This window comes from Fundulus heteroclitus, chromosome 8, assembly GCF_011125445.2.
Source record: "Fundulus heteroclitus isolate FHET01 chromosome 8, MU-UCD_Fhet_4.1, whole genome shotgun sequence".
Lineage (NCBI taxonomy): Eukaryota > Metazoa > Chordata > Actinopteri > Cyprinodontiformes > Fundulidae > Fundulus > Fundulus heteroclitus.
In genome coordinates this window covers 23,480,730-23,624,908 of record NC_046368.1, presented here as the reverse complement: position 1 = coordinate 23,624,908, position 144,179 = coordinate 23,480,730, and the positions used below count along the sequence as shown (strand labels likewise).

Sequence of the window (144,179 nt, the reverse complement as noted above, 5' to 3'; positions counted from 1 at the left end):
TATGTTTTCACCTGCTAATTGATTAAGTCAAGTGCCAGGAAGTCATCATAGGTTACTTTTCAGGATTCTATCTCCGACTCCTAAAAAATACTTTCACATTCTCAGGTGTTTACCTTTAACATAGTTTTTGAGGGCAAAATCATTAGCGGCAGCTGATTTTGAGCATTTCCTAGTTATACCTTAACGTGGTTTAAGAGGCATGGAAAAGGGAAACACATTATTACATCAGCTAGACCTGTCTGGAAAGCTATGTGGGGCTGGATGTATGTAAGAATGGGGCTGAAGTCAGAAATGCAGGCGGGCAATTCCACTCTACAGGTTGTCTCTTGCTCTGTGGGCTGGGCATTGACATGTTGGACGGCAGAGTTTTGCTCCTGGGACTAGAGATGTGCCTCTGGTTGAATAATCTCATCATCGATATCTCAACCTTGTCTCCAATACTGATGAGCCTTCTCATTCCGGTGAAGGAGATTTTCCAGCAGATCATCACGATGCCTCCACCAAAATATGTTTGGCATTAATAGGGAGGATTTATAATAGAATACATTTAATGTCAAGAAGCAGTCATACAACAATGAAAAAAACAAACAAACAAACAAACACAAATTCCTTACATTTTGTCCTAAGTTTATAGCACATGTGCTTATGTGGGTGTATTGGTAATTACTTGAACGAGACAAAGTAAAAATACATCTTGTGGGTTGCATCATGCTATCTGTTGATGCGATGTCATGAGTGCCAGCTCCACACCTCCATCTTCCTTGGTTTGCAAAAGAGCTGTGCTGGTGTATCAAGCAGCATCTGCAGCTCATAGAAAATCCAATCAGTAAAATTAATGGCAATTTTTTTTAATAGAGAGAAAAAAAGGAAAAGAAAACCTATGCTGGTAGAAAATCACCCAGGGCATGAACATCAGTGACTTGCAAAGCTTCAGATTAAGGTTGCAGGTTCTGTGTGCTTCTTTACCTCTATCATCTGGAAGTAAAGAGCAGCCTTCTGGACAGATTGTCAGCTAGACAGTGAAGCTGATGGAAACACATGGTGCGTCTGTTAATTGGTAAAAAAAAGAGAAATAAAATATCCACTTGGCTCATCTTTACCAGTCGTCAAGGTTTTGACACGAACAGACAGTCCCGGTTGCGGTCACCTTCCTGGTTTCTACCAGCCAATCGGATTCTTGTGCTTTTAAGTTTGGAAAGTAAAAACATAAACATGCCTTATGTCTATAAATGGCAAGTGCTTTGTCAATATGGATAGGCTCGCCTTTTAAAAATAATCTAAATTCTTATTTGAGGTAGGGATTGAGGCCGGGTTGCACAGGTTGCACTTAGCTTTCCAACTCACAAATTTCACCATAATTGCCTTATTTGTGATTTTTATACGTGGTGTTAAAGAGGTGGGCTCTTTCTAAAGTAAGAAAGAGAGCACTAATGCTTGGTTCAACAGATGTTCACTATGTTTTTTGCAGCCAGTTTATCACATATTGATACTATGCTATTGTGTCAATATCACCTATTGACACAATCTTTGGCGTATTTCATAGGGATTTAATGCAAGAGACCAACTTAATGTGGTGCATAATTGTGGAGTGGAGGAAAATGTGGGGGATGGTGTGTTCAGGGTGATGTCCAGTATTAGTTTTCCTTTGTGTGCATGCTTCAATTAAATGTGGACTCAATTTATGAGGTAAACTAAGTAGACTGTAGAGGGCCACAGGATACACTGGATTTTATTTAGGGGTAAAGTTAAGGGAGGAGAGCGCTGGCAAATAAGCAATGTGCAATTCAGGAAGTGAGAGTCTTTCTTGTCTGCTGTGCAGCTAAACTTTAAATCTAGCGTTTCCTTTTCATATTGTGTTTTACATTCCTTTTTGAATGTCTCCTGTAGGAATGCTCATTCTTCGCTTCTCCCTGAATGTCCTTAATGTGTGTTTGTGTGTTTTATGTGAATTCTGAGCCGGTGTCTAGCCAAAAGTTCATTATGTTTCTTTAATTGCAATCCACACAAAACCGCAAATCATACAGGCAGACTGCAACAAAGAAAATCTGACCATTTTTCAAAAAGAAAACACCATTCAGAATCACATAATGAATTAAATATAAACAATGTAAGTTATCTAATCTTTCTGCACGACTTTGTACCAGCTGACCCAAGGACCGGTACTGGTCCGCAGCCTGGGGAATGGGGACCTATAAGTTAGAGGATCAACAAACGGGCCAACTAACGTTTCTGGTAAAGCCATCAGTCTGTACAAATGTACGCAGACAATCTGAAGAATGCTACCCAACAGCAGGAATGGCTAAGACTAAAATTTAAACATGTGAAACAGACATAAAAATCTAAAGTGATTCAACGCAAGATGAATTGGCCTCATCGTGGTGCTAAAAGTCGGCCAAGGCAGATAGCTAACACCGAAGCTACACATCTGTTTTCCTAATGTCTTTATTGAAACAGGTTCCCCGCTCTTATTTATACCAGCCATGATAAAAAGCATTCCTGATCATTTGCCACATTTCTCTAACTCTGAAGCTGTCTTAAACCCAGCAGAGGCTGTTACTGTCACAGACGGCGCTACAACTGCACCCCCTCAACACATAATCTATGTCAAAGTGGCAAATTGTATTTTATGCAATCATTTTTAAAGTTGGGTGATGTCAGCTCACTTACAGGCAGACTGAGAGAGGCCATTTGGCAAAGCTAAAATGTCTGCCCAATATTACTTCATTTACAACGTGATAATATGAGGAAAATCCGTCTCACACGGTTTCTTTCAACGGAGCTGAGGTTATGTGCTGTGGAGTCAAACCTCTGCACACACTAGCCTGTGTGGGTATTCTCTGTCTTTGTGAGGGCACAGTAATGACACATAAGACCTGTTCCCCTCTCATTTAACTTTACTTTAAACATATACTTCTTCCCTCTATTACCTATCTCCTTTCAACCATATTTTATATAAAGATACAATACTTCAAAGGGAACTAGTCAAGTGCTTGATCATTAAAAGAAAACGCAAAAGACATGTTCATTTTCAGATAAAACAATACATGCCAAGCGTTCATCCTGATAGAGTTTACTTTGTCGTTTTTGAGCCTGAAAAGAACTTTACACCTGTAGACATGCACATGGTTGTTCCATGTGCCGGCAGCACTGTGGAACTATCATAAAGTAAGATGCCAACAATTGACACAACTACTGTAAGAGCCAGCAGACGGTCCGGCAATGCTTCGCAGTAAAGTGACAGCTTGGCATGGTTGAAGACCAACTGAATCTACAGGGCAAGGGTTACTTGTTTTTTTTTCACACCTCCACTGGACGCTGTTGACTCGCTAGGCTCCATTGCATCTCCTTGTTCACGCATTGCATGGATGCGTCATGTTTATTTCCGGCTACGTGTTCTTGTTATGGTAAATATACACAAAATTGCTTTGTTTACTGACAAAGTGTAAAACACAGGACAAAAAAAATATAAGCCGGTACGGTGCAATAGTTTAATTGGAGGACATTTATTAGCAACCACAGTTAGCCACTGGTATAGATATTTGTGTAGTTATAGAACATGACTGGGACCCTTTGAATAAGATAGCTTTAAATAAGGCTCCAGCAATGCCTTTCTGTGGATGTAATACAGTAGAATACATTATTTCATATCCTGCTCAGCCAAGCTCCTGCTGATTTTTTGGTGGAATCAAAAATTCTGCAGCATTGGGGATTAAATTTAGAAATGCTTTATATACCACGCATAGCCCCAACTGCAAAGGAATTTAAGCAAGTGCTTCACAAAAGTCACAACAATGACCCAATAGCATAAAGCGACATTATAAACATGTTCTGTCTACACCGATGAAGATTTGCACCAAGGGCTTGAAGTGGCTCTAACTGAAGGACAGTTGGACCTATTTTCTGGTCATTTCCACAAATAATTGTTTCGACCAGTTGAGGGTTTTTGTGGGCTGTGTATAAAAGATATGCATTCTTCATTCATGCTAAAGAATTTCATGTTTTCAAATGTTTTTTTCAATTTCTTTACACTGAGACCTATGTGTAATGTGGTTTTAGATACTCCACCAGACATGAAAAGATAGGAAACTGTGACAACAGGTTTAAATGCCATTGTCTAACCATGAAAGGTAAAATTTATGCTGCGGTATGCTTCCACATTCCATATGTACAAGAAGATGCTATAGCCAGAGATTAAGTCCAGATCTTGTTAGGATTTCAGGTGTTTGGATTTAGGGTTAGGTTAGGGTTAGGGATGATGTACCTATAGGCCTCGGGTCACTGGGCCCCTGGGCCCCTGGCTGAATCTACTCTTACGTAGCCGGCTGCCGGTGGAGCCCGCAGCCTCGTCACTGCAGCCTCCAGGGGCTTTGGCACTGTGGCTGCTGGGGGATTTCCTGGTGCTCTCCTCTGCTCTTCTCTGGGATAGGGTAAGCTGTCTGTTCCGACCGGAAAAGCTAATGTTTGCAGTCTCATGACTTCACTCCCTGTGCTGCACCAGCAATCAAGATCTGAGGGGTTACACCTGTGGCAGCTCCAATCACTGGGAGTCGCTGCACCTGGGAGTCACATTATATGTTCCTGGCTCTCCCAGCATGGAGCCGCCAGATTCTTGAAAGCCATCATGTGAGTAGACCATCCAACGTTCCTTGTTTGACCTCCTGATTACTGTCCTGTTTTCTCCTGCCCCCCCCCCCTCCCCGCCCCCCCAAAGAATTATCCATTTGGCTGTTGTGTTCTGGACATCCACCTCCGCCTCTCGCAAACAACCCTAGCCCGGACCTCACCTCGGACCTGCCTCCTGCCTCTGCCCCTGCTTGGAAACCTCTGCTCACTGTGTGCCCCCTCTCCCGCCTGGATTCTGGACTCATCCCTTGCCCCCTTCAGGACACCTCTGCCCTGTGGACTGTCTCCCTGTGCATGACCCCCAACCTGACAACACCATCTTTTTCTCTTCCTTTCTTTTTTAACCTTTCTGTTTCTATGTCTATTGAACTTGAAATAATCCCAATATAATATCCAGTATAGTTTTTTTTGCATATGTATCATGCTGAGCACTATAATAAAATAACTAATCCTCCACCTTGGAAAGGAGAACTGTTGGCCTCTCTTTGGCATTAAGAAAGCAATTCTTAGTGCTACACAGCCAGACAGGACACTTAAAAATCAAAAAAAATTGCAGCCTCGGACACTACAAAATACGCCCCCCAGTGCTACGGTTGCCAAGGAAGCAACATAATCACAGTTTTAACAAAAAATAAATAAATTAAATACATTTTTACAGAAGTAATCCACTACTGCTGTAAGGCAACTGAAACGACATAATAGCAAATCTATAACATACAATAATTGAAATGACAAAAAGCAAAACAAAAATGAGTTTGTGAATATAGATGATTTGTTCGGTAAATGACATATCTGCTGTCTGATTTTGAATCTGCCGTTGCACTCAGCACCAAGTACCCCATGCCAAGTTTTCATGCCTCACTAATCTCAGGTTTGACATGCTAATGAAACATTGGACAGGAAGATTCCTCAGATGGGTTTAGCCTGAGACTCCTAGAGGTAGTAGTGGAAAAAAGGAATTCAAGCTTTGTGCCATAACGGACTTGGTGACCTTGTCCTTTCTTGCACGCCTGTGAAAGGTGTATTGAAGAGCATTCAGGTTCGAGCCTAATTCCACTGAGCTGTGCCAAGTGTTGCCTCAGGGAATGATTTGTGCCAAAGAGCATAATTTTCTGTCTATTTAACAGTGTTCACAAGTCAGGGCCCCATGTTATTGTTGGTAAAAGTTAACAAAACGTGTGCTTATCTTTTGGGGTTGTTCAAGGTTTTCATTATTTTCTCAACTATCCAAACTGTACGCTTGGGGGGAGGGGTCAGGGGCTGGTGCACGATTCTTAAATGCTGAATTTTTTTAATACGCTTCGGTATTATACCACATTTTGCTTTTTTTGTGCACGGCAAACTTGTCATTGCGGGACAACACGGGGCGCGGAATGAGCAGCGGGCTACGTGGCTCAGTCTGTACTACTGAGTGCAAGAAAATATGGCAGGTGCAGAATACAGTAGAGAAAAACTAAGTCAGTTCATCACCCAGATGTGGTCTGCCAGTACGGTCTGGATATGGGACTACTAAATGATTTAGAGGCGCAGAACTGTGCCTCTAAAAGTGCAAAATTCAGTTCCCCTGATATATTGTGTTCGCTTGACTTCTTTAGGTTTAGGTGCGAGTCCTGTGAGGCTAGAGTTAGCGGACCGCAGACTGTGAAGGAGAATCCACAACGGCGCCTCAAATAACCCTAGTGTTGTGTTATCAGGGGAACAGAAATCCCCACAAATCACACAATCAACACCTATCAACCACTTGCTTATAAACCTTATAAGCCTTATTAAGCAAACATGTGTTCAGAGCCAAAACCATAACAGTGCACTACACCTCCTCAACCCTTGAGCAATTAGTACTTTCATCAGGTCTTGTATTGGAGTGAGTAGCTGAAGAAACATTTTAACAAGGAGAGGCAACAGATTTAAGTATTCACGCACTTTCAAAACCTAATTCCCAGCCCTGCCCTACATCAGACCAGGACTTCCCTAAATTCTGCATTGATTGTTCCAACTCAGCTTGATTGATTTAGATTTGGAAAAGGTCAGTTCAATGTGAATGCAATGACTCTGTTGTCTTCTCAGGCTAAAATATCTGTTGTTCCCATGTTTTTTCAAACTATATATGAGAGGTTTCTGCACCTTTACTATTGGTTTCAGCCCTGCTGACAGTCTGTAGAGTAAGAATCATGGACAAAACACCGTCAAGCTCTGAGGCCTGGTGTGTATTACTCTTCATCCTTCTGCAAACACGGAATGCCACAACTTGTGCCATCATCTTCTTCTTATCCTGCAGTCAATTGTCCTCCTCCCTCCTCTTTGCTAAATACAATGCCGAGGCTTCTCTTTTGCACGGTGGCAAACACACTTAGCATTCGAACTGCATTCGGAAAAGTTCTCAGCCTTCTTCGCTCTGAAATGCCATTTGGAGATGTGGTGGTAATATATCCTTGCTGGGAGCCTTGCCCCTGTACTGATACCTATAAGCAGTAGACAGATTTTGTTGGTAGGATGTCACATGCATTGTAGCCATGAGGTCAAAGCTAATACATGAGAGTCTTACCTTGGCATGCGGGCTATATGATCATTCCTCCTTCAAGATGTCTTCTGGTAACGTCACAGATAGGCCACCCGAGCTACCACTAGTCCCTTAGAACCAACTTCTATAATGAATCTACAAAATCCATCCATCCATCCATCCATCCATCCATCCATCCATCCATCCATCCATCCACCCATCCATCCATCCATCCATCACTCACTCACTCACTCACTAAAAGCTGAGAAGGAAGCCTGAGAAAATTTCAAGATGGCATCTTCAGCATGGCAATGGTTAAATTAGCTACATTCCTTTTTGATTGTTAGTGCCTAATAACTGCTAACTGCTGTTGTTTCTTGTCAACGATCCTTTCCAGTTTGATTTGGTACAGCAACTAGATTCTTTTTCTTAAATTTCTTTTTTTTCCCCACTCTGACATCATATTAAATCCCCTCAGCCACGTGCCAAACAACTACAAGACCGTTCGCAGACTAGTCAGCTGTTTTTCCTTTTATTCACTAAGGTTATTATTTTTTACCCCAGTTATGTTTTCCCTCAAATTCACACACAGATTACCAATGTAGGCTTTAACAAGTTCCTGGGTGTGCATTTTTCTCAGTGGGTTATGTAGCCTAATAACTGCCAGCAGCTACTTTCGGAGAAGACAACCTCCAAGCTTCCTGCCCTACTCCTTCCCTCTGGCCTCCCACCCTGCTTGTAATTTTCTCAAGCTCGTGGAAAGTGCTATCTCAACCTTTTCAATAAATCCCCCAGAAAACCGTTGAAATCTTTCCAGTGTGCCGTTTGTTAAACAGCAGAACTGGCAGCAAATGTTGAAAAATGTGCCCTTTTTGTGTGCGCGAAGGTGTGTGTGTGTGGGATTCACGCCATGTTCATTTGACTTGCCTTATTTTAAGTAGAACTGGCTGATTACAGACTCGAGGCCTTAGGGGAAGATGGTCGAAAACTTTGCTAAGGCCTCCAAGTTGTGTCAGTGCAGACTTTCAAGTACAGCACACACACACACACACACACACCATTTACAAACACACATTTCACATCTGCTGGGAATGTAGTGAGTCCCAACCCTGCAACGAGGACGGAAAACAGTGTGAGCAAGCGCAGAGAGAAGAAAGGGGGTTGGGGAAGGAGTGGGGGGGGGGGGGGAAGAGGAATATGAATGAAAGGGAGAAAATAAGCAGGAGCGCTGCGAGACGGGCATGGAGAATGGAAACCCGGAGACGACGGTCTAAACACGTTAGATCTGGAGTAAGCCTCATCAGAGCACTGCACACATGGCCTGCGAGTGTAGCACGCATCGCTGATGCACACTTCAAAGGGCAGAGCTCAGGCAGGCCAGGAACTGTCTAGACACTCTCTTCCCATCACCAAATCCAGTCCTTGAGTTCATCCTGACCACTCTACATGTCTTTTAAGTTCATCTTTATCGTCCAGGTTAATCTCTTTGTCTACTTTGAACTGCACCGTTTCCTTTGGCAGTCATAGCCATTATTAAATACACCTGTATGGCCTCTACATATAAACATGGTATTTAGTTTGCAAACACACATGTCCACTCCTATTCCGACTATTAACGGGGTGTTATCATATGAGAATTATTTTTTTGTCTATTTAGGTTTAAGTTTAAGGATTTTATTAAAGTGTTTGTATCCACTTATATAAATTAAAGTAAAAAAATAACTAACATCAAGAACTGTGGGTGCTGTGCAGCTACCTAGTGCAGGCACCCTAGGGATGACAAAAAGCAGGATTTTTACCATTTCAATGACATAAATAAATGTAAAATAGAACAAAGTTTAAGTTTGATGCCAGATTGTGTTCCCTTCAGATCTATGGAATCAAGTGGCGCTTGGGAGGAGAGCAACAACTCACATGTCTTAAGACCAAAGTAGTAGTAGGAGTTTCCTCTGATTTTGCTGACAAGCCTTCATCCCCAAGCACACCACATTCTGTGTTCGGTCAGCTCTGTCGGATGGCTGCCTCCTCAACAACTGATCATGCAGATCTACTTCCATGTGAATTAATCTCGTATCTTGATTATCCACTGAGAGTCATCTCGTCTTCAAAACTACAAAAAGATGTTCCCTTTGTTGTAGTGCATGGAGGACAAAATACACTTAGATTTGTGCTTAGCCGTCCTGAAAATTAAAGCGATAGCTGAGTAAGGAAGTATTCATGAGTACTGATCCATTAATAATATATGAATAAAAAATAGGAAGCATCGTCCTTGAGATTCAAGATGAAGCTTTTCAAATCCCGGCCAAAATCACAATAGCTATGGAAGTATTTGACATATATTTACAGATATTAGCTCTAGATTTTTGCTACGAGTTCACTCTGCCGCCAGTTAGATCCTACTTTCAATAAAACGTTTTCCCCATAAAACATTTTTTACTAAAGCAACAGCAATAAAATATTTAACAAGGTACAACCTCCTACTTCAAAAAAGGCTTGTAACATGCTTTTATGTTGAATTTGTAAGACGTGGGTTTTAGAAGTGTCCAGTGGAACTATAGAAGCAAAAAAAAAATGAAGATTATACATGTAGCTGGCTTATCTGTTTCTCAGAATTCTGCATTTAGACTCTGTAGACGTCAAGATATACTCCTTGTGCTCTGTGGATTTTCGAACGACCACTTTAAACACCTCCTGTGGATTTAAGTTGTACTGGTTTGGTGGCTAGAGTGAGCATGGTCACTGAGTGATGACACGGACACGTAAAAAGACACACACCTCTATTAGGTTGAATAGGAGAGACGTTTTTTGATGGCTTCTAATTTAAACTAATCGAAATTTCTAAATGAATCTTCCCTAAAGCCTATTTAGGGCTCACTTTATTCCATCCAGACACATACAAAGTAATAAAGCTCAATGAGATAATGTGAAGCGAAAAGGCCTAAATTAGCTGAACAAGCCCTGGAATGAAGGAAAATGGTTTGTGCTGGATGGAAAACGGACTAAAACGTTCCTCGTGTTGTTCCCAGTCAACGGAGCTGGATCTGATCTCCACTGGTAGGGCCCCCAAGCAGACAGTAGCGGAATCATCCACTGAAAACCACAAATTTGTCTCAGGACTGTTCCCTTTAGAAATTACATCTCGTTCTTTATGTCTTGTTTATGGAGCAAGTTACCTACTTGTGAGTCAGTCTGTTTAAGTCTGGGATGGTAATAGGGGAAAATCTTATAGGCAATTTTTTTGGTAACTGCTTTTGTGGCGTAGTCAAGGGGAGAGCGTTATAAGCCACATGAGAAAACAAGGATTTTACACACGCGCACAACCCCCTTGTACCACTCAGATCATCATGACCTGTGGCTGTCTGCATATTTACACCCTTGTTTCTGCTCATCTGTGTTTTTACAGAGGAAGACAACCCCCCCACCCCCCATCCCTAAATTTAGAACCCCCACGATTCTCTTACCTCATCCTGTTCTCTATCCCCTCCCTCTTCTTTCCACTGAAAAAGGACCCTCCTCTTGTTATTTTTCCAAGTCACCGGCAGACATCTGGATTTCAACTGCAGACCATTACATGGTAACAGCTTCAGCTTTTATGGGCTTAGCAAGAGAAGTGGCAAGTAACAGCCATAAAATGACAGACATCCAAAAAAGTCGCTTTGGTACAACACGCAGATCATGAATGAGCCAGTCGCACCGTTGCGTCTGTTTCGGTAAAACTTTTATTGCAATGCAAAAATATGGCAGTTTAAGGAGGTATCAGTGGGCTGTGACTCCCGTTTCCAGACATTGTGTTTATCAAAACCAACATGCACTTTGGCATGGCTCACAGAGTCAGGATTTTCCGCAAGAGTGCTGCCAAAACCACACGAGATGTTTGCAACGAATGCTAAATGGTATCAAACAGGACTGCTGAAGGAGACCCTTAAAAAGATTTAACATGTTAGGGTTGTATATATTTGTGAATGTGTGTGGGGCTGTGTACTTGAGCATGAGTGCTTTAATAACAAGCATTTTTCCCAAGAAATCTCTTCACTTCTTCTGGAAACTTGATAAACGGAAAAGGAGAGAATGACTAGTAGGTTTGAAGAAGGTTTTCACTGAGTTCAGGCCTGCCCACCGTCCTCCACCTGGATGCTCATGCTTCTTTCTAATATGCTTGTTCATGCATACTGTCAGTGTGAGATTTTCTCAGGCAACAGAAAGGAAGACTAAGGTGAGCAGGATTACTCCCTCAGACTTAAACACCACAGGCAAATAGTTTGAATGTCTGAGATGGGATGCCTTTGGAATTCAAAAACACAGGATTTTTGTATAAGGAGAAATTCTGTGTTTTGGAGAAATTGGCTGCTGACCAATCAAGAAAGCACCTACAGTCAAAAAATTTCTCACAGCATCTGCAGTTGGGGTTTTTGTCCTCATCGTTCAAAAGAAATTGCCACTTTCTTTTTTATTGAACAGGTCAAGCCCTCAGTGGATAGCAGCAATATTTTAGACCTAAAAAGGCCCTTGATACATTAAAGGTCATAGCTACAACCTTTTCATCAAAACCATACATTTTTCAAAAAAAACAAAACAAACAAACTCCACAGAATACTCAAAATGGTGCATGGTAAAAATATTAATCTTACAGAAAAATAAATATATAATATATTAATAATTGTTTGAGGGGGTCCAAAATATATATTTACCTCCGGTTAGGATGCCATCGTCGACAGGAAAGGATTATGCAACAATAGGAATTGAGGGTTGAAGTCACCTGAGAAGGAGCTAGGGCACTGCCAGATCGTAGTAGCTCTGTGATAGCGCTGAGAAATGGCCTTTCTCAGATCTGTAGCTTTAGTGACTCGTAGCACATCCGTCAAAAATTATAACATAACCTGTTTTGGTCAAACAGCTTTTACTGTGTGAGTCAATAAAATGAGGAAGTCTTTACCTGTGGACTTGACACTGATTCCAGACCGGCTAGCCCGTGATAGCTCTAGGATGGTCGTTTTGTTTTATTGTCATCTGTTCCAAATAAATTTTAAGATTTATGTATTATATATATATATATATATAATATAGATATTTTATATATCTATATTAGATATTATTAACTATTATACCACTATAGTATATAGCGCTACTCTATTATAGTTTATCCTTATACTTCTATATTCTCTCCCTCATCTATACCGATCTCTCCCTATAATGGATGTTTTTTTCTTGTTATGCTGTTGTTCTGTCTTTTAAAATGCTTATTGGTTTTAAAGGCCCTTCTGGAGAGGTGCATTACAAAATAACAAAGGCTATAAATGTTATAGGGTTCAGGATTTGTTTCTTAGAGATAAGATAATCTGGAGTCAGTTCTTTGATAGAAATAAGTATAGTGCATATATAGATGCGCTTGCTGGACCACATGTCTTGCCAAAACAATCTCTTCTTCCATATTGGTGGAGTCCCAAGATTTCCCAAACATGAGAAACATATGACCTCAACATGTGTTCTGCTTCAAAGAAGTTTTGTCTGAATGCTTGTCATTTCCCCTATAAGAATTATCTTTTTTTTTACTCAATTAGTTCAGCTTTAGCTATAACTTTAAATAGTGGTTAATGTGTTGAACATCAATCTTAAGCTTGTTCTTTAATTCAATGTAATGAATAAATGTATAAAAATGCAGAAATGTAAAAACAGCCTCATTCATTGTGTCTTAAGTTTTAGCTTGTTTACATTTTTGCTATTTAAAGAGGTCTCTCCCCAGAGAATGCCAAGTCAAGTCTCTTCTTTTGTCTCCATTTAGAGTCGAGTCTGAAGTCTCTGACAACTATAAAAAACTTTTTTTCTCATAACCTAAATAAATTGGACTTTTTTTTGCTCTTTGAAATATTTCAACCTGTCTTAATCAAGATACATAAGATTTGATAGCCCATTTGGATAAGGTCTTTGCTTTAATTTCCACACACTTTTGATCTTCCAATTCTTATTACTCTAGTCTGTCTTTAATTCTGAAGTTGGTATCAAGTTTAAATTTTTCATCTTTGCCAAGTCTGCTTTTTTAGATGGAGAGTTTGAATCAGCTTGAGTCTTAACATTCAATTTTAATGCCTTAGTCAGAAAAGTAACTGAGCTAAGGGCATCATGACCAGTCAAAGGAAAGAAATAACATGACCGCAGTCTGCTTGACTCAGATCGTCTCACAGTTTCCAGCATTTCCTGAACATCCAGCAGCCCCCCTCTCACGCACCCTTTCGAGACAGCACAAATTAAAGGCCTCTAACTGGGGACAATTTCTGGCAATCTGAAAGCTGACATTTCAACGGGCACAAATCTCCCAAAACTCTGAAATATGTCCGTGGTTGCTTGGAAATTCTTATAACGGATGACATTTTGTGGTTTGAATCAGGTCGTTTTAAACATTTATTTAATATTTTATTTACAACAGGACTACTGCTATGCAAAACTAATAGGAATACCATCTGGTAATACACAGTTGACATGTGTGCCTTTCATTAGCAGCGTTCAGGGATAAAAAAAAAAAAAACAGGATGATGAAGTTAGGGGGTTATGGAAAACATAGTCATAAATGCAAATGCATAACACCCACTTGTTTCTGCTTCAGCATTGTTTTTCCATATTTTGTTCTCCCCATTTATCACAATAGTCTGACATGCCACATGTTTATGTTGCCTTCTGTAACAGAAACTGAAATGTTCAGTTTCTGTGTTGAATTGTGAATGCAAAGCTCAAGAACATGACACGGTCATAACAAAATACCGTTAATCATGGCTGTGTCTTCCATTACACAACAAATTAATAAATAGTATGGTACATGCCTGTGTAAATTCTTAGTTATCCGGGTCGTTGCAACAGCAAATAGGCTTGAATCAGAGGCAACCATACTTTGGCACAGTATTTTTCTGAAAACATTTCATGTTTATGCGTTTCATGGTATTTCTGGACCATGTCCAGAGAAACTGAGCGACAGCCTGTTTGTTGTAGTGTGGTGTTTTTTAATAAATTAGTGCCAAATGTGCATTTTCTATAATAGGTCTTTTCTATGTTAGGCCAAAACCATATTATAACAGGTTTTCTAATAAATGGAGTCTAAAGTTGATACAGTTTGGTGCAGTTTGAAATTTTTGTCTCTATTCTTAAATTTTAGGCCTAATTTGATAGACCCGAAAAATAGTTTCCCTCAACTTCAGGTATGTTTAATTACAGTATGTCTTTTGAATATAGATATATTGAAATTAAGCTGCATTTTTAGATCAGAGGATCCAAAGAAGAAGAATGAAAACACTGATCAAATAAGTAAGAGTTCAGTGTTGGTTTTTTTTTCAATAAGACTTTTTACTGGATGGCAGCTGATTAAATACCACAAGGTTGAGGAGCAACAAATCACTACGGCGCAACATGCTTGTTATGAAAATTTAACATGAAAGTCATGTCTGAAGTGTGCCCAAAACTTCTGTTTTACACCAATCAGATGGATTTTCTTGACCATAAAGCAATGCATCTCTGAAGCTACTTTCTGCCCATCGGCATAATTTGATGCCACAGCCCAACGACATATTGCTGCTGACCATGTCCATCCTTTTATGGTCAATAAGAGCTCCTAAATGCACCATGCCACAAAGCTCAAATCATTGTAAAGTGGCTGCCAAAATATGACAATGACTACACAGTACTCAAGACACCAGATCAATGTTCAACGGAACAATGTTAGGAGTGCTTTTGAAATGAGATATACACATTATGGGTGCATGCCTGAAAAATCTGTTGCAACTGCCAGAGGTTAAATTGATATAGATTTACTTCTGGAGGGTCATCTTCTGCTGAAAGACTCTGTTTCAGTCAGCTTAGCAAAAACACAAAACTAAAGCAAAAGACTAAATGGAGTTCTTTAAATTTGTTTCCTTCAGACTTTCACACATCTTGAACTTCTTTTGCATCATTACATTCACATGTGTTGTCTGTGATTATCCAAAGACAAACACACGCATTTAGCCTTAGCCAGTGAACAAATAAACCAGACCACTTTGTCCCAAGTTCATGTCTGTAAATTGAAAGCTTCTCTCTTGGTATTTTTCTAAACAAAAATGTAAAGATGAAAGTAAGTATTAGTGCAACAATTAACCTCAGTCTGTTTGTAAAAGGTTTTGCCTTAGAAACTTTTGATGGGTGTTTTCAAAGGACCAGACAAAATAAACTCCCACAGTTAACCCCCTTATTTGACAGTTTATGTGAACCATGATGATATGAGTGTGCAACTCTCAGGGTGTTTCCATCGCATGTTGAAAGTGGGCTCCTACAAATATCGTCGTAAAGGCATGGTACATGCACACTTAAAAGCATTCAGCAGGGGTCCACAAGTGAGCAGTACGGGTGATTTGACCGTAAAGCCTCAGAATATGTGTGCAAACGTTGTCTCACACTCTTAATAAAGACAAACGCACACCCTCCAATGCCACCCCCATCAAAATGCACACATGACACGTTGTCATGAACTCGCCAGCCTCCAGTTGTCAAGCGGCCCTTGACCCGAGCAATACCTCACAGCTGAGTGTTAATGTGAACCCTGTGAAAACATCAGCACTGCCTAAAGTTTTTAATGAAACACCACAAAAGGTCAGAAGGGAATGAAGCGGCTGCATCAATTAAATTCCTGCGTGTTCAGTATTGTATTTATCATGTAAAAGGCACTGAAACACACTGGTTTCGATAAATCCTGCGGACATATGCCTGGTTTTTCTGTTTCTGTCTGATTTTCAAGCATGGCTGGGAACCCTAAGGTACTTACGTTTCTCCACCACCTCCACCTGTTCTGTCATGATGGAAATAATGCTTGACATATTGCAGTTTCCCTTGAAATCTAAAGTTGTGTCCTTTGTTTTGTTCAGATTTACCAATCAGATTATTTTTCCATCACCACTCTATAAGATGGTCCACCAGCTCTTTGTACTGGCCCACCTGTGTCTTCTGGGGCCATGTAAACAGTAAATAAGGCTGGATTGGGATGCACTGGAGAAAGGAAAGAACATGACCGACAGTGCTGCCTATTTTCTTCAAATGCCAGTGGGATATGTTTAAGGTGGTGTATAATGGTGTCTTCAAATCCAACCCCATAGGCATACTAAGGTGGGTCCTGAAAAGTTGTTTGCTTACTCAGGTGAACCTACGAATGTCTCTTCAGGACTTTCGTATCAGTGCTTCCGTGCTCTTTTTATGTGTGTATGCTCTCTCTCCTCTCAAATCCCCAGTCGGTTGTGGCAGAAGGCTGTTCACACCGTGCCTGGTTCTGCTGGAGGTTTCTTCCCGGGGGGATTTCCTCTCCACTGTCGCTACTTGCATGCTCAGTATGAGGGATTGCTGCTCCCTCATACAATGCAAGCAACCGTCCACTGTGGCTACACGCTCAACCAGGAGGAGTGAATGCTGCAAGTCAATGACTCAATCCAATCTGCTGGGGGTTCCTAGATAGAAAACATTTAATCAGTCTGTTTGTGTAATATGAGAGAACTGACTTTGTAAAAGGCTATGAGATGACATATGTTGTGATTTTCTTTGGTATATAAATAAACATATAAATTGACTTTAATTTAAAACCTTTTGTGTATTCACAGTTACTGTGTGAATGGAACTTTAAAAAGGTTTTGTGGCCTCCTATGAGTTGTCACTATGTTCCATGTAACTGACCCCGTTGACTCTGCCAGCAGCTGGGAAACACCTTGGATCTTCCTCGCTTGTCTGTTGACTGTACATTAAACTCTGACACACTACTTTGAGCTCACATGTGGCAAACAGACCCTGATGTTGGACCACGTTGGTCCTGCTGGTTCTCAATCCTACTCTGTTATTTTGTGTACTCTTAGCAGAGCTGATGTCATAAATTAAACATCACATGCATGTTGTAATAATTAGGAACCAGCAGGACAAGCTAATCAGAGACTCAGAGTGAGAAGGGCAGTTAAAGAGATGGAACACATGCCATTTTCTGCAAGGGTGCATGCACCACAGAAAAGAGAAATATGTCCATATTATGGGTCTAAATTAAAGTTTTGGCAATTTCAACAAGGGAAGGAAGAGGGTTTCTTGAAATCTGGATGAAATATTTCTGTGATTATATCTGGGTTTCTTTATTTTTTTTGTAGTTTTCATGAGTTCTGTGGGATCCTAGTTGCCCAGCTAAATGAGAAAGCAGCTGCTGTTCCCAATAAATGCTAAATTGGGTGGAAAGTGAATTTGGTAGAAGCTGCTTTCTAAATTTCTGTCTAAAATGCTTTTTTTTTTTTTTACCTGGTAACTTACTGGACTCTGTTAGCTTTCCTTCACCTTTCAAAGAGAACAGACACTGAATTTTTTCCTAAAACAAAATGAGTCAATTTCTTTTAGTTCCACTTAGACGATTACTGATATATGTATTCATTATGGCAATGCATTTGATATTAGTTATTGCCTTTAAATATCCAGAAAGCTATTTGTTTTCCAGAACAATTGTAGAGCAAACATTCTAAAAAACATTTAGAACACAAGAATTAAGAGAAAAAGTTCAAATTGATTGCGATTTTACTCTAATCCAAATATGATCTAAATTACAAATACTTGCATCACACATACAAATACTCACTCATAACATTTGGACTATAGTACCTTTGTGAGCTGCACCATCTCTACACACTTGTTGTACCCATCAAAAAGCCTCTAGCCTAATTCGGGCTGGTTATTTTACCACTGCTCTTGTCAGAACCTTCAGAATTTGTTAATATTGGCTGGTTACCTTCAAAAGGTCTGGCTTAAATGCCTAGTCCACACATTTTCAACAAAGTTGAGGCTAGGACTCGGGGAAAGCCATTCCAGAAGCTTAATGTTTGTCTGCTCTGCTGGCTGTCACCCTCAGAAGAAAAGAATTTGGATATGGTGTTCAGGGACAACCCACAAAACAAGGCTTGAGTAACTAGAAACTGCCAGAACATCAGTATTGCTGTCTACAGTGAAGCGGATTTTAAAACATTTCTCAAGAAGATGGTGCCAACTGCAAAAAAAAGGCCACAAAACAAAATATATACTCCTTCAAACCTTACTTAAATTTTAAGCTAGCCTCATGGTCGAGCTAAATCCTTTCTCAAAAAAAGTTTAATTAGGTTAATTTGTGATGATCTCGGCACTGGTGCTGATATAACTACCCACTCAGCACACCTGCTCAGCTCCACCCTGCCTGCAATCAACCTTCACTGTTTCCACCTGTTTCCACCTGTATATAAACCATGTTCAGATCAGTCACCAGTGCCAGATTGCCTCAAGCCAACCGATGAGAACCTTCCAGCCTTTCTGATTGCAAGCCTGTCTGTCTGCCTGTCTGTTGCCCGACCTGTCTCTGCCCTCTGTTTCCGAGCCTTCCTGACCCCATTCTGATTCTGTCTGCCCGCCTGAGATCTGATCAGTTCGGAATTTGGACCTTGAAACCTGTCGACCCTGGATTGCCCGTCGGAACCCCTGACCCTGCCTGCCTGTGAGTACTGGAACCTGTCTAACTCTTGTGCATCTCTGAGCCCATCAGTTAACGAACCTGGACTGGACTTGGACCCGTCTCTGGATTGTCCCTTTTCTGTACTCCTGCCAGACCCCTGCCCTGTGTTGCCGACCCTGGAAAGCCCCACTGGAACCGTCCGCCTTTCTGTCAGCGGTCCACTGGCCCGCGCCCTGGCTAACTCTGCCTGCGAGCAAACCTCAGCCTCGGTCTCGCTTCCCTGCCTCAAGTCGATACTCCGAGCCCTGGTTCTCCTCAGTCAGGTTAGGGACCCAGCTCCTCAGCTATCATTATACCTGCCTCCGCGGGGCACTAACCTGTGTCTCTGCTTCAAGTGGTACCAGCCCGAGTGCAAGCAGCCCGCCCTGAGTGTTAGCGCTTCCATCCATTTAACAAAACTTGTTAAAACATCACTGACCTGTCGTGGTTGAATCTTGGATCCGATTCTCGTGCATTACATAATTAGGTAATTAGATCAGGTTGAGATTTCTGGCTTCAAAGACAGACAAGAAGAGTGTTTGGAGGGGTTGTGGTAAACCTTTCAAACCAAAACACACTGCATCACCTGTCGTGCATAAGGCGTTACCATCATGCTGTGGGTCTGTTTCATTGCCATTACTGGGCACAGCACAGTTTTTCAACTTGATAAGACCCCCACAACCCAGGTACACAGGTTCTGGAATTAATAAATTACGTTAAAACGAAGCTTTAGGACTTATCCTAATCTTAACCCTAATTGCAGCTTTAAGAATTGTGCTCAAAAGTTCTGTTTGTGACAAGAAACCAACAAATTTAAATGAATTGTTACAATCCTGCGTTAAACACTGGTCAGATATTCAACAAGGAGCTTGTAGATTCTATTTCTTTTTTATTTACCCTTTATTCAAACAGGTTGTCTCACTGAGATCCAAGATCTCATTAAGAGACAAAACAGAAAGTGTACAGTTAAGATGCACTTTGTCAACGATGTCTATTGCCTTAGCGTAAGAAGTATGTTGCCCAGCCAAGCCCTGCTGGCATGTATTTATTGAACATGAATTTTGAAAGTCCACATTCAACACATATGTACAACATTATTGTTACATTTATGCAACAGCTCAGTAGCAACAATCATCCATAACATCCAAAGTGGCGCAACAACTATAGTGGCACATTAGTTATTCTTGTTCTTTGTTGGTTCACTCCTCGCTCCTTTGTTCTCTTATGGTAAGCAACCTTCAGCTGTCAGGGAGTACAACATTATTATAAGGCTTCTTCTGAAAACATATGGGTACAAAGTGCCTTCCATAATTAAAGTTGCCACTACAAACAGCCGACAGGGCGGAGCTGGGCTCACAGGCGTGGGGATGGAGACATGGTTAGTTAATATCTTTGACGACAAACACCAGCTTTGGCACCGACTTTATATTCTTGCCTCTTTTGCTGAAAGCTTTTATTTCAGGGAGGGCTTTTTTAACAAGACTATAAAACTCAAATCTGAATAATTTATACACTGAGAAAACTTTTGCTTTTAAAGTTTTTTCATTGGAATCTGATTTTATGGGTACATGTTAAATTGTAAATTTAGCGCGCTATCCCTTAAATTCACTTTTCAATTTTTTCAAGCCAGAAATAGTGCACAATTTAACAGTAAATGCTGGATGTTTGGGAGCTCCAAGTAATTTGTAGCATTGTCCAAGCAAGACAGAATTCTAGTTCTTTCTAATGTTCACTCTCTTTAGTATAAACATGTACAGGCTTGCTTTTTAAAGCATATCTTTGAAAGTTTAAGAAATAACTTTTACAGTAACCTTTGCTAAGGCATTTTAACTTCTTTTCAGTTTTGCTGCCATGTAAAAAAAACTCAAACACAACAGTGTTCAAATTCATTAGGAAACTTAATTTCCTTACAAATTGCTGTGTTAAATCCCTCACACACACACACACACACACACACACACACTCACACACACACACACACACACACACACACACACACACACACACACACACACACACACACACACACACACACACACACACACACACACACTTGCCTGGAGGATCACTGAAGCACTTCTTTTCAAATAGTTTCTCATTGAGTTGTTGTGGTTTTAATTAATCCTGTGTCTGTCAAGTGTCTACAAAAGCCCTTTACACAGGAAACTAACAAGTGACCTGGGTCTTTAAGAGCCTAATTTAAAAGGGGAAAAAAATCATATTGGACTTCAAAGTCGGGCTGCACAGTGCCACAGTTGGTGGCACTGTCTGATTCCCGATATTCCTGGTTGCAGTTTGCATGTTCTCCCTGTGCATGCCGGGGTTCTCTCTGGAAAAGTACTGCACAAGTTTAATTACTCAGTCCCCTCCATGGGAGATGCTGAAGGAGGACACCTTTGTTCCCAAAGAAAAACACAAAGGCAAAAAGACTGACGTTTGACCAAGAGGTGCTAAGGAATGACTTGTCACAAGTTCGGGTAAACTTTCTTCAGCCCAATGTCAAAGACTGATAGATGGCTACAAGAAGCATATCTGAAATTATTTCACCCAAATGTGGTAAGACTAGCTATTAAATGGTAGAGTGTCCTAGCTTTGTCCCCAGTTGGAAAATATATTTTTGTTGATGTATTTAGTTTGTTTTGTTGTTTGAGTGATGGCTGAGGACCAGCAATTGAGAGGCTGATTTCCAACCATCTTCAATGACTGGTGAGGTCTTCACTCACTCCTCTGCAGTTTGCCTGCCAGCCTGGCATTGGGGTTGATGATGCCATTATTTACCTGCTGCACCATCTGGAGAAACCTAGAAGAACTGGGAGGATCATGTTCTAAGATTTCTCCAGTGCATTCAATCCATCCAACCAGGACTCTTGAAGGACAAGCTGGAGCGGTCAGGAGTGGACCACCACCTGTCCCGGTAGATACTGGATTACCTCATTGGTTGACGACAGTATGTGAGGACACTGGGCTGTGTCTCTGACAGTCTGACCCCCAGCATGGGAGCACCGCAGGGAACTGTGCTGGCACCCTTTCTGTTCACCCTCTACACCGCAGACTTCTCCATCAGCTCCCCAGGTTGCCACCTACAGAAGTTCTCTGATGACTCCGCCATAGTCGGTCTCATCACAGATGAGGATCAGTACAGACAGTAGATCTAGAGCTTTGTAGACTGGTGCCAGCAGAACCACCTCAGGTTAAATGCAGGGGAAACAAAGGAGTTGGTGGTGGACCTTCACAGACACAGACCCACCTCACTGACATGGGTGGACTCTGGGTGTTCACCTGAACCATAAACTGGACTGGAGTCATAACACGAATGTTCTTTACAGTAAGTGTCAGAGCAGAGTCTTCTGGAGTGTAGGGAGCGCTCCTGAAGACCTTCTTTAACTCTGTGGTGGCATCAGCCATCTTCTATGGTCTGTTGGAGCAGTAGTCTATCTGTAGCTGAGAGGAAGCGGCTGGATAAACTCATTAGGGGGCCCAGCTTGGTCCTGGGATACCCTCTGGACCCAGTACAGGTGGCGGGAGACATGACTGAAGAGCTCTTTTAGTGATAGACTGCAGCATCCCAGATGCTCATTGGAGTGCTTCTGCAGGTCATTCCTCCCTGCTGCTGTTAGACTTTATCTCTGCTGCTCACAACAGACTCAATAAGTGTTTACAAATATGCTGATGGTTGCATGGGTTCTGATTGGATCATGAATCATTTACACTGTCACAAATGCTACGGTACACTTGAACATGTAGCTATTTTGAGATGCTGCTGTACTATCATGCATATTGCATCCTAAATTTTCTCAAGTTATGTAAATTGGCTGGAATGTCTTTTCCTTGTTTAACTTGAATATTTCATCTATTTTTACCAGATATTGTCATATTATCAATAATTGTGCAATATTTACTCTGGTATTTACTTTTTACCTTTTATTCTTTGTTTCTTTAGAACTAACTTTAGATTAGACTAGTTTGTGTGTAACTGTCAGTATCTTTGCCACTGTCACACCCGAATTTCCCCTTTGTGGAACAAGAAAGGAATTTCTTATCTCTTTTCTGATCTTGGTTAAATCCCTTTCTTTTATAGTCATAGATGAAACCATGATCCAAGAAGATTTCTAAATAAAGAACTGAGCATTTAATGGTGTGCTCTAAAGATGTCACAGAACTACACCTGTGGATTTTATCAAGTGGTAGCAAAGGTTTGTAGAAAATATCTAAAGTCTGTCGTCTAACATCTTAGATTATAGACATATCTCAAACAACACTGAATCTATTCAGCACAGGCAAGTGATGTTGTATGATGTTGATGATGACATTAACATGACATTAGAGGTGGGTGTGAATGTTGGGAGGTTCAACAACCAGTTAAAATAAAAAAAATTAAATGTAATAGTCACATCCCTAACACTTACAACTAAATGGATGACACTCGTTATGTGTGTAAGCAGCTGTTCTGCTTTTCTGGAATAGCACAAGTTGGATCAAGCTCACGATTGTTAAGACAGGAAGACTGCAGCCCTGCTGAGCTCAATGATCACGTAGAACAGAAGAGGCTGCCACATGGCAGATTAACTTAACTCCTTCTGCATTCTAACAAAATCATGCTGTTTGTGAAGAATCAGAACCAAAGTTTGGCTTTCCTCTCGGAGCCTGACTTTCTTTTCCCACTGGCACGTGTATCTAAGTCACACAAGGCCGAACATGCATGCATCAGCGTCTTTTTTGGGTTTAATTTAGCTCATGGCCTCTGATTTGCTCATTCTTGGCATCAGGATGATTTAGTTGGCCTCTTTTACAAGAGGAAATCTGTGCTTGCAATTTTTTCCAATGCAGCGTGTTCAACGAGATGAGCAGTAGCTGAAAGCATGTGCAGATAGGTGAGAGTGACTCACTGAACATCCTCTCTTTGATGAAAGATGTCTTTTATCCAATCTGTAAAGTTACGCGCCAGTTTGAGGTCTTCCTTTTTGCTTTGACTTGCAACAATTTTCCTCACCCTGGTCAGATTTGCCGTGATAAAATCTGGCAGCTGCAGGAGGTTACACATCGTGGAATGGAAAATATTGAGTCTTGCCACGGTGCGTCATGCCAAACAGGTTTAAACAATGCATAACAACAACAGTCTGCAGATGACAGACAGAAAAAAAAAATATTCTCAAGTTCTTTTCAAATAAACAGAAAGAAATATCAAATGCTCTCAAACAACATACGGTGCAAAAATGGGGCAATTTTGTAGATAAAACAGTATTACAAACCATAATCCTTTTTTATGTCTGTTTGGTTTCCTTCATTTAATTCCCCTCATCTAGCACGTTGAAAAAAAAAAAACTGTGATTAAAGTGAAGCCTTCTGCTTTGACTATGTTCTATAATTTGTCTCCATCACATCGCAGAGGAGCAATGTTTTGACATGAGATCTGTGAAAAATATTGGTTGCCACTGAAAGAAATGGAAACATCTAAAGTGGAACTTTGAGTATGTGTAATTCAGCTTGTACAAACTTTATAAGTGTTTTAACAAAGGAGGAGCAGGTTTATTTAAGCCTAGGTTAGTGTTTGCAGATGTGAGCTTTGTTTATTGTCTCGCTCATTATGCGACTGATGTGTATTTTTCAAAGTCACTATGAAATTAAAAAAAACCCTTGTTGACATGACAGCAAAAATGATAATTAGAACATTTCTTGAGACATTATTTTCTTTACATGCCAATCTAGTACAGAGAAATCAAGGATATGCATACAATGCCTTTACATTACTTATATCCCTTTAATTTGTTTCTCAATAATCAAATTACATTCACGAGCCTCATTGTTCTTTTTTGGGTATTTTATGTGATAAGCAGATAATTGTGAGGTGCAAGGGCAAGGATACATGGAAATCTATAGAAACTGTGCCACGCTTTTATTTTCAGCCTCTCTTCTATTAATAAATCATAAAACCGGACAGACATGTTTTTGCTGGTTTTTCTTTGTAAAACAGCTGAACCTCAATCAGCCTGGATGCAGAAGGTATGTGAACAGCTTTTTTTTAGTCCTCAGGTTCTCAGTAGGATTTAGGTCTGGGCATTGACTGGACCATTTGTACTTCATTCCATTCTAGTTGTGGCTGCAGGTTTGGGATCACTGGAAGGTGATTTTTCACCTCATTCTCAAGTCTTTTGCAGCTTCTACGAGGTTTTCTTGCAGGATTGTCCTGTGTTTAGCGCCATTCACCTTCCAATCAACTCTGATCAGCTTTCCTCTCCCTGCAGAAATAAAGCATCCCATCAGCATGATGCTGCCACCATCATATCATGGTATGGACGGTGTGTTCAGAGCGATGTGCCCTGTTTGTTTTCTACCACACATAGCTTTTTGCATGTGGATCAAAAGAAGTTCAGTTTTAGCTCTAACTAATTCAGAATGCCTTCTTCTGGACATGTGCTATGTCAGCCTCATTGCTTGTGGCAAATTGGAAATGGAACTTTTCATTGCTTCTTCTCAAGATGGGCTGTGTTTGCTGGCTTTTGATAAAGCCGGGTCGCACTGTGCGGCTATCAGCGTCATAGACAAAATCTTTGATGGAGAAGGCAAATCTGTAATTGTCAGCTTGAATCGAGAGTTTGGGTTAATTCAGTGTGACAGATACCCTTGATCCCATTTCAGTGCCTTTACTACCAAAGAGAAGCCATGTTGAATATCAAGCAGTGTAAGATATTTCCTGAAAAGTGTGAAGAATGACTACTGCTACAACCAGTGTCTGATTTCTGTTCTTTTTTAGCCCAGTCACGAGTGCTTTTGCTGCAGTCTGCTTTGCCTTATGCTCTTGTAACCCCAATATTAAGGCAAGGCAAGTTTCTTTACACATCCTTTTTCAGTAGCAAGACAATTCAAAGTGCTGAATGCAAGAAGGCTTGCGGTCTATTCATTGTTGGACTAAAATGTTTGTTCTGAATTCTGCTGCACAATCAAGTCCGGCAGTCTAGAGTCTTTCATTGTGCAGAAGCCTGTCTCTTCATATTTTCAGATATATTGAACAGAGCTACTTGCAATGTATTAACATTTGGGATATGGTTCTATAATGTAGTTTGCTTTGAACTTCTCCAAAACCGTATCCCTGGCAGGTGTCCTAAAGTTACCAGTTACTCTGTTTATTCCTTTTTTTGTCGAGATTGCCTATTCTATATGCTTCTTCGCTACTGAGGGAGGCATGGGTTAATCTTTTGTTACTGCATTGTTCTGATAACCTGAAAATTAGCTTGTTGTCTTGCAACAGTTTAGAAACTCAGTGATAGTAAAAATGTCTTATGTGGCAACATTGGTTTTACAGTTTTAATTCCTAAAATTGTCCGAACTGTTTGGGAATCCTGTGCCCTCACTCCCATCCAGTTGCACGATTGTTTGCTCATAAAACCTCTATAATGACTATGCAGCGTTTTCTTTTGGCACCCATTATTTCCATTACAAATGTCTTGGGGCTGCTGGCAGATTCTAAGCGCTTCAGAGGTTTTTATTTGACATCCTCAGAATCACAGTGGGTTACTTTAACATTGGATGACAGTTAGGTTTAGGTACTTTATTAGATCTTGTCATGACTTTAAATCCAATGCTGACACCTTGTCAGTGTATATGTGGAATTACAAAATCTACATCGTTGGTCAACAATTTCCTGTTTCAGAAACTGGATCCTCATTTTTGTCTCAAGGACTTCTTTTGATTGAAAAAAGTCAAAAAGAAATGAAGCATAAACATCATTATTCCAGCATCAAATTAGTTAGCATGGTCTTGATTAAAAGACAACAGAATTAGATCATGTGGCAGTCAACAATTCTTTGGACTTGAACACAAAATAGCACAAAGTCTATTTCATGAAAATGAGACATTCATAATAGACATGACTCTTACTCTGAAAATTGGGAACAATTTTATGTATGGGACCTTTTATGCATTTTTCATTAAACATTCAAAACCACTGCCAATGTGTCCAGGTATTGCCATCTAAGCCGGTCTACCCTGACAGCAGGACACAGGGTGCCAAAAGAAGCCTCCAAAAACCCTAAAATGCCATCACACGAACTACAGCAGACCCTTTATAATGTTGACATGAAACTACATGCCTGTACAATAAGAAAGGGACTGAACAACTTTAACTTTCAAAGGAGAAACATTTCAATCTGAAAAAGTCACACAGAAAAAAAAGGCAGTTAGAATATTTTTATTGATACAATATTTTAAGAGTTTGGCGCTCAGACCTCGGCAGGAAAAATTCACGCTGAATTATACTTGAATATGCATAAGCAGGCGTATGAGAACAGGGATATTTCCCCCCAGGGTCTGAAACTGGTGGTGGAGTGGAGATAAATAAAGTTTGTTCAGTCCATATGATGATCTGTTTGAGCTAGATGTCCAACTTGATAAACACAGGTTTGCATGAACTGTCCATGATGAGCAAGCATGAAGCGACTGTGGAGAGGAAAAACTACCTTTGGGAAGAAACCTCTGGCAGAACCAGGCTCAACATGGCGGTCTTCTGCCGGACCGTATTAAAGAGTGACAGGGAATTCCATAAGAGTCCAGGAGGAATTACACTCTGATAGGGACGAGGTTGAAGGAGGACCGTAGGAAAGCCAGGCGGAGCTTGCTACGATGGTGGAGAAGGGGATGGAGGTGAGTTGAATCCGGTCATCAGAGTCCAAACCAGACATGGCACAGCCACCGCTTGCTCGCTGAGGAGAAGGCCGAGATGAGGATGCAGAGTTCTTTTAAAGTGAACCCAGGATGCTGATTGACTTCGAGGAGGAGCAGTTCAAAGCTGATTGGCTTGCGTCGGAGGCGGATGAGTGTCTGATTGATGGAGGTAGGCAATAGAGTTTCTTCAGTTTGAATTTTCGCTTAAGCTCCATTTATTTGGTTAGAAAAATGGGAAGGCCAGACTGAAGATTGCCGGAGATAAAGTAGAGACCTGTGGCAAGTGTATAGACACTAGAACAGAGCTCTGGTAACTTCTGATCGTCAGGTTATGTTACTAGTTTCTAAACACTAATTCCTTTCAGAGTTTTTTTGTCCTTTTGGTGTTACTAGATCAAACTGTGTGGTACCTCTCTACCACGTTTGGGTCTAGTCTGTATGCTGTGCCGGTGCATCTATCCCTGTACCTGCGTATCTTGCCTCTCTACTGACAGCATATCTGAACTGCAAGTAGACCCAGAGTTTGAGCAAAAAAATAAGTTTTGCATCTCTGTGGGGTTGTTGATTGCCAGAATTGCCAAAATTTTAACTCTGTACTGTAGTGTCAGTCCACAGGGGTGTGTAAGAAACCCTGGCTTGGACTACCAGGAGAGGAAGGATAAAGCTTATAGTCCAATGGCGTGCATACCACTCCAGAGGTGTTCATTCAAGACTTTAGCTCTGGTTTTGCCCTGTTAATGTCTCTCCCAAAGGCTGCTAACCAGCCTAAACCTTTTGGACTCTTCTTGGAGGACATACAAGCTTTCCATTACGGTATCTCAGCACCCATCTTGACTCATTCCCATCCCAGAAGGAATGAGTCAAGATGGGTGCTGAATGAGCACTGAAGATGGGTGGAGTTACAGCACCAGCTGTAACTTCGCCCATGCTGCTACTTCTCAAGGAAGTTCTCACCTACTCTGCAAAAATACAGTGTTGGGAAGTGGGATTTCATGGCCATCAACTGGGCCTAGGGATGTCTGTGAGTTTATTTCTGCTTGAGACATCTGTGCCAAGGCCATCCACCCAACCATCTGCAGGGGATATTCAGTCCCTCTCTGTTCCTAGATATCCCTGGTCCCATGTTGAGCTCAATTTTGTTACCGACCTCCCAACTGAAGAATGACGTTATGGTACTAGTTACTAGTTCTTTGTTTTGTTCTAGCAAGGATGTTATATGAGTGCATCCATCTCAAAGCCAAACATCTCACCTCTCCACTGATACTAAAGCACAACAGGATCAGGGAACATGACAGTAACATATAGCACAATAAGAAATCAACTGGCTGAGAATTAATACATATAAAACTAGGACTGTAACTTGTAAAAAAAAAAAAGCATATCGATAAAATAGAAATCATGTTGATTGATATAGATAATCCATCCATCCATTTTCCGAACCGCTTTATCCCTCATGGGGTCACGGGGGGTGCTGGTGCCTAACTCCAGCGTTCAATGGGCGAGAGGCAGGGTATAGATAATTATGAACAAATTCAAAACATGTTTCAAATGCAGTCCTGGCCATTTTATGCCGTTTTTATATAAAGAACACACAAACACCGAATTCAAACTCCACCCTTTATTCAACTAAGTTTTTTAAAAAGAAAAATGATTGCATACTCTCTGAGAGGAGGGGGGTTGGGGGGGGGGGGTCCGTCACGATTTGGGTTTTGTTAGTTCAGTTTTGCACTTTTCTTTATTTTGGTTGGTTATCAGTCAGGGTTCTGCAAGCTTTTAGTTCAGTTCTGTTTACTTGCCAGCCCACTTATCTGTCTTCACCCAATCAGTTTGTGTCACTTTCCTGTCAGTAGTCACCAGCCAGTCACAGCTATTCATCTGTCAGTCAATTCCCTTCCTTTGATTAGTCCCACCTGTTTTCTGTAATTAGTTTCTACTCCGTAGAGGAAAGAAAACTTTGTCACCGGGCGGAGCTTGGTGACAAATTGTTCCTGGATCTGCGTTTGTGATTGGTTGGGAGGTTGTAATGACTGTAATATTAACCTATATTAACCTCCATGCATCCCCTGGTCAAGCCTGCTTTTGTCAGCAATTCCTGGTCAGTTCTGCTTCTTTCTGAAACCTTGCCTGCATCATCTGGTGTCCTGCTCCTACCTGCATGTCCGCCTCGTCTGCTACCATCACCTGTTTTGAATAAATATTTCAAAAGTAAACGTTACATTGTGTTGGGCTGAATTATCGGGTTCAGCATGTACACCAGCATTACAGTGGGGGGATTTGTAACAGGCTGTGCATTTAAGAAACCTCTCAACCATCTAAGAGCTGAATGTGAAGTGTGAAGGAAATCTTCTTCTGACCAATGTGAGAGACTGGTAGATGGCTACACGAAGCTCTCACTAAAGATATTTCACCCAAAGGTTAGTTATTAGATCAGTTGTTACAGGGAAGCCTTTATTTTTTTCCTGAGGGAGAATAAAAGTTTCTGTCAATATATTTGTTTTATGTGTTAAACATAGTTATTTTTTGTTGTTTACATGTAACTATATCAGTTTTTTTTTTACAGAGATACAGTAAATCAAAAACATTAGACATCAGTATGTGAACATTTCATTAATTAGCTGTCTATGATCTCTCTAGTGATTGTTTCAATGAAGAGTCAATATGTTTAGGATGAATTCCTTTAATGTCAAAATGAGCCCATTCTAATTATTTCTCTGTTTCAAAGTATTTCATTTTAACAAGTTTGGACTCACCTTCTCATTCAATGGCTTATAGCAGACATATACAAACTTGACCTTTTTAGCCCTTAAATGCATGTTGTGCATATGGAGTCTCTAGGAAAGCAAGAATTTAAATGTAGTCTCTCTGGGTGATTTGTATCTTTATATTCAGCTTGTATTACTTTCTCAAGCCGTTCTGTTTTGTATTATGTTTTTTTGAACAATTATTTCACAGTATTTGCTGTGGAAAGGCTAAATAAGGTCATGGATGTCCAGCTTACCAATTTCACAACAAATGCTCCATTTTTATTTACTGAAGCACTTTTTTTTTTTAGTCCAAGCTGAAGGATGCAGAAGCAAAAGCAGATAAGTGAAAATGTTTGGTTGTTTATCATACCATCATCCAGCATACTACCAAAATGGCCAAACGAGGTAGAGTGGAATGTGGAGTGGAGGGGAACCGGACGTGAAGTGCCTCCTTTAGATTTAAAGAGACCACAACAAAATGAGTTACTCTCAGACACACCTCAGAATGGGGGGGGGGGGGGGGGGGGGGGGGGTATTGGGTATAATTAACAAGGAATTTAGACCAAAGTATTGCAGTTATGGGGAAAAAGGTACGAACAGAAGCAGGGTGTACCAGAGCGTATTTCACCCCCTTAGTAGAATAGCTGGTTACCATGAATGTAAGGTGTTCATCAGGACACACCCTGGGTGTAGAGACTGGCTCTGTGTCGGCTTGTTTCAGCCATCAGCGCTCTGTAGCGTTGACCTGAAGGTAAAAGTCTGAATAACTTCTGGACCTGTACAGGACATGAACATATGGAATGTCACTGCTGATGGTCCGCTCTGCAGCTCTAATTGTTCGTTGCAGTTTGGACCTGTCAGGTTTTGTGGATGAGCTGAACCTCACATTGTTAGGTTTGTGGAGGTTGTAGCGGGACCAAAACGCAAAAAAAAAAAAAAGTCTGGTAGTCGCATACTGGAGTGAATGGTGATTTATTAACAAAAATAACAAACTTGCAGGTGAAGACAAGGCCCAGAACTGAACAAGACGCTGACAAGACTTAGTGGTAGCATAACGGTTGATCCAGCAAAAGGGAAGAGGAGACTGCCAAGTTAAATAGGGGAGAGACCAGAAGGAGTGGCAGGTGGGAGTAATAAGCACAGGTGACAGAAATGAGAGTGATAGAGCTGAAGGAGAGTGGGAGCAATTAGGTGGCAGGAGACAGGGCAGAAACACAGGACCCAACAAGAAAACAGAAACCATAACGAATAAATAGAATATGACAAAATAAACTCACTAGCTAAACTAAAGACAGGCAGGCAGGGTAATTAGGATCTAACAGAACCAAGAAGAAACTACTTCATAATGAGCAGAAGACTAACTAATGACAGGAATAAGGAGGAGGGAACCAAAACTCCGGATAACAAACAATACCAAAGAGGTGAAAAACTGAACAAACTGCACATTCTCCGGGAACCTAAAAATAGACAAAAACCTGGGGATCGTGACACACAGGGTTGGATGAGCAGAAGACAGAGTGAATGATGGCACCGTAGAGGATGATCTGTAGCTCTTGAGGTAGATTTTACTTCTTGAGTTGCCATGGGAAGTACTGTCTTTGCCGGGCCTTCTTACGGATGGTGTCACTGTGTGAGGACCATCTCAGGTCCCGAGAGAAGGTGGTTCCAAGGAACTGGAAGTGCTCCACAGTAGACACAGTGTTCTTGAAGATGGTCTGTGGTAGCTTTAGAATGGTGCTATTGATAGGACCTGTGGATGTCAATTTTTACTTATTAATAATCAAATAATGTGCTGTCTTATTCGGTGTGGGTTAAATAATTGAAATTTCTGAGATTGTAACATTTGTTCAGGGTTATTTTAAACAATAAAGAATATTTTAAAGAATAATAAGTCAGTTTACCCAGAATAATGTTTTCATTTTAACCAGTTGTTTGCCATAAAACAAAAAACGTTTCTGTACCTTTTAATTGCATCAACTCAAAGCAAATCACTCAGAATAAAAAAAAAATGTTTTGATTCATCAAAACTAAAAATAAAATACCGAAAAATATGTGTTAATACTATAAACTGTTTATGAGTACAGTTAATTGATAGAATCAAGTGGATACAATCTTTAATTCAGTTATGTAATTTATTTTTAACATGTATTATTGAGTTTTATAATGTGAAAAATGTTTTAAAATATAAAACATTTGTAGCAACTGGCATGATACACTTAACTTGATTGTACTGGATAATTTAATCTTAATGTGTAGTTTAATTTCAGTCTATGTGGTTGGATTGAATAAACAATAAATCTCTGTTTCTCAATACTTTTGTCTGTTTGTAAAGCGCCTTTAAATGATATCTGTTGTGAATTATTGCCGTATAAGTAGTCTTAACTGAATTAAAGTGAGTTGAAGAGGTTCTATATGATCTCAATAAGTTAGGAATAGAAGAAAAAACTTAAAACAACCTTTAAATCAGCAACTATAAATCAGATAATTAATAACGCCGTTAACTTTTTTCTTTTGCAAATTTCAAACTACATGTTTCAAGGAGTTTCTTTTCAGTCTAGAAGAATCCAGTTCAGATGTAACATTTTACATTCTGAACTAGAGACGACCAACTACAATCAACATTGGTTGAGAATACAGCAAAATAGAGTTTCGGGTTCTCAAATCAGACACCGGAGTCAATGTTATCAGCCAGTTGTTTTGTATAGCTCCATTTTTATTTTGGTATTCTTTTTAACAGCCTGACACCTTATTGGCTAGTCATCACCCTTAGAAATAGAAAAAAGATAATTGTTTTACCCCCAAGTGCTTCTGTTGACCCTTAACAGAATGGCGCCCTGGGCGGAGAGCCTTAAAGCCTACTTCCATGCCCACTTGTTTCTATCAAAGTACTAAGTCCATTAAATTCATGATAATGGCAAAAAATGACGACTGCATTCATTATATTAGGCTTTACATTTGTCCCAAAGCGCAGTTTGGATTTCCCGTCTCAATCCTGCCCCGCAGGGAACGAAAAAGAAAAGGAAAGATAATCCACAGTGTGTAAGAGTTAGAGGCGTGAAAGTTTTCCCCTTCAGCTCTTCCTCCCTCCCACGGCCAATAACAGGGGCCGGCTTTAATAAGGGGACTTCTCTGATTTGTCCGACTCTGCTGTCCGGGACGTGAGTGACAGCCCGGGTGGAGTGGGGGCAGACTTTTTTCTCCCCCCCCACACACACACAACTTTGGCCTCCCCCCTTACTGACTTGACGGGACTCTCTGCGTGACGCGACTGCAACAAGGGGGCCACACTTGAGCTCGGAAGGCGCAGCGGTGCGGGACAGTTCAGAGGAGCTGAGAGGAGAGGAGCAGTGCGGGGAGAGAGACGGAGCTCACCCGTCAACCAGCTGGAGGAACCCACACTTACAAATCCCCCCTTATGGCTGCTTGATACATACCGATACACCCCCCCTCCCCCTTCTTCTCTCTTTCTCTGGGACTTCTTTGGACTTCTACTTTTTTTTTCTTTTTTTTTTGGGTCCTGACTAGAAGTTGCTGCAAGTTTTAATTAAGTTGCTCCTGGTTGAGAAGTGAATCCACTTGCAGTGGACGGCGCAGGCGGTCATGGATACCCATATAAGATGGAAAGATAAACGGAGAATAAGGGACGCCCAGATCACTTTAGCGGTGATTCTGCTTTTTGTCACGTCGCCTGCAAGTTCAGGTAAGATGCAGCGGCCGTGGGATGCGTCGGGATTCACTTTGGAGAAAAAAAAAGTTTTCCCCCCTCAGTGGGTCACTGATGAGTGCCCCTCCTCCTTTATTAGTGCCTTTATTCAGCTTGCAGGACCAGGGACTATAGAAAAGCTTTCAGAGTCAAACGAGTTCTTTTTTGATTTTATGAAGTTTTGTTTCTTTTTTTTCCTCCTTTTTTTTTCTAGGAAGGTTGATGCTAATTTTGTTGCCTATTGCAGTTGCGCTTTCAAGGGGGGACTAAACAGGGCAGGGTGTACCCCTGCATATTTGCTGGCCCCCTTATAATATAATGCATATAATGCATATTATGCATATATGCATAATATTTTTTGATAAATATAAATAAAAAAAAACATGAGAGAGCAAGCCACGACTTGTATCTTATTGGTTTTATGGTGTGCCAATCTACCCATGTCTATAACAAAAGCATAATAAAACCCCTGAAATTGACTGATGGGTTTTAGGTTTTTTTTTCTGCAAGTCCCCCTTTTTAATTCTCTCAGTTATCTCCATCCATGTGCTGGATAATAACAGGGCAACCTTCAACATTGTATTTTTTTTTAAATCCTAACAATTTCTCATGGGGAGGCTTTTTGAAAGCTTCATATTTGCACTTTTGTGCAGACTTTTTTTGCGATAATTATTTCTATGTTGTACTTCAAGATACTTCAGTGAGGCGTTTGCTGCTCATTTTATTTCCCCTCCCTAAACAGATGGAAAGGATGGGTACAGTTTTCACAAGAGGGAGGGGCTGTAGCTCCTCTGAAGTGGTAGGGTGGAGCGGTTTGAAGGGCTCCAACAGCAGGGGACACGGTTTCTTTCCCAGTGATGGTAACAGATGATAGCCGAGTCCACAAATATTTGTGTAAAAATTGCATTTCATTTAAATAACTTAAGAACGTAGGTCCTTGATGCACCATTATAGAAATGGAGACATTTAGCGGCCCCTGTTTTGTCCCTGGCCGATTGGAGGTCAAGAAGTCAGGCTTGGGTCTGGCCTATTATGTATTATTAGCATCTTAAGATGTCGTGGCATTGCTGGTGGTCTACTGCAATGTTCCAACACAAGCCTTTGAGCTCAACAGGTGGGCTTCTTCCGTGTGTTTCACACAGAAAGTGTCCAGGATTGTGCTGACTTGGTGAAATTGTAGAGTCAAAATTACCACGTTGGGACCTGTTCACAGCAGCGATGAAGGCTGTCTGTGTTCTTTTGGAACATCAATAACGTGAAGGAGTCAATGCTGTTTGTTGAATTTCTTCCAATTAGATATCATTGAGAGGTCATGATATTTTGATCCATCATAGGTCATATCAGGACATTTGAATTTGGGTAGTTTACTGTGGATCAAAGAGGAGCTGGAACTAGATGTTGATGCTTCAGGCTGGATAAAAACCGTCAATTAAAACCGACTCATCTAAGGGATCCTCAGGGTGCTGGTAGGCTTCCTGAAACTTGAAGCTGACATATGCCAAATGAGAAATACTTGATGTCAGAGTGGTAGTTAGATACCCTGTACATGAAAAACACATGTACAATGTAATTATCTCCTTCATCATGGGGTTACAGTTTTACTATAACTATATATGGTCATCTTAAAACACCTTAACACTGCTATAGAAGGAATACAAAATACTAGTTTAATTATTATTTTAATATATTTTTCACCATAAATGTAAACAAAGTATAATAATGGACAATTCACTTATTTTCACACACATTTATCATCCTATTAGCCTCCAAGGCTAAGCTTCAGTAAATGCCCTTTAAAAGGGCTTGAAAGGATACATGTTAAAGGTGTCATATGAGACATTGCAACTCTATACTATAACTATACTACTTGAAAATGTTGACATTTGTAACAAACATTATAGTGACACTAAGCATGTTTTTTTATGCATATCATATTGATCATAATTCTAAGCTTGAATGAGGTGTTACCTGCATTATCATGGCACTCTAATTGCAAATAGTCAAAGTGGCTATGTGTGTTGGTTAACAGTTTTGCTTCACATCAAGATGGTCTTCAGTCCATTTTACAGCTGTGAAGGACTTTTTGTGAGGAGCTGGCATGTCCTACCCATCCATGCACTCTGTGTGCCTTCTAAAATATGAACACTAGGTTAATTGGTGATTTTTGACGAAAGGAATAATTGTGTGAGGACTTGGTTTCATGTTCCTTAGAGTTGGACCACTGCTGGACTAGCGTCCTTTGATATAGAACAGAATAAAGGGCGCGGAAAGCAAATCTTTTGATTAAAGTAGAGAAATGTTTTTCTAACATGAGAACACTGTAAATAGGGCCCTGATGTTCAATTTTCAATGTAGTTTTTCAATTCAATTCAATGGAGAAATTGTACAGCTAACTATATAATAGCCATTTCCTAATGTTGATTTTAAATCACTGTGCACTTCATTTTGTTACCCTCTTATCATATTGCATGGTACTGCTTAGTGTGGACTTAATTGTTTGCAGTTTAGCTATTTAGTTTCCATACTCAAGTATAAAAATGGGTGTTGTCAATAATATATATTTTTTACATCTTAAAGCTAAGTAGGTTGTAATTTCCCATTACTTTAAGCATCTTATTGAATAAAAATGGTAACACTTGTTCACTTTTACAAAAAGTACTTTTTTTTTCTTTTTTCTGCCCTTTCAGACATCGGGTGTATGGACCTCTGGTAAAAAAAGGCTATGGCTATTTCAAGACAGACATTGTGTTTATTTAGCCCATAAATTGTGGGATATTTTACTTTGCATAGCTCATGTGAATATTTCTTGTCCAAATCTAGCCTACAGAAAGATGTTGAAAATCAATTTTGGCTAGTCCAAATAATGTGGCCCACATTCCACCCCAACAGCCTAAACAACTTTTCAACTGCCTTTAGACATCAGTAATCTTCTTCGTGTTCACTTCTTTTCACCTCCAATGTTTCAACCACAATTACATGTTGTGTAGACAGCAGTTTGTTTAAAGGAAATTTTGCTTGGGGTCTGTGGCCATTATAGGGGGACACAGATACACTGTGCTAGCTAGCTAGCTGCTAACCTTTTCCTTTAAGCTTTGGCCTTTGAGATTTCAGCTTTCTTTCACATAAAACCAAATATTTGTAGTCGATTAGTGAAAAGTGTTTCAAATCTCAGACGTTAAGGCGGTTAAATCTAGGTTTGCCAGAAAATAATGGCTTTAGACAGAAATGTCACAGGGACCAGTGGTACAAAACAAAAACAACAAAAATCATAAAAGGTTTAAAAGTAGCCTTTATATTAAATGTATCTATAGTTTGTTAACACAATATAGTATGTTGAGTTTAGCATATTCCTGTTGGTGCTCACAAAAAGCACAGATAACAATTATTCCTCTGAATGTTGATCAGGCTATGCAAGTGAAAAGTCAATGGTTGAATTGGAAGACCATTTTGTTTTCCCATTCGCAAGAAAATATTAACGCTAACTGAAAAGAGCAAATAATATCAGGTAAAAAAAAGAGAGGAAAGGTCAAAGTTCAAAGGTGGCAGACCTTCTATGCTATCTGTGAAGTTTAGTTTTGTTCCCCTTCTTTCTGCAAAAGAAGAATAACATTGTTTTTATTCAATAAAATCCCCACAACTGTACTGCAGGAACTGAGACTCAGATAAAGCGTGGGCTTACACTTAATCAAAAGAAACCACACAGTAGGAGGCTACGTTGAGGAAATTTGTAGACTTTTTTCCAACATAATGTTGACCTTAGGTACCGAACTTGGTGCTGAGTCTCTCCAGGTTGTAGCAAGATAATGCTTTAAGTTTTCTCCAAGCAGTCATCTTTCCTTTGGATGTCAGTTGATTTGCTTCCATCAATCAATGCTTTTATTATAAAAAGAAAAGAAAAAAAAAAGTTTATACTTATTTTCTCTGAATTGGTTTTAATTGAATAACCAAATGTCTCTTTTAACGATCTTTGTACACAGCATGAAATTCACTCAGGACCAGAATCCACTCATCAGAAATACTAAAATAACATTCTTTAAATGCCTTGTGCAAATGAAAACAAGGCTGTATTTTAGCCAAATGCATAGGTGATATGTGGCAGCAGCAGAAATATATATATATATATATATATATATATATATATATATATATATATATATATAATGTGTTTAATCCTAATGTAAGTTTAGTGGGGATCAACACAGGACCGTGCTGTTTCTCTGAGTGCCTTCCCATCTGGATTCGATAAGTTCCATTGTGCTGTCTGCTAAGCCCTCCAAAAAGCCAAAGAAATGTCTTCCAGATGTTTTCCTCCCATTCTTGGTGGAACAGGGGAACCATGAAAAAAAAAACACTGTTACATTTTCTTTCAAGAGAAAATACGCCATTATGTGTTGGTTTTAGAGAAAATTTCCAATCAAATATCACTGACACACTTATAGAGGGTTTTAAGAGTATAATAGCAGCATATGCCTTTTATTATTACTGAGTTTTGTACTCATACAATCAGGGTCATGAAAAGGTTCCTTTTGTTTATGTGGGTCAACTTTATGGCAGGGTTAAAGGTCTGCTGCAGCTGGATCGCAGCTGGGTTTCATCTAGAGTTGCTTTCTTCAAAAGGAAATTTTATGGATTGGTCAATTCTGCCCTTTAGCGTTGGCTGTTTTATAAAGTCAGTAAAAAACTGTTTAGATGAGCTCATAGATATCTTGGTGTTATATGTGCAATGCAAGCAGTTGGTGTTCCAGAAGCATACTCCCAACTAGGGTCATCTTGATTTATAAAGAGATCTTCGTTAATGTCTGTTATTTCATGAATGAGTTTAAATGTGTAAACACCCATTTGTATGGTTGTTTTATCATTCATTGGCAAATATTGCAACTTATTGAGTTTTGGAGGAAGGACCAGGGTTGGAGGTTCAACTTTCATTCAGTTTAAATAGGATTTACCTCCACTGGTTCTTACACACAGTCTATTAGCTCTCCTGAGGTCACGTTCGACAATATCAGTCGTGTCAGTGGCCATGAGAGAAAGTGGCTTCTTGTGTGTGCCTATTGCCTTGGTGCCTAGAAAGGAATCTGGGGGTGCGTACAGAGGCAATGACCCTGCAAGTGCATGTGCCGCTTTTAAGCCTGTAAATGCAGGCTTTGTGCAAAAGGGATGGTGCAGATCAGCTTTAATGCCTGATAACATGGCAGATAAAGGAAAATATGCCAGACAAGTCTTTGACCCTGTGTCAGAGTTAAGGAGATCCTTTGTGCAACACAATCAGTGCATTATTTGCCACATCCTGTTGCAGCTTATCATCAAGTCCCACTTGGACTAATTAATTGTTGATTAGTTGTTTCAAGATTCTCGTTGTGCAGAGTGCTTGATTTCCAGCGGTTTGCAGATTTTATCCAATTCGTTTCTTCACCAAGGGAAGAGTCTGCTTTAAACGCAGATGAGTCCAAACGGCAATTTAGCCTTCAAGCAAATGGAGTAAAAAAGGGAGACTGTACTGGTTTAAAAAAAACAAAAAAACATCTTTGATGTTAAGGTTGACTTTGCTACTTTGTGATGTAACCCCACACACACTTGTGTTAGGGATTTGTTAATAGGCTTTGTTGCTGGATGTTGTGAATGGCAGAGTGAGGATGTACGTCTGATCCACACTTACAAGCAGTGCATTCACTGTTGCTGTAAAACAGTGCTTTTCTCTGTGGGTATTATAATCATTGAGCATGGAAAGCAATGTATGACTCATCCTTTCCAACCCTATTCCCCCTACTCCAGCCAGAGTTAGCCACAACTCTGGTAGCAGAAAACTGAGTGTAAGCACTTTTTTTTCCCTGTGAGAAGAAACAATGGTTTCTGGTCAGTCAAGAAACTTTACTGCTGTCATATGTGCTCTATTTTAAATTTATTAGCTGATGAAATAAATTGAGTTGTAATGAAAGGACAGATATAGTAGGACATGGTTTCATGGTTTGCCTATTCAGCAGTATTTTGTTATTCCCCTGGAAGCTTATTTCATTTTGAACTTTTTTTTGGAGTTTTATGACACACACCACTCTGTGTTTAAGCTGGCTTTAAGGGATGTTTCTGGCAGAGCAACCCATTGAATAGTGACAGAAGTCAATTTTGCCTCTGGAATAAAAAAAAAAAAATCAATGACTTTTTGCATACAACCTCTGCACTTACAAATTACAAGATGGGCCTTAAATATCGAAGGTATAATAACTGTGCTGATGAGACCCAAAAGTGTAGTTAAGGCAGGAAATTCAGGAAACCAATAATGGGCAGACATAAAGGAAACAGTGAGGATCATGAAAGGAAATTGAAGACTGTGAAGAACAGAAGGCTTACAGCATTGTCAATACTAAGTGTTAAGTGAATATAGACTGGCTTATTGGGTATACAACTTTGGCATACCCAGTCATGTGAAAACCCGTGCAATGGCACAAAGGAGCAAATAAACAATGGCCTGGCCTTTTAATTAGGATGTTTTGTTTGCTTTGACCAAAAAGACTTGCTTTTTATAAATACAACTTCTTGTTACTATTGGCTGGATGGCTTAGTGAGGTCCTTCATAAACAAGCCCCAGTCAGAACTGGAGTTTAAAAGGTACAAATCATGGTTTTCAGTTTTTCGTTTTCACGTAAAAATCATTCTTTTGTGGTCTATAAAAAGTGAAAATGCAGTGCTTTGGGGTGAATTCCTCCACAATTTACCCCCACGTTCCCCCTTTTTCACACCAGCTCTGATATGCGTCCAACAGCAACTTGCTTTGGTTCTGTCTCTTTAAATCTAAAGGATACGCAGATCATTCCACGCAGCCCCAATCAGCAATTTTTATAGTATGCTGGGGGACAGTGTAATAGACAACCAAACATTTTGACTTATGGCTCTGACATCCTTCAGTTTGGACTACAAAATCACTCCGAGAAATTAAAATTTGCAAAATTGGTAAGCAGTTCCTCAGAAAATACTGTGACATAATTGTTAAAAAAACGTAATACAGTATAGAGAAAACTGAATGACTGGAAAAATATGATAGCAATTTTTTTTATAAAGACATCTACACAGCACCTAGACACACTACATAAAGATTTTCTGCACTCTTAGAGACTCCAAGTACACAACAGAATGTATTTAAATGCTAAAAAAGGTGATTTTGCATCATACTTCCCCTTTAAGCTAGGGCGGGACAATTAATCGCAATTTCAAAAAACGCAATTTCCAAATTGCAGAGGTCTGCAATTTTTGGCTGCATCACAATTAATGGATAAGACACGTCCTTCAGGTGTTGGTGATATGTTTTAAAGTGGGTTTGCCTCCAAATGGAAAGGAAGTGAGATAGTTTAATTTTATTATGTGTTTTAGAGTTTATATAATCAATACTTTTTTACCAGAAACTTTCAGGAATCTCACCATAGCGGTCAAACTGTATACATAGACTTGTTTGTTGGTTACACTTTATGTTCAACAAGGACTGATGTCCAACTCAACAAGCTGTTCACTTGAATAGGAATATTTTGATTAATAAAAGTATTTTTTTTTTTGTTTAAAACGGTCCTTGTTTACAAACATCTTTATCTACAGGCCATTTTTGTTGCTTGTGGTTAATGCAGAAAAAAGTCAAAATTAAATCGCAATGGCAATTATGGTTGAAATATATCGCAACTTTAGATCTTTGCCAAAATCATACAGCCCTATTTTAAGCTACACAAAGATGATTAAATCCTGACTGTTTCGATGAAAGAACCCTCTACCAACCTCTGGTTTGGAGAACTTGAGGAACAACAATAAACTCGTAGACAATTTGACCCAATTTCTGCTCTGGCCTAGTTTGGGGAACTGTGGCTTGGTTCTCACCTCTTTTTCATTCTGTGGGTCTTTCTGGCACCTGCTCCCCTCATCTGTGCTGGGTAGGCCCTTAAGTCCCTTGGGTTGACATTATTAGATAGCAAATCCCCATCAGGTGGAACACACCTGGGCGTGTCATTCAACAACTTCAACCAGAGTGGGCTGTTCTGGAGGCCTGCTTTGAGGAGCTCAGCTGCTTGAGAGTTTGATACAAGAACATCCAGAGTGTTTTCCTTACAGTGAGGAGAAGTTTTCAGTGCGGCTGTCTTGTTAACTGCCTTCCAACCCCCTCACCAGTGGTTTCTGTGCCGGGACATGTTGCCAGGGTTCTCATCATCAGATGATGGATATCCCTTGATCACAGTTGACTGAGGTCTTCATTGGAGTCTGCTGGACACTCACCTTCTATGTCTTTAACTAGAAGCTTCTCTGATTGGGTGGAACCTTCTACTCGGATAACCTTTGTAAAGTAGTTCATCTCTTAATGACTCCGATCCAAGAGGGTTGTCCTGGAGGAAAATCAGTTAATGGTATGTATTTGGGCAACTAAATTCTAGTCAGTGGCAATGATCTGATTTGAAAGTATAACCCTGTTATAGCGATGTCACCTGTTATAGCAGATATCAACATTTTTAACAACCTTCAGATAGTTCTTTATGCTCTAAAGCTAAGATGCCTTTTTAGACAAAAAATAATGATAACACGACATGATAAACACGATTTGTCTAGCAATATTAACTTATCTGGCCAAACTTTCAACATTTGAGTGAATTATCTTTATTTATGAGTTAAGTAAAGCAACATAAATGGCCACCCACAAAACAGGAAAGTATTTCTTACATTTTATACAGTCATATTCAATTAATTTGAATATTTTAAGAAGTTCATTTATTTCAGAAACAAAATTCCCTCAGTGAAACAAATCATATAGAATAATTACACATAGACTAATGTTTTCTAGGCTTCACTTTTGTTAATTAGATTTTCCACCTACAGGTAACGAAACATGACGTTTAAGATTTGAATATTATGTTAAACCAAAAAGAAAAAAAAAAAAACAAGTCAAAAAAAAAAAACTACACATGTGTACTTACTGAAAGGACTTACTGTAATTTTTATAGATACTTTTGATCCCACGAAGGAGCCTCATATGAGATGCATATTATAAATTTTTGAATATTACTGTATATAAATATTCAAAATGCATTGTCAGCTGTGTTTACACCTTAGGTTGCTTGGTTAATGTCACTTTAAAGTTGACAAGGTTTGGGCAGCATTGCTGTTTGCTTTTTATAAGTACCATGAGTTTGAAGTTAGCGTTTGATTGACTAACTTTTTTTTTCTTTGTGGACTTTCCCTGAAAGTATTTAATTTGTCTTGGAACAGTAAGTGGGTATCTGGTTTGGCTGATTTATTGTATGATGATTCAGTCATAGTAGCAGGATCGTATTTGCACATTAACTTCTGTTCCCCCACAGGGTTGATGTTGCTTAAGTGAAACACCAGTTAAAGTGTCAGTAGCAGATAAATTTATGATTGACTTGGCTGTCACTCCAACTATGCCGTGTTGTATGGCCCCTCATGACACATAAAGTTATTTTGTTCAATTTGAATTTAAGTGTGTGTAACAACTTAGAGTACAATAGACAGCAAACATGTTCTTTTGTGCTTTCATTCTCATTTTTTTCCCTTTACTTTCACAAATGATTGACAAAATAAGCATTTAATCATTAAAATTATTCCACAAATGACTGTAACTTCTTCTCTGAAGCATGTAGCCAGCAATCATATGTGACTTCTAGATAAAATATTACACTTTAGCCTAAAATATCTTTGGAAAGGTTAAACCCTTTTCAATTCTTATTTGTATTTATATTACTTCAACTTCATCATTGCTGGTCTTTATACATTTACTATAACAATGAAAAATTCAGGTGAAAGTAACTGTACGAATTCATCATACCATGTGGTAATAATTAACTTAATTATAACTATAACTGTCAAAACAGCAGGTTTTACAGCTTCATATATTTCCTGTTGCTGCGTAAAACCATAAATAATTCACCCATAATATACTTCTACTTTTACTGAAACAAGATCCATTTTCACAGCACTAACAACCAAGCTACTTTTGCAACTTATATGAAAGTATCTACTTTTCCTATATTTATAAATGAACTTTATAAAATGGAGCAGTAAAAATTATAATCAATGTTTTTGCATTTGGTTTGATCACTCCATTCTCTCATTTCAGTTGCATTTAGGATTGGTTTAAACTAAACATGTTATACTCTTAATCGACAAAAACAAAATTAATATTCCCTAAAGCCAAGCCCTTGTATGTATATATTTTTTTACTTAACCTCAATATTGTCCTATACATTTAACAATGAATTTGGAATTCCTAGAAATTGAACATTTCTGGCTTTTAAATCTCTTTTAGGATTTACTTTTCACATGTTACTGTTAAAATGGAATTAGATTTACAGTAGTCGCTTTTTCATCAACCTTTTTCAATGCGCATTTTGAAATGTCACATTAGAAAAGGTTGATGGAAATGGCAAAATTCAAATTAACTCACTAAATTTAGCAAAAAAAAGTTTTTACGCTCACTAGAGGTGGTTTTTGACTTTTTAGAAAAATGTAAATGCACTAAAGAGCAGATGGAAACACATTTGTTGAATCAGTTCTGACATAGTGAACATTTACCTCACATGACTGATCAGCTGTTTCTGCTGCTGGCGTCTTGCCAGATTTTCCAATAACGCTCGAAAACAGGGCTGCAAGCAACAACAGTTATGTTTGGTCCAACGAAGAGACTTGAGCATTTCTCATTCATGAAAAATAAAAAAATCAGGACATTCATTAAAGCCCCTCTCCATTACTGATCTGTGGTCCATGCTAGTTGGCAACTGCTACTTCCTGTTCATTACAGCCAATGTAAACGTATGACCACATTACGCTATTCGTCGCCTGGTTAATTCTAGATGGAAACATGTCTCATGCGCATTTTCTTTTTTGCGATACTTTAAAAGTTCGCTCAAAATTCACATTAGAATTGAATGGAAACACAGCTAGAGTTTTATTGTTTTGTGGTCATTTCCTCTCAGCAGATTTACCATACGTGAAAATCAAATTTGTCAGCTGTAAAATTTCAAACATATTTCCATATATAGTATCTCACAAATGTAAATGCACTCACGACATTTCTCTTCATCTTTCATCATATTGTTGTATAGGACAACACAAGTTATGACACTTTAATACAACGTGAAGTAGACTCTTAAACAGCTTATATAATAGTTTAAATTAGATGCACCCTCAAAATAACTCAGCATAGACCCATTGATGTCTGAGCTGCTGGATACAAAAGTGAGTACAGCCTTAAGTAAAAAAATTCCAAATTATGCCCAACGTGTCAATGCTTTGAGTGGCTACCATTATTTTCCAGCACTGCCTTAACCGTTTTGGCCATGGAGCTCGTTTGAGTTTCACTGGTTTCAACTGGACTCTTCCGCTCTCCCATGACATCATGGAGATGGTGCATGGATGTTGGAGACCTTGCACTCCTCCACCCTCTGTTTGAGAATGCCAAACACACGCACAAAAGGGCTTAGTTCTGAAGACTTGCTTGGTCAGTCCAACACGTTTAAACCCAGTTTCTTTAGCAAATCAGTGGTCGTCTTGGAGGAGTGTTTGACGTCATTATCATGTTGGAATACTGCCCTGTGGCCCAGTTTCTAAAGGGAGGGGATCATACCTAACATCAGTAAGTCACAGTCCATGTGCCCCACACACTTGACACCATCTGAACCGAGGGAGTGTATCTTGGTCTTCAGATCACAGGACATGGTTCCAGTAATCCATGTTGTTAGTCTGCTCGTCTCCAGCAGACTGTTTGCAAGCTTTCTTGAAGATCATCTTTAGAAGAGGCTTCATTCTGGGGGGACAACCCTGCAGACCAATTTGATGTAGTTTGCAGAGTATCATCTGAGCATCGACAGATTAAAGGTAGAGTGGGCGACTTTTCTGGAAGTTTCCCAGGTCCTTTTGTGAAGATCTTAGGAATCTTCTCTGGTGGTACTTCTTTCTACTGAGGCCTTTCTCTTCTTCTCATAATCTTGTACCCCGTTTGCTTCTTGAGACTCTCAGCCATGTATAAAGTACGAATGCACAGTCAGCAAGCGGAAACTAACAAAGAACGAGCATGCATATTGGCATCATGTGAACGTGTCAGAAAGATTGGAATGTGGGAAAAGCAATAGATAAGGTGATTCCCCCGGAACTAGAGGAACAAAGGGGGGTGAGTGCAGAACCATAACTCTAACCAACTCCTGCCATTAGGACCAAACAGCAGGGATTGGTTAGAGTTTTTACAGGCCTGCAGCTTCCAGAAAGAATTAATTTTCAACCTTTGTTTTCTGAATACAACATGTATTATCACTTTCAGGACGGAAGGACCATTTTACCCAGTAAAAGAACAATTGTTTCTGAATCGGATTAGTAACTGTAGCTTTAACCCCCACATCCCATCCCTTGAACCTCTACAGCAATGCTGGTAGCTCTCCCACGTCTATTTTCAAAAGATAACCTCTGGATATGACGCTGAGCCTGTGCACTCAACTTCTTTGGTCGACCACGGCAAGCTCTGTCCTGAGTGGAACCTGTCCTGTTAAACCGCTGTATGGTCTTGGCCACCGTGCTGCAGCTCAGTGTTAGTGGGTTGGTCATAGTCTTGGGGCGAAGGCCATCTTTATGTAGAGCAACTATTTTTTTTTTCCAGATCCTCAGAGTTCTTAGCTTGAGACTCCATGTCAAGCTTCTAGTGACCAGTATGAGATGGTGTGAGAGAGATAACACCAAATTTAACACACTTTCTCCCCATTTACACCTCAGGCCTTTTAACTCTAATGAGTCATCTGACACTTGGGAGGGAAAATGGCTAATTGAGCACTGCTTGGGTATTTTCGCTTAGGGCTATACTCCCTTTTGTTGCCAGTGGTTTCGACATTGATCTTTGCCGTTGTGCTGTGAATAGACATAAAAAGATATTTACAAAAATGTGTGGCAATCACAACCACTGTAAAACTCACAACATTGTTTATTTTACAGTGGGTGAGATCTAACTAAGTTACTAATTAATTTTCATTTTTTTATATTTGTGTGCTCATTTTTTAATTATTGCATTTATTTATTTCTTCTGTGAACTTGATGAGAATAAGTGCATGGGTCCTTGAGTTCATTAAGGATGATGAACCCTTATTATGTGAGAACATATATTTTCTATTTAGGCTGATGATCAAAATTGAAATATAATATTAATACAGTTCAGAAAAAGAAAATGCATTGGCTTTACTTGGGTTAGTGTCAGATGGATAACCACAAAATTGAAACGTCTCTTTAGTGAGCAGGATTTGTTATATGCAGACTTCTTTTTATTGTTACCTTTCTGTGCTTTTGTTGTGAAATAAAAATGACATACTGCAGGCTCTCCTTTGTCATAATTTTACATAGAGTCTTCCATGAAAGCCATAGTTGTTGTGGGAGACAGAAAGTCCTTGCAAGATACAGATAAAACAAATAGAAACTACATTTCAAGGTGGTTATTAAAAAAAAAAACAAAAGTTCACGAAATTGGGAGAAGAAAAAGCGGAAATAGGATTGGGGAACCACAGATACCGAGCCAGAGATAACAGTAATCACATATGTGCCTCAAAATGACTATGCCTGTACTTTCTTTGCTGTAAAATGAGCGTTCTGAGGTGCACCATGGAATCTTGAGTCAGTTTTTCCATTTCAGTCTGTGGAGGGAGGCAGACAGTGATTTATCTGCTCTGCTGTGCGTTGCAGCACGGAGACAGTGAACTAAACCATCTGGTATTCCCACTGTTAAAGCAATAAGAGGCTGTTCAGTGCACTTAGCCACAGAGTACACCAGAGACGCTCTGGTCAGACAAACCTTTGTACGTGTGTGTGTGTGTGTGTGTGTGTGTGTGTGTGTGTGTGTGTGTGTGTGTGCATGTAATCCAATTGTCTTTAGGTGTAAGCTCAAATGCTTTGTGCAGGACTCTTTATTGGCCCTCTTCTTTTGTGTCACAAGAACAGCTTGAGAATGTTTTAGTTTCCCATCGTCAGAATGTGTTGTCCATAGCTTGGAAAATCATTGAATTTTGGCACGCTTGCAGAGAGATCTCACATGACTAAATAGTTCCCCTGCCTCTCGCAACCTGCTGTGTTTTTCAGTGTGGTGCTCTGAGCAGAGATCACCTAATCAGTGCTGTGAAGCTTCTGCAAAGGTAGATACATTGGCACTAAACTGATAGCGACACGCAACAAAAAACTTTGTTTTGTAAATGCATGTTTAAACTCCTATTTTTTTTGTCTTTCCTTAAACAACAGTTATTAAATTGGGCTAAATTACTCTGTGTGATTTCTAATAATGTTCGCAAGTTTACTTTAGCCAAACGCTCAAATAAACGTGCTATTAAACCAGAATCCCCGTTGCATTTAGCTCAGCATATGTGCAAGATTTGAAACTCTGTCACTATTTGTTTCTTTGTAACTATCTACTGAGCACTGTATCCACAGAAACATCTTACTGTATTTTGATAATAAAAATGCATTTATAGTAATTTTAGCCTTATTAACAAAAAATGGGAGGTTGATAATATAGCCTTCACAATGAAGTTCTCCATCTAAGCTTTAATGTTCAAAGTCTGGAAATCGTTGTACATTCGGATACTTAAACAATTATAATTCTGTTTCTTACATATTAACCAAATGTTTTTTTTTTTGTGTTTCTTTCCTGGACTATTCTACTACAATGTAGAGTTACAGGTATCACATCAGCACTAAGACGTCTCCTTCACTTTGTCACAGTCGGAAAGATTTTGCAATGTGAGGTTTCTGCACCTCCACCAATAGTTTCAGCCTTGAAGTGGGGGATGAAACACAAAAAATATTTTCATCAGTTTATCAGCAGCATGAGAGGATGCAAAATAGGAGTTTCACTGAGTATATTACTAAGGAATCATGCACAGCTCATGCCAGGGTTCTATGGCCTTAAGTTTAGATTTATATGTCATGTTGGATTACTCTGCTCAGACAAATTGTTGCATAAAGCCATGATGTATGTTTTTCCTCCTCTTCCTTCTCAACGTTGGTAATTTTACCAGCGCTTTTTTGTAGACAGTCTGGCTATGTTTTTATTCAAACTGTAGCCAAACTTATTCAAAAGTTCAAAACCTTGAACTTTTGAAAGCCATCTATCAGCACATTGCCGCAATTTGGAGCCGTGTGTGCTCCCCATTTTGGGACCCCGGTTACACTTGTGAAAGCAATGCATAACGATGATGTGCACAGAGCCTGAGCTTGAAATGTTTTTTTTATGGAATGCCGTAAGTGGTTTGTTTGTTTGTTGCAGCCACACGGCAATATCCTTAATTAGAGCTGACTATCCAGACCATTGGCCGGACACTATTTACTTGTAGTCCAAGAGCGGTACTGTAACTAACTTATTGAGCTACCAGCCCAGTGTGGTCATGATGAGTTTGCAACCTCAGCATCCAGCCTGCGTTGTTACTCAAGCTTCACATTCTACAGGTGCCAGTCCCACAGCTTTTCCCCTCAACACCTCAACCAGGAAGCATGATAATAAACATCCCTGTGGTAGTTTTGTACGAGCACAAAACACGTGGGGAACATTCACAAGATACATAATGGACACTCTTAATAGAAAGTAGATGTCCCAGAATCCATGCCAAGTTCCGATGTACAAACAGGGTGTACCAAGCTGCTACTGTGCTGCACCCAGGGAGCCTTCTGGGGCTAAGGGTCTTGCTCAAGGACGCACAGTGGCAGTCTGAGGGATTCGTACCAGGAAACATGCAGCCTCCGCATTATCCAAGCAGCCTGATCTAACCACCAGGTCACAACTTCCCATCACCAAACTCATAATATGTTAGGCAGGACTAGCAGATTATTTTCCAAGTGGCTAAATTAATGTCAACTAGTTGAGAGGAAAATCCAAGGTTCATCTGCTTTAAACTTGTTGTATAAAGATAATTACAAATTCACGTTTGGTTTAAACTGTCAGCTTGCAACACTGGTTGGTTATTTGGGATCATTTGATGTCCCACAAATGTGAGGATATAAGATATATCTACGATAAAGAGGGTTAGACATTAGGACTTCCTTGTAGGTGTGCTCTTGCTAAATAATCAGTTTCTAAAATGGTCTGAATGTGAATGAGGTTTGTTGATGTTAGGTTTAGAGGTAACCACAAATGACTCCATCTCACTTGTTTAGGATTCTACGGTGTACTGGATTCAGTTTGCTCATTAGTTCATTTACTAATGTGCTCAATCTAGCGCAGTCACAATTCCTGCAGTATGATTCCTCCGTCTTGTCACTCAGGAGGAACTAAATGGCCGTTGGTGCGTCTGATGTCAGGTTTTCGTATGTATGATTCAACAACTTGAGGCCATACACTGCAAAAAGGGAACTAAAATAAAGTATATTTTTCTTGAAATTAGTGTATTTTTTACTTGATTTGAGCAGGTAAATAAGACTATCTGTCAATTCGATGAGTATTTTGGCCCCTAAAACAAGATAATTAAATACACTGCACTTAAAGTAGGATAATGGAGATGAGTTGTTCCTATATTATGTGCAAAATCTTATTCCATTGGCAGACCATTAAACTTATCTGCTCAAATCAAGGATAAATACACTAATTTCAAGAAAATGTAGTTCCCTTTTTGCAGTGTAGAATTGTGCACTTTTTTAAATTATGAAATCTGCTTTAACTTGTATAAAAATGATTTAAAAAAATGCTTTGCTTCCTCTCGTTAAGCATATATAGCCCTGCTTTAAACATTTAAAGTAACAGCCTTAATTGTAACCTGCTGTACTCACAGCAAGGCTCTAACTTTACAGCAGCTGGCTACAGGTTTTATAACAAAATCAGGTGAAATAATATGAGAAAAAAGCAAGTCCTTCACCCTCCCTGTCTGTGATGCACTCTAGGAGGGGGAAGTGTCTCATCGGGCGTTCTTGCTTTTGGCTGTTCTGGCTTCCAAGAGAGGCTGGGACCTCTTTATGGCTACTAATTACTCCATGTCCTCAGCCCTAGGTCAAGCATGTGCCCGAGAGTCAGCCCTCACTTCAGGAGGGGCTGATGAAGGAGGAGGATAGAGTGCAGTTCGAAAAATGAGGAATGTTAATCTCACCCCCTCTCCATGAAAAAGGTCATCCTGCGCTGGTTCCGCACTCGTGCTGTCATATGAAATGGTGCCGTCTGGAGTCACTGAGAGCTGTTACAGAGACTGCGTGTGTACACATTTGCGAAAATTGACTGTAGACGAACGCTTAGAAGAATGGGATCCACCACGGTCTTGGCACTGGGCCAAAAACAGGATTAGGAACCTGGCACTCGAGCTGCTGTTCACTTACAGACTGAATAAAAGAGTTACAATAAGGTCAGATTGAGAGAGGAAGATATTTATTATCCCAATAATCTTTTTTTTTGTCAGCAGATACTTCTAATGTGATGTTTGTAGTATTTTCATCTGACTATTTTCTTGTGCTAAAACCTTATCAGACCAATGTCTGACAAAAAGCCCAAATACAGCTTAGAAAACGTAAATCTTTAAAGGGATTCTTTGCTGCCAACTGTCTTGGTTTCTTGGACTTATCTGTACATACTGCAGCTGAAACTCACATATACTGAGCAACTGAATTTTGTGCTTTTTATCATGTAAGACAGAATAAATTCTGACTTTTTTCTTATATTTTGCCATAACAATTATGATCCTTTACCTAATTTCAACATGAGATTTTAGTGGTGTAATATTCTTGAAACTGCTGTGCAAAGGCGTTTTCTGTTTTGCAAACATCCTAGGACTTAATGAAACATCACATCATGCTGAACCAAGCCTTCAATCTTGATAAAACAAACAAGTATTGGTGACATAAGAAGCAACCAATGAAGAATGAGCATGACTGTTTACCACTAAAGCCGCCGTGATTAGACTTTTTTTAAGACTAATATTGAAGCCTGGTTGACCTCTATAGCCTTTGAGATGTCCATTCCAATTTTATCCACATACAATTTTTTTGTTCTATGGACTAAGACAATGCAAAATTATGCCAGTCCTTTGATAGAAGTAGTCGTTTTCAATCAGAAGATTAAAGAATAACATGATTATCATCATTGATTCTTAAAGCTTAAGTCCATAAACTTGATGTAATTTTTGTTAAACCTGCAAAAATAGCTTCAATATGCTGTCTGTTGATTGGTGCATTTACAAACATAAAACATAGAGAGTTTTCAGCTTTGGCGCATTTAATGAATAGGAACACCTCCTCCCTCACCCCCAGATTTTTCAGTATTTGACCTGTCACGTAATGATCAGAGCTAATCAAAGATAAACTGGCAGAATTTGATGCACTGTTCACAGTCCTTTTGTATTTAGTTCCATTTTTTTGTTGTGAAAACAGTGTTAAATGGGTGACAGACTTGCACAGAGCGAATGTACACAAGACCGTGTCATATAAACAGCCTCTGTGTACTTGAGGTGAACCTGCATCTTGGATATGGGGCGCTGCGGTCAATGCGGAAAAGTATTTTTAGCATCGACTTCCAGAGGTGTTGCTACCTCAAGGGACCTGCCGCATTAGGTCGGCAAACATCTCAGTTTAACAAGGTGGAATTGAGCCTCATACCTGCAGCTTGGGATGTGGTCAGGAAGGCTTCCGCTGCCAGGTCGGCCGCCGGTGAGAGAAATCTATGAATGAAGGAGTCACTGAGAAAGAGGAAATGAGGGAAGGGAGTTGATGTGATAATGTTTGCTTTTGCGCATTTCTGAAGTGGCCGGCTGCTTTTTAGGTTTTCTTTTTTTTTACCTTTGAACCTTTTCCTGGTGAAAATAGACAGCTTCTTTCTCTCTGAGCAGTTTCAGGAGGCATTTTGTTTTTCACGTGATAACAAGTAATATGACTTAGACTTAGACAACTTTATTTGTCATTTTGTATGCACAGAGTGCATACAGAACGAAATTTCGTTGGCATACAGCTTAAAAGTTACAGTAAATTGCAGTAGAATTACAATTAATATGTTTCTTTACCCCATTATTGCTGATTCTACAAAGTTGCACAAATCATGCATCCATCCATCCATCCATCCATCCATCCATCCATCCATCCATCCATCCATCCATCCATCCATCCATCCATCCATCCATCCATCACAGGCTGACCAATACTGATCTACCAATTTTGTTGATGTCTGACCTGCTGATTCTGAGAAAAATGGCACATACAAAACTGTTTACATAAACTATGTTTTAATCAAATATTACATTTCACAACTATTAACCACTAAAAATGTACATTTTCAGTATTTGACCCACTGATCACAAGAACAAGCCAATCTAGGGAAAATTGGAGGATTTTGACTGACCACTAAATTCGGTGGGTCACCCCTGATTATTGACTTTCTCGTGCGTCACTGTCAGATAATTTCACATTCTGATCCATGGAAATATAAAATACAGCTGACCCATTTAGGGGGTTTGAGAGAACATAGGAAAAGTGGAAATTGGATTGTATTAGTGGGAGGACTGATGGCTATCTACTCAAGCTGCCAGACTGCATTCAGCAGCTTGCCAACTGTAGTTTCAAAGCAGTATTAGGTTGGCAAAAGTGATGAGTGGTTCTTTGTTAGTTTTAATACCACAAAGGTCTCAAGCAGAAATTTTCCAGACACCCACATTTGTCTTTTTTGTAAGCAAGGGACAGGTTTAGGAGTTGTCTGACCTGCAGTGAACAGGAACAGACTGTGGAGGGGGAGTGGTGCTGTTCTCTAGCCTCCCAACAGCCACAGGAAACGTTTGCCACCCAGGTTAATTTTCTGATATTTCATTAATAAGATGTTAGACCATAGAAAATATATGATGGAAAATATGGTAGCTGACCAGTGTCTAACACAACTAAGACATGGGTCTTGACACAATGAATGTCAGCTTGATTCTTACCACAAATCTCTTGTTTTTCCTTCCCATTTCCACTGTAGTAAGGAGCTGAATGTCATAGAGATAGACAAATGTGATAAACTTTGTTTATTACTGCAAAGTGTACAATAGAAGATGTAAGACCAGCATACAAAAAATGTCTTTTCCAGCCTTATTGCCATCTGTGGTCATTATTATTTAGATTAGGAGCATAGAAAAAAAAATATTTGGAGCATAGGTGACTCTAAGTGGCCACAATGTCAAAACTTTATGGAATTTAAATCTCAAAATGTCTTGAGCATGTTATTCATCAATCGTTAGCAAGGTTAGCATACTAAAATCGGATACTCTGTGTATATTCAATTCAGAATGTAGATTAACTTTGTGAACTTTGATGCCAGTGTTTAATGAGTAAACAGAGCAACTTTGCTGTGACATGCCCATACTTTAGGTTTTGCTCTCTCTCACTCTCTTACAGCCTGAATGAGCAACAAAATAGTTTCATTTTAGTCGCTTCTTACATTTCTGAACTTATTTATTTTTAAACTCTCAACTTCAAAGTTTTAACCTTTATTTCGTAAGAGCATCAACACTGAAGAGTGTTGTTCGCTTGCCTTGTTAGCGCTTATGTATGGACTGATTGGAGAAATAATAGATTTTAGAGTTTTTAATTGACTGATTAACAGTCAGGCCTAATCCAACTGAAGATAAACTGAATTTAATCAGCAGCTAATTTCGCTGTGCATCTCTTGTTATAAGACTTCTGTTATTGCCACTTTGAAAGACACATTGTTTGGTTTAACTGGAAGTGTTGTCCAAAGAAACTTCATTCAATTTCAACTGAGTTCTCAATATTTTTGTGCTGTTGTAACATATAAACAGTATAATTAACCATGAAAGGTTAATTAGCCACTTCTGGTTTATTGTTTGAATGGGTTTAGTTAAATGCAAACAACAACTGTAACAGCACTAGAAGGACATTTTCCAGAAGGAATGATTAAATGATAAAAGTGGAGTGTATTTACATGGAAGGTCATTAAAAAACTTAAATTAGAGATGAGGAGAGATCTTTCAACATCCTCAGAGTCTGCAAATGCAGTCACATGCAAGTCTGCATCCAAATAAGGACACGGGGACACTGTTGGTAATAAAGACTACATGTGGACTTAGAATGAGCATTGAGCCTTTGCTTGACTGGTTGTGACCACAGACCTAACTCTCAAAGTGGGGTTCTGTATTTTGACTTGAGTCTGGCCACTCTTAAGATCCATTATTTAGACAGTGGGCACTGTTTTAAGTGTGAGAGTTCTTTCCATGCCTTGTACGGGCTGCCTCTGAACAGCTACCAATCATCGATTGATATGTTTCCAAAGGGATAAGGCAATCCTGGATGTTGGCAGGTTAAAGTGAGGTACTGTTGGGTCAAGGCAGACTGATGTGGGTTTTATAGAGCACATTTGAAGTTTTCTAAGTAGACAATTTCACATGCTTTCTATATTTTTTCTTTGTGTTTTTGCTTTATAAGCTTCAGAAAGCTAATAAATGAGCTTAGATAAAAACAAATCTTATACTTGACGACAAAACTGTTATACTAAGATATTTTCTCATATAAGACTATTTATTTTGTCTTGAAAACAGTTTCAACTAATTGGAGTGTAATACATATAGCTTACCAAAATGAATGCACCAAATTGAGACGCTGCCGGTTAGATGGACTTTCGCTCTTCTTAACTCAGCACTGGCTAGACATCCTAGTAATGTGACTAGATTTCTCAAATTAAATCAAGGACAAATCGAGCTCGTAAATGAAAAATGAAATTTTTTGTCAAGGTGGAATGAAGTAACTCGAGCCGTTCCAGGGGTAGGGGGTAGGCTTGATGATGCGCTTGGATTCTTCTTTTACTGCTCTTTCTGCAACGCTAATGGCTACCATAATAAAACGGTGAAATCAGGGACATATTCAGGGACAGCTTTAGCTGGGGACAGGTCGTCCAAACGGGGACTGTCCCCCAGAAGTCGGAGATGTCTGGTCACCCTATCTTATCGGTCTGAGATATTGTGTAATCGTTATGGTGAGAAAAGGAGAATTATGACTTAAAGGTGGATTATTCACAACCAATACCTCCCTCGCAATATACAGCAATATAACATTTTCATGTTTAACTTCAGTGGCTCATGAGTTAGGGAGTCATCCTGCAATTGGCGGGTTGCCAGTTATATCCCCACCTCCGACCGTCTCAGTCCTATCCTTGGGCAAGACATTTCACCCAAATTGCCTGCTGGTGGTGGTCAGAGGACTCGATGGTATCAATGTATGGCAGCCTCATCTCTGTCAGTCTGCTCCAGGGCAGCTGTGGCTACTAACATAGCTCACCACCGTCAGGGTGGGAATGAGTGAATGACTGATTTTAGTGTGAAGTGCTTTGGAGTCATCGAGCTAGTTAAAACGCTATACAAGTACAAGCCATTCACCATTTCTCTATTGTTATATCTAAGAAAATTAGGTTCCTAAGTAAAGAGACTAGGCATTAGCTATCTTTTTTGGCAAACATATAATCACCATTTTTTTTCGACATTGTTATTAATGTAATTCCAAAAGTGTCCGTATGCTGACAACATCTTTACAAATGTCCAGTTTATGCTTGACCAGTGGAATAAATGTTTCATGAATGTTTTTGAAACAGTAATTCAGTGTAGCGTTGACAGGAAGCTATGGGGCAGGTGCTAACTGTAGCATCATTAGCGGCCAACATTTAGCCAGTCACGGTATTCCCGCAGTGTTTACAGAATGTTTGTATCCGTCCTTTTGCTCTTTTTTTTTTTCCTTCCCAAATACTGCTAAACACCCGAGTTCTAGCTGGTGTGGGCGCCTTCCGTGTTTACCTGTGGTCATCTGGTGAGATGTGCTTTTTGTTGACTCCGTCAACACAACAGGGCAACTCCAGAACTTCTTTTCTTTTTTTCAAAATAAGAGTCTCCAACATAGACACAACAGGGTTTACATTGAATATACATCAGCTTGTACTCACTTTCCCAGACAAAGTCAGACGCTGACAGCACCTAGTTAGTGCTTCTCTTGAGAGACTTCCCTTAGGTGAGAAGCGTTTTAGTATCGCAGGATTTTGTGCCATGAGACTCATTGAAATCCAGATGAACAAGGTGATCAGTTTTTACATCAACGGTTGGTTGTGACAATGTTTTTCCTTAGAAGGAAAGAAGCACTGTGCCCACTCCTGCAGCCCTTGTAGCTGAATGTTCATTGAAATTCAACATCTTCACCCAGGTGACGATTTTCCATCTTTGCCTTTATTCCCGCCGGATTCCCGTCAGGACTTTACGGATATGCTATAGAAACACGCGGCTGGGACCAATTTCTATGAATCAGACTGAACAGTGATGGCGGAATGATGGAAAGTTTCCCATCAGATAATAGTGTAACATATGCCTTTATTACTGTGCTGCAGAGCTCTGAAAGTCCCCTTTCATGGTGGATGTTGGACACTTTGTGGCTGGTGGGTGGTTTTCTCTCTGTCGCTTTTCATTGAGAGCTGGCGACAGATAAATTGTTCCTTTTGTTTAGACCCTGCTCCTACTCATAAGCTGTGTCATCTTGTAGGATTCCCTGACAGGAGTGTTATTATAGGTACCTAGTGTAGCATAAAGGCTGAGTTAGGTGAGCTTTTAAATTGAAGGGTAGGGTACTTAATTTGATTAGGTGAGTTGCCATCACAAACGCCTGTTCCTCTGCCTATCATTACCTTCAAAGCAATACTGGAGTTTGATTTAGAAAATACTCATTTAGATCAGGTTACATTTTTTCATTCCACGTTTCACTTTGACAATGTAGGAAACTTGAAAAGGCTTCAGGAGATGCATAAAGACGCTTTTCTTTTTTTCCACCATTGCACAGCTGTAGGAAAACATGTGCAGCTAAAGTGTTTTTCAATGGAAACCTCTGGTTAAGGATGTTTTTTTTAATTGATTTCTGCTGCACGTTAGTCACTCATAACCACATCCAGCTGGAGATTGTTACAGGTCTCCGCGGGCGGCTTTGAAGCTCGGCTGAAATCTGCTCGTTCATCATTTGACATTTTTAGTGGCCTATTTCATTTTAAGTGGTTGTTTCGGTTACAAGTTGACTTTTTGAACATTTTGTGCTCTTTGTAGATTCACATTGTAGTTAGAGTTGGTTAAGATGTTGAATTGGAGACTTGATGTGTAAAATATAAAAAATAAACATACTGTTATACAAAATAAGACCCTGCAATATCCTGATTTGTATAAATTTGCACAACCTTGTTCTCATACTTTGTTGGAACTTATTTTTATATAGTTATAGTAATCATACTTCTTGATTTTGCATCCAATGCCACGTCTAGATAGATTTTTTTTTTAATCAAAAACTGATAAAAACACACCAATGTAAACTGGTCAGAGTGAGACTGAAAGAGCTACAGCAATTTCTACCCAGAGTAAGTAGTGTTACAAGACTGAAAAGTTTTCTTCCAAAAAAAAAAAAAAAACATGTCCTCTGTGAAACATGGTAGTGGCTGTATCATTATGTGGATTTTTTTCAACTTTGGGAATAGTTGAATCCATAGCTAAATCTGACAAGATATCTTTGATTTGAAGAGAGCTGTCAACAAGAGATGTTGTCAGTCTCATAGATTTGGAAAACCTCTACATGTTAGAGTTGTCAAATATCAATTTAAGACGTGGGATGCCGATGGATTCCTAACAATCAGGAGGGGATGCTGAAAATGCTGAGAAAGCGCTTGAACAGCGTTTTCAGTCAATTTGTACATGATGAATGTCACATTAAATATGGAAAAATTCTACAAAAACTTGGGCATCAATCCAGGGGTGTGGACACTCCTAACCACTGTACATATATATATATATATATATATATATATATATATATATATATATAAACCTTATAGAATAAATTTGTAATTGTCTTTGCTTTTAGAAAGACTTGCTACTGGTATATGTCATCTTGTTGCTTCTGGCTGCACGAGCAGCTGTTTGTCCTGGGTGGTTTTAGCGTGTGACGGTTGCGGTACAGGGTCAATCTCCATGTCACATTGTTCTGACCCAGCGTACTCCTGCGGTGGCCTGGTCACAGCCAAGACGACCAGCACGAGAGTGTGCTAATTGCACGGTTGTGGTTGGAGAGAAGCGAGTGGTGGACTCTGCAAGCAAAATGGTTGGAAGCATGGGTTTTTTTCAACCCATGATCATGGGAATCTATAAATGGGCACATCTCTGTTTAGAGCCTAAATGGGAAAGCATACATTTTCTGTGAACCCCAAATGTGAATTGTCCTGCTGAGTAACCAGCTCCATCTGAGTCAGCAAGAGACAGAAAACAGAGAGAGTGGTGAGAGAAACAGCTATAATTAAACTTTAGTTTAAATGCAGGCATTTTGGAATCTGTTTATACATTATCTCCAGTGTCGGCCTAAAGTCCACGCAAACTGTGGAGCTGCTTGGCTTCCTTGCACCAGCAGGGGGCATAAAATAGCACTAGAGTTTTCGCAGAAGCCAAATTTATAATATACACACGCTGTTCCGTTGCCTGAACTTTAAAAGCATAGATTTGTTTTGTAAAATATACCAAAAAACATGCCATTTAAAATACGTTAAATGTAAGAATCATAAGAACTGATTCATAAGATTTAAGGAACAGTTATACTGTCAGCTATTGTCTTCCTGGTGTAATTTTTCTTTGCTGCCATGACTATGATTATGATACAAGACGTAAAGTGTTAAACAATGGTTTCAACATGGTTAATTTAAAGGAGATATTAGTTTGCTCCAATTCTATTTAAGGTCCCATAAAACATCTTTCAGGCCCTGAAAGCTCTGTGTAAACAATATAGTCAAGAGTGTGAATTATAAACCTAACATTTTTCCCCCCTCTGTGTTTTCTTCTTTGCAGCGGAACCAGCAGACCTCTTGAAGATTTTAGATTTTCACAATTTACCCGAGGGTGTTACAAAAACAACGGGCCTCTGCTCACATCGGAGGTCGACGCAAGGACCCGATGTGGCGTACAGAGTATCCAAAGATGCCCAGCTCAGTGCCCCCACCAAACAGCTTTACCCAGGTGAGTGTCTCAGCCGGAGCACTTACTCCCACCAAGACATTCCAGTCATAAAGTCAACGAAGCGAAGAACCGACGAGGGGCTGTCAGAGATGCTGCTGCTGGTTTTTGCTACTAGAGTCAACTGATTTCTCATTGAACACAAATAAAACTACTTTCTGCCTAGACAATTTTAAACCAGGTTCTTGCTGTTACTTATATAACAATAGATTTGTCCTTGATCTAATTATGTACAATTAACCTGAATCTTGGAGTGTACTGTTTATAAGAAAGCAAGACAGAGGTCTAATACTAAATTGCTTTTGCAGGTTATTCATTTTATTGGAAGTTAATGATTTCTTTCCCCCTGAAAAAGCCCCAAAAACAGATTTATGGAACTCAGCCCTTTAATATTTTCTATTGTAGGAGGAGGCTGGACAGTGGGGAAAGCAGAGAAAACGGGGGTGGGGGGTGAGGGGGGTCCGCTCTTGCCTTGTTCTACTGTGCTGACGTGGCTTGGTGCTGCTCCTCTGGTGCGCTTGCACGCTTACTTTCCTTTCTCTCCTCCCTTTCCCTCGCCTGTCTTTTACCCCCTCAAGCACCATAATTTCTCCTCCCTATCATTTCTCCAGGACTGCCGCTGCCCCGCCGAGTTTTGTTCCCTTCTGTTTTTATCTATCTTCCGACCTATTGGGACTTGCCGAACCCCGAGAGGCGACTGCGGGGGGAGACTCAGCCAAGCTTTGATAAAACTCATCCCCCGGTCGTGGTTCTGCCAGAAGCTAAGCTGGTCCTTTGAGTCACGACCTACTCTTTCTTCGGACTTAAAGTTGAGCCACGAGGCTTCTGTGGCTTGCATGCCTTTACATGCTCTCCAATCAAACAAATACATTTTCGCTTTGATGCTCTGCGACAGTGCAGCCCCGTACGGCTCTTTGTTTAGACCCACGTTGCTATAATTACACATGTGCTGCTTTGGATGATCCAAAATAACAGTCCACATAAAACAAACCAACTGGTGGGGTTTACACCAGGCACCATATCGTATTTAGGTGCAAACAGACTAACTAGCTCTCTGTGGCTTGAAGGGATTTAAAACCCAGTCGCTGCGTTTGTGATGTGGCCCCTGTCTCGCCTCTCGCTTACAAGAATGTTCGCTAATATATTCCAGAACGCCGCTAATATTCTGACATCATTTTATCCATTATCCGCCCCCTCCTGGCTAGTTATTACTTTGGCCAGTGGTGCCGTTTGCTTTAATAACCCGCGCAGCATCCTCTCACTCTGAAAGCTTTGAAATAAAGTCACAGACGGTATAGTAAAGGAATGAGGACGTGCGAACGTCCTCCTTTTGTTCTGATTCTGAAATAAAAACTACAGCAGCTCTGATTGGGAACAAACGGGCCCGTGACCCAGTAACCACAGACAGTTTGTTATGATGTGTTGGAAAAGAGCAAGTGCAGACATGCAATCATTAGGCAAACATGTGGAAGAGATGAATCATCTAAAACCACCGAGGCTCTTAAAACACTGGAGACCTTTCTTACCTTTATTACTTCAATCATAAGTGGCCTAAAAGGAACCGTCTGGAGAGAATGGATAATAGCCAGCCAACAGCTGCTCTTGCCTTTTTGAATCAAATTAGTGGTAATTTAGCATGTTCAGATTTGCCGTGAGCTATTGTCGAAAGATGGGACCAATAATTTTTTATTTAGAACCAAAACACGACCGGATCGAGTCTTTGAATGGGTAGGAATAATGACGTAATGTTGCTGGTATCCATTACATTGGTATTTAGTGGTTATATACGTAAGTTATTTAGATAAAGCTCATTTTGACCAGTTAAATTCACATCAGTTTTTTTAAAGTTTATATCTTGAGTAAGGATCTGTAGTATTTTCAAATTTACTGAGGATGCACAATATATCACCAATACCATCGGTATCAATCTTTTTATTTTTTTTACATATCGGTATCGGTCCATTACATAAAACCGGGCCAATATTTACCACCAATGTTTATTTTAGTCTTTTAGCTGTTTAGTTGTGTGTTTTTGAAGGTGGAGGGCAGGGGATTGGCCATGTGGCATTCGTCTGGGCATACGACAGTGATAGTGATTGTGGGTTGTTTAACTGTGTCGCATATGTAGAGGAAATATATATATATATAATATTGGTAAATCCAGTTATCGGCCATAATAGCAATGTTAAAATTGCGTATTGATATCATCCCTAAAATCTGTCTTTATATCACTTGCCACATTATCTATAATGCAAAGATTTGCTGAGGATGCACTAAATGTTAGCTAAATATACAGTCACCATTGAGGGTTTCTGTAGCAGTCATATATTCGGTTATGTTTTTTGTTGAATGCAGCAGAACTTCTTAGGAGGGCATTAAGATGCTCTGCTAAAGTCATTAAGAAAGCGCAAAAAAGGAAAAAAAAAAAGAGGGAAAAAAAAGCGCAAATAAGTTATTTCCCTGCCAAGACAGTAGATGCAGCCAGCTGAAGCATTTGTAATATAAGTATGTTGTTGAAATGGAAACAAAGACTTTAATTTTTGCTCCGTAGATACATAAGCTGCTCACTTGCTTGGGTCTATTGTGTGTTTTCCATGACCCTAAGGTGGAAAGACTAAGATTAACACAGAGTTTCTTAAACCATATCTTCATTGCAAAATTCACCAACATTATCACATCTCACACGTTCTTGTTTTATCGTGCAGCCCAGATGTCGAGGCACTTTTCTATTGTAGAATCCAAACTGGGGGAAAATAAAAATAAAAAATCAAGTAATTCCAATATAATTCAATCGTATTGTGAGATTTAAAACAGCCCAATCCCAATTCTAATATAAAACATATGCCATGTACTGCCAGTTGGTAAAAGGTTATTTTGGGACCTGTTAATTATACCGGATCATTGTTTTGCTGCGTCTTTTTTATAACGAGCAAGCATGGGGTGACAGTAGAAAAAAAAATCTGATCCCTTTTAACAAGAAGACACCTTCAGCGGAGCGAGGGTCACTGTTAGCAGCCATCTGCCACGACTGGATGGAGCTTGATAGGAGTTTAAAAGGAAAACAGAAAAAAAACCTGAATGCTGTCCCAGGACTACTTTTCTTTGGAAAGGTAAAAACTATGAATTCACACAGCTGATGGCAGCAATTGCTTCAGAAATAGTCCACTTCAAGGGAGGAAACACTACCAAGCATAGAAGCACTGGGCCGAAGCGTACACTCTATGAATAAAGAAAAGAAAAAGAAAAGAAAAGAAAGATATTTTCTGGATTTAACAGAAAACCGATAAAAGGAAGGTTCATCATAGCCTTTGATCCTCACTAAATATCATTTTCAAAGTAAATTCACGTCCCCTAGCGTAGATTTGATTTGATCTTTTTTAGTTTCCGTTCCCTTGTAAAAGTATTGCATTCCCTCACAATACTTTTGCGTTCCCTCACAATAACCTAGTAGACGGTTCATGCAGCATATTGAATACCAAGACTTTCTGCTAAAATATAAGGTTCAATTTAAAATTGCAGATACCTTTAAAGAGCTTCAGTGAAAATGTGTTTATACATTCTTATTATATATATTTCACTGACTAGATATCAACATATATGGCCAACCTTATAAAAACCATGTATTGTAGCATTAGCTGTCTGCTACGTTATTTGCGAGAGAACGCAAAACATTTTCCGAGGGAACGCAAAAGTATTGCAAAGGAATGCAATAGTTTTGTAAGGGACCATAAAATAATAATTTTTTTAAAGAAACACCACGTCCCTTAGGGTGCTCCGTAGCCTGTAGATCAGGGTAAATTTCGGTAAGTAGGTATCTTCTTTTAGCAGTTTTGCGACTTGAAGAATAGCACAAATATGCCTGACTTTGAAAGATACGTTCTTTCGTATCTGCCATTTTGATGATTAGTTTAGTAGAGAAATGGGCCTCGGTGCAATGGAATGTTTATACCCAAGGGAAACATGTTCTTAGATACTCTGATTAACTCAAAAAAAGTAAGGTACAAGTGAAGAAAATGCTGCACTTACATTTAACTTACACATCTCTACAAGGACCACCAATATGCATAGAGAGTGTGTAAACTGTTACAGTTAGAGGTCTCTGCTCCAAAATCCAGCACCGCTGGAATGCTTATGTTTCAAACATAAAAGGAGATTTGTTCACAAGGGCGACTGAATAATCAAATTACAGGATGCAGGACTTTCTACCTCATTTACCTGCTTTTATACACACTGACTCTTGGTAGAACCCATTGGCCAAAGTGCCACCAGGAGGATTTCTGGCTGTATTAGGTCTTAGATTTTGTATTTTAGAATAGCAAGAGAGTTAATTTGGGTGAAACAGTGAAATATTCCCATGTGCCTGCTTCAGATGTCTGGGTTTCTCTTCCTCCTGATGCCAGTGTAAACCCTCTGAACCTCTGGCACCGTATCACTGTGTGTCGGCACATGCGATGTAGGCATAAAACGCACAAACGAGAAATGAGAGGGGAGGACTCTCCAATACAGTAGTTTTAGGTGGTCAGCTTCCACAAAGGAATATACTACTTCTTTAAACATTATTTATCACTTATGAGTTTGGGAACAAGAGGTTTGTTTTTTATTTATTTATTTGCATTTTTTGTTTTAGTTTTCAGTTCTTCCTGACCGTCTCCTTGATCTGGTTCAGGCTGTTTCAGGGCAAAATGGATGGAGCACAAACACAAAACCAATAGCTGGGAGTCCCCACCCCTCCCAGTTTTCCCATAAGTCTGAGCTCATATCATTTTTGCTACAGATACATTTTTTTCCTCCTTTTTACCCATCTGCTTACTTTTTCTTGTCACGGAGCAATACGATTCAGATTGTCATGGTATTATCTCTAAGATAAAATGTGTTAAAGCAGCTTCCAAGCCATGTTGGGGCTTCTAAACTGTGGTCTCTAAACAGCCTTACGTTAAAAAGAGGTTTCCATGCCATAACTGTACATTTTTCTGTTTCCTGTAAGCATGACAGACAAAAAAAAACCCAGCTTTGCAAACTTCTTCAAGCCAGCTGAGATGCAGTGACAGCAACAGATGGAGGTGTGGCAATGCCACTTTGCAAAACAGACTTAAAACTGTAGAAATGGTAGGATTGACCATTTTAAAATCATAGCTTCTTAAACCTTTAGTATACATTGATACTGACACCTTGCTCATGCCCATACTTTTTATTCCATTGCCCTGCAAAGCTCGCAAAACCTGAGAGGCAACGACGTCTGATGTCTGTCTGCCCTTCTTTTTTTTGCATCGAAGCGTTTAGTTGCTACATGCGTCCTCTCCTCTTTTGAGACTCTTGTCTCACCTTTGCCTTCGTCCTTTGAAGCGCAGCTTTTCTTATCCCGGTTCAACATCTGTCGGCTGAAGCAGCGTTTCTCATATGATTCCAAGCAGAATTCCTGAGCACGGACGTTGCCAAGCCATGTGCTGTCCGCATGATGCGATTTGATGCGATTTGATGCTTAGCGTTAATATAGAGATGATTGAAAGAGGCAGGAAGACGAGGCAGGAAGACGAGGCAGGAAGGCGAGCCGACGTCCAGCTGCTGACAAGAAGAGGGAGAGAGAGATGAAAAACAAGAAGGAGTAAAGTAAGAAAGGTGACAGGTGATAGCTTCTCTTCCTTACACTAAGCTGAGCTTTCCACACGCCACTCTCCCTCAGGCACCCTTTCCTCCACTGTACGTGATTGACTAAGGGGAACCAATCTATAGCGGCCACAGTTGAACATTTTCCAGCCTCTCCCCAGTTATTTTGTATATATCATGGCATAATAAGTCTTTGATGGTCATCCCTAAAACCCATGTCTGTGTTCCGCTTGTTTGGAAACTACGTAAGAAATTGCTGGTGGAGATTGAGTGGTCCCTTTGCTTACGTTAAATTCAACCCACAACACCGCTTCCTCATCACAGTCATGGCATTTATCTTTTTTTCCTGTCTCTTTTTTTTTTTAGAATAAACATCAGAAATTTGCAGTGGCGTAGCAGTACATGCAGCACACAAGACAAGCATGATGAATGATACAAGATTATAGCAAAGACTCCACATTTGTTGTTTATTTATTTATTTATTATTAATTTAAGTGACTTTATAATGGTTTCAGAAAATCAAGAATTGTGTTGTAAAGTAACTGTCATCAGGGAATATCCTAGTCCCAGTTTCACTGCTTCGTTTCTCTGGTGTTTTTCATGCTTGACTAATTCTAGGGTAATTCTAATGGCAAAAAGACGTGAAGATCCTCACTTTTTGTGTTTTCACAAACATAATGAAGCCTGAAATTATGTTTTAAAGAATCAGTTATGGGCTTATCAGTCTCTGTATTATGATGAGACTGTTCATAATAATAAAAAAAAACACACAATAAAATAACCCTTTAATGCCTTAAGTTACCAACTATTGGTTAGCTAGTTGTGGTATTCTCACAGTGCATACAAACCAGGCTCTCGAAATGCTAAGATGACAATAAGTGATGTGAGTGTCTTACATGCTTTTACAACTGAGTGTTGTTGGTTTTCTCCGACAGATAGTTTCTCTTGACTACGTCAACACAAAACTCAGGAACATTTCTCCCTTCAAAATAAGAGTCTGAAACCGCAGCAGGGTCTAATGCTTAAAGCTCCAACTTATTTGCCCACATGAAGTCACATTGTGACGGCAATTGAGCAGCAGTCAGGTACACGCGGGCCTTTTTTTTCCCTTTTTTTTCAAGCTAAAACGTCAGAAATCTCGACTGTAGAATGAAGCCAAACGGTGGAAACGGTTCTTTCTCTTCTGAAAGTTGGATGGATGTCATGAGGTCCTGAGTACGCCCTGCTAGGAGGGAATTTGTCTGGCAGATTCGGCTCCATACTCTGGCAGAATCGAGGAAATAGTTGAGTCTCCGCAGTGGAACTATGCAGATGGAGGTTAACGGATCGTTTTCATATCTTTCATGTGATCGCATACCAATGGGCTGTTGGTATTTCCATTTTCAAATAAACGTGTCTTTAAAAATATCTCCTGTAATAATTTGGAGCCTCCGCGTCTGTTGGATCAATCGGCTGGGGGACGGGAGGAAAAAAGTGAGGAGGAGGAGTTTGAAGGATAGTTTCAGCAAGTCTCCCAGGATCAGGTGTTTTTGTCATTAACGCTCTTCATCCTGTGTTGTACTGGAAACGATCCACTTTTTATTTCTCTTTCTAACTTTGCACATTTCCCCCCCCCCCCCTCCTCTGACCAGACTCTGGTCTGCCAGCCAGCCCTCTCAGATTAATCCGATCCTGTTGCAATCTTGGCACTCTTCTGATTGCTGTTGTTTCCTTTTAGCTGCTCAAAGCCCCTCCGAATAGTTTCTCAGTCTCAACCAATCATCTCCGTTTAAGTAACAACAACAGTAGTACGCGTTCTCGTGACATTAAATCTGTCTACCGACAGAAAACCACAATCCCGTGTCGCGCCAGAAGCTGTATTACGTTCCTCTCGTGAAGAATGAATCGTTCCTGCTGCTCGTAACTCTTCTAAACTCTTCTGTCTTCTGTGTCCAAACCCGTCAACCTTTCCGTCAGGTGACGCCTTCCCCGAGGATTTCTCCATCCTGGCCACAGTAAAGCCCAAGAAGGGCAGCCAGTCCTTCCTGTTGTCCGTGTACAATGAACAGGGCATCCAGCAGCTCGGGCTGGAAGTGGGACGATCGCCCGTATTCCTCTACGAGGATCAAACAGGCAAACCCGGCCCAGAGGACTACCCGCTCTTCAGAGGAGTCAACCTGGCTGACGGAAAGTAGGTTCATCACCACACAAATATGCAACTTTCCTTTATTTATTTATCTATTTATTTATTTATTTCCCTTTATTTGAGATTCATCTTTGGTGCTTTTACTTAAACCAATTGTATTTATATTCACCAGACTGATAATTACATATAAAAGCGTCAGAATGACACTTTCATTTGTACGTTTACATCTTTCGTGCCCAGTTGAGCTGCTATATCTGATCATGCTAGCCCTTTTTCTTCAGGCTGTTTCTTTTCTGCCACCTGTTATCAGAAAGTCTTATTATTATCCGACTTGTCCCTGACTGTCCCATCTGAGCCGACCTGTGCACTTCAACACAAAGAAATGCCAGTTGGTGCTTTGTGACTGGGGGTCCTGTGTAACGCGTGTAAGGGTGCGAATTAACACCCCCCTCCCGTTGGCAGGTGGCATCGAGTGGCGATCAGTGTGCACAAACAGACCATCACCCTCATTCTGGACTGTAAAAAGAAGACCAGCCAGAAGCTGCTCCGAAGCCCCCACCCCGTCATCGATACCAAAGGAATTATAGTGTTTGGAACTAGGATACTTGATGAAGAAGTCTTCGAGGTAGGCCATATTCTGTCTCTCCTTCTCTGTCTTGTTTTAAATCGAGGTCATTTCACGCTCCAAAAAAATAAAATAAAAAATTGTGTATGCTTAACAAATGGCGTATCGTTTGGCGAAGCCCGCTTTTATATATTGATGTGCTTCAGCTGTGCTTTGATTCTATGTCTTTCAGTAAATCACATAAAAGCGAAGCGTAATCACCATTTTTACCATCGTGGTAGCGTGCGGCTGCGGTCCGGGGATCGGTCAACCCCGGCGTCCACCCCTCCTTGCATGCCGCGTTAAATATGGGGGATTGTGGCAGCTCTTCATCCTCTTGAAGATGTACGGATTTGGCCCACAGAACCTCCTACCGGCCTCTGCCACCCACTCACAGCCGCGCACGCAAAATCACAAATCACACGTAATTCTAGGCTGCCCCGATGTTCCGCGCTGTCCACAAATGAGCTCCGCTTCCCGTAATTCTGCTCCGTTTCCCAAATGTGCGGCGTATGTTTGCTGCTGCTGGGATTGTCTCCGGCCCTTCGACGGCTGCTCACGCTCAACGCCGTTAGGGATCTGCTGGAGGTTTCCCGTCCGGACAAGCCACAGCATTTTTGTCAACAGTGCTTTTGAACAGGCAGATACACGCTTTTGATTCTTTAAAGTTTTTTTTTTTTTTTTTTTTGGTGCTTATACAGTCTTTGAACAGGATATGTTAGATTTATTGTATTCTGTCTGGTGGACAGGAAGCCTGTTGGCGATTATGTCGCCCCGAGGTAACGTGCTATGGCTTAAAAACTACAGAAACCTTCTATAAAAATCTTTTTGTGCTGGGTAGTTGAGCGTGACCCCTGTGAGGGACTTGCTCGCTCAGTTAAAATACAGCAAGTACAAGTGTTGTCTTTGTCCCTTCAGAGTTTCCCTAGTTTAAAAGGGGGATTAGTCCATGAAGTTGAGGCCCTCAATAATGATTAGTAATAAAAACAGACTGATGTGACTGATGCTCTGCCAGCTGACCTTTAACCTCACTGCTGCTCAGTGAAAGCAGACAGAGAGGAAGAAATATGACATCACCTTCCTCTGCGGTCCCTAGAGTTCACCAGCCAGTCTATAGGAGGCACACATATGTAGTGGGAAGCAAAACCAAAGGGAATGTGTATTTTCTATTAAAACAGGCATTCAAAGCTCTAGTTTGGAATTTCAACGGGTGGAAGTAATAGTAAAAAGCTCCATTCACGTTTTGCTTGCTACTTCAAAGCAACTATTTTGGATTTTATCTAAAAGATTCATTCAGACTAGTTCGTAATTATGATGTAGAAGTCAAATGTTACACAGTTTTCAATTGTTTTTATAAATGAAAATGTAAAAGTGAAGCCTGCATTTGTATTCACCCCCCCCCCCCCCCGAGTCAGTAATGTCTAGAACCATTTTTCACTGCATTCACATCAGCAAGCGTTTTAGAGTTTACCTCTTTCACCTTTACTCAGGTTTGGTCAGATTGGATATACAGTGTCTGTGAACATTCATTTAGGCTTGGACTTTGACTAGACCAGTGCACTGCGTCTTTGGCTGTATGTTTGGGGTCGTTAGGTTAACCTCTTCCCCAGTCTTGAGCTTTTGCAGCCTCTAGGTTTTTTTTAGGTACGTTTTTTGTAACTCCATCTTTCTACTAACTCTTACCACCTCTTCTCTCCATACTGAAGAAAACACCCACGCCACAACCACCACCATGTTTCACTGTGGGGGTGGTGTGTTCAGGCTGATGAATGGAGCTTTTTTTGTTTTGTTTTGTTTGTTTTTTGGCACACATAGCATTTTTTATTTCAGCCAATGGTAACATTTTAGTTTTTGGTGACCAAACCACCTTCTGCCTTCAGCAGGACACCGCAAATGGGACTTTTTATTGCTTTTTTTAAACAACGGGTTGTTGCCACCCTTCCACTCAGTATTGTGGAGTGAAAAACTAGTAGTTGGACTGTGAATAGATCTTCCACCTGAGCTGTGGATCTCTTCAGCTCCTCCAGAGTTATTGCTCTCCTTTTCGGCTGAAGTCAGTGGTCAGCAGGCTGCGGTTCAGGAGCCACAAGTGGCTGTTTGGATCTTTCACAGTGGCTCTTAACTTTGGTTTGAAACCTCCATAAAACTTTTTTAAATGCCCTAGTTTTTAAATGCCCTAAACAGAAAGACAATAGAAGTACCAGGGATATTTTTTTAGATTTATTTTCTCGGCCTTAGGTTGGAAACTATGTGTTGTTGTTTTTTTTACATCATTTACTACAAATTTCAACATCCCATAGAAGAAAATATATCCATCGTCCTTTTTGCAAAAGTTTAATGTTTTTTCTTTATTTTAAAACGTAAATTTTTTTCAATTTTTTCTAAATGTCATGTTACAGTTGTGGCTTTAACCAAGTTTAATTTAGCTTAGACTTTGGATTGTAAAGGTTGCAGACGCTCGGCTTTGGTAGGTTTGCGGTTTCTTTTTCTACTACCGAATACTGGATTCACCAGTGAGATGTTAAAAGCTTGGAAGTTTTATAACTTAATCTTGCTTTAAAGACCATGACCTGATGTAAAATACATTGCAGATGTGACATGACAGAATCCGAAAGCTTTAAGGCTGTGAGTATTTTACAAGGTGCAGGAGATGCAAGATCAACACATAGTTTTTATTTTTTGTGGGACAATATAGACCTTGAGTGAAGAAGGAAGGACAATCTTGACATTACACGTTATATTTCATGTACTTTTGGAAACCCTTCACTGAGCGATTTACCAACACATTCATTGGGATGTGTACTTGTGTGTACTTTTGTTGATAATGGTCTTTATTGAGTTGGCTGAGGCTATTTAGTAGCAATTTTACTCAGATTTTTTTTTAAATTTGTGTTTTATTCTTTTCCAATGACCACATTCTTGACTTGAGACCAAAGTTGCACAGAAACAGAGCATATTCTCAGCCAGCCATAAGCCAGCACTGCAGTAACAGCTCCGCAGCGACTGTGGGAGCCGACAGATAGCTTGGGAGAGACGTTTAAAGGCCTCCTGCTGTGCGTCTGCCAGTCGGGAGACATGACAGGCTCCAGTGCGTTCCGAAACTGGAAAATATGCCACATACTTTCCAAATTATCCTCAGGCTGCTCTGCCTTTTTTTCCCATTACTCCAGTTCCCCCTTCATAGTTTAGTCTGATACCATGTTGACTTTTGCCAGAGTCAGTAACCGCTGAGGTACAAATGGGTTGGATTTTATTCTCTCAATTAAATTAAATATTAGTGTTTTCGAGTAAAAACTAAAGGCTTTTAAATACTGTTTGAAAGATAAAAATCAAAGAGAGGAAAGGTGATATAATCTGCTGCTGTCGCACCGTTGAGTGAACGACATGATTTAACTGCTTTTACTGCAGCCTGTGCTTTTTTTTCTTGACATACAGCAGTGAGGGGATAAGTAGCCCTTTTACACTGAGGTGGTTTGTGGTTTGGGCTCTAACAAGGTTATTGTGGCAGCAGAAAGACCGTCTATCCGCTGCAAGCACCGTATGTTCTTTTTTTTTTTCAGTTGCAGCTTACATAACAGCGCTGTGCTTGAGATAGTGCCAGTGGAAGATGATTAAATTGATTTTAAAGTGTTTACAGGAGCAGGCTATTATTTTATACTACAAGCACAAGCTTTAATGTACTTTACTGGGGCTTTATGCGATAAATTGGCATGATTGGTAGCTCTTGAGGAGCAGCAGAGCTCTGTAGCTCAGGTGGGAGAATATATTTGCACAAATCTGACCTATATAATAGAGTGGCAAAAAGACCTCAACGCTAGGGTTGCCAATTTTTCCGGCAGGTTCCCCTAGTCCCTTTTTGAGTAACTGCACATGCGCAAGACCGGCTTAGGTCACTCTTACGCTCTTCAGGGGGATTGCGTCTTAAAAATCTCTCAAATCCACTCTGGTCTTATTACCTTCTACTGAGGCCATCCTCTTCATCTCAAAAACATGAACATGATTTGCATTATGCGACTCTCAGCCATGTTCAAAGTCTACTGTGAGAGCAGTGGAGCTACAATGAATGGCTAACCGCTAAGCTAACAGCTAATCTAGCCCCTAAGCTAACAGCTAACCTAGCCCCTAAGCTAACCGGATACATAAACGCTAGAAGTACGCATGTGCAACCAGCAATGACTATGAAGGAAGGGGGCTTATATTCATGGCTTTGTTTGAGTGTTTACAGGCCTGCAGCTCCCACAGAAAACGATTTTTTAAAACTCTTTTGTGAATACATAATCTATTTACTACTTTCATGATGAAAGAAACATTTTACTCAGTATTACAAAAGTGTTTCTGACCAGGATTACCGATTATAGCTTTAAGGAAAGCCCTGTTTGCTGTTGTCACAACAAGCCATGATGTGGTGGTCACAGGAGACTTATGGAAGAAGTTGCTCTGGTCACATAAGAACATTATAGAAGCTTTTGGTCTACATGCAAAATATTACAAGTGATGGAAAACTTACACTGGACATCACATTTACCACACAACCCATATGGTGTAACACGTTTGTGACAGCATAGTGCTGTGGGGATGCTTTTCATCAGCAGGGAGAGGGAAGATGGTTTAAGTTGATGGATCAGGCTAAATACTATAAAGCCTGTTGGTAGGTACAAAAGACTAAAAACTAGGGAAGAAGTTGACTTCCCAGCAAGACTGTGTCCCTAAGTGTGCGGCTATAGCTGGAATGGAAATGTTCAGATTAGAGCATATTCATTTGTTAATATTTCCTTTTCAAAATACTGACATACACATCTAACAGGGAATCTGGGAAAATACTTAAAAAGGACAAAAATGAAAACACTGAGTGGGAGCTAATTTGCAAAGAACGGGCGAACGTTTCTGTCCGTTGATGTGCAGAGCTGGTAGATTTATATCCCAAAAGACTTTGAGGGTGTAATTGCGACAAAAAGTTGTTGTAAGTTGTCTACATTTGTAGGCGGACCCCTGGGTTAGACAGAGTTTATTTAGAAAAGGACTCACCTGATTACTCTGCTCACTTGTTGCTGAGCACGTACACCAAGGAAAACCTGGGATAATGATGCACATTATTGGGTCCTCAGTAGTATTCTGAGAAATAACCGTTGTTGGTCCGAGGGGAATGCAAATGGGACATGTGGACCGCTGGAAATCATGTGGAGGTAATCGCCGGGGTAAATTGAACCTGGCTGATGTTGAGCTGTGCCAACACAGCAGTTCTTGTATGGCAACCATCTTTGATCTCTATGAACCTGGGCAATAAGATTTATGTTTGAGCAGTAAACAAACTTTAGAGTTATGTGGGAAATGTGAGATGGTTTTAATTTCAGTAAAACTATATACGGTGTTTAGGAATGAAAGCAAAGGGGAAGCTGGAACAGTAGATTCAGTCAGAGGAGCCAAAAACCTTGGGTCGTACTCTGGAAAGAATGAGGAGGTCTCTCCCAACTGATTTCAGTCCTGGAACGGCCAACATACCACATGACATCATCCAGAGGCTTCCGTTGTATCTTTTGATTGGCTGCTTCATGAACTATCAGTGATGTGTATTGAAATGTACAGAAAAAAGTGTATTAGGGATGAAAAGATGAGCCAAGATAATAACTGGTTAAAGATGTGGCGCGCAAGTGAGATAAACATATTAAAAGAGTAGGGGAACAGTCCAGTGGGGAAGCTTTGAGCTGAGGCAACTTGTGGGGCTCCACAGTGTAGCGAGAGCCAGGAAAAAGTGGTAAAAATGTGCAACACAAGAGCTTGATGCTCGTAATAAGCTTTTATATCACATTAGCCAGATGAGCTACGCATCCTGTTTCCTCATCTGTACCGCAGGACTTTTCTTCATTTTTCTGCTAATTACCCAACCACCCTTTTTGTTCTGCATATGCTTCAGGTATTCATATTTAATGATTTTGTAATATCAGGCTTTCAAAGATAACAGAATATTTTAAGCCACCTTTGTGTTAACTTTTACATGGTTGGTTTCATTACGTTCTTCTGCCTTGCAGGGCTTTTAAAAAATGTTCCGAAGTAAAGCTCCAGATTGTGCCATACAAAGCTTGCTGGGGGGTGATTTAGTGACAGTAAGAGTTAGCTCACTGTGTGCAATGTGGCCGAGGCTCAGTGGGAAGAATAGTTGTCTTGCAATCTGAAACTTGTTGGTTTGATTCCAGCTCCCTACTGTCACACGTCAATGTGCCCCCGGGGCAAGGCACTTATCCTGAGAGTAGTTGTTGTGTACTAGTCATTTCTAAACACTTTTTTTGCATTGTCCAAAGCTGGCATCCTTGAGTTGCTGTTGCCCTAAAATGTTGTTGCTGTTTAGATATATGACTGGTCTGTGAAAATGTTAATGCAGTTGTCATGTTTTCAGTTTTTTTTGGATGTTGGCGTATCAAAAAATGGCTTTTTGTGGGTCTACACATAAGGATGTGAAATGGCCCCTGTGTTGTATAGTGCTGTAGAGCGTAAAATTGACAGTGTATCAACTATGTCTGAAAATATATTTTTCAAATATATATATATATATATATATATATATAAATATATTTTTTTTAATAATTAGTGATCGCCTGACCATCTTGGGATGAAAGTTCATTGTCATATACTCCGTCTCTGCGGCCCTCAAGCAGTCAAATAATTATTAGCTGAAATATGCAGAAAGCTCGTCTTAGCTACTTAAAGTATTCAGCATGCTTTGGTAAGTTCATCTTCCTCAGTGCAGACAGAGCACTTGCATAACCTGGCATGTGATTAAGTGATGTTAGCATAGGGGTCATTGCTGATCGATGTAAGTAGCACTTCCGTACATTTTTGCAATGGGGTGTGTCTGTGCACCAGATGGGACGTCTCTAAATTATGAATATTTTTTTAATTATTATTGTTAGAACTGTGCTAAGCTATTCAGATAAATGACAGGATCCTGGAAGTCAGAGGGGTACATCTGAATGTCTTGCCCGATTGGTTAAAATGGTTACAGTTGGAAATTTGCCAAAACAAAACAAAGTGAAAAAAAAACCCTGAATGCTTGTTTACTGTAAGCCTCATTTTATGTAAACTTACACAACAAAATGTAACTTCAGGCACACCTGCTCTGCACATGTGTAGTGAATCAAAGCACTCTAATGTAAATAGAAAGAAAAGAGAACACATGCCTATTGTCAGCTTTGCTCGTCCACCTACACTTTTCACTTTTCATTTGGAGTCTTAGATCTCGCCCTCACGGACCTTCTGATGTTTTATTAGAGGTTTTTATTCTGATTAACGACTGAAGGTTTAGGTTTAGTCGTGCCATGTGTTATAATGCATTGTGCACAGTAGAGTATTTTTTACTAATATACTGTATTGTTGATAACATGATAACTAAACAGTTCTCTAAGAACCATAAAATGCTTTTAATGTGTATGTTTGTTCTCAATGATATCGTGACGTCATTGGTGTAGTGACGTATTGGGAGAGGCACTCTGTCTCCAAGTGAGAACTAGTTTCTCCCAGCTGGATGCAGAGTTACAGTACAGTTTCTGCTTATAGACCACTTTCAGGCTAATGACAGATCACAACTTTACTAATTAAAGAGTCAAGCTGAGTTAATGTTATACTTGCAATATGTACTTTGTATGATATGCTCTGAAACACTTGTCCAGCTACCGTGCCTTGCAAAAAATGTCCATGCCCTTAGGAGTTTTTCAGATTTTGCTATATTACAACCACAAACCTTAATGTATATTATTAGGATTGTATGTGATAGAGCCACACAAAGTTCAACTGGAAGAAAAATAATGCAGGTTTTCATTTCTTTTTTTCTTTGTGGATTGGAATCAGAAAAGTGTGGTGTGCATGTGTAGTCAGCCGCTTTACTCTCACACCTGTAATTAAAATTGATCACAACCAGTTGTCCTCTGAAGTCTCCAATTTAGTAAATAAATAGGGTCAGCCATTGCCTAATGCAGTCTATCTCGGGACCGGAGAGCTGGTTAGATTTGATAGGAAGACAGATGGAGAAAGCACAGAATACAAATTTATGCTACTTTTTTTCCTGATTTCTGCTTCATAGAAATTCTCTGACATACAATCCCATCAGAATATATTGAGGTTTGTTGGTTTAGGGCAAACGGCCAAAAGTATTCAAGGGGTGTGAATACTTTTGCAATGCACTGTTTATTATGCAATTGTCCTCCCACTTTCCAAATATGCTTTTACTTTGTTTCAGTCACACCTCTGCTCCCTGTCACGAATCATTATGCCTGGCTAACGCAACACACAACTTTCATACAACCGTACCCCTGTAGTTCCATGAAAGATGGAGTTTCCTGGATAATTTTCATAACCCATGTCAGATGTGTGTCCTTTCACCCTACCCCCTCCTCGCTCCTTTCAACTGTGTCAGCAAACGCTAAATTGTGCCTTCAGCACTTCTAATGAAAATTTCTACGAATGTCCAAGCCAAACAATTAGAATCCACGTCTCATGGGCGAAAGAGGCCGCTCCAGTTTCCACTTTTCCCTAAAAGTACGGGAAATTTGGAGCGTGACTGCCCGCAGCCCTCAGAGACGTGGGATTAAAATCTTACGCAGCACACACTTTTATTGGGGGCTGGGACTCCAGACGTAGAGCAGGCCAGTCTGAATAGAGAAGACAGTGGCAGTGAGGCGAGGCAACGGTTAAAGGACTGGGTGGCGGACATGTAGGGTGGCAGACAGACGGCCCTGTTGCTCTTGGCTCTTGTCTCTGAGCTAGAGTCTGGAGGGGGGGAAGTGAAAATGTAGTGTGTGTTGTAAAAAATGTAATCTGTGTGAGTTAAAAGTGCTTGTGTGTTGATCAGTAATAATATGCAAGAACGTGAAGCACAGATACCGTATCTCTTTGGGTTGTTTTTGTCTCTGCGGTGCGGTTGGAGAGCGTCCAGGTGTGGCGACTGCGCCGGGGTGGGCTGACAGTCGGCTGGATTCCAGGATCAGGCATGATAGGTGTCTGTTGGAATATGTTGTTAAAGCAGCTCAGCTCTCCCACTCACCAAATCTCCTTGGAGAACACACAGGCAGAGAATACAGAAGAAAATAGATGTGAGTTTTTTTTTTCCACTTTTAGCCTCCGTTTCACAGTCTTGTTTCAGATGTAAAAAACTTAAAAGAGGCATTATCGGCTGCCCCAGGAGTGTAGAGAAATAATGAGCACTGATGTGTGTTTTTGCTAAGGTATGCCGCTCTGAGCTTAAGACACTGCAAATATCCTCAAGGTGTGAGTCAAGTCAGCATTCTTCAAATAAAAATAAGCTTTTTATGTCACTTTTCAGGGAGAATAAGAAAATAGAAAGTATGTATCTGCAGGTTTCTCGAGTCTGATAAGCATGTTCCGTTGTATTTATTGATTATAATGCTTTTACAGCTAATACTCCTCTTGCTGCATGCATCCTATTCTTCCTTTTCTGAACTGGGAACACCATGAACTCAGTCCACTCTACACGTTGTGGATCAGGTTCAGATGAAAGCACATACTTGGCTTTGTGTTCTCTCCTGCCCCCATCTGGACACAACCTGAAAGTCCAGCAGGAGTTAAAGTGTGGGAGCCAAATGTAAGCTGGACATGTCAGGTTGGCGCTTTTCAAGGAGAAACAGCAGAGTAGGATGTTAAGATTCATCTTTGCCCATGTCTGTTGCCTACCTGTAAGATGGAGCAGGCTACGTAGCTCAAAAATGTGTAGGTTTTCCACTTTTTCCGGATTTTTAACACAAAGTAGGTCAGCTAAGGTCATCTTTTACCAGAGGCAATCATTTCTTGCGCCACAGCCCAACAATAGTGGAGGAATGTACAGAAGCAGAGTCATATTTCAGTAGTGCTCAGGGAAAAGCTGTTATTGTCTAAAAATTCTGTCTTAAGTACCACTCTGATGTGGCACATGATGCTCCAGGGTCAATATGAACTGGGTTTTTTTCAACTGCAATACATGTTCCTGCTGCTTTGCGGTCACCACACTTTTTTCGGTATTTAAACAAATCAGGTTTTTTTTTTCTGTAATACTGTTTTCTTGATAATGAGACATTTGAGAATTTATTTTTGTTTTAATGGTGGGATTTAATAATCAGCCTCATTACATCGTACATCCCTGACTGTGCATATACAGAAGTTGCAGCAGGCATTGTAAAGCCCTATTTATATAACAACAGGTTGAATGAACTATGCTGACCAATCAGCAGCTTAGAGCAAAAAAAAAAAATAGTTTTAAGCTTTGAGTTGGAGTGCAGTTTGTGAATATCTACCTCTTCCCTGCATCTGCAAAACAGCAGCTTATGAAGCATTTGGCGCGGGGGCTGTGTGACTGATGTGTGATGAAAGGTGGAATTTTGACATGAAGACAGAAACTGAGTGGTTTACATGGCGGATCAAGACTTTAACAATAGTTTTACTGTCAACTTGTATGGAAAAGGGCCGTTTTAAGATTTAGTGGTTTCCGATAATTGTCGTTCTATGATCAGAAACCGAGAAAGAAAGAGGCATGAATGTGAAATGAATCGATGCATATGCAGAGTAAAGACTGCAGGAAAGAAGAACTTGCAATGATGTTTTAAACCAAGCCTTTAATGACGATGTTACAAATGGTATTTTAAATCCCTGTTCTATTAAAAACAGCTCTGTCCAGCAACGCTAATTTGGTGACTGGTGATCTTGGTAAAACGACAAAAAAACAAAACAACAAACTATTATTTCTTATGATGTTATTTTTCCCTCACTGAACAAATGTAGTCAAATTAAAGCTTTAATTTTTCTTAAATTTTTAATAATTATGCAGATATCTTCTGAGCACTTTGAATGCCTTGTTACTGAAAAGTGCTATATAAATAAACCTACCTTACCCTACCTTACCTTCTTTTAGGATATTTTGGTGTGCGTGACTTTATATCTGCAGTGATAAGACAGGAAATGGGCAGAAAGAAAAGTAGGGAAGGGAAAAAAGCAAATGTCTCAGGGGTGGGTATCAAATCCCTGATGGCTGCATCGATGAACGATAGCCTCTATTAATGGGGGACCGCCAGAGCTTTTTCTCCAAAATGCAACAAGCAGATGTTTGTGGCCAATCTCCAATTTTTTGTCCAGTGTATGAGAACCTAAAACAAAAGCCCTGAAAATACTATTTCTTAGCCCTCTTCAGTTCATTATTTGTTTTTATTAGGAGCCTAGTTGAGATCACGCTGCTGTGTGAGAGCAAGCATTCACTCTAAAATGGGCTCCTGAAACTATTATTTTGAAACAAAGACAACATGGCTATAGTGGTGACATTTTAAACAGGGTTCAGCATCTTATATTAGCAGGTAGCGCGGTTAAAATGGCAAACACTTCAAAAAAAGCAGTCTCCTTGTATATTCCCCGCAGAATGGGGATCGTTCCTTTTAAAACTGAGATTACCAAAATATTGCCAATTTTTCCTCATCCTTCATGTTCCACAACAGACAGTTTACGAGAATAAAACAGAGCACCCCTGCTTTAATACATTTAGCCTTCCTGTTATCTGCACTCTCGCCAATTAAGCTGAAAAAGGTCAAGTTTTCTGGTGCATCTCCGATCTTTACCAAAGATGACAATATATGTTGAGAATGCAGTATGAAAGATGTTTGCATAAAAGGCGGCGAGTTTCCATCAAACTGATCAAATGCATTACTGTGATGCAAAAACATGGCTGCATTGCTTTTGAAATATAAGAATCTTGCCAAATCTTGCATCAAAACAAACATTTAACAGATTCATAGTGCATACACTGATAGTGCAATACTGATTATGATTGGATTGATGCAGTTATTAAATGACTTACAGGCTAACATTATGCTACGTTAGACCAAAGTATTTTATGTTATACCAAAAATACTCTTATATTTGTTCGTTCAATTTAGAAATATGCTCCTTTCTCCAGGCGGACCTGTTTATATACATTTGGGGTGCAGAGTTAGTAGCAGCCAATACTTTGACCAAACCATAGTAATAGTCCTCTACCAGTACATTTAGTTCTACTGTAAACTGCTCTCCCTGTGTCTGTGTGGACATGCCACACATCATTAGTCCCTCTCTCCCAGGATGCTTTCAGAGTGTTCGTATTAAATCTTTGCTATATGATGAATCATCTCATCTCAGCAAATTTAGGTTCCCACCATTCGGGATAATCTTACCCTGACATTCCTCTGGCAGCTCTGGGAGAGGCTAAAAAAGAAAGCAGAACAAAGAAAATAAAAAAAAGCAGAAGCAAACCACAAGAATGGAGTTTGAAACAAAAAGCAGTGCATCTGACAGCGAGGCTTATTTCTTATTGAGTGTGACCTCGTTTTATTTATCTTGTGTCGTTTTCGGGAACACAAATCATCCCCCTTCAGCACCTCTGTGGCATTCAGTTTTAGTAGCGTAACGGAGAAAGATAGTTGAACCGATGCAAAGCCGAGTTTGAACGGGGAGATTTACTAAAATGGGCAAACTAGCGTTTGGTTCCAAAGCTGGCGGCAGAGTCCAGTCGTGTGGGTGATGTCTTAAACCGGGGGGGATTTCACAACACAGGCACATCCAGCTCGTTTGAGCAAATTAGCAGAGTTGCAAGCAAAGCAAAGCAGTTAGTATTCAGGAGCCTGCAGTTTACCAAGACAGTTTTTATCTGCAGAAACAAACCATGCCACTGAAAAATGAATTATTTAAAACAAGCTCTTTGGCGGAGGTCCAAAAGAGGCTGTTTGATGATAACTGCAACTGTATAGTTTATAAAGTAGGATCAAAGAATCTTGAAAGCATTAAAGTACAAATAATGGGAAAGGTCAGCTCTGCAGTATTATCCAGCTGCCAACCATCACCACAGCCTATTAGTCACTTCTGGGATATCCATAAACAGCTTTTAGTTCACCAAATGAAGTCATGGAAATATGAGCGAATCTGCGTCTAGATCAGTACCGTTTAATAATGGTATATTATCCGGCTGTAAAAATAAAATAACCCCCAAAAAACCCTCAAAAGTAAACAAAAAAGAAAATGGGAAGCAAAAATATTATAACACCCTGGATTTCTTCATTCCGCACCCCCCTCGGAACAGCTTACAGTAATGTACGGTCCAAGATTAGGAGCTGCTGGTGAGGAAGGAAGCAATTAATCAAGAGCGATCAATTTACCAACGCCTCCGGGGCTAATTGACCATCACACGTCCTTAGTAAACGCCAACGCATTCGCTTTTACGAAAACAGGTTCTGCAATGCATTGAAAGGATGTAGTTGAGTTTTCTTACGGTCACTGTTGGCATGGAGGTCACATTCGTCTTTGAGCTGAAATTATGCATCTGGAGCCACATGGAATGAGTGGAATAATAACATAATTTAGGAGTTTTAAGAACAAGCGTTGGGTGTTTATTGGCTCTTTTCTCTAATCCACATAGGATGAAAATGATACATCCTGGTTTAAATATATACGTGCTTCCCCGCTAATATTTGGATAAATCTCCTTTAACGAGCTGCAGAGAAACAAATCAATTTTTGTTGCCGTACCAACAAGCTTTTCTAACTGAGCCAAGAACTGTGGCTATTTGACCACTGGTTCTTGGCAGAGTTAGTCGTTTAAATTGGTTCGATTCCGGCTGTTGGTCCGGTCATTTAGATTGTTCCATTCATTTTCTTCAGGTTGGGCTGACAAGAGCATTGCAAAAGCTTAACGTCAACATCACATTCAGGTTTTTTTTGTGTGTGCTTTTGGCATGATTGTCCTATTGAAACTCCCACCGTTATGCAGCTTCCAGCCATCTGGCCCGAATCTTTACTTTTAGATGAAAGCCAATTGTTTCACATGTGCAAGGACAATCCAGCCACATCCTGCTGTGGGTCTGTCTTGACTTGCGGAATGGCCCTGGGGTGAACCGTACTGAAAATTTGTGGCGTATGCTTAAAAGCCTGCAAACCTACCAAGTTTAAATCAATTCAATTTTATTTATATAGCGCCAATTCATGATACATGCCATCTCGAGGCACTTTTCAAAGTCAAATTCAATCAGATTATAAGTTAAATAAGCGCCACCATTTCTGGCTAGCAGAGCTGTTAAATAAGCAGAATTATTAGTTTACTGATGGCTGTGGAAAAAGGTTTCTCCGCAACTTGCCGATGGACCTTAAACATATTCTTAGTGGTGCTGTGTCTATATATTTCGGCATAATTGTAAAATTCTGCCACGTTTTTTTTTTTTTTTAACTTCCCTGCCTGATTCTTGTTTGTGGGATTCTTTAAAAGTGCAGCTCGAACGGACGGAAAGCAAATGTTAATGTGACATTTCTGCTGATAACGGCTCTTTGGAAAATTCTGACCCGCTCCCGTGTATGACTGTTGTGTTATGGCTGCTCTCTATCCAGTCTAAACTCCTCTGTTCACATAAAGCAGGAGAGAGAGAGAAGCTTCTTGTGGGGGCTTTGAGGCGTTCTGTTAAAGGATTTGAGACAGGCTCTTATGTGTTGCATGTTTTAGTGAAACACTGGGAGTGGTGCTCCCAAGTGAATTGTTACTGGTTACGCCACAAAATACAAGGCATTTTTTTTTTTTTTTATATATATATATATTTTTTTTTTCTGCCAGAGAAGAAATCTCTGCGCGCAGTGAATGTTCAGCTGCAAGGACATGGTGAGAGATTTCAAACTCTCGGCTGTTTCTTAATTAGAAACATTCATCATCTGTTTCGGTTCACGATTCTTCTGTCCTGTAAGAAAGAATCCTTGTTTCGGCCATGTTGACTCCACGGTTGATTGATGTGGAATGACATCACTGGGTTTTGGAAGTGTGATCGGGACATGTTTGGATAGATGCAGAACAGCGTTTTAGTGCCATGGCGCATTCTTGTGAAAAACATGTGGCTAACACAGCCAGCTCCCCGTGTAGCCTGGGGATCCTTCTGAGCCTCTGTTTTTCTCTCTTGTTCCCTCTCCCTTGCACAGTTTTTTTTCTTCTATCAATCTTGCCTGCTCTGTCACTGTCTGACTCTTTCTTTCTCTTGTTCTAAATTCCCCCGTCTTCTGCTACCCGGATCAGCTGTTTGAGATTTCCTGACTTCCTTTTCTATTTTGCACATGCAAAGCTGAACCAAATGACCCCCTCCCCCTTCCCCCACCCCCCACAAAATCCCTCTTGTCCCACGCAGATCAAGGCAGAGCTCGCGTATTCTGCTCAAACTCTGTAAAGACGTCCTCCACGTGTAACAGCCATCCGTCGCTCCGTATCGCCTTGTAACTCTGCGCAGCTCGTTTTTTTAGGCTTTTCCTCTCATGGCCCGATGCACAACTTGGATCTGGCACCGCGTTCCTCATCGTTTAGTCACCCTCAGCTTGACCCAGTTTCAGTTCTGCCTGTTGTGGAGCGGCGCTATATCACATGTTCATAAACAGATGATTTCAGCCCGTACCCCTCTCCCCCGAAAAAATGAACAAATGAGCCCGTTACTAATGCCTCCCGTATTGCGTTTGTTTATTAAAACACATGTGTGACCCTGAGCTGTTTCCAGCAGACCTTCTGACTCTCTCTGTTTCTTGTGGTTTCCAGGGAGACATCCAGCAGCTAATGATTGTAGCAGACCACCGGGCTGCCTATGACTACTGTGAGCACTACAGCCCCGATTGTGAAGTGCCAGTGCCCGACCGGCCGCAGAACCAGGACCCCAATACGGAAGATGATGTGAGTTCAGTCACTGCCTCCCTCTTCACCTATTCAGTGTTTATTGTTTTTTTCCTCTTTTTCCCCCCTAAACCTATAATTGTCTGTAATCCTCTGTTTAAAATGATGATTGGTTCTTGCAAAATAGCGCCTTGGCCCACGCTAGAGAACATCGGCTCTGCCAGAGGAAAATGCTGAGTGAGGAGAACCGAGTTATCAGGCTGTGCAGTTAGTCAATAAAGCTAAGAAATGATGATGTGCTGCTTGCTTTCCTGAACTGTGGGCTCAGTGGCATTACGCCGTGTGCATGCTAATTACACAATAGCCAGAGAAATGTTCCAACAAGGACGGGAAGCATCGGCGTCTGCTCCTCAAAAAAATGCTAAACTTATAATCCGAGGCAGAGGCAGCAGCAGAAACCGGGGCTTACCTTCGTGAAGTAGGAAAGACCCTGTCCACACCAGGTCATTCATGTAGCAACGCTTTACAAGACAATCTGATGCAATTCACATCCAGTTATATAGAAATATATAACCAAATCGGTTGAATGAATGACAATACAATCCAAATATATTGACGTATTAAGATTGCATAACCTACACTAAAAGTTGATTATTATCATAACATAATACTCTCTAATTCAGTTGATGCTACGGTCAGGTTCACTAACTAAGGCAACCCAAATGATTGCATGATATGAAAAAAAATTAAGAGACCACTGCAAAACAGATTATTTTTTTGTCCTATGTTACAAAGTGCAGCTCAGTGAATTTACGGCTGCTTTGTACTTCTTACTCGAGGCAGTTTTCATTGATTTTCACATTTTACTGTAAATAACGTTGGACATCTCAGAACCCCAACAACCAGTTAATGGTCTTCTTCTTCTTCCATTTACTTCCCTAAACCTATAATTGTTGCCAGTGCTCTGTTCAACTCATGATTGGTTCCCGTACTCCGAGGAGCCCCTTGGCCCGTGTTAGAGAACCACAGTCTGCCAGAGGAAAATGCTGAGTGAGACGAACAGGGCTATCGGCCTCTGCAGTTAGTCAATAAAGTTCAAAAATGATGTGGTGCCTGCCTTAGCCTGCTTTCTTGCACTGTAGGCTGAAAGGCATAACGCTGTGTGCATGCTAAATAAAGGAGTCAAAGAAGTGTCAAAACAAGAACTGGGAAGTGCTGGCTCTTGACCTGTTACATACCCTCAAGGTGTAACCCCCCCCCCCCCCACACACACACACACACACACACACACAGTCACAATCACACATTCCCTGCAAACAAATGACTGATTAGGAAAACTTAAGAAGTAATTAGTCACTGAGCAGTTTTGACGGGGTTATTCAGCATGACGTGTCTGTGAGAGCTTTTCTGATGGAGTCTGATCAATGACCAGCCAACCAGGCTCAACCGGGCAGTAGGGCAAATCTAGAAAATCGTGTTTTTAACCATTGATTGTTATCTTCTCCCTCTCAGTTTTGCTTTTGCTCAACACCAGCGCAATGTGTTTCCTTTCTCAGGGAACAGAGGAGGACAGCTACTACTATGAATATCCTTATTATGATGACTTTGAAGGCAAGCCCTATGACTCAACTTCGGAAACAGAGACAAACATAAAAGAAGTCAAGGTAGTCAACTTGAACATCTCACCGGACTGCGTCCTGAAACTAATCTTCGTGTCAGCCTAGAGTAACACTTAACAACTGTTTGACAACACTGAATTGCAGGAGACGGCGGGCGGCGGCGTAGTGTCCACATTGGAAAAAGTTGTCAGCGGTGGTACTGGCTCCACGTCTGTTTCCACCAGCTCCTCTTCATCCAGCTCATCGTCCAGCAGTTCAGCCAAAGACACCGGAGTGGAAAACGTCTACGGAGACGGGAACACCCCTTACGACTACGACAACTATGGGTACTACTACGGCGAGTCCACTCCTGCTCCCGACGTCGACACCTCGCAGCGTGTCAGCATCACGAGCGTTGGCACCGGGGGCGAGCTGGATCTGGGAGCAGTGGGAAGAGTTGATCTGGAAGCCGGGGCTGGAGTGGCCAGCAAGGTGATCACCAGTGGTGGTGGAGCTACAATGACGATCATTCGCAACGCAACGTCGGTAAGTTGACCCCAAAGCGGAATCAAATTGGATGCATTTAGAAAAGGTCTTCACATCATTTACAGTTAATACAGTGCTTTCCAAGCGTATTGATACTGCTTGTGGATTTTCACATTTTGTCATGTTAAAATCACAAACTGTAAAGGCGATAGCTACAAGTTTAACTCCTCCCAGCCAGTAGGTGGTGCACACGTGCTCATCCGCTCTAGGTCTAACCTTCAATTGTACTGTTTGCCAGCCGGTTATTTACTGGCTGACCTTTGGTGGGCATAAGCGAACATTTACCTTACCTGTCCAGAAAGAATCAGTTTCCTTTTTGGTCCGCCTCAATCTGAGAAATGGAACGCAGAGAAGAAGCTATTTCTCAATGTTGTCATGGAGCTACTACGATCAGGCAAGGCCTGAGCTCCGTCTCGCGTGACTTACTGTTCCTATTGGTGCAGAATCCTTATATGTCGACGTTGACATTATAACCAAAAGTAAATATTTATATATTTTGAAAAATGTATTAAACAATTATTTATATGCTATATATTTCTTTTTCTGTAAAATTAATACTTTTTTACTGCACCAACCGAGACCTCCTGTGGATGCATTATTTTGGAAAAAATCATTGTTTTGGTAAAAACGTTTTGAGCTATGTCCTGTAACGTATGTATTTCACTGACATCTTAGGTGATAAACCAACACAAAGTAGTGCTTTATTGGAAGTGATTAAACTGTCACATATTTATAGGGTATTTCTAATGTGTTTTAATGGTGGTACAGCAATTTCTTTCTCAGGTACCATCCAAATGTAGTTTTTACCTAAGATAATGGCTGAGAAGTGTGGTGTGCATTTGTTTTAAGCTCTACTCCACCCTTGCCTTGTAGATTTTTTGTAAAGAGATCTAATGCTACCTTAGACATAACCTAACGGCAGATTCATTGCACCTGCCACAGAATCCAGCTCAAAGGTTTCTTGGAAAACATTCATCCACAATAGACAGAAAAAAAGTTCAATCTGCAGCTTTGCTGTTGGTGAGGTGATAAACCTAAGCCCCCCTTACAGTGAAAAATGAAACATGCTGGTGTCTGAATCATGCTGTGCACAATTTATTCAGCATGGACAAAGTGGTCAGAGCTGAATGGAGGATGGTTGGAGCTAAATATCAGTTAAACTTGGAATAGAACCTGTGAGATGCTGCAAAAGAGCAAAAATGGTGCAGAGCTTTACCTTCCAGCAGAACACAACCTTATATTTACTGCGAGAGCAGCAACGGTTTACATAAAGGCATAATAATGCCCTTGAATGACCCAGTCAGAACTCCAGGCTGAAATCAAATAGGAATTCTGACACTTAAAAACTGATGCTCACAGACGCTTGTCGTGCTGTCTGACTGTGCTTGAGCTGCTTTGTAAAGATCAGTTAGCAATAATTTCTTTCTATAGGCTTGTAGACTAGTAGAGCCAGTGAAAGCTGGTTGTAACAGCACCGACATGAAACAGTAGACTTTCCTGATATTTCTTTCAAAACAATGATGGAAACCATGTATCATAATCTTGTGTGGTTCAGCAAGTTTGTGTCACACAAAATCTCTGTTAAATCGACTGATGTTTGAGGTTGTAATGTGATAAAATGTCAAAAACGTTTACAGCTATACAAATATTTTTGGAAGGTGCTTGGTTTTTCTTTGTCATATACCATACCATACCTTACCATACCTTACCATACCTTACCATACCATACCATACCATACCATACCATACCATACCATACCATACCAGACCATACCTTACCATACCATACCATACCATACCTTACCATACCATACCATACCATACCATACCTTACCATACCGTACCATACCTTACCATACCATACCATACCATACCATACCATACCATACCATACCATACCATACCATACCATACCATACCATGCCATACCATACCATACCGTACCATACCTTACCATACCATACCATACCATGCCATACCATTAGACTAACCACTACAACTGTGTTTCAACAGGATGCAACATCCTACGATGACTACAACAATGGTTATGATTACAACGTTGACTACTATGCAACTGGAGACGGTGGAGGCAGCAGCAGCAGCAGCAGCAGTACTGGTGGTGGTGGTGGAGGCAGCAGCAGCAGCAGTACCTTTGTAGTCAGTGGTGGTGGAGGGGGCAGCAGCAGCAGCAGCAGCAGCAGCAGCAGCAGCAGCAGTACTGGTGGTGGTGGTGGAGGCAGCAGCAGCAGTACCATTGTACTCGGTGGTGGAGGAAGCAGCAGCAGCAGTACTGGTGGTGGTGGTGGAGGCAGCAGCAGCAGTACCATTGTACTCGGTGGTGGTGGAGGAGGCAGCAGCAGCAGCGGTACCATTGTACTCGGTGGTGGTGGAGGGGGCAGCAGCAGTACCGTTGTAGTCGGTGGTGGAGGAGGCAGCAGCAGCAGCAGCAGCGGCAGCTCTACCATCACCATTGCCGGTGGGTCAACTGGAGGCGGTGCTTCTGTATCCATGGGAGGATCTTCTACCTCCGGAGGAAGCTCGGCCTCCGCGGGCACCGGGGCCGGCGGGCTCACCGAAACCGACCTGACCATCGATGGACTCGACGACTACACCGATCTTGATAAGTTCAAGGAGGAGGACATTGACAACTATGGCGACGCAAATTACGACGTCTACGGGGACTACTCCGACAAAGTGCTGCCTGCTGAGACTGAGTATTATGGACAGGTGAAGACCAAGCGAAAGATATGACTCCGCAAAAAATGTTCGCAGCAATGAGGAGAGTTTCATGATAAAGATGAAGGGGAAAAAGCTGAAACAGATATATGTGTGTGTGTGCTCTACGTGCAGGTCGACGGAGCTCGCGGTGAGAAAGGACAGAAGGGAGAGCCCGCTGTTATTGAGCCTGTGAGTATCTCTGTTTTAGCAACATACTCGAGCAGCAGATGTAAGCTGCATGTGCGCACAGTTTGAAGACGCAGGCACATATGTGTGATCCACATGTAAACATGATCCATTCCCTCGCTTCGGAATGCGAATGCTCGCGCCAGCTAAACCTCCCTTGTCGAGTCGCCGTTGCAAGGCCCGACTCGTGGGTGCTCGGTATAAACATTTGGAGAGGGCCTTGCCGGGATTGTCAATAATCTCTAAACACAGGGGCGAGTGGAGTGGAAACCGAGAGGTGGGAAGGGACGGGGGAAGGGAAATAAAGGAAAAAAAAACCAAGGGCTGAACGAGATCCTTTGGTGTCACGATGACTCTAAATCAGACTCTCGCACACAAGCATCTGCGACGATGACTCGTTCTGTAAGTCCGGAAATGTATACACAGACAGAATTAATATGCCTGACGGACCTGCAGCTGTCTCGCTTCAAAACAAATGCCGCAGAGCTGCGCTTAGTATACATATGACGCTTGTTTATAAATGGAGGCAAAAAGGTTGCGTGTGCTCAAAGGAGAAGCGTAGCGCACGGTTGGCAAACGATGCACGGTTACCAAAGATCTTTGCAGGTAAAGGTGCAACACGTAAACCAACCCCGAGCACACACACACACCGTCCCCCGCAGTGAAAGACGGTGGTGGCAGGATGGTGCTGTGGGAATCTTCAGCAGGGGGAGAATAACCTATTAGACGTGATAGGAAGGTGAATGGAGCTAAAAACACGCCAGCCTTAAACCTTGCTCTCAGGGTGAACATATCTATGACTCCCTCATGGGGGTTTAATGTAAACATTTAAAGAAGGGCCATGCTGGGACTGCTGGTATTCTCTAAACACACGTATCTCAAGGTCTGAGTAGTGTCTGAGGAAATGTTACAAGCCCCTATAAGAACACATCACCACCCAGTGTGCTCGCTCTTTTTTTTATTCTTTTCTTTTTTTGCTTATGCAATTTAAACCCTAAAGTAATGTTTTCCTCACAACAGATTCACACACACACACCAAATATGTTACCCATGCTGCTGAATTATAAACCAATAATTCGAATGGTTTTATGCTTTGGTTAAGATCCTCTTCAAAAGGCTCAAAGCCCTCAGGGTCTGATCTAACAGAAATTTTCCTCACCGCCATTCAAAATGATGTACTCCGCTCATTTTCGAGTATTTTTTTTTTACCCACTGACTCCAATGTTTACTGAACTTACACTAAATTGATTCTGTCCTGCAGTAATGGCTATTCCCTAGCGAGGGCCGTAAAAACAAATTTGTCTGATATGTTTACCAGCACGTAGAGACTGATGATGTAGCCGCGGTCTCCCAGTCAGTTTGGCCCTTCGCTAAATTGGAAGTCCGTTTCGCAACCACGCTGCTGTTGGCTCCCATCTAGCTTTCATTTTGGACCAGAGTAAAAGGTATTAACCATGGTGCAAAACAAACATGTTACATATTACATGTAATTCAGTATTTTCTTTCTGAATTGCAGAGATGAATAATCATAAAAATGCTGACGTCTCGCAAATAACTGCATTTCATAACAATGATTTTGTAAAACTTTCGCATCTCTCCTTATTTCCATTGACTGGGGTTCCGATCCTTGCTTGTTTTTGCCGACTGATATGAAAGGCGACAGGCTGTGACTGGTCCGAGTCATTTGACGCCACTTAATACCTTTGTAGTTTTGTGTCCAACTCTTTTTGGTGCGAAATTAAGCGGGGCAATGCATTCCAACCATGAGTGAATTCCTTCCTGCATGAAGATGTTTATTAACCAGTATCTTCATGATTAAATAAAATAGCAATCTACGGATTTCGTGAGGGAAACGACGAGAGCGGTGAGACAGGGCTTTCTGACGGTGTTTACAGCGGCTTTCTGTGCGATGCTATCTATAGATATCACGTTACAGGTAAAATATTAGAAAATACAGGTTTTCACACAAAGCAGTAGTCCTCTGTCTTTTCACATTGAAACCAGGACATATAAGCACGTTTTATGTAGCTTTGTAGTCGAAACTTGGACGAAGCCTCTCGAAACGTGGACGACAAAGCCGTTGTCAGTCCACAGTGCAAATGTTTAGATCTCATCTGGAGGTAAAGTCACTCCAAATGGCAATGATACCGTTACATTTGTTGCCAAGCTGAGACATAAGCCTCTGATCAACACGTGCTCATTTCCCAGTTGAAACAAATGGATTTCTTCTTCTTGGTGCTGGTTAACGCCTACTTGAGCTTAATCTGATAGAGGAAAACCCCCGGGAGGTCTGCGCTTTTGATCGAGTTCCTTCTCTCATCTCTTTCCTGAAGCGCATGTGATGGATGGAAAGGAACATATGCTGAATTCAAAAAGACCAAACCTCAATAGGCAGGTGTGCCTGGGGCACATTTCCATTCATGCTCAGCTGTTTCTACCAATGCCGTGCCTGATTGTGACTGCACAATATCGGCATTCTTGTGCACAGATGTAGGCTTCATTCTCGAGGTCGTTGGGTTGCCGTATTTACAAGGTGCACTAGCTAATAATACCTGTTCTTGTATGTTTCAGGGGATGCTAATGGAGGGTCCGTCTGGGCCTGAGGGGCCAACAGTAAGTCAATTGTTTTTGTCAAATTCAGCTTTTTTTTACCACCTCTAATTCTCTGTTTCCAGTGTCTTTTTCTGCTAACATCAACACCGAAGGTTTATGTCACTCATTTACTTTAAGCTAAAGGGAAATGTAAGTAATGGCAGTAATGCCAGCATGCACTTATAAAAAGGCTTGTGCTCACACAGATTTGGCAAATGTTTAAGAACATTTGAAAAAGCCAGATGCCGCTGACACCCTGCAGATGGTGTCCCCCACAGGCCAGCCAGCCTTTGACACGATGAGCTACAGTGTAAGCAAATAAAGATGACCAAGACAAAGGGTCAACAAGCTCTTCCATCTCCTCGGTGTGGCCACGTTGTGATTAAGACATGGACCTTGTGGTGTATAATGTGCTGTGCATAAGGAAAAACCAGTTACAACTTTCCTGTTTCACACAGGGTCTCCCTGGACCCCCAGGATCTTCCGGCCCACCCGGCAGTCCCGGAGATCCTGGAGAGAGGGTAAGCTGAACTTACTGTAGAACGTTTTCAACAGCAGCATGAATTCAGCCTGTTTGGGGAGCTCATTCTACACGTCAATTGTCTTTAAAGGGTCTTCCGGGTCGCCCTGGTCTTCCTGGTGCTGATGGTCTGCCCGGACCCCCTGGAACTGTCCTGATGCTGCCTGTAAGTAAACAGCGGTTGTGTTTTCTTCCCGCTTTAAGGGCCGAAACATCTCCCGCAGTTTTGCATCGTTTTCTGGTCACGTTTAAAAGCCAAACGCGGGCCAATGAGCCCGACACATGTTTCACACTGTGTTCTTGGAGGAAGGGGATTTCCAGTGAATCCAACTGCAAGTACGTTGTCATGGATGTGAGACTTTAGCAGCCCCTTGTGGCGTTAAAACCTCCTTGAACGCCCGTCGGCACAAACCCGAGTTTTCGCCGCGGGTTTTTGAGTCGAAACCTGAATCTGTCCGGCATCTTTTCAGGAATTCGTCAGGCTTTTGACGAGAGTCAAAGCGATGCCGTCGACTGGTACTTTTGCAGCTGTTGTCCGACTGCGAGAGTTGCACAATCATCCCAAAAAGCTCCTCCGTGGTCTGCCTTCGAGTCTCTCATTTCCCCGTACTTGGAGGACGCTCTCTGGCCTGATCACTTGCGCAGATGTGAAGTTTTGCGGCAACGCTGATTCACCCATCTCCTCTGGCGGAGCCGTGTGGCATACTCGGTCTGGACAGTGACTCAAGCAGTTCTTGCGTAGCCGCTGGCAACGACCGGCCGCTTGAAATCCAATCCCCTGAGTCTAATGAGAAACATGCATCTTTGCCATTCTTCCAAGCTGAGAGGACGTTTTGGTTCATTCGCTTGACACTGAGGATTTGGAGGGGGGGAATGGTTAACAACGGGGGATCTTGGTCTTGATAACAGCGCGTCAATTTTTCACGCGGGGCTCTTGGTCGTATTGATCAAGGGCTGGACCGAGCGGACGTTTTATGGATTGTTGATGGTCTGCATTTGTCAGCAGGGAGTACGAAAGAGGAAGAAATCAGTACAACCAGCTGTGCAGGAAATTTGATAGTTATCTTAAAGGAGAACGTGGGGAGGTGCGCTGATGTGTTCCTTTTCTCAGGCCTGCAGCTCTGTATCTGCTGTTTGTGTTATTGCTTCCTGGTTACTGGGATTTTGAAACGGCGTTGCACTGTTTTGCTTTTTGCTCATCTGCAAGTTGACAGTCCACCTCCTGAGAACTTTAGGTGATTCAGTCCAACATATCTGATCCAAAAGGAAAAAAAAATTATAAATAATTAAAGCATTGGCCGCATTGAAAGAATAAAAGTGTTTTCATTCATGTTGTAACGATGGCTTATGACCACCAGATGGCAGTATAATTTGAACCTTCATGGTCACCACTGGCTACGGTTGAGATGAACGCTCTGCTCAGCATCTGCAACCACGTTGATGATTTTTCCATGTGAATAACACTGCAGTGAACAAACACAGGAGACGCTGATTTTTCTCAAAGAAGAGACATTTGTTTATTCTGCTGTGAGCAGAATAACGGTTTTATTATATTTTCTTTTCTTTTCATTTCTTTGATTTTATATATTTTTTTTTTTTATCTTTGCAATTTCTGCAGTAAAACTTCTATAAAACATTCTCTCCACAGTTCAGATTAAGTGCTGGAGGAGACTCTGGGCAGAAGGGACCAGCTGTTTCAGCGCAGGAGGCCCAGATGCAAGCCATCATGCAGCAGGCCAGGGTAACGGCTCACAAACTTTTAACCAGAGATAGACATTGACGACATTGTCGACTTGTATTCATGACACGCTGTATGCGTTTGCTCTATAAACAAGCGTGGTCTTCATACACCTTCAAACGTGCAACCTGAGTAGACACTGATGCTCGTAAAAACCAGTACGCTTGTGTTGATCTGTTTCATTTTGTTTCCTGTTTGTGTTCAGCTGGCCATGCGTGGCCCAACGGGTCCAATGGGTTTGACCGGCAGACCTGGCCCTCTGGTGTGTATTTCACACCCACCAAACTGCAAGGATTTAAAAAAAAAAAAACCTGTTGAAACATTTGACTGTACCTCACGCAGAGCACAAAAAAAACGTGAAATTGATCAGTAGTTTTACTCAGCTCTTACAAAATATTTGAATTTTTTTTCGTTGTTTTATTTTTTTTCCAGGGTCCACCAGGTGCACCAGGACTCAAAGGAGAATCTGGAGAGTCGGGACCTCAGGTACCAGATGTCGAAGTCGGATCTTTTTGCGATGAGCCGTGTCTGTAAATGTTCTAAGCTGAGCAAAGAATAAGAAATGGATTGCTTTCCTTTTTGGTGCTGTAAGGAAAAGCTCTGTGGTTGACAATGTTTTGTTTCAGGGACCACGTGGACCAATGGGATCAGGTGGACCCCCCGGAAAGCCTGGCAGAAGGGTACGTTAGCTTTCATTCAGCTTCATCAAGTTGGATTCATGTGCCTGCGTCCACATTTCTGAATTAAAATATTCTATGCTACTGCTGGTAGTAATTGCTAATAATTGTGTGTAACTGTCATTATGAACTACCCCACTTTGGAACAATAAAGGAATTATTATTCTTAAGCGGTCTTCTTAATGCTCCATCATGCGTGCAGCTAAGTGCAAGTTGTTTGTTGCAGGGTCGTTCTGGAGCAGATGGTGCCAGAGGAATGCCGGGACAGACTGGACCTAAGGTGTTTTGCGTCTATATTCAACCAACATTGATTTAAGTATTTAAGTTAAATACATGTCATAACACCAGTTTAAAAGCAAGGAGTTTGGAACCTGTACAATACTAGATTTTCCTCATCTTTGTTTTTTTTTTTTTTTTTGCTGTTTAAAGGGAGACAGAGGGTTTGACGGGCTAGCCGGGCTTCCTGGCGAAAAAGGACACAGAGTAAGAGATTTTATGGCTTTATAGATGTCATGTCAGCTTTGTTCCCATACGAGGGAGAGTAAAATGTAGCGCTGTTTGCTTTTATAGGGAGAACCAGGCCCCTCAGGACCTCCCGGTGCCCCCGGTGAAGATGGAGAGAGGGTATATTACGAATTTCACAGCCGCTGTCTCGTTTTTCTGTGTCATGAAGACGTAGATCTTGTGTGATTGCGCCCTCTTACTCTCTCAAGTACTTCTTACCAAAAAACACTTTGGAATTTGACTCCACTCGCTCTCCGACCTACCTCTTCTACCTCATTATCAACAGTTTGCCGCCCGATCTCGTCCTCGTCTGATTTTATCTCTGTTTTCCCAATATTCCCCCCCCCCCGTCTCCGCGACCCACGTATCTGCGCCTCATTCTCTATTATCATTCCCAGTCTGTGCCGCAGCCTGACCCTGGCTCTGTCTCTTTCACAGGGGGATGATGGAGAGATCGGACCCAGGGGACTTCCTGGCGAACCGGTGAGTGATTGCGTGTTTTTTTTCATTTAGTCTTAGGCCGAGATGTAGTGCGACGGGGGAGAAGAGGGGGAGCTGGTGCTCGATGGCCCGCTGTCATTGTGTAATTGCATCAGCGGCGTGATGATATAATACATCAACTGTAAGCTGCTCTCCTCGCTCAAATTCCTATACGCTGAGATTTTTTTTTTTTTAACCTTACACCGCCATGTTTATCAGGCTTTTCTCATTCCTCACCCGTGTCTGGAGGTGAGAGAAGCTGGCAGCACCCATTAGGGTTGTTAAAGCCTCCCACTCCTACTCAGGAAGGATGTTCTCTACAAATGGTGGTGGGAGGGCGCAGGAAAGGCGGAAAACATCAGAAAGCTCTTGACATATCATGTCGTGATTCATTCTGGCCACCAGGGTGTGCAGCAATGGCTAGGATGATCACTATGAGACCTAGGAGGCACAGCAGAGGAATTCATCTACATTCTGTTTATGGCAAGCCTTTCTATAGGCCTGTACAACAAGCAAACCATACAAATGTAAAAAAACAAAATGAATAAAATACATTGAAGGCAACATTGAACAAGATGTGTAATCAGAGAGTATCCAAATCCCATAAGATGATGCGAGACGGTTTCAAAGACAAAGGGTAAGTTAGCTGAAGGCTGTGAAGCCCATGGCAGGCAGGCAGACGGGTGTTACAGTAGGATAAACGGAGCAGGTGGAGCCAGGAGTAAGTGATGGAGTGATGCTGTGCGGAAGAGCAGAGAGATATGGAGGCGCGCAGTTCTATAGAGGCTTGAAAGCAATAAGAAGAACCCTGAAATTAGCGCTGTAATTTACAGGAAGCCAATTAAGTTGTTGGAGGACTGGAGTAACATGGCCAGCAGAAGGAGTTGTAGTGGGGACCTGAGACGTTCCATTTTTTTTTTTACAAGTAAAAGTCTGCGCAGAACACTGTGTGGTAAACCAGAGAAGACAGAATTACATTGGTCAATTTGAAATATACTCCCAATTATAGCTGTACTGTTGGGAAAATAGTAGCGCGCTGGGTAATGTTGTAGATATGTTTCTGTTTTTTTTTTTTTTTTTCTATTTTACTGGAATTGTCTAGAATAGTTTAGTTCTTACCAGAAGACAAGCTGTTTTGTCCCGGTGGAATTTAGGAAGGTTAGCGGAAAGCCACGATTTAATTACACACAAATTGGTCTGTGGGTGAAGAGGGTGGGAGAGTAGAATGAGTTTTTTTGAAGGCTTTCATTAGCATATTGTAACAATGTGTGTCGTATTTCTTAAAAATGTGATCAAGACTTGGCATAGATTTTACTGCTAAAAATGCTACTTTGGAAATATTTTTAACCCTTTTTTGAAACGCTGAGAAGGACAGAGCTTCTTGTTTAACGACTTGCAGTGCATCTAAGTTAACCTGACGCCGCCAGATAGATTTGCTCCGCATATCCATCTGGAAACCTTCCGTTGAAGTAATTTTGGGAAGGGGCGAAAATACTGGTTAGCTGATTGGCCTATGTTGGTGATAGACGGGCCAAATAAACCAATCAGATTCGTTGTCGCTCTGTTACGAGCGACGACGAAAACACAACCACAAGCCAAGCTACTCTTGCTGCTGCAGGTAAAGGCTCGTTAGCTCAGCAAAGAAATACTCTGTAATTCCGATAAAACTTGCTCGATAGCCACGCTAACGCTAGTTTCATCGGCTGAAGCCGCCATGTTCTTTAGACTGAACTGTCGCGCTTCCCGTTGCGTCACGCTGATTGGACGTTCGTTTGGTGAACGGCTCCAAATTTTCTTTAACGGAGAGTAGCCAGACTGATCAGCGAGTGAAACCTTGAAAGCTCGCGAGATCAGGATGGTCTCACGAGGCTACATCTAAGTGGCTTCATGGAAAATATGTGAAAACTCCTTACCTGAATGAATAAAAATTTGTTTCTGATTGGAATCATTTTAGACTCAATCTGATGTAGTTTCTTTAGAAGGACCAGCTTTGTGGCCCTATATGAGTGCAACCATTTTTTATTCAGTTTGAAGGCGTCGTCTTTTATCATTTCATTTTGTATTGTTGGATCTTAAACACTGTTGTTGTCTGTTCCGTTTTGTATTTGCATTTTAAATGCTGTCCCATACTCTCTTCTTTGTGTGTGTGAGAGCATATCTAGGTTTATACACTGCAAAAAGGGAACTAAAATTAAGTAATTTTTTTCTTGAAATGAGTGCATTTCTTCTTGATTTGAGCAGATAAATAAGATTATTTGCCAATGGAATAAGATTTTTGCACTTAAAGTAGGAACAGTTCAACTCCAACATCATTTTTTCAAGTGCAGAATATCTAATTATCATATTTTAGGGGTAGAACTACTAGTCCCATTGGCAAATAGTCTTATTTACCTGCTCAAATTAATGAAAAATAGACTCATTTCTAGAACATTTTACTTACTTTTAGTTCCCTTTTTGTAGTGTACATTGCAAATTAGCTTAAGCTAAAATGTAAAAATGAGAGGTAAGAAGATTGGAGAAGCAAATTTAACTCGTAAGCACATAGGGCAGGGGTTCATCAGCGTAGAAAGAGAATGTTTCCCACATTCCTTACAAATGTAACCAAGAGGTAGACGATGGATGATAAGTGTAACTAACCCACATGGTTACCAGACCCATGTATGTAATATAAAAGAAAAAGAGAAAAATAAAAGTGCTACATAAGCATGAGTGGGCTGAAGACACAGCCCTGGGGAAAACCACGCACAATTGGGCCAAGTTGGGATTTTACATTTTGTGACTCTACACGCTGAATACAATCTGAGAGGAACTATTAGAACCAGGTTTGTAAAAAGCATCTGGCTATCTTTTGGATAACTCAGATCAAAAAGCACATTTATGATTAACAGACCAGAGTCAGCTGCCACTTGTAGACATTGTTGTGACTTTGACCAATACTTTCTCTGCACTGTTTAATGAGTAAACTCTAATTATTTTGATTGAGAGAACCAGATCTCTTCAGAACTGGAAATATGACAGCTGGCTTGAGAGCTAAATAAATTAGAGCCGAAAGACTAATGTCAGTTTTTAAAGGTGACCAAGCACAAGTAGACCTGAGTCTGAAGCAAGGATAACATTGACAAGGGCATTTGTGAACGGAAGGTTATTTCCAGATGTATCATTTTGAAACAGGATTTAATTATTCATCAGACCTCTCCCACATGTAATATCACCTTCAAACTCATTTCCCTTATCATTCCGCCTAGGGACCTCGTGGTTTGCTGGGACCAAAAGGACCTCAGGGACCTCCCGGACCACCTGTAAGTATCATCCTCTGTTTTATTATCTTTTCATATCCTCTGCGTCACTGCGGATTTACTATTTACAGAACAGAATACATTTTCACCATCTCATGGGTAGCTACAGAGAGAGCAGACAACACCCGCAGGGACATAGCGAACTCAATATGTCTCAGAGAGCCTGCACAATGAGCAGCACGTTATTGAGTTTATCTTCAATAATTCCGAAATATTTCTACAGCAGAGACAGGACTAACTATATTTGTAGATTTAATTTTACACGAACAATGGGCATTTGACAAATAGTTTTTTTTTATTTTTTAAACTGTGCATAATGTAGAGACATTTTTTATTAATTTGCCTTCAGCAATGTAAAACGGTAAATGGCTCTTCATTTCAGTGGATTACAGAGTTGCTTCTTTTCTGTCTGATTCTTCTTTTCCTTATTTCTGTGACAGGGAGTTACTGGAGCGGATGGCCACCCTGGACCCAAAGGAAATATAGTAAGTGAAGATTGAACTGATTAAATTGCTAAACCAGAAAAAAAAAATGCTGTTATCAAACATTCTGGGTGTGTTAAAACCTCAAACCAGTGAGAAAAAAGAAAAAAAGGCAGTCCTTTCCGGCTCTTTCACACACATCAAGAAACACATTTACACTCTAGCAGTATCAGAGCATACACGCTTGGCCAGTTGTGCAATTCTTGCTCAATTTCTGCCGGCGTCTGGCCCTAATGAGAGAATATCTTACCGGGGCGGCTTGTTTGCTCTTTTGGGAATCTTCCAACAAGGTAGAGATGGAAGATCAACAACTTGCCCAGACTCTTGGACGGAGGCAGCGTAATTGATTGCTGGTTATCCTAGAGGAGATGGTGTTTTTTTTTTTTTTTTGTTTTGTTTGTGGTTCAGCAGTTTGCCTCATTAGGAAAGTAGGTCTGAGAATGTGCCCAGTATATGCATGTGCACCGGCACTCTACTGAAAACGGGACTAAGATTTTGAAATCTGGCTAAAAATCAAGGTCTATTTGGTTTTTAATTGGACAATGCATGGAGATCCAGTTTGAGATATTTTAATTTAGATATATATTTGCAACAATTTTCTCATCAGTTTATAATGAGATCTCTAAAATAAGATTTATCTTGTTCTTTTGTCCAGGGACCTCAGGGAGAGCCAGGCCCCCCTGGACAGCAAGGCAACCCAGGTGCTCAGGTGGGTCATTTACAGATTATTTCACGTTAGATTTCGGTCTCACCCATCAGAGAAAAGGTTCTGAACATTTTTGTTATCCTCTCTACAGGGACTCGCAGGGCCGCAAGGACCCATTGGACCACCAGGAGAGAAGGTAGCATATCAGACCTGCTGAATATGTAATTTCTGCTGGTAAAAAGAAAGAAGGAAAAAAAAATACTGCTTACGTGATAAAATGTTAATACATGCAGACCTAGAATCTGTAAAAGTGTTGGAATTTGTCTCATTCATTTGCATGAGCAGGATAGCCAAGCTGCTATCTTATTCAGGCCCAGATGCTTATTACACAATTATGCAAACGCATCTCCATCCTCGGCACAGAAATACTGCCCCATATATAGTGTGGACAGATATAAATCCTGATCACTTTTAAACCAATCACAGCCATAAAACATTCACTGGCTGACTTTGTAGATTTTTGAACAGCTAGAGTTTAAAAATTGATTACATGGAGGCGTGTTCCTTTTTCTACAAGAAAGCCTTTGAACAGAATTAAATAAAGACAGCAAACTCAACCTTTTCTTTCAATATATTAGTTCAACAAAGTAATCATCAGCTCAAGATGTTAATCCATAAGATTCTGTATTATTTAAGGTAATACATAGAAATTCAAACTCATGTTATATTATTTTAACTGCACTGTTCAAATTTCAGCTAAAATTACCTAAAATGTTCTGTAGTCTTATTTATTTTGTTTTTCATTTACTGTTATTAAGATGTATCTACCTAGAATTAACATGGTCAGCCTTCTGGTCAAGCTAAATAGACTTACACGCTATTTCTTTCAAAATGTAGTTGTCAAAGGATGAAGCCAGTAGCTAGAGGGAATCTCACTGTTGGTGTAACGCATGGGTGTTCAAAGTGGGGCCCTGGGGCCCTTGGAATAATTTTATGTGGCCTCTGACCGCAGTTTAAGGATGGTACAACTATAGGTCTCTGGTAAATGGGAATGAGGAAGATAGACACCTATTGGTCAGATTTTCACTGAAACATTTAATTCTTCTTAAACGAAGGGTTTTAGGTACTGCGGAAAGTATTTTTCTTTAATTAGATTTTTTTTAACATGATAGTAAGCAGGGCCTCAAACATCCAGTGCTTCTGGAAATAGACTGAAAGCATTTTCTGACCTTTTTCAGACCAACCATACGTGTCGTTTTTATTTTCTACTCTGTTTTGTAAGAAAATTCCATGTTTGATATATTAGCAGTTAATAAAATAATTCACAGTGAAATTATTTCGCTTTCTTAATGGTGTGAAAGAAAGATGCTCGCCAAGTACTTTCAACTTTGTAATATTGGCTTGCATTGCAAAACGTTTGGACACCACTGGTGTAACGGTACATATAATAGGGTTGGTATGTTTTAAAGTCATGGTTTGGTACTATTTAGTTTGATCACATTAAGAGAAACAAAGCATAAAGTATGGAAATCTTTTATTCAGTTTTTCAACAGTGAACAAAGAATTGAACTTACTAAAAGGAAATAATTTGTATTTCAGATTAGCATTCCCAGTTGCTGCTACAACTTCCTCATACAAAAATAAAGCTGGTAGAATTTCCTGGCCTAAATGCTAACGAGTATGAATTTTCTAACATACAGTAGCTACTACATTTGCGTTGAGTTTAAAGCTGGTGTTTTTTGGCAGCTGCTTTACGGACTCTTCTGGGGTTTGTTTTGGTCTCGGTCCGAGTTAAATTGTTAGCAAGCGGCTGTTTGAATGCTAAAGTAGCCTGGGTTAGCATTTTAGCTATCTTTAGCGGGACATTTAATTCCAAGTGAGTAATTGAGTTCGATGTAGAGCTAGCTAGCTTGCACCTTATTTCTGTTGAACAACGGTAACTTGAAGCTTTCCCTCAGTGCGTCTTTTGTCCTCTATTCAGAAACCGTGATGATAACAGAAGTCTTGAGTTATAGTTCAGGGCTCTCAAACACTTGTTTACCTATGTCCTTCTTGCTGTTTTGTGTTAGTGTCAGTTCATGTTTTAAAAAGTTGCATGGGGGACACACATAAACATCCTGCATGTGTAGCCTACAGGCTTGAAACAAAGCGGCATCTGTGCAGCACACCCACGGGTTGAACCAGTAAGGCACATCTCAAAAATCTGGCATATGTGTACCGTTACACCTATCATTACTTCTTATGTCCCACCATGTCATTTTTTTTTTTATTTGAGGCAATGCCGAACCATGTGTTTAACACATTCATAGTCATCTTTGGCTTGCTGTAAGATCATTTGGGGGGAAAAAATGAAGATGCCAACATGTCATCAGTTTAAGTAGCTAAAAACATCATACTAGTTACTAGTTTCAACTTTTAGAATCTGTCTTTGTAAGCATTTGACATTGTATTGCTGCAGACCTTTTACATCATATCAACTAACCTTTTGATGTTTATCAAGGGTCCAACGGGAAAGCCAGGATTGCCAGGAATGCCAGGAGCTGATGGCCCTCCGGTGAGTTTATATTCAGACATCCAGAAAAACGGATTCTCCGTATCGTTTGGTATTTTGTCCAAAATAGAACTGTAAGTCAAAGGTGGCCATTCATTCCAGTTTAGCCTTAAAAATAGGGTGGTTGGGTGGATGGAACTATGAAAAAACATATGTGATATCATATTACCTTAACACATTAATGTTTTAATATGTACAGTGCAAAGCACCTTCGGATTTTTATTACTGTGAAACATATGGATGGTAGGACATCTTCATTTGGCTCTGTAACAGAAGATCAGCACACCCACACACAGTACTTTATATGCAAACACCCTCTTTCGCATCCCAGCAGGGGTGACACCTGCGCTAATGACAGATGTTTCTTGGAAATCACCAGGTGGCTCCTAGCGTAGAGCAGAGGGGATGCTTTGAGATGTAAGAAGCTTGAAGGCAAAAAAAAAAAAAAAAAAAAAAATTATGAGACTTGAGAAGGAAAAAGTGAATATTTGCTGAAAGATGAGAGACAGATAGAGAAGAGCTCACATAATCCAATACAACACTCCACAATCCTTCAAAAGGTTTACATTTACGATTGGAAATAGCTCACATCCATTTACTCAGACTTTTTTTTTTTATTCATTTGTTGGCTATAACTTCAATTACAACATCCTCAGTCTGCACTTTCCTTTCTGCCTCTAATTTCTTTCCTCTTTTGTATCCACTTCTGTGTTGATGCTAAAAACCCATCAGCGGGTTTGCAAAGCTCCCTTGTCTCATGAGAATCCAATCAATTTTCTTCTAGATGTCTTTTTACTGGACATCCATGTGTGCGTTCTGTGTGATATTGTCGCAATTGCATCGCTTGTGTATTAGTTCCCATGCATGCAGTGTGTGTGTGTGTGTGTGTATTTGTGTTGCGAAGTCTCAAAGCGGCTGGTCTCGGCTTTTAGAGCCCAGTAATAGCTGTGAGTGCATCTGCAACACTGTGCATTAAGGATGGAAAACAAATTCCCAAATGAGAATGAGCTCTTGAAAGGCCCACTCTGTTTCGGTTTCCCAGTTAGATTCGTCCTTCAGCAGTTTTACAGCCTAATCCCTCGGTTATACGGATGTTGTAGTGTTTATGGCGGTAATTATCTTGAAATGTTATGCAATAATACTCTTCTCAAAAATTTCCAGGGTCACCCTGGAAAAGAGGGTCCTACGGGCGAGAAAGGACACATGGTGAGCAGTTTTCGTCCCTCTCTTGTTTCCCAATTTATTTGGACACCTCTAAGTGTGTTTTCATGGTTGCAGCATTTTGGATGCATTTTATTGCATCAATGGAAAAAAAAACATTACCACTGTTTGTAGAGATACACTAATAGAGGTTTTAAGAACTACTTAACAGCATTGAAAATATCATTATAGTCTTTTTGCCCTGAGAGGGTTTTTACACTGTTTGGCAGAGAAAGAGAGCCATCTCTGTAGAAAATTGTTCTACTAAAATCAAAGGAAATACGGTCATCTCATGTAGCCCTGTACCTTAACTTGCCTTAACACAGAGATTTCCAAAAGGTTGCCAACATTAATGAGGTTGAAAATTAACAAAAAAGGCAGTTTTTGCTGGCTTCTTTTAAGCCCTCCTCTTATGTGATGAAGTCTCGCCCCCTCAATGAAGCCTTGATGAGCAGCTGGCACATTCTCAAATAAAACAATTCCTTTTTAAAATAGCTCAAAATGTTTATGCTTTACTTTACTTTATTTTTCATTTAAAAGGGGACAGTGCACATTAATCAACATTAAAACAATGTAAATGTACCCAAGTTAGCTAAAGAGTGCTAATTTTCATCGGTAGTCCCCCAGCCAGGTGTAAAAAAGGCAACCTTAAAAATAATCACAAGTATAAAATCACAAGATAAAATCACAATGCCAATCACATAAAAAAACATTATGGTTAATAAATACAATTCATGTAAAATAATTATAAATTATTTGAATACACACAGAAAACCTTAGTGCTCACAAGTTTGGCTCTCTACAAGCCAAACTTGAAGAGAGCCATGCTTTCTGAACACCGCAGTGAAACTGAAAATAGCCAGCTTTGTGTCTGCCTCCCTCAGTAACAACTTCCACACTGAAAAGTGTTGTTTTTATGTTAACTTGTTAGCACTGGCAAAGGCTCCCTGTCAGGTTGTACCTGGTAATTGGTTCTTACATATCATGTTTTAATCATGTACATAAAAATGACATATCAGTCTATTTCTCCCTAGTGTAATATTTTTGATGAAATATGAAGAGACTTGATCCTACATCTGCTTAAATCAGAAGTATTCTACTTGTATATTACTTTCTTAAGATTATATAGTACACCGTATTTCAATTAATTGTAGTTGCGATACATATTTGGGCCAGCTGGTTTTTAAGAAACAATATTCAAACCCAAATTCTAGATAAAAATATATCAACACATGTCCATACAATAAATTATGTGGGGATTGTAGAAAATAAATGCATGCTTTGTCATGACCGGTTATAAACATCCACAAGCCCGGTTCAAATTGACCCATGGATGGTAGGAAAAGTCCCCTGACAGATGACTTCCCTTTTTTTTATGTTGCAAAACAACTACGAAGGTCCAAAATAGCTAAATGCTGAAATGACCCGCCACTGTTGCGCTTATGAATACTGCATTCACTGACCAAAACAAAATCTGATTTTGGAGGTTCTGGCTGGTCAAGCTATACATTTTCAGGACATCTCTTACAGTTAGTGCATGTTTCTGTTAGCACAATGCTAGTTCTTATCAAATATCTGTCTCTTTAGGGCCCTGCCGGACCTCAAGGCCCCATTGGTTATCCTGGACCTCGAGGTGTAAAGGTAAGTTCATTGGTATTAAAATAAATAAAACTTTTGGAGTTGCACATCAGAGCTAATTACTTTTATAGGGTATAATATTTGTGTTAGAGAAAGGTTATTTTTTTTTGTGAGAACTCGTTTATTTTATTTTTCCAACCAAGTATTATTTAGGTAAAAGAGCCAAAGCCATATTTTAAGTAATGGTACAGATTAATTAATTATTCTTTGTCATAAAAACACAGACCTAGTGTCAGCATTTGGTCTTTAGGGCATTTTTTTTTTCAGATCTTTTACCACCTCCTGCTCTTCTCAGAAGAAGGTAGAAAGGTTAATCCAAGAGGCAGCGTTCTTTTTAACGTCTGTTGCCCTTCTCTTGTTTTGTCACAGCTGTATCACAGAACCATGACAAAAGAAATCCCATTAAATAGTTGTTGGTAATAGGGTGTGACTGATGCAATCCTTACAGCAATCACTGCTAAAAGGGGATCGCTCAACCGGTTTGGCTTGTGTTCAAGAATTCCACCTTGAACAGAACATGGCTGAAATGTAAGAGGATGGTCAGAAATTTGTTGAGCTCTAAACTTTCCATCCTCTGCGGGAGAAGCTTTTAAAAGATTAAACATTTTTTTAGAAAATTTTAGAAAACCTGTGATCACGTTGTGGATGAATATCTTCCCTGCAACAATGAACGCACCGCTGCTTTTCCTTATTGTTTAATTTACCTCTCGATTGTGCACCGCAGGGAGCTGATGGCGTCCGCGGCCTCAAGGGAACCAAGGGTGAAAAGGTAAGACGCGGCAGGCAGGTCGACACCAAATCACTTATTCGAGCTAAAATTCAACACCAACAGAGAGATGATGGTGATTGTGATTAACTGATGATCAGGGTTGGTGGCCTTTGCTTGCTAATGATAATCTCAGAACACATAATTTTTCTGCCACAAAGATGGAAAAAAAAAAAACACGGGCTACCGAGAGTTTCTATGGCAACAAGGGCTCTTGTCTCGTTGCTGCTCTGTCAGACTCGACATCTGTGTGTTTATGTGTGGGTCTGATTTGACGGGATGGGGGGTATTTTTGACTACTAAAAATATTTCTCTGCTATTAAAGTCTTGCCTGTTGCACCTATAACATTTTTTTATTTTTTTTTTGTGTGTGTGTGTTTCTCGTGTCAGGGGGAGGACGGCTTCCCTGGCTTCAAGGGAGATATGGGCATAAAGGGCGACAGGGTAAGGCTCAGGTTTGACTCAATGCACTGACGGGAAAACACACGTTCACACACCTTTGACTGTTTCACATTTTGAACATTTGTGACAGGATAAAACAAAGTAATGCGTAGTTCTGAAATGTAAGGAAAAGGATGCACGATTTTTAAAGTGTCCTTCAGATCAAAATCTATTTTCAGATCTCTTAACTCTGATACCCCTAAATAAAACAACCAGAAAAATAGACAGGGTGCACATAGCACCTAATCTGAGGTGGGTGAATCTGTTGACAGGACGACTGCAAAGGCCTGTACTGTAAAATGCTCTGCTGCGTCCATGAACGTGGGTCTCTCGACCCGTGCAGAATCGGGTCTATCTACTATTTTTAGCCCAGCTGAACGGCAGCGTTCTGCTCGTAGACGTACAGTTTTCAATGCAACTTCTTAGGGTGCAATAGGGGGGGTCGTCTTGCAGACCGTCTCCTTAGAAGAGAAGAAGCAGAAAAGAAGCAAAAAGAAAGAGTGAAGCGTATTCTCAGCAGGAAACAGATGCTGCTTTTGTGCCCTTGCGGGTTTCTGAGAGATGAATTATCCAAATAGGAAAACAGCAGATCTTTTGGACACCGTATTTCCTGAACAACTCTCGACGTCGTTTTTCTTCTTCCGCTTGTGCTTTGACTCATCGTTTTCTTTGACAGCTGTGTGCTTTGTGCCACCTCGTGAACAAGGGTGTTAGTTTGGCTCTCAGCATGCGCAGTCAGAGCAAAAATATGTAGCCCAGTGAGTCCTGGGCTACATTCACACAGCGGGAAAACGCGACCCGAATCGCATCCTTTTGCCCGTAGGCCACCCACGTCCGTCTTTCTCATGGCAGCGTGATACTTTTCTAGGCGTCCGTAGTCGTAACGCCGACGTCGCATTTCATCTTTGCATCACTGTCCTTGCTGCAATACACATCCACACAGACTTCTCTGCAGCAGTAGCTGCCACGCCCTTCACAAAAGACCATTGTTTAACAGCTGCGCTGTTTTCTTCTCACCTTTCGCCTTCTTGTTACGCCGTGGTCTTGATACTGTCGGCTCCCGTTGCTCAACAACTTCATACCGACACAGAAATCCGTTGTCTTATTTTTTTTGAACAAAACTGTATTGAACAATTACATCCGCTATAAGAGCCGTCAACAGTGTACTGCTCTGCGACGTCTTCTTCAGTTATCTGCGCAAGGCAGAGGTCTGATGGCACCCGCATTTAATTAGTAGTAAAACTATCCAATTTCAACAAAAAATCAGAATTGAGCATCAAGATCTGCAGGGTGAACATAGTCTTAGGTAACACTAGTTGGCTAGGTTGGAGGTTATAATTGGCCCTTAGTCTTCCAGTTCACAGGAATGGGCTCCATGGAGGATTACCAAACAGAATGCCACTGTTGAAAGAAAGTCCTTTTTGCACTTAGCTACCACGCGAGTATGGGGAAGATGATGCTCAGGTCTGACTAGACCAAAACCAAACCTTTTAGCCTACATGTAAAATGCTACGTGAGACATAAACAGCACGTTACTCTCAACACCCGATGCCACCATTGGAACGTGGTGCACGCAGCGTCACGTTTAGGGCTGGTTGTTTCTGTTTCAGTTAGGCTTTGAACATTTCCCATACTTTACGGGAATTATTTATGGATGCGAACACAAAATGGATCCTGGACAACAACAGACACATTAGAGGCTGCAAAAAAGACAAAAAAAAAAACCCAAAGCAATGGCATGTGTTAGAATGGACCAGTCATAGTCATAGACCAAAATGAAATTTAGAATCAGTGGCAAGACTTGGAAACTGACGTTTAATGACACTTCCTGTCCAATCTGACTGAGCTTGAGCTGTTTTGAATGGAAGAAAGGGGACACATTTCAGCCTCTCAAAGAATAAATCTGGTAGAGACATTCCTCAGCCGCCAAAGGGGTAGGAATACTTTTCCAAGGCAATGTGAATCTTGAAAAGAGTTTTAAACTTTGTTTTGTTCAAGGTCACCACTGTTGACCACATTAACCTCCTACCGCCCAAAGCTGCTCTGACTGCCGTGGAATTGGGAGTAATGAGAAAACACAAGGTGGCGTTCACGTTGACGGCTGTGATTGTGTAGCGCTTTCCAATTTCTTCACTGCCTCGTAAGTCCTAATTCCCACGCCCCCCCCCCCCTCATACCCACCCCCCCGCTGTAAGAGAAAAGAAGTTTGACACGCTCGCTCCGGAGCAGCTCCTTTCTCAGAAGTGCATTAGGGATTTACGCTGTCAAGTTGCAGGAAATATGACTTCCAAAGTGAGAAACATAACTCACAGCAGCCTGTACTTGAAACATTAAATCCCCCCATCCCTGAATCGGGCCGCGTCGAGCTGAAGCAGGAGGGAGAAATCAATGGCACTTTAAACACTACTTCAAGCCCAAGAGAGACACGGGCCTTCCGCCGCCTTTTCCTCTGGAGATGACGCCGCTCCAGATGAAAGCAAAGATTTGAGGAGGCCCCCCCGCTCTGGAGATGCCCGCCCGGGCCAGGCTGTAAATGACTCAGTTTGAAGCCGGCCTGTGAAAGAGGGGGGTGGGGGGTGTGTGTGCGTGTGTTGTGCATGTACGGCAGCGTGCTCGATTTAAAGTGTTCTTTTTGATGAGCCTGCGAGCGTAAGTCAAGTACAGTTTGCTTGATGCCGTTTTATGTGTACCTAAAAGGGGGGGGGGGGATGTGTTTGTGTGCACTTGCGTGCTTTGCAACTCTGCGCGGACCTTTAACGAGATATCTTTTACACTCCAACGGGCCTCCGCAGCAGCGCTGGGGCTGTCAGAGCAGGTTTTTACTCAGGCATGTAGTGTGTGTCCTTTTTAAAACGGGAGCACACTTACAGGGAGGAGCAGTAATAGGTTTGCTAAAGCCACTTTTCAGCAGGAACAGTATCTAACGGGATCTTTTAGGCAACTTTTCACTTCTGCAAAACAAGGGGCAAAACACCAAACTAGAGAATAACTGGGCCATATGGCTGTTAATACTATCGTCAGGATTAAAAAAAAAAAAAATTTGTAACAAAAAGCTCTGTTTTTTTCTTTTTTTAGTAAAAAAAAAACAAATATATTAGTGATCAAGGCCTTTTAACATTAGCTGCAACAATATAAACACTGGTAAGGGCTTATATGCCATGTTGTCCCATCAATGGACAGAGGGCGGCAGTAATACAGTGCCTTTCAAAAGTATTCACACCCCTCTAACTTTTTCCACATTGTCACGTTAAAAACGTAAGTGTGTTTAAACAAGGTTTTATGTGATAGACCAACTAAAAGTATCGCTTAATTGCCTGATCCATGTCAGTGATTTACTTTGGATGGTGAAAGTTTGTGCCAGCTCTGCCTCGTGTTCTCTGCTTGAAAGACTCATGCTCATGTTTTGTGGTGTCCCGCAATGTCCAGGGAGAACTTGGACCAGCAGGACCCAGAGGAGAAGACGGCCCAGAGGGGCCAAAGGGTCGCTCGGGGCTGCCCGGAGATGCCGGTCCGCTCGGCCCCACTGGTGAGAAGGTGAGACTCTTTAGTCAGTTCACATTTCTCCACGGAGAGCCACACGTATTCCTCACTATTCGCTGAAAAAAGAGTAAAAAGAGAAGTGGAAGAAGTATGTTTTTTTTTTTTTTGCTTTATCCTCAGCCATGTTTGCTCTAAGATTAAGGCAGGGCAAGGTTTAAAAGGAAAATAGTTTGTTTCCAATTACCGGGATCTGAGCGGGGATCAGCTTGCCACTGCCGTCGCTCCTCAGCCAGCTGAGAGCATTAAAGGATTCTGCATCTGTTCGACGCTGAGTGGGCTAGTGTGTAAATTTCACACAGGCAATGGCAATCCAGCCAGATGACTAAATCACTTCTCACGGACCCGAGTGGTTGATTCATGGTGTTGTGATGCTCGCTGGAGGAACATTCTTTATCATCTCAGTACATGTTTAAGAATGCCTCGAACCCATGCATTGCATAATAATGTCTTTGAGGCTGATTTACAAAGTAAAGGCCGTCTTAAAACTACTTCCTTTGTGTTGTTTCAGAATCTGAGTTGGCCACATATTTGAATTGTGGTTAAATTGCATTTTGTACAGGTCTAATTAAAATATATATTTAGCCTTAAATCATCGCTGGTATTGATGAATTGTGCTATAAAGCTTACATCACAACACGTTCAAGGTTGATTCAGTCTGGTTTCTCTTCTGAGACCAAGACTAAATATGAGGAAGGATTAGAATCAGCTGATGAAGATGTTTTGCACCGATCTCCGTGCAAAAAAAAAAAAAGGCCCGATTGCATTGTATTGTTATTATGACGATGCACTGGGTGCAATTCAGTTATCTTGTGAAGGTTTTGCCACGGGTGAAGGTTTTTTTATTCACCTTCACCCGTGGCAGTCACAAAAAAGCTCCACAACAATATAGCTCAACAAAAGGAAAGGGGCTTCAGCAGCAACTCCTGTTTTTTATCTGGATGCTGCAGTTCAGACCCTCATGATGGAAACAAATGTCACAAAATGTTGTGATTCCATCAATCAGATGACATCGCCGGTTTTGTCCCAGTATAACTCTAGAAATGGTCAAACTATATTTTAGCTTTGACGTTATACTACCTATAGAGCCTCAAAAAATAAGACTGTGTGTGTCTGCCTGTAACTGCTTGATAGTTGTTTTGATTTTAAATTTAATGTGAGAAAGCTATAATAAGCTATTTTCTTAAAAGGGTTTATTTGTACAGCGTGCTGTTTTAATTTCTGTCTTTAGATTCTGAAAAACAATGCAATATTCGATGTTACTAGATGTTACAAAAGTAATTTAAAATTAGGCATCTTCCACACCAATAGCAACGGAGCATTAGGGCTAATAGGCTAACGCTAGCATCTTTATTCTCTATTTATGTATTTCTCCACCTGCAATGCTCTTTGATAATTTGGCTTAAGACCCAAGGACTTTAGTCCAAGCATAGGCTTTTAGACACTCAAAAAAGGCTGAAAAAGATCAGTTTCTCTTCAAACATAAACGTCTGATCAATTGTCAAGCTCAGGAGAAAGACAGATATATGTCAGAAGAGAAACTGATCATTTTCAGGCCTCAAAAAGCCTACGTTGAGGCTGAACTCAAAGAATCTTAAGAGGTTAAACGTATTAAAATGTAGTTTCATTTTAATGTGTACGGCCAAAACTGTTCATAAGCTTTGATTGTTGTCATTTTGGTCGACTACTGCTTTTGGCTGCTCTCCGCTGAGCTCACCCCCACACAGATAAAGCAGTTTGTGGACTTCAGAGCAACAGCTAGAGGGTCGGCTGTCACAGACAGACAATACAGTCTCTCTTTCACTGTGAACATCATTGAGTGGGATGAAAAAAATAACTGTTCTGAGAAAGCTTGGCAACTGGTCTGATCCACAAAATATTAAGCGAATACAGTAATACATTTTCTCAAGCCTTGCACAAAAAACTGGAAAGTATCAGCTCGGGTCATCCCCAGTTGTCACTGTTTCATAGTTCAACTATTATTCCTGTAGTGGGTTAGTTGTTTACACTGTTATAGTTTGATTACTGATCATCTTTGTTTATGTTACATGTACAGTTTCAACGTTGAGGTTTGACTGAGGTGTTTCCTCTGAATCCTAAATGGATATTTTTCTTTTCAACAGGGTAAACTTGGAGTTCCTGGATTGCCAGGCTACCCGGGAAGACAAGGACCGAAGGCAAGTGCTGATCACGTTGCTAAACAATAGCATCACTCTGTGGTTCTAGTAAATTAGTAACAAATTTAGTTATAAGGTAATCATTTTGCCAGCTTGTTTCTCTTAACTGGAAGCACTTGTGCTAAAGATTAGGGTGATGGTAAGGAGGCTTTCTACTGTCAAAGACTTGGAGCTCATCCTTAAGGATAAATCAACAAATTACTAGTAGAAGCACCCAGAAAGCTGCCAGTCAATAAAAGAAGGGTTAGTGAGATGTAACGGTAAAAAAAAAAATTGTTTTTATTCAATTTTGAGACATGTTTTAATAGAGTGCTTTTAAAGAAGATTTCAGTAAAAACAATAGATATTTTCAGCCAAAACTGAAACTTTTTTATATGGTGTCTTATCTTTTGGCCGACGTCGTCGTCGTTCTCTTTGTTGGATAAATAAAGATTAGTTAAAATCCAAATCTGCCAGGGGTATTCATAATTTTGGGCTTAACTGTACCTTCATAGCTACACTTAACTGGTTTATAATGTCCTGACTGTTTTCTGTTTCCGTGTCTTAAAGAAAGAACACGAAAATGGGAAAGTTTCTGGGCTGCTCTTTTTGACATTAGCTGGTTCAGCCTTTTAAACTCTGAGAAGTGGATTGAATGCTTGAAGCCTCCCGATCAAAGAGATGGGGGGATTTGAATATGCTATTTCTGTCAGCACTCAGCTGCTTATGCGATAACAATAAAACACAGCAGCGTCCTGTCCCACTGGGTGTAATGGGGCCGGGGCGTGTTCCAGAGGGGGGGTGAAATAAATACGGAAGAAGTGTTTATCTTTTCTCTCTCGGGTTACTAATTGCTCTCTTTCTGACACACAGGGATCGCAGGGTTTCCAAGGCTTCCCCGGCGCCAACGGGGAGAAGGGCTCTCGGGTATGTCACATATAGCATTTCCTATTTACGTTACCCTCGCAGGGTGTTGGACGCGCACCCCGGATCGACATTCATCAACCCGGTGAAGGCTGCGCGGGCTTCGGAAACAGAGTCCGCCAAGCCGAGGAAGAAAGCACCTCTTACACAACTCATTTCAAACCAGCAAAAACATTGTTTATCACTCGGCCGCGCTGCGAGCAATGTTTCATTCGCTCTGTGCGTAAGGGACGGGCCATTAGCTCGCCTGAGAGACTAATAGTTTGTCAGCCGCGACTGGAGCGCGGCGCATAAAGCTTCTCTTCTTTACAGGACATTCGGGAAGCTTGTGAGATTGAGCTCCCGGACGAGAAGAAATGATAATGCCTTTAAAGAAAAAAAAAGATTCACTGCTCTTATTCCGAGGCCTAACGCCGCTCAAAAGATGCGCTTGTGTTCTCATCCGAGTTTAATGAACCCGTTTTAATTTGTGCGCCGCAATATAACTGTTACGTTGTTAAATAAAAAAAAAAGTGACTTTGCTTCGGCGCTAACGGCTCAAACGTCAGCGAAGATAAGTATTAAGGATGACGTATAAAAACAGACGCGCCTTGATTAGGTGTAAAAGCTGATCTGCGGCGGCCCAATTCTGATGAGCTCCGTCTGCAGACATTACCCTCTCCTGGCCTTCGGATTAATTCACAACGAGCTCCCCCACCCCGCCCCTCTTTAATGATGTGAGTTGCCGCTCCTTTGATCACTGCGTGTTCCTCACATCCGCAGGGAACAGGAGGGAAGCCCGGCCCACGCGGACAGAGAGGACCAACGGTGAGTCTTACTCAGCACACTCCAGCTTATCTACAGATGGCATTCTTGGCACTTCAGTAGAAGCAGGGGGATGGCTCTCGACGTGGCTATTCTTAAGGGAGAGCCAAGTCGAAACATTAATTAATCTTAGCGTTTTCAGGTCATCGGCGTCTCTCGCGGAGCCCCAATCCGTGATTCTAATCACGTCTTTGTTTCCATCAGGGGCCGAGAGGAGAGAGAGGGCCGAGAGGACCGACGGGGAAAGCTGGACCAAAAGTCTGTATAAAATTAGGCTCTCATCTTATGGTTTGTGTGTGTGCTGTTTCATGTCTGACCTCTTTGCTTTGTTTCTTCAGGGCAACTCAGGAAACGATGGCCCACCAGGACCTCCTGGCGAGAGGGTATGTAGCATCATTCTCCTGTCAGAAGTCAGGAATCTGTAGTTCTTTAAGAAATCAATGATTTCTGAGTAGCCACTGCTTTCTTCTTCTTCAGGGTTTGCCGGGGCCTCAGGGACCAACAGGTTTTCCAGGACCAAAGGGCCCACCTGTGAGTCACATGACCTTTAGAAACCCACCTTGCTTTTTTTTTTTTTTTTCTCTGTCGTACTTTTACTTTAGATTTGTGAAATTCTGTGAATTTGTCAGGGACCCGCAGGGAAAGACGGACTGCCTGGTCATCCTGGACAGAGAGGAGAGACTGTAAGTATATCAGTTTGATTGCTTAAGCTCTTTTGTTGCCAACAGACTAAGTTTGGTGACGGACTAAACTTTGGCTTCTTCTGTCATATTCAGGGATTCCAAGGCAAGACAGGCCCTCCTGGTCCTCCAGGAGTAGTTGGACCTCAGGTAATATCTTTTTTCTTGTCTTTTTTTTGTTTTTTTGTTTTTTTGCTTTAACCACCACATAATATATGCTAACACGTACCAGTTGCCATGGCCTGTAAAGGAGTTACACTCTTGTTAGTGTACCATCTGAAACGTACTTGCACAAAAAAAGCAAAGGAGAAACCTGAGAGGAACGGCTAAGAACACTTTCAGTCGGTCCAGCAACAGCTGATTTATTGTCGGGAGAGCCATACCTTGGGTGCTGTTTCTCTTTCTATATTAGCTTTGGGCTCTTCATCCATTATGCATGACTGTTTAGCAGACTTACCCTCCAAGCGGTTCTGCTAATGCCAGCTGAGAACATTCACGATAATGGAGGAACGCTGAGGCTGTACGGAGTAGTCGTCCTCCTACTCAGCAAATGCTCAGCTTCTCTAAGAGTCGAAGAACTAAAAAGCGTCTTTCTTCAACACTCTTCACCGACTATAGCGACGCATAACATTATGACCAGCATGTACAGTTATGAAGCTCCATATGCTACAAACAGCAATGCGATGTATTTTTTTAATTTCAAATCCGAACCAGCTGTAACTTGTTTAACAATTTGAGCTTCGTTAGCTCATCTGTACAATCAGTCTGCGCAGGCCAGCCTTTTGCTCTCTCTGTGCACTAGTGAACCCCAGCTGTCCACCACCCTGTCACTGGTTCCCCACTGTTCCTTCCACTTTTGACGGACGCTAACCACTGCAGACCCGGAACACACTACAATTGCTGTAATCTTGGACTTGATCTGACTCTCTTGTTAAATTTGTTCAAATCACTTTGCTTGAACACTTTTTCTGCCTCTAGCACATGAACTATGTGAAGCCAATTTGTCCACAGGTCCCACGGTGAAGACATGATCAGTGTCATTCACTTCAGCTGTCAACGGCCTTAATAATTATTGTTTTTTGCTTGATTGTTCATAAGCTTTTTTTTATTTCGTGTGTAGGGACCAACAGGTGAAACTGGGCCAACGGGAGATCGGGGTCACCCAGGACCCCCAGGCCCACCTGGTGAGCACGGTCTGCCCGGAGCTGCAGGAAAAGAAGGCGCTAAGGTGAAACTTTGGGCTCTGGGCCACTAATCCCACTTCTCACATCTAGTCTCTATTTGAATTAGACAATTACTTATTCAAGCTAATTACTCTTTTCACCTGTAGGGTGACCCTGGTCCTGCGGGCCCAACGGGTAAGGACGGTCCTCCCGGTCAGAGAGGTTTCCCTGGAGAGAGAGGTCTGCCAGGCCCTGTGGTAAGTTGTCTCTCTCTCTGCTCAGTATTCAAATGTCTTCTGACAAAATCTATGACTTCTTCACTGAGGCTGTTAAATTGCCGCAACAATGCATAGAAGTCAAAGAAACCAAACATCGGGGATCTGAGTCGGCACGAAAATAGGAACAGGCTGTTTATTTCATTAATTTTTTGCCCCCATTCTAACGTCATTATGCACTTTGTTAAATTTTCTTATTGCAAACCTGATAGCAAGAAATCATTTGTAGAAGCAATGTCAGATCATAACATCAGACGTTTTAAATTATGCAGCACACACCGCCTCACGCTGTAATGATGAAGCAGATTTGCTGGTGTATTGGTAAAGAACTGTTTTCTCCATCTGCTCAGCGGCTGCTTTGGAGGTTTTTTCTACCTCAAGCTGTGCCAGTTGAGAGATAGGGAGTTTATGAGGCAGGATGCTTCCTGTACAGATGTGTTTTGTTTTTTCCTCAAGCATTTGTTTAATTTTGCTTTGCAGGGGGCGCACGGCCTGAAAGGGAATGAGGGTCCTCAAGGCCCACCTGGCCCTGCTGTGAGTATCATTCATTGCATCCATATCCTAACCCTTCCTTATTTCACATCCATTTCTGAGAGCAGCCGCTATCCTGAAATGTTGCCTCATAACATATAATGATATGTGAAACGTATTACTGACATTACAGGGGTCTATTCCAAATGATGGCATATGATGTAAGCACATTTATTTTTTCTTAATTATCTTGAAGACTAACATTAATGTGTTGCCGCTCCAGGGCTCTCCTGGTGAGCGGGGTCCGGCTGGCCCAGCTGGACCCACAGGTCCGCCTGGACGTTCTGGCCCACAGGGACCTCCAGGCCCTGCCGGGGAGAAAGGTGGACCGGTAAGGGGCGCTTAAAATAGAAATATTGGTGGTGTGTCAAATATATTACTACGCCCCTCTGATTGCCTGTTTGGTGTTGCACTATTATGACACAAATCCAGGGAGAGAAAGGACCTCAGGGCCCAGCCGGAAGAGATGGTATTCAGGGCCCCGTGGGTCTACCAGGACCCGGAGGACCTCCAGGACCACCAGGAGAGGATGGAGACAAGGTCAGTCACTTTATATGGCCTGATTCCCAGTCTATATGAGAATTGAATGCCATGAAGTGCAGCTTTTTGTTGCAATTTGCAGTTCATTGGAGGTAGTCCTCCATCTGTAATACTATGCCCGATTTTTGTGTCAGTACCACTGGCATTTAAACAGTCCCCCAGCAGGATACTATCACCTCCATGCTTGGCATTTCGTACAGTGTTCTGAGGTTTGAAAGTATTGCCTTCAATCCATATGTTTTTTTTTTTCCTATCAATGTCGCCAGAAATGTAGCGTTTGTTGTATTTGACCAAACAGACTCTCCTGAAAGATGAGGGTTAAACACACATTGAGCTTGAAAGTGTCCCTTTGCAGAGCAGTCACTTCTTTCTTGTTTAGCACCCTCTCTTTCTCAGTATTGGATGTTAGACTGTGAGTCGTTGTGGCTCCTGAGCGTTTCCTGATTGATTTCATGTCATCTTAAAAGTGGGAAAATTTAGGTCTGATGGTTGAAACACAAACACAGATGGACGTTCCAACTGACACAAAACAGGTTTAGACTTGCATACCCAGTTTTTGTTTTTAAAATTTGTTCAAGCTGTATCTTGTATTATTATCATCTCACTCCAAACAAGATTGGAATACAATCACACACACAAAAAAAAAACATACAACATTCAAGTCTATGCAGTGACCTTATTCTGCGTTACTAACAGCAGGTCTATGTAAACGTATCCCCTAACGCTAAACACCAAAGCTGAGATATAAACCATACTTTTTCTCATCTCTTTCCCTCTGACCTAAACACTCAAAGGGAAATTTTGTTTTACAGAGTTTGCATTGATTTGTAGGTCTTTAATAGTCTAGCCAGCCTTGTTGCTGCTTCGTGCTGCTCTGTACAAACAAAGAGGAGATAGGAGCTGAATTTAGAAGCGGTGACACAACGTGCCACGGTGACACTTTAGCATTCGGAGATGAGAACGACTCTTTATCCTCTCTAGAAATATTTGCGGGAAGATCAGCAATGGTGAAAGTGAAAGGATAATCTCTCATCCTTTCGGAGAACACCTCAGTTCTTACCTGGTCCTGCGGTGGTCCCTGCAGGGAAGATGGACACAGACAACACTAGAGGCAGTTGCTGTGTGGATTTAAGGGATATTACTAGCTAAAGTTTACACAAATTCAGACACTTCTATGCTAAACCCTGTCTGTGGGGAATCGACTGCTTGAAGAGCTTTTTTCCAGAGACAAAAATGCATTGACTGGCTAAACCCATAAAAGTAATTGCCTTCATCACTGATAGATATTCGAGATATAGGTCCAAACACGCACACTGTACAAAGGCTTTAAAAGGGTGCAGAGGTACAAATGGTTCCATTTTGTATATTTCACTACACTTTCTAATGGATGCAATTATCTTGTTTTCCTTTGGTCGATAGTATGCGAGTGACTCATGATAAGCCCCCTTTAGATGTAAATTGTGTTTGTCAGAAAGCAGGATGGAATAACATATTCAATTCAATTCAGTTTTATTTATATAGCGCCAATTCACAAGATGTGTCATCTCAAGGCACTTTACGAAGTCAATTCATGCAAATCATACAGACAGTTTGGTTAAAATGTTTTCAATCTAAGGAAATGCAGCAGACTGCGTCGAGTCACTGACTTACAGCATTCCCTCCTCCTGAAAGAGCCCGTATCGTGACAGTGGAAAGTCGCTTGCATTATGTCGTTGGCTTTGCAGCAATCCCTCATACCGAGCATGCGTGTAGTGACGGTGGAGAGGAAAACTCCCCTTTAACAGGAAAAAAATAAAAAACTAGAGCAGAACCACACTCAGTGTGACTGACTGGGGGTTAGAGAAGACAGAGCAGAGACACCAAAAGAGCAGAGAAGCAACAATGCAAATTGGAGAGCAGTAGGAGAACTCAGTAGAGTGAGAGAAACAGACTCTGATGTCCTCCAGCAGCCTAAGCATATAGCAGCATAACTATAGAGATAGCTCAGGATAACCTAAGCCACTTTAACTATAAGCTTTGTCAAAAAGGAAACTTTAAGCCTAGTCTTAAAAGTAGACAGGGTGTTTGCCTCACAGACTAAAAGTGGGAGTTGGCCTCCCATTCTACATTTAGTAACTCTAGAAACAACCAGTAAACGCGCAGTGCTCTGTTAGGAACATACGGGGTAATCAGATCGCTGATGTATGATGGAGCTTGATATCTGTTGGTTTCCCATATCTAGTTTAAAATGTTTGATCAGGTGCTACCTAACGTGCATGCATCCATTACTGAGGATTCGGTTTCACTTTGATGGTTCTGTTTCACAGGGAGAGCTTGGAGAACCAGGACAGAAAGGAAGTAAAGGTGACAAAGGAGAACATGTAAGTTGTTTGCTTAGAAACAGAATACTTATAAATAATGTTATATCTTGAGATGTTTATTCTTATGTAGTTTTCTAGTGAATACTCACACCTTAAATGATGAAAAATAACATAAAAGTTATATTAATGTGCTTCTCTCCAGGGTCCTCCAGGTCCTACGGGCCCTCAAGGTCCTGTCGGAGCACCAGGTCCTGCTGTAAGTGGACCACTTTGTGCAGATCTATTTCTTGGTTTAACCAGCCACCCTCATGGCTCACTTGATAACCTCTTGCTTATTGCAGGGCGCAGATGGAGAGCCAGGTCCCAGAGGTCAGCAGGGAATGTTTGGCCAGAAGGGAGATGAAGGGTCAAGAGGTTTCCCAGGACCTCCAGGCCCAGTTGGACTGCAGGTGTGCACTGTGATAGTAGTTGAAGGATTTTGATTAATCAAGTCTAGAACAGCAAGATCCAATCTTTTTAATTTTTTTCAGGGCTTGCCTGGTCCGCCAGGTGAGAAAGGTGAAACTGGAGACGTCGGTCAAATGGTAAGACGGATGTTTACCCACAGTGAGACTGTGACTGCATTGGTAGCAGCATCCAGCCCAAATGCATTTGTGATTTAAAATATCTTTTATAAATATATTATAGGGTCCACCTGGTCCTCCTGGTCCCAGAGGTCCTTCAGGTCCCCCAGGAGCCGACGGTCCTCAGGGACCGCCCGGTGGTGTTGGAAACCCTGGCGCTGTTGGAGAAAAGGTAGAACTTTTCATCTTGTTTTGACTTTTTTGTTTGCTTCTATCCGGGAACTTATTCTGAGCAAATCGTCATGTACAAATGAAAAACAAAGAAAAATCCACATCTCTTATGTATTTGTTTTTCCTGCTGCTATGCATTTCTGCTTGGGTGCAAAACAAGCTAGCTTAGCAGCGTGTTAAACTGCTTGATAATAGTTAACATTTGTAAAAGATACTAGAAAAACCTGACTTTAGAACAGAAAAATATCGGTGTTTAAATCGCTGGGAAAGAGGTCTGAAAACTCACTACACCTAGCAACTAAATTATGTAGAAACAGCTTATGGGCATTAAAATACACCGGTAGAGATGACATAATACCATCTGCATATATGAGAGATTGAGAGAAGTGGGTTAAAACTGCTCAGTTAAGTTTTTATTTTAGTGAAAGAAAGTTAAATCTATGTAAAATGTAGGTTTTTAAACAGTTTTTCCCAACATTTGTCAGTGATAAGCGCAGCTAGCGTTGCTAACTGTAACACCAAGCTCCCTATTTATTTTATGAAGTGGATTCATGGCAGATAGATGTTGAAAGTTGAATGAATAAATAAATAAAAGCAATGTTTTTTTCTGTTGCTGCTGAGGCTCCTTGTTGCTCCTCTGTAGATAAAGAAGACAAGATAAGAAATTCCTTTTATTGTGCCACAATGGAGAAGTTTGCGTGTAACTGTGGCTAAGGCACAGACAGAATTACACACAAGCTAGTCTAATCCTAAATTAGTTCTAAAGAAGCAGCGAGAATAAAAAGTAGAGACTAAATATTGCACAATTAATGATGATATGGACTACTCAGGTAAAATAAGATGAAATGTTCAAGTTTATATATTATATGCTGAGTACATGATAGTACTATTACGGTAACAGTCTGACATGTTACTAAATGCCAGCCAAAAACACATAACAGACAGGAATACTAACATCAAAATATTCATTCAAATATTTAAAGGATGTATTGTTGTGAAGTTTATGAGATTACTACATACATTTTACAAGTGTGCTGCCAGGCACCTTACTACATTTAAAATGGTGGAGTAAATTAGGAAATATATAAAGTCTTGAACTTTACAAATGTGTCTGACTTGTATAATCACCCTTGAGTTGTACCTCTAACTTACCAGCTCATGAATCGCATAAGGGTTTTTTAAATATTAATATAGACTTGGCACACTTTTGTAGACACGGCGCCTTGGTGGCTTTGCAGAGAAAAGTCTTGTTTTATGCATTTCATTCGTTCAGTTCAGTCGAGTTGAAAACTTTTCTTTTCCAGTTTTTTGCTTTCTCCGCTATATATGCTGACTGTGTGTGCCCGTTTGAAGAGTTTACGGGTAAGTTTGGTTTGAAAATAGTTACAGGGATACTGTTTCTACAAATTGGGGGAGCTTCATTGCAATAGATACAGATTGCATAACACCTCTGTGTGTTGCTGATGCACCCTGCAGCATTAGCAGGGTGCAAATGTTTGGCACATTCTTCTACTGTGTTTTCTCTTTATAGTAACAGATGCGGCACTGTAATAAGGAATAAAACGCTGATTCTGATGTATATTGACTGACCGAACAATTAAGAAGAGAAGCAGCAACTTTTATTTTCAAACCAAACTGTGATGCGCGGGGTGAGTCCGATCAAACCAGCACAAATACGAAGGAGGGTGTAACTAAAATTGGGCAATGTATGCTAGTTGTAAAATAGTTCAATGAGAATAAGCAGAGGCTTGATCTGACTATGGGGAGTAGAGCGGGGGAGCAATAATGTAAGGTAACTCCCCCACTTTTAAAAATGTAGCAGCAGTTGCTCTTGCTTCATCAGTCAGGCAGCTATTAGTTTGCTATATATATTTTTTTTTGCTGCAAGCGTAAAATCAGCAAAAAAATCAACTTTAGCGGCACATAATGATGGCGTCTGGATCTGTGGATGGATTGTGATCTGATCGAAGAATGGTTATCTAATACTGATGCTGGATTGGATCGGGCACATTTCTAAAATAGACCCCTTTACAATGCTGTTGAAGCTGAAACGTTACCATTTCTGAGTTTAAAATGGGACGCGCTTATTTTTGCTGCGGTAGAGTGACAGAGTAACACAAAACCCAATGAAGGAGAGGTCTATGTATGAAGGCAAAAACCTCATAAAAAATTCTCATTTGGGTACTGCTATTCCTACATAAGAAGGTCTGTTTTTGGCAGCTGCTTGACTGCTGAGCTCATCATTCTGTGTCCGTAGTGATGATGTGATTTGTTTTATCTGCTTCAGTCAATAGAATCACCTTTTGCTGTTTCATAATAATCCCCATCTGAATAGCTTGTCCTCCTTTTGCCCAGACACACACACACACACACACACACACACACACACACACACACACACACACACACACACGGCTCTTCTTGGCTAATCGCCCTTCAGCTGAAATGGCATTTTATTGGCTGGTGCAGTAAGTTGGCAAGAAACCGAACTCAGGCTTTTTTTTTTTTTTCTCCTGTAAACACATCCTTCATGTATCTGTGATGAGCGGCTGTCTTGTTTTTTTTCTTTTTTTCCCCGCTGTCAGCACATTTATCCAGGAAGACCGTTGGTGGACACAAGCAGACATGCATTGTCCGAGATGCAAGAATTGCACTTACAAAAAAACAAAAACAAAAACAGCATGTGTTGCGAAAACTTTTACGGTTCAGTCATGCTTTTTTTAAAAAAGCATCCCAACTGCTTAGTTTTGGATTTCTTGACAACAACGTGAGGTTTTGAGAGACAGCTCCACGCTTATTTTACACTCCCTATTGATGTCCAAAACACTGAGCCGTTCATGCTTGAGGGAATCTGGATATGCTGATGGCAACACATCGCCGCACAGGCCCCGTCCCTGCCTCTGCAAAGCTGTGCTATCGATTTGCTCATCTCCTTCCGAACATGACATGGGATAATATTTTCTCCACAAAACAAGTGCTGCAGACTTTTAAACCCCAGCTGGGAGGCCATCGGGGCTTATGTGACAGTGAATAACGATACTGTCGTTGCGTATAGGTGAGTCAAGAGGGCAACTATTCAGTAGGGGGCATGGGAAAAGGACAAGATATATGGGCAGGGTCCAGGGAGAACAGTGAGGTCAGCACGCTCTTTGCTTCAGCCACCCAACCTGCTCTCGCTTGATAGATTGAAATTTCTTGTGTCATGACTTTCTGTTCCCCTGTCAGGTGACAAGGGCACAGGGACGGCCAGGGGTGCAGCAAATGACGGGATTTGTTGAACGACAACGGCCCCCTTTTCTGATAATGAATGTTTGTCCATCTTCGCTAACATCCCCCTCCCAAATGTTTCCTTCCAGGGAGATGCTGGTGAGACGGGAGAGCCAGGACTTCAGGGAGAAGTTGGCCCACCAGTGAGTGAAGCGCCTCTCCTTTAGTTGACTTTATTTCTAAATTGAAGCACAAAGAGACGCTCTTTATTTGTGAAAAGCTTAATATTTAATAAAATTTGATAAAATAGTAGCCCTCGTGTTCTTTGCAGCTCCCTTTGTTGTTGTTCACCTGTTTAATATTTCTGATATTATCCTAGGGTCCAAGAGGAGAGCGCGGAGAGAAGGGAGAGGGAGGTCCTGCTGGTGCTGCTGGACCTCCTGGCCCTAAAGGTCCACCTGGAGATGATGGCCCTAAGGGCAGCCCTGTAGGTTTTAATCTGCTTTGTGATAGAGAAACCACTTTTAGATTATAAATTCATGCCCAGATTACTTTTAGTGCGCACAAGTAATATTTAGAAGTCAAAAAGGCTAATTCTGTTTTTTTTCTTCGTTCTAAATTTTAGGGTCCGAGTGGCTTCCCTGGAGACCCAGGGCCCCCTGGAGAGCCCGGTCCAGCTGTAAATATACTTATGACTGATTGCAACTTCGCTCTTTACATTGTTTAAATTATACATGTTTTCTGACTGAGGTTCTACATGTTTGTAATATAGGGTTTAGATGGCCCACCTGGTGATAAGGGAGATGATGGAGAGGCCGGTCAGCCGGTGAGTGGTTTTGTCACTTGTGAGAGGTATTACTGCCATGATATTGTTGAAAACTGTTAGTTGTTAAAGGGCTGCATTTTCATGTTAAATTAGGGTTCACCTGGACCCACTGGAGAGTCCGGTCCTTCTGGACCACCTGGAAAGAGGGTAAGACCTGCTTGGATGTCTTTCCATCTTTTTTTTTTTTACCAAAAAAGGTTTTCTAGACTCTCTCATGTTCTGTGTTTGTATTATACTTCAAAAACCTTTGTCAATTCTTCATTTGAATAGGGGCCTCCTGGAGCAGCAGGGCCTGAGGGAAGACAAGGAGAGAAAGGTGCCAAGGTAAAAATAATTTTTATTTTATATTTTGAAAAAATAATCCTTAAATTAGAATGGATGAAAACATTTACTGTAACCTTGACAGGGAGAGCCTGGCCTTGAAGGTCCCCAAGGAAAAACAGGCCCTGTCGGCCCTCAAGGATCACCTGGAAAGCCTGGTTCTGAAGGACTCAGGGGTATCCCTGGTGCAGTTGTAAGTAAACATTGTGGAAAATGTCAAAATGTAAGTAGGCTTGGAAATCCTGAATAACGGATATTTGTGTGAAGGGTGAACAAGGACTGCCTGGTGCTCCGGGCCCAGACGGACCTCCTGGACCCATGGTGAGCAGATGTACCAGCTTGGCTTTGCTATTTGCTTTCAAATATGCAACAATGTCTGATCTAAACTACTGTTGTTCCTCTTACAGGGCCCTCCTGGTTTACCTGGTTTGAAAGGAGACACCGGTGTTAAAGGAGAGAAAGTAAATACCTCCAGTACCCAATGAAGTAGCCTAAATAATTTAGAGCACCAGTGTAACATTAAACCTAATGACCTTGTTCAATGTCGGATGAGATTCATTAGCCTCTGCTTGTCAATTTGACACCTCCACATTTAGAGGGTGTGCCAGATTGATGTATTTATGTTTGCGCTGGTGTATTATTGACAGTTGTGTTATTAACATGCCTACGCTCCTTTCTGTCCCCAGGGCCATCCAGGTCTCATCGGTCTGATTGGACCCCCAGGCGAGCAGGGAGAAAAGGGTGACAGAGGTCTCCCCGGCCCTCCAGGAACTTCTGGTCCCAAAGGAGACAATGTAAGCAACGCACCCGAGAGGGGACCGACACTACTTTGGCAATTAGCTATCGCTCTGAAAGTTTCCGACAGTCCTTTCCAAAACATCCTAGATTTTAACCAAAGGCAGTCACCTTCTTTGGAAACTGGTCAGAGCTCTATCATTCAGGTGCTAAACAAGCCTGGGGATTTTATACGTTGTCTTCTCTCCATTAGGGTATTGCTGGTCCTAGTGGTCCCCTTGGTCCTGTTGGACCTCCCGGCTTACCTGTAAGTCTACATGTCTCACATTTGCCTGATAACAACCACTGTCCTGTCTTGGTCGGTACTGATTGCTTGATCTTTTTTGTGTCTTTAGGGTCCTCCCGGTCCCAAAGGAGCCAAAGGGTCGTCTGTAAGTGGCTTACGAAAACCTCTATTACACTGAAGGGAATAACATGTATATGTGAAGAATGATCATTGGTGTGATTTCTTTTTCTTAGGGTCAAACAGGTCCAAAAGGAGAGACTGGAACTCCTGGTCCTCCTGGCCCTCCTGTGAGTAAATACAGCAGGATCGTCATTGTTTGCCAGTGTTTACAGAGACCTTCGTGTTTTAACTGTCCAATCTTGCCGCAACAGGGCCCTCCTGGCGACGTCATCCACCCGCTGCCCTACCACGCTCCCGTCAAGGGCCGAACACGCAGGAACATCGACGCCAGTCAGATGATGGACGACGCCGCCATGGACGCCAACTACAAGGACTACGACGACGGCATGGAGGAGATCTTTGGGTCTCTGAACTCGCTGAAGCTGGAGATCGAGCAGATGAAGCATCCGCTTGGCACGCAGAACAACCCGGCTCGTACCTGCAAGGACCTGCAGCTGTGCCACCCTGATTTCCCTGATGGTGTGTGTCATGTTCCATTTCTTTTTTTTACACAAAGCTTTTCTGCTTTGCCATATTCATACCCTGGTAACAGCACAAATGAATCGGGCATTTTGCTGTGTTACTGATACTGAAATGTAAGATTTATGTACGCTGTAAACGCTGCGATAGCTTCTTAATATTGCTGGAAAAAATCAAAGAAATGAACGTGGAGAGAACACAGCCGGGTGAAAAAACCCATAGAGTAAAGTTGACAATATCCTTCTCTTCTCTTCTTTTTAACGCTTCAGTTAATGTTGGAGAGCATGCAACAGGGTTTTAGGTTGAGTAGATAAATACATAATTCAGAAGCAGTAGCCAGAAACCGTCCACTGAACTTAATACAGCGAATCCTGGTCAACCAAAACTGTATTTGCGCCCCAATAATGCGCCAAATGTACATATTTGATCTTGTAATGCAGATTTACTGAAATTTCAGTAATGGAGTCAGTGGAGTCAGTTATTTTTTTTTGTCTAATTTTTAAAAGCTTTTTAAATCTGTGGTATTCAAGCTGCTGGATTCCAATCCCTCACTGTGAAAAATGCTTTTAGCTTATGATTACTTCTTTTTGGGATTTTGATAATTGTCCTGTTTTAGTTTTGCGCCTAACTGATATCAGTTTTGCAAAATATATCAAACAGGTTTATTCGAGAAATGAAAACAGTGGCAATAATCATCTATCTCCATGAGCAACAGCTGCCTTTAACTTAGCATAAGTGCATCTAAAAACAGACCCTGAGGGCGCCTACCTGGGTTAGCACAACTGATTTGTAATGAATAAGTCTTTAAGAGTAGAATTGAGCTACTTTTTGTAATTGATGTGCTAAGTAGCCATTTTTATAATGTATACGTTTTATTTTTAGGTATGTGTGTTTGTTGCTGACTTTATGTAATTACAGATGTTTTGCCAAAAAGATGCTATTGGGTTTTTAAAACATTTTTAGAGTCACTTTTGTCATCAGCAGAATGAATACCACAAAATATTGTAATAAAGTTGTAAGAAATGTATGTCAGAGTTACCCATCCCTAGTGTCATGAACCTTTAATTAATAATTCATGACTTCCTGTTTCCCTAGGGTATAAGTAGGACGTAATACAGAGGCCAGTTTCTGAATCTTCCAAATAGGAAAGACAAGCAAATACGCTAGTAAAGCAGATTTTTGTATTTTTGATTTTTGTAAGTCAGGAAATGGCAAGAAGAATGGCTAATCCCCTAATTTTTACCATATCTACAGCCATGGCCTACAATGTTAAACGAGTTAAAGTGTGACAAATAAGGCTGGACACAGTTGAGGAGGTCGGTAAAGGAGGTGAAACAATAATATCTCTAAATGTAATAATTTTTTTTTTTTTTTTTTTTTTACAAATCTTTACAAATCATGTCAACAACAGTGGGCAGTCCTGACATAGTTAATAATGATCAGTGAGGAACTTTCAGTCTGGGTCAGTAAAATCAGCACAATGATATAATGCTAATGTTCTTTTTAAGGGATTAAAAAGACAAAGCTCCTCTTTGGTAGTTTCTTTTTAATATTTCCCCTCTAATTAAATATTTAGACATATTATAGACATTTTATATAATTCCCAAAGCTCCCCTATCCAGTAAGATATCTTGTTATTTGAAGAGCACAGACATCAAATACTTTCTAACATTCACTAAATGTCCTCTTTTTCCTCTGAATGTCTTCCACTTTTCTTCACGTCTGCAGGTGAATACTGGATTGATCCGAACCAGGGCTGCTCGCGGGACTCCTTCAAGGTCTACTGCAACTTCACAGCAGGCGGAGAGAGTTGCATCTTCCCGGATAAGAAGTCTGAAGGGGTACGTCTGGCTGCCGGCACGCTAAGCACTTACACACAAGAGAATTTACAGTGCGCACGGAGGTTAAGAAGAAAACTTTTCAGTTTGCGATTAGCGCTGACAGTGAAATAATGTTTGCAGAACTCAGCAGATAAGGGAAATATTGTTATTTCCCGCCTCACATGCGGGATTAACCGCCGTGCGCGCTGTATAAATAACTCGGAACACCTCGAGAATTGCGACTCGTGTAGCCGTATAATTAGCCTCTGTTCGATCGCCCGCTGTGATGTGACGGGGGGAGGTGTGGAAGACGATTCATCAGTTATATTTTACAAACATTCTCTCCAACTCACCCAAAGTCTTTTTTTTTTTTCATTATTATTTATCTGAGTGCTGCTTTGACGCGGAGCAGAGAGAACTCTGTCGCCTATGAAAGCCCTGGCAGGTGACAGACACAGCGAGAACGCTTTCTGGTTCATTATGCATGAGTGTGTGGAAGAGAGAGGAGCGTAGCCGAGCGGAGGAACACCGTCTCTGACAACTTGAGGGTTGTGTAATAGCACAAGTGCTACAGCCATTTTAATGATCCCACTCATCAAGCCTTGGGGTGGTGGGGGGGGGATAGGGGGTTGCTTAAGCTCAGAATAATGAAGCAGACTTTTTATAGGCTCCCCGGCGATGGGCTGCTCTCTGGGTTTGTGTTTGTGGAACAGAGGATAGCCCCTGCTATCAGTTTTTGGCATTGATGCTAAAAACCCACCCACATGTTATTACAAGAGCTCTAGCCTGCACTGTCCAGATGGTGCATAAAAAAAAAAACAAAACACAACATTAGAGATGCTGAGAGGCAGGAAGTTGAAACTCTGCTCAGTCCCCTCTGGAAACCGGTGAAGGTTACCCTTCAAGGCAGCGGGGGTTTAATGTATGCCGTCTTCCAGTGATAAGTTATCCTTCATTAGCGCATTAGGCCGCCGCTGACAGTTTCATATCAAACCCTGCTCGTTAATTACGGAGGAATTCATCACTGTCATGGCCGAGGCCGTTTGGAGCTGCGGCCCCTCACAGCCGCGTCGCGGATTTCAACGGCAGCACCGTGTCGGAGCCCAGCGGTGAGCCTGAGCGGCAAAGACGAAAGCAGCCAAGCACTTAAATATCCCCCATCCTTTGAGTTCTTCCACATTCAGTCTCGTTACCGCCACAAACGCCTCTGTAATTTGTTGGGACTTTGTGTGACAGACCGACACAAAGTAGCACCTAATTGTGCAATTTCTACCGTTAATGCGCATTTGTATCCAGCCCCCCTTTATTCTGTACCCGTAATTCTGTGCAAACTAACTGCATGATTAGTGAACAGAACAGAGTAATATTACCCCAGTATAAATCCAGCTGTTCTGCATGGACCTGCATGGTTTGTTATGTGAAGAACATAAGCGAACAAGCAGCATCGTGACGACCAAGAAACACACCAGGTAGGTCAGAGTTAAAACTAATGCAGACCAAACCTAACTGTAAAGGCGAGATGGAAAAGGAAAAAGGAAGCCTGGAGTTCAGGGTAGTCTACCTAGTGAGCAGGATAAGCCTCAAGCTAACTAGATACTGTTGAAAAACAGTGATAATTGGAGGTGAAAGGGAATCAGGGTGCGTTGATTCCATAGAAGCTACAGAATGAGAAGAATTTACATTACACAGGTGTGGTCTTTTCAACAACAATCCCAAACTTTGAGCATCTCAGCTGTAGAGAACTACAGTTTAGCTCAGGTAGGAGAATCTGTTGACAGGACAAAAAACATTGCTTATATGGAAGGACGGCAAAAGCAAAGTCATTTTTTAAAGAAAACCATCAGAAGTGCTAACTGCAGACTGACACAAGCCACAAAACCTTATGTGTGACCTGACCATACATCACTTAGCACAGCGAACACATCGTCTCCACAGGCAAACACGGTAGTGGCGGCACATTCTGTCGTTGCAAGGTTGGGAGACTGGAAGAGGATGATGGCAAGTTGAATAGAGTTAAATGAAGGGTAATGCCGGAAGATACCTGCTGGAAGCTGCAGCGATCCTAAACTCACAGCCAAAATAACAATGAAATCTGGTTTAGATTAAACTATCGTGTTGGAATGGCCCAGTCAAAGTCTCGGTGAGAATCTGCGGCAAGGCTTGAGGTTCACAGAAGCTCTTCTTTCACTCATCCATTTAAATTAGATGTAGCAGCTTGAGCTATTTTGAAAAGAAGAATGGGCGACGTTTCAGTCTTTCAATGTCAAAAGCTGGAAGAATAAGCCAAAATTAGTGCAGCTGTAAATGCTGCAAAACATGTGGGTGAACTTAAACTGTTTAATTTTTTTTTAGGGAAAAGGGAATGAACACTTTAACAAATCACCGTTTACGTGTCAGAGAACCACACAGACTACTCAGCAGAAACAAAAGCAGCAATATAAAAAAAAACCTCATTTGCGGGCAGGCAATCATTTAATATCGCTGTGTACTTATGAATTTTTCAGCAGCAATTAGCTGCCAGCTGTAGTCTGTACTGTAGTGGTGGGCAGAGAGCTTCTGCCGTAGTCCAGTGAGGCGTCTTGATCTCACTCAGGGTTTCAGATCTGTGAGATTTATCAGGGGAGAACACAAGGTGAAAGAAGATGAGTTGAAGGGGGGGGGGGGGTTTCTGTCAAATCTGTTTCCTTCCTTTAACACAACCTTTCTTCCCCCTCCTCTGCCTTTTTTTTTTTTTGTTGTTGATCCCTGCCCCCAGGCTAGACTCACATCCTGGGTAAAGGAGACTCCCGGTTCCTGGTTCAGTGAATTCAAACGTGGTAAACTGGTAAGCCTGACTTTTAAGTCCCTTTCCCTTCCCTGAACACTTCTTATATTTTACAGAGCAAAATGGCAAAATGGCCCAAAGACTCGCCGGGCACTTGGTATAGTCACTACAAGAGAGGTTCGCTGGTAAGTGGCTCTGCCTGCGGTTCCAGAGTCCCGGCTTAGGCCTGGACTCTGCATGGTTCTGGTTTCTGCGCTGTAAAGTATGTATCGAGCTTGGCGCCGCTATGCTTCTAGATCATAAGACGCATGACTTTAGCACAGGACGCATTCGTCCTCAGTTCAGCAACGTAAAAGAGATGCTGTTTGAAAGAAATGGAGCAGAGGTCTGTGCAAAGATGGCGAGGATTATCCGTGAGGTATATTTGGATTTGCCAAATTCCCGGCCCGTCACACCTGCACTCCATGAAAATAGCATTTCTTAAATGACTCAGTGCCCTGACGCTATGACCCTTACTCGCAACCTCATTATTTTAGGCCTCTCTCTTAAGAAAGGAGAGCATTTATATCCTAAAGCTGGGGATTCCTTCTCTGCTGCTAGATCCAGGTCAGCACAGTCGGGGCACTCGGTCACCGCCCAGAAGCTTCTGGGTCCTCAGTCTCTGTTGACTAGTGATGATCAAGAGGTAATGTTGATCTTGGGATGTTTAGCTGCATATGCAGACAGTATATGCAGCAGAAGGGGGCGGGAATGGGGAAAAACAGCAGGTAGCTCCTGAATATGAGCCCCAGTGTTGATACTCAGATAGGCTGCCTAATGTCCTCCAAATGATTGAACACAGTAAATGTATGGCTCCGTGCTGTACTCGCAGCACAGATAGATCATAATGACAATCAGTTCTCCATGGTTCCTACACTGTATGGCCAAAAACAACCTATATATCCAGACGTTATTCCCAATCCTAATCTCTAATCATTCCATCCATCCATATTTTTGTCTGCCCTGAACTCATTGTGAGGTCTTCACTGCAAAAACAGAACTAAATATAAGTAAACTTTTCTTGAAATGACTGTATTTGTCCTTGGTTTGAGCAGGTAAAGAGGATTATTTGCCAATGGAAGGAGTAATTCTACCCCTAGAATACGATAATAAGGTATAATGCACTTGAAATAAGTTGATGGAGATGAGTTCTTCCTATTTTAAGTGCAAAAATCGTATTCCATTGGCAGATTATCTTACTTACCCGCTCAAATAAAGTAAAAATGCACTAATTTCAAGAAAAGTTTAACTTATTTTAGTTCTGTTTTTGCAGTGTTGTATTCATGCTAAAGAAAATGGCTAAAAAAAAGCGCAGTGAACTCTGAATTAATGTGTCTGGACAAGCACAGAATTTGACATGGAAAAAGGACCCTTAATCTTTTTTTTTTAACGTCCATTCTGAATGTCAGCACTGCGGGCGTCTCATATCTCATATGCATGTGCATGCAAGTGTTGGCTCGTGCGCAAAAACAAGTCAAGGAAGGAAAACACCAGGAGTCGGACGGTTTGCTGCTCTGGCTGCATGGCACACATTCAGCATGCGCTCTACACTCAGTAAGTCCTGTTTGTCTGCAAGGCGAAGCGGATCTAATGGATTCCTGATGGTTGGTATGCAGATTGTCATTTAAGAACGTTAAAATAAACTGGATCAACTGGGATGGGTTCCAGATGTATCTAATTGGTCAGGATTCTGAAGCTCCATAATCATTTTAATGGGATGTTGCTCAGTTTTCTGCAATATGAGCATGAAAGTGTGGGGGGTGAAGGGGTTTCTGAGTTAATTATGTGGCAATTAGCATGTCATTACTACCATATATTTCCTATTTTGAGGATTAAACTTCTGTGGGTTTTAGATTCTGCACAAATATTGAACTAGGAACAGAATATGATGTTTTGACCTGCTTTTTTATTCCATGGAGAGGTTACTCATTCATCCTTTAACAGTGTCATAGTTTTGGAGCATAAAACTGAGGCTTAGGTCTGGATCAGTGTACTCTTTGTATGTTTTATGTTCTAGAAGTAATAATTGCATAAAATACATATTCTGTATGTCAGGAAGGAATCAGGCTGGTTTTATGAAATATTGGCCACTTTTATAAAAGCCCCAAACCTGCCATGACTGCATCAGTAGTATACATCTCTTATTTGCTAAGTTATTCAAGTATTAGGTCAGAGTTCTGTCACTTGGGGTCATTTCAACCCTTTGACATGGTGAGGTGAGTGGGAATTAAGGAAGTTACTGGTCTCAGCTAACAAGCTCCTGCACCTGGCATCTGCACTTTTATTAAAAGCAACAATTTTACAACAGACCTACATGTATTGACAAAATATAATTTTGCAATAGAGAACAAGTAAATAAAAATTCATCTTGTTTTGAGGCATAAAGTAGATATGAAGTAGATATTAAGTGCAATTTATTGTAAAAACGAGAATATTCTGATTATTTATTTTATAAGAGGAGTGACATAAGTGTAATAAGTACTTTTAAGGAATGATTTAGCTTTCTAGAGGTGAGGTTAAATGGGGTTGTTATCAGCAGTGAGTATCTTACCTGGAGTATATAGTCTTCTGAACAACCTCGGTGCTGAGAAACAATTAAACTGAGGCCATATCCAGAGGACTTGAATTTCTTTATTTCTTTATTTGTCCTCCGTGGGGTAAATTTCGTTTCGGTACAGCCCAGACGGGAGACTGCGGCCAGGTGCTGCCTTCTTGACATGTTTTGTGTGTTTTGACCCCTGAGAAATTCTGGCACTGGCCATTAAAACCCAGTGCCAGCTTAGCACCAGTTCAATGCTGGAACAGAGGAAGAACCGTTTTTGTCCAGAGATAGTGGAAGGCTCATGGGGAACAGCAGCCAATCAAACCATTGTGAGCGCCATGTTTAAAACTCTGTACATTATTTTAACTTAACAATAGTATTTTTTTTTACTCTAACAGTAATACAATCTCAGATTATCATCAATGTAATACAATCTGAGTGTGTCTTTTCCTTCCACAGTCTGTTTTCACAGAACCTGCCATGTTAGATTAACCAAAGTTGAAGTAGGTCAATCTGCTGAATCCATAAACACCAGTTTCAACTGGTAATTTTATTTTCTCCACGTGGTGTTAATAAATCTTGCTCTAAAAGTTTGAACTCCCATTTACCAGCCGCTGATATGCATGACGGGCTTATTGAGATTGTGAAGCATTAACAAACACTGCTGTCGTTTAAAGCAGTTGAGAATAAACTAAGATTGGGGATATCAGGGCACCTGTTTGCAGTAATACTGGGATAGATAATATTTGTGTGGATAAACTGTCTCAGTGCACAATAATCCTTCTAAAAAAAAATATGGCATAAAAGATGGAATAAAAGAGAGGGAGGATCAGATAATTGAATAAGACGTATATTGACGCAGTGGCCTTGGCTTGGGTGTCAGGTGGTGGAAAAGCAAACGGGTTTATTTACAAAAAACGTTTAAGAAGTGGGTGTAGCATCATTCCTGGTTAAGAACTGGAACATCTTTGGTGGAAAAGCCCCAAAAATATGATGCCATTGCTAGATCTACGTTCTAACTTCGAAGGTGGAACACAGGAAAGACTGGCAGCAGCACTTGTTTCTGGTTCACTGTCTTCAGCCTCAGTTTGTCCTGGAAAATCTCAGTTTTCTCCACTACGCCTCCCTTTGGAGATGATTTTTTGTTGGAAGCAAAAATCAAAACATGTGAAAACCCCTTTTTTTTTAGTTTTTGTTGCTCATTAGCCTTGCATGACAATTTATTCATTTGATCTTACCATGCAAGTAATTGATCCAAAAATGCCCTCGAAGTACAACTACAGGACCACAGTTTGAGAGGCTTGGATCTGATGCAAAATATTATTGGTTTAAAGGCTCATGAAATGGAATATGCTTTAACTTTAATGAGTATTTTTTTAGACTGAAGTTTGTGTAAGAGGGAAAACATCCACTTTAGTTTGACAGGTCATTCAGACAGCTTCCTTATCTATCACAGGTGAGCTTGTGACTACGGATGAGCAGTCCAAAATACCAAACTATACTATACTTTAGATGTCTGACATCAGTCTTAATATTTCAAGTACCTATGGTTGGACAGGTGATGTCATCAATAAGTGAGGTGTAGTCTAAACTACTGCAGAAGACAAGGGCACAACAATATAATATTAATAGTGACTGCTTTAAGCATTGAAAAAGACTGTAGAGAAGATTAACATACTGATGTAGACATGAAGCTTTTCATGGGAGATACTGAGCCTACTAACACCAGCCTGATCCTTTCCTGTGTATAGTTATTTATTTAGTTAGTTATTTACAGGTTGTATTCTTGTAAGTTCTGTTAATTCACAGGCAATATGGATGATGGTAGTACCATGAATGGTGCATAGCCCCTCCCTCCAAAGAGAAAAAAAAGAAACATCAGAAGAAATTAAGAAAGAAATTAAAAGAGTTAAACTGATGATTGTGTCTGTAGTTCTGAAAAATAAGTCCAGCTTCAGACTTAGTGTGCTATTCCGTCTTTTAAGCTGGGAGTTTGTTGTTGCGCCCTTCTTTTTACCCTCTTCTCTCCCCCGCCCTTAGTGTCCCGTCTAGCTCTATGCTGGATTTCATTCACGGTCGATCGTTTTCCCACCCCAGCTTTCCTACGTGGACGCCGAGGGCAACCCCATCGGCGTGGTCCAGATGACCTTCCTCCGGCTCCTGAGCGCGGCGGCCCGCCAGAACATGACGTACAACTGCTACCAGTCGGTGGCGTGGCACGACCAGGACAAGGACAACTACGACAAGGCCATCCGCTTCCTGGGCTCCAACGACGAGGAGATGTCGCACGACAACAACCCTTACATCCGCGCCGTGGTCGACGGCTGTGCGGTAAGCTAACGAAGGCGCTCTCACCTCGGGTCGGCGGAGTTGCTTGGGTGAACAAACGTTTTTATTGTCGTTTGTAGTGGCTGAGTCAGTCGGGTGCCCGAAAAAAGCGTGTGGTGTTTTCGTCTTCTAACGTCCTTATACGCCATTAATTCCACCACCCGCTGTGCCGCTCTTCTCTCTCGACAGCTGAAAAAGGGCTACGAAAAGACAGTACTTGAGATCAACACACCAAACGTGGAGCAGGTGCCTTTTGTGGACATCATGTTCAATGATTTCGGCGGCTCCACGCAGAAGTTCGGCTTTGAAGTGGGGCCCGTCTGTTTCATCGGCTGAGACCTTTCACCGAGCAAATGGAGGAAAAAAGAAAAAGAAAAAAAAAGACAAACAATTGAAAAATAATAGGACGATGCTATTTGTAAAAAAACTGTTTCCATAAAGCGACACGAGTCAAATATAATTGTCAGGAATACGGTGAAAATCAAAAAAAGGAATAGAGAAAGTAACCTTGAAACCTCAGTGTGCCTTCCTTATCACATGCAAGTTTTGAAACTGGAGTTGGCGTCCTTCCTCCTACACACACACACACACAGAGACTACCCCTATGTCACCACATTTGATTTTTGATTCTTTGGTCGGAAACGACGAAGGCGACCCTGAGAGCTGCAGCCGTTCCAGACGGTCGCAGCGTTTGCCACGGACACCATCCGATTCGGCATCGTTTTGATCTCACGCCCCGAACCCAAACACCCCGCCCTGCCACCTCTTCATCTCCCTGCCTCTTGCCGCCTCTCTGTTCTTGGTTTTGTTTCCTTGTTTGTGCATAATTGTCTCCCCATTCTCTTTGGAATGGACCTTATATATTTATATACATATAAATATATATAAGTGATTTTTTTTTTTTCATGTTTGTAAGTACATTCTGTATATTTTTTCCTGGTAAAGTTTATTGCTTCTGGCTTCAAAACATGCATGTGACTGTACTAATTGTGAGGCCGTTGAACAAGAAACATCTAAGATAGTAGAAATACATCCAAACCGAGGATATTTGACTTGTAAATTGAAGAAAAAAAAAATAAACTAACATGATTGCATGTGTGCATTTCCCGCCATTCTGTCTTTGTGGAGCACACTTTTATTATTTTTTTTTATTTTTTTGTAATTTAAGAACAGATTGGAAATAAAAGACGAAAACATGCTCCGTGACATAAAGTACAATACATTCCTCGTTTTATACCCTCTGAACAAAACTCCACTTTTGTTGAAAATGTAATTAATAAACTGCTTCTGTACTTTTTTGCCGAAATATTCATCTTACTGTGCAGTGGACGATAATGAAAAAAAAAACAACAACAAAGAAATCCAGACATAGGTGCTATTTTCTCTCCTCTGTGGTGCTATGTATTTTTTCAAGTTTGTAATGTTTGTATGAAAGAAAAACTTGTGGCGACAATACTCCCATTGCTCGGCAGCAACCCCCCCCCCCCCCCAAAAAGCCCCGCCCAGCTGAGTCAACGGATCTCTCTCCCAAGGTTTCTTTATGCCGTTTCTCTATGTTACCTCCTGCTTGACGGACCGCACAGATAAAGAAATGTGTCCGGCACCGGCCCGTACCACATGTTGGAAAGACGAGCGGGAAAAGATCGCCCCCCTCCCCCATGTCGTCTCTAACGAGTGGCTCATCTGCTCCACATTGGGCCGGTGGAGTTAGCAAAGTGGACATGTTGCGACAGGTCAAAAGGGATAAATTGTACCCTAGCCAAAGGATTTTCACTTAAATGTTTAGCTTTAAGTGGCCTGGAGTCATGTCCATGTGAGAAACAACTTGAAAAGTCACCAAATTAGCCTTTCTAGAAAATGTGGCTCATGCTGTGTTGGTTTTCCTGGTCCTCATGCTTATTGTTCAGACTTTGCACTCTCTATGCTTATGACCACTAGTATCTATCACAACATTTTTACAGCTCTTTGTTTTGTTTTCTTTTTATATATATATATATATATTATTTTTTTTTTTGTGACTTGAACCCTTTCTGTTAAGATAACTCAATATGCTTGTAGATCTTTGGCTCTATTCGTAACAGTGTTGCAGCACGTCTACATTAATCACTTTGCTCCCAATGAACCGGACAAAAGGCTAAAAAACAAAACAAAAAAAAAAAAAAACACCACAACTTTTATTTTGTAAATTTCCAGAACCAGCATAGATGCTGCCATTGCTTTGTTTTATTGTGTAGATTTCCATTTGTAATGTCCTGTTTTCATTTTCACGGTCTTGTCGAACGAATCCGCAAACAAACAAACAAACCTGTGTTTAAGGGTGAAGAGGACAGAGGGTCATATTGGTTTTTATGTCAATAAATTCAAGTTTACTGTGGCCATCCACTCCTGTATCTCTTTTGAAGCATTAAAACCTATCTGTATGCATGAAACTGTAAAGTTTTTTTCCTCGTGTTACAAGTTTGTTTGAGCCACGTGATCTCCACTCGCCGCTCCGTTTCGTCAGGATACATCCGTTTTCCGGTGCCACTGATGGGACGAAAAGGGTCACGTCCAAGTGTGTGAAGTGGAGAGAAAGAAAAAAAATGATGAACTTGTAACTCTTACCAAAGCCAATGTCCATATGTAGTATATTTATTGTAATATTTAAAATAAAAAAATAAATGATAAATGATACAATAGTGAAAGTGTAAGAGGCCCGCTCTTTACATGCACATTGGAAAGCACCATTAAAATTGTGTACGTGTCATTTACACAATAATCCTCTATAAAAGGGCTTTTTCACAATATTTAAAAGTGCTATTCACAATATGCCGAAGAGTTGTGTTGGTTTGCTTGTGATATGATGACTGTAACTCCTTAGCTGTAATTGCGTAAATGAATGATTGGGCGCCTGTTTAGTCGGTTATAAATGTTTTTTTCAGGTGTCTTTCAACGTGTTATAACGCAATTCTAGTTCCACAGATATACAACAAGAGGGAAGAAGTCCAGTCACATCTTGTGATTCCTCCATCAGAGTCCTGCTCCATGGGCTTTTTTTGTGCCCCTTCCTCTAAGTCCCCTCCACCCCACACTCAATGGCAGACTGCCTCAACAAAGGCCATTTTTCAAACTTTTTATTACCTTGTATAAGAACCCTTTACAATATAAACTATAGAGATATAGAAACAGGGAAACAGAAAATTTGAAATCCTTATTTTTTCAACCAGAATAAATGTTTTACCTTTCTCAAACTGCATCACTAAAGAACAATTCAGCTTAAATATTTTTCATTTCTGAGCTTTTTCGATGTAAGGTGCTCAAAACAGTGTGTTCCTTCATGTTTTAAAGGATCTTGAACACATGTCGAGATATCCAGTTTGGGCTAATTACTGCAGATTTTAAACTAGAGATGAACACTCGCATACCAGTGTCCTCAAAGATTGTGCAAATGTGTGTGCATAAAATGGAAGCTGGATATCAAATAAATTCATTCATTAGCCAGCTGCAGCTATTTGTGTTTTTTACATTAGTCGAACGTTCGTGCTGCCCTAGCTTTACGCTGCCCTGGGCAGTGAACCGTGTCATCCATTTCAAAACAACCGAAGCAGTGATTATGCACTTCTATCCCTTCCATTTTCCCACAGTGCACACATGTTATCATAAGCTTAAAAAATATGTACAGGGTGATTGCATGTGTGAGTTTCCAAGCAGGCTACTTTTTTCCCCCTCAAACTGATCTTGCTAATAAAAAAAGTTTCAACCTTGTCATGCACCACTAATTTTAATAATCTGCTTTGATCAGATCTTTGAAGCAAATTTAAGAGCTCGTTAAAAAAAATAATGCACTGAGAGCATAAACCCAGCACATGATGGATGGATATCTATCTATCTATCTATCTATCTATCTATCTATCTATCTATCTATCTATCTATCTATCTATCTATCTATCTATCTATCTATCTATCTATCTATCTATCTATCTATCTATCTATCTATCTATCTATCTATCTATCTATCTATCTATCTATGTGCTGTGATTGCTATTTCAATTAATGCGGCGTTTTCAAGATGAATTTAGGATCATCAAAGTGCAGAGGCAGCATCCTGTGGGAGTGAAACCAAAGCAAAATCCTCATCTAAGCACGCAGCTACATTGAAAGGCAGCTATGATACAGTAAGTGGGGCATGTACAGTAAATGGGTTGAGCTCAGCTATAAAATAGGACGTGCAGCTCCCTTCAGTTTTACAGACACATGGTAAATCAAGGAATTGGTCAAATGTATGAGCACGAGAGACGATAGTATAGATACAGTAAATTATTAAGATATAGAAAGGGAAATATATGACTTAATGGCTTTATATATATATATATATATATATATATATATATATATATATATATATATATATATATATATATGGACACACACACACACAAGTAAACATTTAAAAGTTCAGGTCCAAATGTAATTTGGCAACTTGTCTCAAAAATGTAAAAATAAATTAAATAAACCACTGCTTGCAGATTCTTCAAGATCAATATTTAATCCCTACAAAATGTGCTGCTACCAGCTCATTAATATTCATATTCTCATTCTAAAGACAACTTTTCTGGACAGCAATGCAAGTTTTTTTTTTCAGTTCTTCTTATCTCGCTTTGCATATGAAGGTCAGCATACACATAGATGCATAATTTCCATACCAAGCTGCCACCCTTTGAATAATTTTCCCTTAAAGGGTGGGAGCTTGGTAAAACACCTGTTATTGGTTGAGCAGCTAAGTGGAGTATGTGGGTTGCATCCATAAAGATTTTGCCAAATCCCCACTGTCGATGCCAAACAGCCTTTTCTGTTATTGACTGCTGTTTGTTGTTATATATTGGATTGGGTTTGATATTTGAGGGCACAAGGCAAATTGGCAATTTAACTATTTATTCACACAACAAACAGGGTCCTCAGTACTGCCTGGGAGGACTCTATGCAAGCACAGCAGCCTGGCATCTCCTCTCATGCTGGTTACCAGCTTGTTAACATGGCATCACTGTTTTTCACAGCATCCCATTCAGCACACCCAAACTGATCCCACAAGTGCTCTGTGGGGTTAAAGTCAGGACTTCAGGGAAGTCTGTCTATCCACAAAATTTCTGCAGGTTAGCCACTGATAAGTCCTGCTTTTGAGGATAAACATTGGTCTCAGACTTCAGATTATGGCATTGCCACTGGCTGCAGAAGCTTAGCTTAAAATTACTATCCTTTCAGAATCTTCCTAGTTAAGACAAGCCTGTTTTTTTCAGCTTGGGTGATGTCTCCCCACACCACAGCACACCACTAAAAGGTATTTAAGCTGGTAGATATTTTGGCAAGTTTTCTGGGGACCAACCCAACTCAACTCTGCTGCTCAACTTAAAATGCATATCCTTTGCCAACAGGGAACCATTTAAAGAGAAATAAAAAGGCATCCTAATGGTATCCGGTTTATTTCCAAGAAGCATTGCTACAACACACAAATAATCAATAACCAAGAAGTTTGTCAACCAGCGCCAGCTTCCTTGCTTCTAGCAATACATTTACATTAACACGGGGCTTGAAAGGGTGAAGTAACAAGCACACTGCATTGTGGGATATCTGGGTTTCGGAAGCAGGCTTCTGCTAGTTTACACAGCCTTCATCCACAACCCTGTCTTTGTTTTCTCTTTTGTTTTTGAAAAAGTTAGAAACAGGGGTGCAAACGTGCTGTGCCATTAACTGTTACACTCATTCACGCGATAGCTCTGGGAAAATGAACAATGGGTTGAGATTTTTTAGTTTTCCAACATGGAATTAAAGCGAAGGAGCTCAGATCTAAGAACTAAGAAAAAAAAAAGACGCTGAATTGACCCTGAATTACCAGGGGATTTCTGCCCCTGTCTATCATATGGAGCTGGAAATGAAAATGGTTGGAATCTCTAGACTGGCATTTTTCTTTATGAACCTGGATTCCCCACCTCTGCTTCTCTCCTCCATGCATCTACCGATGTCATGTCTGCTCTGCGTCCAACTCAACCACAATAAATAGCAATAGACGAGTTGAAAAGGGTTGACGGTTAAAATGGGGCTCATGATCTGCTTTGCTGAAAATCGTGAACCCACTTTGGACTGGATTGGAAAACCCAGCAAAAAAACATGACCTGACATCCCAGAATGATCCGGTTTGTGGGAATAACTCAGTGTGGCCCAATAGTAGTTGCATGGCTCTTTTGCTTTATACAGTACTGACTCCACCTGGGTGACCTCCTAAAGAGACAGCAGACGGTTTATTACAGGATGTCTTCCCAGAGCAGCATCAACCCATCACTGAGCCTCTGGACACAGCTAGCAGCATTACCTGACACAACATGTGAGATGCTGAAGTCTCAGAGAAGGAGTTGCACTCAGTGCTCACATTGCGCTGGTCATCTAAGAACAGTGCTGGCCGCATGATGTGACTACTGCACCTCGGGGCTCACAGCGTTGATTCATAAGCACCAAAATGACCAGCCATCTGGAGGCCATTTTTCAAGCTCTGACAGGTTCTCCTTTGGCAGAAAGAAGCAGGTAATGATGATGCTGCTGGGCAGTTGTTCTGCTGTCGTCTACTCCATCACTCTTTCATGTGAGGCCAGTCTATCTGCTGTACACTCACAAAGTATGTGCTGGGAGACAAAATAAAAATAAAATAAAATATAAAACTTTGACATTTTGGATGTAACTGTCTCTGTGCTGGCACCATCTCTGTTCACCCTCTACACCACAGACTTCTCCATCAGCTCCCCAGGTTGCCACCTACAGAAGTTCTCTGATGACTCCGCCATAGTCGGTCTCATCACAGATGAGGATCAGTCAGAGTACAGACAGTAGATCTAGAGCTTTGTAGACTGGTGCCAGCAGAACCACCTCAGGTTAAATGCAGGGGAAACAAAGGAGCTGGTGGTGGACCTTCACAGACACAGACCCACCTCACTGACACGGGTGTACATCCAGGGAACTGATGTTAAGATAGTGGACTCTGGGTGTTCACCTGAACCATAAACTGGACTGGAGTCATAACACGGATGTTCTTTACAGGAAGTGTCAGAGCAGAGTCTTCTGGAGTGTAGGGAGCGCTCCTGAAGACCTTCTTTAACTCTGTGGTGGCATCAGCCATCTTCTATGGTCTGTTGGAGCAGCAGTCTATCTGTAGCTGAGAGGAAGCGGCTGGATAAACTCATTTGGAGGCCCAGCTCTGTCCTGGGTTGCCCCCTGGACCCAGTACAGGTGGTGGGAGACAGAAGGACTGCATGGGGTGGACAATGTCTCCCACCCCATGCATGGAGCTGTTGCAGAGCTGGAGAGATCTTTTAGTGACAGGCTACTGCATCCCAGATGCTCTAAGGGGCGCTCCCACAGATCATTCCTCCCTACTGCTGTTAGACTTTATAATCTCTGCCACTCAGAAAAAGACTCAATAACTGTTTACAAACATGCTAATGGTTGCTCGGGTTCTGATTTTATCACAAATTGTTTACAATGTCTCCCAGATACTAGGATAAAATTGCACGCGCCTAAGCTACTCTGAGATGCTGCTGTATTATCATGCATACTGCATACTATCTCATATCATTCGGTCAAAAGGCTGCTGTTTCTACACAGTTCTTCAACTGTTGGGTATTATTATTTTTTGCTGTCATATTATCAATAATTGTACAATACTTACTCTGGTATTTATTTTTACTGCAATACTTACTCTGGTGTTTATTTTTACTTTTTTATATTGATCTTTCTGATAACGCTCATTCTCTGTCGCTTTAGAACTTACTTTAGATTAGATTCGCTTGCTTTCTTCTTTCCTAAAAATTGTGTGTAACTCAATCTGCATCTTTGCCACTGTCATGCACAAATTTCCCCATTGTGCGGCAATAAAGAAATTTCTTATCTTATCTTACTTCTCTGAACTAAAAGCCAGAATAATTAAAGACCAAAACATTTTATGATCATTCTTTACTTATGTAAAGTTCAGAAAGTTATATGCATGAATATTGCTATGCTTATAAACAATTTGGGAAAGCCCAAATCATGATGGCCTGGTTTTGTAAATATCTGACTAGTAAATGCACATAATTGTGAGGTAACAGAAGAAAGACCTATGGATAAATTTTAAGTCAACGCCTCAAACATACTTTTTCCTTGTGTGGCATCATGACAAAATAAAACAAATCAGACTAGATACCAGGAAGAGTATTGTGGATTTCCACAGGTCTGGTTTATCTTTAGATTCAATTTCCAGGTGTCTAGAAGAGCCACATCCATCTGCTCAAACAATTATACGTAAGTGCAAACAGCTTTTATCTAAATCATTCTAGCTCTGGCTGTGAGTTTCTGTCCTGCAGGAAAGTGAACCTCCATCTCAGTCTCTAATGAAACAGGTAAAACACATTTTCTTCCAGAATTGCACACCTATCAGCTCTATACATCTTCCCATTAACTACTGCATGCTCCCGCTAAGTAAAACACATCTCCACAGCATGATGCTACCACGTCCATGTTTCACCATATAGGTTGCATGTTCAGAGTTATGTGCAGGGTCATGTTTTTTGATATGTTTTGTTTCCACATATAGCATGTTAAATATAGGCTAAAAACTTCCGTTTGGGTCTCATCTGACCCGGGCTCCTTTTTTAACATGTTTACTGTGTGACTGGTGGCAAATGTCAACAGGGACATCTTTGGCTTTCTTTTTACAACGGCTTTCTCCTTGCCACTCTTCTTTAGAAGGCAAACTTTGTAA

General features: G+C 41.0%; 1 protein-coding gene across 9 annotated transcripts; it reads left to right on the top strand.

Annotated features, from left to right (window-relative positions):
• Window positions 1-33,254: 33,254 nt before the first annotated feature.
• col5a1 (procollagen, type V, alpha 1) lies at window positions 33,255-137,847 on the top strand. Of its 9 annotated transcripts, none has more exons than XM_036140380.1 (67): window positions 33,256-33,707; window positions 59,510-59,677; window positions 67,235-67,448; window positions 67,866-68,028; window positions 83,557-83,688; window positions 85,185-85,292; window positions 85,392-85,772; window positions 87,786-87,882; window positions 88,009-88,499; window positions 88,623-88,679; window positions 91,248-91,289; window positions 91,727-91,789; window positions 91,880-91,954; window positions 93,437-93,529; window positions 93,732-93,788; window positions 93,959-94,012; window positions 94,153-94,206; window positions 94,430-94,483; window positions 94,633-94,686; window positions 94,774-94,827; window positions 95,146-95,190; window positions 98,433-98,486; window positions 98,924-98,968; window positions 99,621-99,674; window positions 99,763-99,807; window positions 102,112-102,165; window positions 103,324-103,368; window positions 104,950-105,003; window positions 105,725-105,769; window positions 106,157-106,210; window positions 109,634-109,741; window positions 111,868-111,921; window positions 112,774-112,827; window positions 113,587-113,631; window positions 113,833-113,886; window positions 113,967-114,011; window positions 114,106-114,159; window positions 114,258-114,311; window positions 114,405-114,458; window positions 115,429-115,536; window positions 115,639-115,728; window positions 116,227-116,280; window positions 116,501-116,608; window positions 116,710-116,817; window positions 119,124-119,177; window positions 119,320-119,373; window positions 119,459-119,566; window positions 119,648-119,701; window positions 119,805-119,912; window positions 123,268-123,321; window positions 123,498-123,605; window positions 123,744-123,797; window positions 123,891-123,944; window positions 124,038-124,091; window positions 124,215-124,268; window positions 124,351-124,458; window positions 124,533-124,586; window positions 124,673-124,726; window positions 124,952-125,059; window positions 125,254-125,307; window positions 125,396-125,431; window positions 125,520-125,573; window positions 125,658-125,925; window positions 127,654-127,766; window positions 130,501-130,569; window positions 135,188-135,421; window positions 135,608-135,754. In XM_036140380.1, exons 1-67 carry the CDS (start codon window positions 33,608-33,610, stop codon window positions 135,752-135,754), a joined length of 6,051 nt encoding a protein of 2,016 aa, XP_035996273.1. In that variant the 5' UTR covers window positions 33,256-33,607. The 9 variants fall into 9 exon arrangements, with proteins under 9 accessions (XP_035996270.1, XP_035996273.1, XP_035996272.1 ...); XM_036140379.1 differs by having other exon boundaries at window positions 87,786-87,987; window positions 88,081-88,499; XM_036140378.1 differs by having other exon boundaries at window positions 87,786-88,131; window positions 88,204-88,499.
• The last annotated feature ends 6,332 nt before the right edge of the window (window positions 137,848-144,179 follow it).

Excerpts from the sequence above, each read along its gene's own strand:
- col5a1 (XM_036140376.1), top strand. The coding sequence starts at position 33,608 with ATGGATACCCATATAAGATGGAAAGATAAACGGAGAATAAGGGACGCC. Across the intron at positions 93,530-93,731 it reads CCATCATGCAGCAGGCCAGG|CTGGCCATGCGTGGCCCAAC; the intron begins GTAACGGCTCAC and ends GTTTGTGTTCAG. Across the intron at positions 125,308-125,395 it reads TTGGACCTCCCGGCTTACCT|GGTCCTCCCGGTCCCAAAGG; the intron begins GTAAGTCTACAT and ends TTGTGTCTTTAG.